Source organism: Pecten maximus, chromosome 19 (assembly GCF_902652985.1).
Source record: "Pecten maximus chromosome 19, xPecMax1.1, whole genome shotgun sequence".
Taxonomy (NCBI): domain Eukaryota; kingdom Metazoa; phylum Mollusca; class Bivalvia; order Pectinida; family Pectinidae; genus Pecten; species Pecten maximus.
Window position 1 is genome coordinate 12,192,734 of NC_047033.1, and position 144,179 is coordinate 12,336,912.

The 144,179-nt window shown below is 36.4% G+C and overlaps 2 protein-coding genes across 4 annotated transcripts; one reads left to right on the forward strand and one right to left on the reverse strand.

Moving 5' to 3' along the window:
- Positions 1–7,811: 7,811 nt before the first annotated feature.
- Positions 7,812–80,236, reverse strand: LOC117317674 (titin-like). The gene is given in 39 exon segments (XM_033872545.1): positions 7,812–14,331; positions 14,748–15,056; positions 15,466–15,765; positions 15,994–16,287; positions 16,669–16,971; positions 17,297–17,593; positions 18,112–18,414; positions 19,295–19,585; positions 20,103–20,396; positions 20,599–20,827; positions 20,829–20,917; positions 21,307–21,612; positions 22,450–22,752; positions 23,087–23,131; positions 23,496–23,807; positions 24,062–24,142; positions 25,386–25,561; positions 26,097–26,237; positions 26,453–26,640; positions 27,184–27,647; positions 29,082–29,257; positions 31,413–31,572; positions 33,877–34,113; positions 34,380–34,490; positions 35,183–35,323; positions 55,828–56,014; positions 60,590–60,742; positions 60,894–61,058; positions 62,122–62,217; positions 62,679–62,771; positions 63,365–63,434; positions 64,310–64,489; positions 65,208–65,308; positions 65,640–65,786; positions 66,169–67,628; positions 70,337–70,534; positions 71,550–71,638; positions 76,368–76,590; positions 77,378–80,236. Coding segments are annotated over 39 exon segments (12,720 nt in total). The 5' UTR covers positions 79,395–80,236; the 3' UTR covers positions 7,812–12,340.
- Positions 80,237–130,126: 49,890 nt separating this feature from the next.
- Positions 130,127–142,776, forward strand: LOC117318156. Of its 3 annotated transcripts, none has more exons than XM_033873172.1 (8): positions 130,127–130,206; positions 131,243–131,396; positions 137,065–137,201; positions 137,934–138,066; positions 138,627–138,766; positions 139,806–139,880; positions 140,423–140,544; positions 141,562–142,776. In XM_033873172.1, the coding sequence occupies exons 2-8, from the start codon at positions 131,285–131,287 to the stop codon at positions 141,755–141,757; spliced, it is 915 nt and encodes a 304-aa protein (XP_033729063.1). In that variant the 5' UTR covers positions 130,127–130,206; positions 131,243–131,284; the 3' UTR covers positions 141,758–142,776. The 3 variants fall into 3 exon arrangements, 2 of the variants coding, with proteins under 2 accessions (XP_033729063.1, XP_033729062.1); XM_033873171.1 differs by lacking the exon at positions 131,243–131,396 and adding an exon at positions 133,697–133,879 and having other exon boundaries at positions 130,135–130,206; XR_004530306.1 differs by lacking the exons at positions 130,127–130,206; positions 131,243–131,396 and adding an exon at positions 133,398–133,879 and having other exon boundaries at positions 141,562–142,007; positions 142,406–142,776.
- Positions 142,777–144,179: the final 1,403 nt, after the last annotated feature.

Genomic DNA, 144,179 nt, shown 5'->3' on the forward strand with positions numbered 1-144,179 from the left:
TGTAGTTCGCTAAAACTGGCAAAATCGCAGGCTTTAAATTTCTCAACAGATTATGGTGCCGGCGATTAGGTTCAGTAATAGCTTGCATTAAAACCACCTTTGTGTGTTAAGATGCCATCAATAGTATTACTAGGAATCACTAAATGCCATTCTTCATAACAGGTCATCCCATCTTAGCTGCATGTTACATATGTTTTAAATTAAAATAAATTAAAAGGCTCTTTGTACAATGACGCCCTGATTGATGTACAACTGTAGGGCGTGGGTGCACAGCTGAGCATGTGTACTTTTGTCATCACAAGACCTAGGCGGTTAGAAAGCATTTGTGTCGGATGTGATCGTATTAAGCTTTCACATTGTACATAAAGCATTTTATACGTGCATCATAAATCACTTTTTGTGTTTTCTCATATCATAATATGGAAGTTAGATATCAATATCGCTGATCTAACGATATAATGTGCATTAACCAAACACTGTTTTATTCCTGGAAATGCCCATCCAAAGAAAACAGTGTAATATCATTTTTTACTAATATTGAGCACATTGAAGTTCAGTTCGAAATTACCAATGAGCTTTTACGGATTATCACTTATAAAGCTGTATCTTTTATTTATGATGGGGATAATAAGATTTTATATACTCTATGTATTGCGCATATAAAATTTGACTATTTCACCTCTAATCGTACACTTAATTTGCTTTATTCTGTAGTAGGACTTTCGAGTATTTTGAATTGAAAGTCAGTTAAATCATGATTGTTGATAAGCCTAGTGGTCCCGATGTCACCACCGTAGTTCTCATTTCGAGAACGGGACTAGCCCGGATTTGACATAGATTTGTATGGCTTGTGTCGGCGATAAAGCAGAAGACACTTACCCTGTCGGAACGCATGGTCCTATTATCTTTGTACTTTTCATGGGTGTACATGCAATCGTACTTTTGTTCGTATCTTGCCCTAACTTTATCGATATTGCGTTATAATTACAATTTCGTTAACATGTCAGTATTCTTACTTGTTATTGAATAGTATTCGATTGTATATCTGGACACACACAGAATACCGATATGCAAACATGAAGTTATTCTAACTTAAACTCGATAAAACCTGGTAAAACGAATCCGATATCAATTTGGATGAGACCCTTGAAAAAGTGCTAGGAAAACAAGACCAGGACCATAGCCATGCTGAAATACACATTTTTTTTTTGCTCGGGCTCAAATACTTTTCTTGATAAGTCCGATATCTGAATTAATTTTTTTTCAATGATTTAAAGGGATTTGTTTTTAAAGATTTCAAGAGAAATATTACGTTTTATTCTTTGAAGCTGCTACTTCTTGATTTGCGCGAGTTTAAAGAAAGATTGGTTGAACATAGATCTCACGTTTAAGCATGATAAAGGTTTAGTAGATACGGGTCCAGGAGTTCCGGAAGGTGAGCGTCTTTAGCTTCATAGATGGCACGCGCAATACAAATCTGTTCCGAATGATGGTATTCTTACCTTGTCCATACTTTGATAGTTTTCGAGTTTACAACTTTATTCACATGTCAGTTTTTTGTTTTTGTATTTTTTTTTCATTCAAATACCGTATAATGATTTAGCGCTAGAATATTATTTTTGATAACAATGATTAACAAGTATTTTAGTCAAGGATTTTTTCTCTAGGGATATGAAACGTTGCCAATGCCAACACATAATTTATTCACAGTATTCCATTATACAAGTAATTAAAATGTTTCATCGTTTAGGTAAGTTTATCGCCACAAACCGCTCAAATAAACATAAACCTCAATATACTAGTACAATGTGATTTTAATGCTATGCTACATAGATTCTATAGTTTAGTATTGAAGTATGCAATTAATGTATGCAGTCATACATTTGTACTTAATGAAAATTGCCGTGATACGTAAATTACTAACATGGAAATATTCTATTATTATAATTATGTGTATGGCATCAAATATATAAATTTTTTATACAGAATTTCTATTTATTTACTGGCGGCATTGTTATCTGAATTGTACAATGTTTTACTTTTCAATGGTGATATAATGTATCATGTCCCTTTTACCTGCACAAGCATTATTATTATCATTTAATCTTTCAGTGTTACCTGAAACGAAATTAGCTTGATTTTTTTTTCACACAAAAATGAAGACATTGACACTCCATAAGTGCTCGACCCACGCAACAGTCTTGGTAAGTACAATCTTTTACTGATGCCATTAACAGCAAAACAGTTGATAGTTTCCGAAGAATGTACTCCCTCTATATGAAATAACTATCTCTGATAGTAAATATACATTGCCTTTGTATGGAGGTTATTCTGGCGAAGTAAATAATGGCAATGGCCAGGTACATAAATGTAAATTATTGAAATCATCAGAATTATTAACCTGTGGAGCGTTCACACATAGAATTATTTACCTGTGGAGCGTTCACACATAATTATTTACCTGTGGAGCGTTCACACGTAGAATTATTAACCTGTGGAACGTTCACACAGAATTATTAACATGTGGAGCGTCCACACGTAGAATTATTTACCTGTGGAGCGTTCACACATATAATTATTAACATGTGGAGCGTCCACACGTAGAATTATTTACCTGTGGAGCGTTCACACATAGAATTATTAACCTGTGGAGCGTTCATACATATAATTATTAACCTGTGGAGCGTTCTCACATAATTATTTACCTGTGGAGCGTTCACACGTAGAATTATTAACCTGTGGAGCGTTCACACTTAGAATTATTAACCTGTGGAGCGTTCACACGTAGAGTTATTAACCTGTGGAGCGGTCACACATAGAATTATTAACCTGTGGAGCGTTCACACGTATAATTATTAACCTGTGGAGCGCTCACACATAGAATTATTAACCTGTGGAGCGTTCACACGTAGAATTATTAACCTGTGGAGCGTTCACACACAGAGTTATTAACCTGTGGAGCGTTCACACATAGAATTATTAACCTGTGGAGCGTTCACACATAGAATTATTTACCTGTGGAGCGTTCACACATAATTATTTACCTGTGGAGCGTTCACACGTAGAATTATTAACCTGTGGAACGTTCACACAGAATTATTAACATGTGGAGCGTCCACACGTAGAATTATTTACCTGTGGAGCGTTCACACATATAATTATTAACATGTGGAGCGTCCACACGTAGAATTATTTACCTGTGGAGCGTTCACACATAGAATTATTAACCTGTGGAGCGTTCATACATATAATTATTAACCTGTGGAGCGTTCTCACATAATTATTTACCTGTGGAGCGTTCACACGTAGAATTATTAACCTGTGGAGCGTTCACACTTAGAATTATTAACCTGTGGAGCGTTCACACGTAGAGTTATTAACCTGTGGAGCGGTCACACATAGAATTATTAACCTGTGGAGCGTTCACACGTATAATTATTAACCTGTGGAGCGCTCACACATAGAATTATTAACCTGTGGAGCGTTCACACGTAGAATTATTAACCTGTGGAGCGTTCACACACAGAGTTATTAACCTGTGGAGCGTTCACACATAGAATTATTAACCTGTGGAGCGTTCACACATAGAATTATTAACCTGTGCAGCGTTCACACATAGAATTATTAACCTGTGGAGCGTTCTCACATAGAATTATTAACCTGTGGAGCGTTCACACATAGAATTATTTACCTGTGCAGCGTTCACACATAGAATTATGAACCTGTGGAGCGTTCACACATATAATTATTAACCTGTGGAGCGTTCTCACGTAGAATTATTAACCTGTGGAGCGTTCTCACGTAGAATTATTAACCTGTGGAGCGTTCACACAGAATTATTAACCTGTGGAGCGTTCACACGTAGAATTATTAACCTGTGGAGCGTTCACACAGAATTATTAACCTGTGGAGCTTTCACACAAAGAATTATTAACCTGTGGAGCGTTCACACATAGAATTATTAACCTGTGGAGCGTTCACACATAGAATTATTAACCTGTGGAGCGTTCACACATAGAATTATTAACCTGTGGAGCGTTCACACACAGAGTTATTAACCTGTGGAGCGTTCACACATATAATTATTTTTTTCAAAAATAATCAAGATTATATTTTCCTGATATTTTCTAAACTCATTATTTTGAACGTCATTATCATGCATACGTTATTTATTTTATCATTTTCCTTAAAGTACCAAAGTATACAGTTTTAATTAAATGCATGTTTGTGTAATATCCTAACGCCACATTTGGATCCTAAGACACTAAAATTAGAACAGGAGACAGAAGGCGCCCTAAAGAATCATTGATCATAATGGTACAGAGGGTAGATATCTGTTGTAAGCTGTACTTTCCCCGAACAATAAAGCCCTCCCACGCATCTATAGCATCACTAATAGCCTATTATGCCAAGTGACCTTCCCGTTTGAGGTATTTATAGACATTTCTGGGGGTAATTATCTCGTTACTCATCTGCCGATAATATGTAATTGTATTATCTAAATATATACAAGAAAAGTTAAACCTCGTTATTTCGTATTTAATCGGGCCATGAAAAAACTTTTGAGTTATCTCGAATACACGAGGAAATCAAGTATATTTTACCTATATTTTCTACCGTCTGACTAATTGTTAAAAATTTGAGTTAAGCCGATAACGAGGTCTGAATGTATAGAAAAACAGAATACCGACAAAAATGAAATCATTATTCTAAATCAAAATCGATGAAAAGAGTGGAAATATGAACAAAATAATAGCCTGCATAGAGTCCATGAGATCATGAAGTCGGCCATAAAACTTTACTAACTGCATCTTTTGAAATCTTGTGTTGTTATTTTTCCCTCAGTAGTTGACATATGTCATGGAAATCGTGATAACGGGAGAAAGTCCCTGATCATCGAATCAACTGGGACATGAAGTTGACATATGTCATGGAAATCGTGATAACGAGAATAAGTCCCTGATTATCGAATCAACTGGGACATGAAGTTGACATGCGTTTTGGAAATCGTGATAACGGGAATAAGTCCCTGATCATCGAATCAACTGGGACATGAAGTTTACATGTGTTTTGGAAATCGTGATAACGGGAGAAAGTCCCTGATTATCGAATCAACTGGAACATTTAGTTGACATGTGTTTTGGAAATCGTGATAACGGGAATAAGTCCCTGATCATCGAATCAACTGGAACATTTAGTTGACATGTGTTTTGGAAATCGTGATAACGGGAATAAGTCCCTGATCACCGAATCAACTGGGACATGAAGTTGACATGTGTTTTGGAAATCGTGATAACGGGAGAAAGGCCCTGATCATCGAATCAACTGGGACATGAAGTTGACATGCGTTTTGGAAATCGTGATAACGGGAATAAGTCCCTGATCATCGAATCAACTGGGACATGGAGTTGACATGTGTTTTGGATATCGTGGTAATGGGAATGAGTCCCTGAATATCGAATCAAAAATCAATGGGACATGCTATAAAAACAAAAAGTAGTCAGTCGACAGAAGGACACAGCTTGTTTTCAAGGGCATGCCAATATCCTGTTGGAAGATGTGATCACCAAACTCGACAAAGATGTTGTCGATCAGAATCAATTCTTGTACTGTGAGCAATACCTAACGCAAACTATCACTTTGCACGTGCGTTATTTATAAATATGGCCTAAGTTATCTGCATACATGTGTTACTATTTTATGTAATAAAACAAATCATAACATTTAACTCAAAACTTATACCATCTGTGAAGCTAAATGCCTCGGCTATGCAAGCACTAACGTAAACATGATTTGGTCATACGAACCATTATTTATATAGATGATATTAGTGAACAGAAATGTATTCTGAACTAGGTACCTATCAATACACTATCCAGACTAACGCCTGCAAAGACGCAAAGACTGCGTCGCAAAAAGAGTAAATTCATAGATATACCTGCGGTAACCAACTTGGCAGGTTTGAGTAGTTGCTCATCTAAGCACTTATACAAATATCTTACTACCATCATTAGTGCTATCAAGTCAAGACTGCATTTGTATCGGGATACTTTTTTTTTATTACAGGAGTGTAATTGATGGAAATGCTTGCCCTCTCCGAATGATGTTTCATACCAAATGTGGTTGTCACCATCACGAGCATTAGAACAGAGTAGCGTTAAACCCCACCTCTCTGTTCAAAATTGTCAAAAGAGCATAATCTGTTGAGAAACGATTGCCCACCTTAATGATGTCTTAGACCAAACTTGGCTGAGATCAGATCAGCGGTGTAGGAGAAGAAGTGCTTTAAAAAATACAGATGGCGACGGACGAAACACGAAGGCTCTATGTCATCTTGATTCAGATGACCCTTCGGATCAGGTGACCTTAAACGATAAATGTAATATGAGCCTCATTTTCTTTTCTATGTTTCCTCATCCTCAATCAAATTGATTTTAAAAGGCTAACATTTCCCGCAAAGCATAACAAAACTATTTGGCATATGCTAAATTCACTCAGCTTTCCAATAACTACGCTATGTTGTATATATATCTTTTCTTTACCCCAATCTTATTATTTATTTTAGACACGCTAATTAACTTATATCATTTATGCAAGATTTTAAAACATGTCCGTCTACTTGCAAATGAACCCTGAACTATCTTTAAATCTTTAAATGTCTCATCTAGCGGATTGATGCCCTATATATCTTTTGACAGATAATTGATAAATTGAGTTTTGTGCATGTTTTATTAAACATTTGCTTTTGCATGATTTCTGACCAGATCGTGGTCGTCTTTAATAGACCAAGAATGTCATGCTACAAAATGTATAAATGAATTTATGAAGATGATATCACTCGGGAATATGTTTAATCATTTAACCTCTGTTTTTCATACAAGTTCATATTAACATTTATAAGTCGAAATAAATTGTCATCTGCACAGAAGTCTGTTTCATTACTGTTTAAGGCTTTATTCTAGTTGTGCGTTGAGATATTGAAGTTTATATAATACAGGCCTATTACTTCACAGCAAACTAGATTGGTTACTACGTTGCTGAAATTAGGAATATTTGGAAGATATCAATTCAATTTTCTTATTTGACTGCTAAACAATGTGATTTGATCTGGTGCAAAGTGTAATACTCCTATCGCTATCGATAAGCGAGTGATAAATTCTGCAAAAAAAAAAAAAAAAAAAAACCACACACACACCAAAAAACATCCAATATTTTATCGAGGACATATATAGTGTTTTATGTGCATCCACAACACAGATTAGAAAATTGGAAAACATATAAATGTTGATTTTCTATCTTGATCAAGTCTGAACGGTACAGCTACAGCTAGGAGATGATTTATTCAAAATCAAACTTTACGTATATGACCTACATTAATTACATGTTAGTTATCACAACACGTCAGTTTTCCAAGAGAAAAGAATGCGGGGTTGCTTTAAAACAAGATGGAATAAAGAAGTCAAATTTAATCAAATTATTATCCATGCCTTAACAAAATTAAATCATAAATAGAACAATAGTATGAAGTTAATGATAAATCCAAATAGAAATTATGAAATATGAAAATAATCGGGGAGATAGAAGGGTAAAAGAGAATGAGAAAAGTCAATACCATGCCTTCTTGGAGCGATAAAACACTTAAATATTCAAACAACAATACCCGAAATTAAAAGATTAGTTTGAACCAGAGAAAACAACACAAGAAGCATGTGTTTACCCTGACTGTGGAAGATAAGATCTGACAACACTGAAAGAAAACAGGTAATATACAATTTCAACATGTATTATAGAAAGATACACAAAGACGGAAGTTGGGCAAGCACTTTTTATTTTCAACAGCTAAAACTCAAAAACGCAGGTTTCAACAAATCACAATGTCTACAGTCGTACTCTTATTCTATAAGCGATGATTAACAAAACAACACCTGAAAGTATGGATGGTAATTGGTATGTCGATATATGGAATAAATACATAAATGTCAATATAATGTATAACCCTTTCACACCCATTGCCAGGCTTTAGTACGTTCTGATCAATAAAGGTTTGATCCACTTCAGGGGAAATAGGGGTGAAACGGTTAAGTTTGGCACAAAACACACAGTATCACAGTCCAGCATTTGAAATCAATCTACTAACGAATATAGAGACTAGATGAAGATAATATGCTTCTCTTATATTTCAATATCCAAGCCACTCTCAATCAATCTCCATTTCAAAATAAACTTACCTGTTTTCACTAATCATCTCCGGATATGAAATCTATAGAATGTTCTGCACATTATTCATTTTAGAATTTTATATTTTCATACGATCATTTATCATCGTAAGTTTTCTTATTATTTACAAATGATATTTCTTGTGTTATCATAATTTTCAAAATATTCGAAACATTTTTGAAAATTCAGACAAAAAATGTAATGTGCAGTAAATTCATGTTCCATGTTTTCCTCAAACTATATTAAACACAAACCACTCATCTAATATCAAATCCTAGGACATTATGCTCTCAATATATTTGTTAAAATGAAAAAAATAAAGACAACTCGGGAGTATTTGACAGGAAATAAAATAGCGAAATTTCCTCAAAATAAACAACAAACAATTGCACATTTCCAGATTACGGTACCAACAGGTCTTCTGGCCTGACTGACATATGCAGGTGAATAATATTACCACATTCAAGTAACTCTTAATTTTAAAGCCGAAATATCTTGTCCTGTTTGGACATATTTTCTACATGCATGATATAATTATCTATTATACACGAGTAGGTTCATGCAATACGAATATAGATATTTCGCCAATCCAAAGCTAGTAATAGGCTAGATTTACTTTCTATATATATGTAAACTATATTTTCGGATGTCCTTTTTGAAAAATATTTTCAGGAAAACTTTCGGAAAACGATTAAGCGATTTTCGAGGTAAACGAATACACATATTCAATGTAGCCAATTGTAATTAAAATCCTGTTCGATAACATTATAATATACTGGATATTATTGATGTATTGTTCGAAACCCAAAAGGCCAGGGTATCATTTTACAGGAGCGCAAAAACAACAGAATGTGAGGGAAACTACTTTACTGTAAATGAACATATTTGTATGCCTGTTGACATGGATGTATCAACACTCTCTACTGTTTCTATAGAAAATAATATGGGCGCTCCACTTCACTACTGCGATAATCAGTTCAATTTTGAAAGATGTCTTATATTTTAGCGTTTAAAGAACATTTACAGTACATGTTTATAGTTTCATTATCGATAGGTTATATTTTCTAGGAGTATGCTGTTCTCCTGATAAACCAAAAAATCCTGTATTCCACTGAACGCTTCTAATATTTTCGGCATGTTTGGTTTTTCCTTTCAATTTAAGCATCTTTTTTAGACTGACATTACCGAACTGTGCCGTAAAGAATACTCTAAAGGAAAATTATATCACATCCTTTTTTTTTCATTTTCAGTAAATAAAATAAATGATAGACATAATCTTCCCTACCGTTTTTAATAAGAGACGATAGGATATGCTAGAACAAGAGAAAAAATAGGCCAAAGGAGTCGATGGTGCGACGAATCGAAGGTAAGTTTTTGGACGAAAGTAAGATTTTAGATGAGTTACTTGAATGCTTTTGATTATGATACAATTAATTTTACCATGCACATTCTATAGTATCATACAGTGTAAAGGATAACTTAGTGAGGGATAAATTGCACAAATTCCCAACTACTTCTACAATAAATATATTAAAATTACACAAGATGACATAGAATAAACATTAATTATGTACATTAATATTTAAAGAGTAAATACATATTAATATTTCCAAACAAAATGTCAGTATCTAGAACTCATCATTCTACCATTAATTATAACATCCCTATTAAGAAGTACGTTGAAAAGAAAACTTAAGAAGGGTCAGTCTACAGAAAAACGATTGTGATAAGTATTCCCTATTGAATAGAAACATTTAATATTGATTGATAAAAAATATAACATAAAAAGATATTACAAAATATCTTGGAAAAATATTATAGTATTTCAATACATGGACGGAAATACCATCAGTCTTATTATTATAACAAATGTTATCACCAAAATTATTTCTATAATCTTTATATTCTCTCTTAAATAATTTATCAATACACTTTGAAAAAATATCAAGCAACAAAACAACATTAATAAGATAATAATTTGGATAATTTTGTAAAAATCATTAAACTACAGTGAAAGCAGAGATTTGTAAGATTGTTAAATTCTCCAATTGACTAAGAAATAATCAACATAATATAAAATTTCACAGAAACGCCACTTATAAAATCAATTTACAAAATGTACCAGATATCACCTGTTTTACTCCCAAAATATCACTAACACTTCTATAAAGTAAAACAAAGTCTGAAGTGTTTTAATCTTGAAATGTATAAACAAATGTATTTTAATTAAAATAAAATAAAAAACAAAATTATCTGATAGAATAACATACAATCCAGTGTCTGCATGTGAAAGTAATTTTGAATTAAATAAAAATCTAACGTTTTTTAATTGATAAACAAAACACTTTTTTGAAAGAAGGAAACAAAGTGGTTGTTAGATTGATTTTATTAATGTTAAATTTTGTGATAATGCACGCATACCACTGAATTGTAAGTCATAAACATTAATTAAAATAATATATACGGCAAATGTTCTTCAATTGATTCATGATTATTCATTATCAAACTTCTGATAAAAATTCATTAATTGGCGATTCATATATAATGTTTTTTTATTTTAAATTTGGATTTTCGCGAATATTTGCCGTATATGATTGATAACCTAATGCCATATAGCTATTGATCGTTGTTACAGTTAATCAAAATATAATTAAAAAGTAGTAATTAACAATAGCTCGTCAAATTCTTAAAGTTTATTTTTGTCTGGTGTAGTCTGTCATCATTCTAAAGATAGCAGTGCAAGCAAAATTTCTCCAGCAAAAAAGTTACATCAAAATATTTAGCAATAATGGCATTGGTTAGTGTAGCGTTAGCAATGGTTATAAGCTTATATTAGAATCTAATTAGAAGTGTAGAAATTGGCCAAAATCCATTCACCAACTTTTACATCAGATTTACTCAATATTAGAGAACTACATTGCACAATTCTATTGCAGTACGATATTCATGAAATAAATAAATAAATGATCAATAAACAAATAAATAAATAACATTACACAGGTAAATTGATGGACAATTTATACCTTTCATCAAAACAAATTGTAATAAATTTTCATTTGTATTATGCAAGTGTTAAAAGTGCTATCTAAAAATATGTGACAATATACTTGACAAACATCTACAATACGCTAAAGAAATAAACAATGCGTGTGAAATGTATATAAAACACGTGAAAAGCTTAAAACTAATGTACAAAACAAAAAAAATTGATTAAAACAGGTGCAATTAAACTTTATCAACCTTTTCACCCCTTTATTAGATTATTTGCATTCTCCTGTAAAGGTAAGCACAGGGGTGGAAAGGTATAGTCATAAAACATAATGATACAGAATAGCAAATGAATCACTAGTTTAAGTTATCTGATAAATGTCAACTGGGGCCTAACTTCAAGGAGAGGAATGAACTATTCGTACGAAAGGGAAACAACTCTAGCTATGTACGATTGCTGTCTCAACTACATTAGTGTAAGGAGAGGACTCTGAAAACGCATATTTCATACTAAGCAATGTCAAAAGAAGAAGTTGTGTATGCGTTTATAAGAAAATATAAGAGGTAGTAATCTATGTGGGAACTATACTTGAAGTTGGAAAATCGGAAACAACTCTAGGGGGCTTGTTATGCAAATTGGTCAAGGGGATAGTTTGGGATAATGGGTCACGATATATCAGACACGATTTTGCTGTGTATGTAAGTTACAACTTAAACGCTTATAATTATGTAGCGTCTTTTACGATAATTCCATTTGTTTGTGGGCATTTTTGTCTCCAAATAGACTTGAATATCTCCAAGCAAAATTTGCGATGACGGTGCAATTTTGATAATTTTCAAAACGTAACCGAGACAAACCCTAAGCAATATGTTTTCTAAAGCCTGACACAACCTTCCTGATCCAGTTGGAAGATTCCTTATCTTTGAGTGAGTCTGCGTAATCCTTAGAAGGAGAGCGCGAGATGATGGACTGGGCTCTGGAACTCGATGGGGTCGTATCATACAGGGACCCACAGGAACTACTAACCGACATGGTCCTCAATCTTTGTGGTGTTAGATGGCGGGTCTTCATGATGGAGGATTCTCGTAGGCTCCCTCTATCAGACACAACTGAATATCTCAATGCGTCTACAGATCATTTACGGGATACGAGAGGACTTCCTCTGGATATAAACGGAGATGAGTCCCTCCTGGGTGGTGTTGCTGGTATAGAGGCCAATCTTGGAGATGGAGAGCTATCTCTGAAGCATTTAGTCTTTGGTACGTATGTATTCCGGCTGGCAGAGGAAGCCATGGGTATATACCCATCCACTACAGACACACTCTTGCTTCTGTAGGACTTTGGACCTCTGCTGATAGATAGGCTTGAATCTCGGGTTATCGACTCACGCGTCAAAGAGGAACTGTGGTCTCTTCTACTCAAATATTCGGAACTTGAATATCGGTCGGAAGCATTGACTGGAGGCTGTGACATCCCTCGATAAGATCGTCTATAATCTCTGTCAACAGATGGACTGTAATCACGCTTGCTCAGATACTCCGAACTTGAGTACCTGTTAATGGCACTGCTAGGAGGAAGAGACACACCCCGAGTGGAACGACCTATATCTCTTGTTCTAGACGAACTGTTGTCACGACGTGTCAAGTATTCAGTACTTGAATATCTCTCGGGTAAAGTCATCGGCGGCACCGATGGCTTCCTTGCCATATCGTATGCAGATGCGCTCCGATTTCTGGCGAAGGGCATATTAGAGGATGTCCTGTCGTGGTACCACGAGAGACCGATCCTACTGAGAGACGGATCACGGTAAGGGGCGACTGCGCTGCAGGACTGACTTCTTTTTGGGATGTAAGACCCGCTCATCAAATCTACAGAGCTGGCACGGACAGACCTACTGCAGAACGCATCACGGGTCACACTGGATGATCGACCCACAAAAATGTACTTGCTGGTAAAACCATGCCATGATGATGCTCTCCTGCGATAATCTGACGAAAGATATTTTCGAGCATTCTCTGTGATTCGAGAAGGTCGACTATGATGCCGCCCAAGGTTTGTGCAGCTATCATCAAATGCTTTCTTCAGCAAGTTCAGTCTAGGTGCATAAAAATCAGTCTTTGAAATGCTGGATGGTTCTGGTACATACGGTTTTCTAATGGAAGGTTGGTCTATTTTAAATTTGTTCACGGAGAGGTCAATGTCAGAAGCATACTTCTTTCTTAAGGATGCTCTACTTGGTACTTTGGTCAGTTCTTTACCTCTCACAACTTTTCTAATGTCATCCTCCTGGACGCCTATTCTTGGCTGGTGGACCCTCTCAACGTCAGCTTTCTTGAATTTCTCAAGTGCATTACTAAACCCATAACTCTTCTCCCGAAGTGGAATTTTAGCATTTACCTTTTTACTATCCTGGAGAAACTGTTCCCGACGGGATCTAGGGCTCATTGGGGGTTTGGAGTTAATATCTTTGACCACATGCTTTGGTGGAAGGGGAGGTTTCAAATCGATTTTACGGACCCTCTTTAAGTGTTTCCTTTGCCATTCTGTATCAATTCTTTCGAGCTCTGCGAGGAAGAAATCCCGCCTTGTTTTGATATTGTCATTTACATTGGTTAACCTCTTGTTTCTATCTACACATACATTAGGCGGGCGTGCAGTGGAAGCGTGTAATGTGCTTGTGTCTATATCGTCACGTGTCTTGACAGCAATGACACCAGCGGCCGGACTGACCTGCTGGAAGTAGTACTGAGACAACAATGTCCTGGGACTTATACTAGTACTAATCATACTAGGATACTTTTTGATAATGATCTTGGACTCACTTGGTCTACGGTACACAGGAACATACGGCGATGGTTCCGAAAGTCCAGACGGGAGCTCTCCTCTGATGCGGAAGGCGTAATCTTGATTACGTCGAAGTCCAGTTACCCTGTAGCTTGTGTCCGGGATGCCACGTGCAACCGGTGTCCAGTCGTATCCTGGAAGTTGCTGTGATTCAATGATGTAGGTCAAAGGTGTCTCGTCATACTGAGTGGCCGGGATGTCCACTCTTGACCAGGAGAGATCAACAGTCTCATCCTGAACAGACATGATCTCTGGTCGTGACAGGGGAACCCTGGGTAATGCTGCAAAATGGGAAATAAACCGATAATTAGCATTATTGCGTTGGCATCATATACTTTCTACATGTACCTACTGTTTGATATTGGCGAAGCTTTTCTAACCATCAGTAATAATGTCAGCTGTTCCAAGGATCATACAGAAGAGACACAATATATTAGCAGCTTGCAATGAAAATTGAGTGCCAGACACAGCAGAGCCAATGTGTTGATTCCTTGAAGGTCATGAGAACAAAAACTCAAAATAGGCTGAAAGAACTGTCAAAAACATTAAATGCCGAACAAGACATGATCAACAATATAATCATTTTTCTTCTACCAAGCAAGTCTTTCTAGAAGCAGTAAAACATTGGCTAACAATGCCATGTTTTATGTGATATTGCTCACATTCCGTCACACATGTACGGTTCTATAGGACATACCTGTTCTCCTGTATAGGGTGACAGGGCTGGAGTAGACATCTGAAGGACCCTGGTCCGAAATTCCACGGACACGGAACTGATAGTCCTGACGTGGTCTCAGGCCCCGGTAGTAGAAGGATGTATCTGGTACGGTGGCAACGCTTCTCCAGTCATTGGTGCCCAGCTCTCGCAGTTCCACTTCGTATCGTCGTGGTATTGATGGCAGATGAGGCAATGACGGCATCCTTGGGCGAGAATGTTGGTACGGGCTCCATGACAACCTGACAGCTTCTGACTCAAGGTCATGTAGCTGTGGTCTTCTTATTGGGACTGCAAGGGTAGGAAGACAGGAAAAAGCAAAATGTAATGCACAATTACCTGTGCTAACATGTTAGACCACTCTCACCCTGTTTAAACATCTAAACCAAGAAAACCTTCATGTACAAATTCGTGATGGTATCGCTACGGATTTTACAATTTTACATACATGTAGGCAGTTGACTCAAACTTTGTGCTAGAGTACCACAGTGCAAAAGCAGTTGTTTCATCCATTCTCTTTCCAAATTCATAGTTATATTTCTTGATATTAGGGTAATGCATGCTAATATGCATGAAAGAACTCTTTTATTGAAAAAAGTTGAAAGGGTCCTGGCGAAATTAACACCATCTCAATATCAGGTAATCCCTTTTGACTACTGGGCTAAATTGACTCATTTCTATGTTATAATGTATTACTTACATAGATATCGACTCAGAGAGATTGGGTAGGTGGGTTCGCTAAGAGCAGCTTTAGTCTGCGCTCTTATACGGAAGATATTTTCCTGGTTTGAAGATATCCCGGTCACACGATAACTTGTATCGGGAATGTCTGATGCCAAACGTCTCCAAGTGCGCTTCCTGGGCTCCCATGATTCCACATGATATCGCAAAGGCTCACCCTCAAATGGTGTCATTGAGCGTGGTCGCCAACGGAGATTTATGGAAGAACTCTTTTCATCAAACTCATCGATCTCAGGAAGTTCTATGGGTGCTTTGTACCCTGTTATATTAATGAAAACAGTTCTGATAACATCACATTCTTAGAAAAAATACAGAATGGCTGATAATACAAAACTTTTTAAATTTTTCATATAGAAATGAACTAAAAATTTGAAACAGACAATCAAAGTATATATTAACAAATTAAGTGTTGTTTCTAAGGGGTAAAACTGATAATGCAACAGTAAGGATGATTTATTGTACAAATTCCTTTTGTCTTTGGTCTCACCTGTGTGGAAGAGGCGTACAGGTAATGTGGGTCGACTCACTCCAAACTCGTTTTCTGCCTGGATACGGAAGGTGTAGTCCCGGTCAGGCCGTATTCCATTGAGGACATACCATGTGTGGGGTATTCTTCTGACCATTGGGGTCCAGGTACTAGAGGGTGACTCCTGGACGAATATAGAGTAGGTCACAGGAGAGGTACTGAATGATGGCACCTCAGCCGATCGCCATGACAACGTGATGGAGCCTGATCCGACATCGTACAGAAGTGGTTCGTCCTGCGGCAATGTTGGTGCCACTGTATAAAATACGAAAATGTGTTTAAATGTGCTCTAGTATAAGGACTACAAAGTGTCTGAGTTTTGATTATTTCAATTTTAGCGATTCCTCTCAATGATGAAATCAGAAATATTGCAGATTTGATCAATACAATCTGGAAATAAAGTGACAGAACAGATGTCGGAATGATTACCGTATGATGCATTCATTTTTTTTAAATATTAGAGAAAAGAAGGCACCTGATTGAAACTTTATAATCATTACATTTGATGATCAGTGGAAGAGATATTCTACTGAAAAAGAAATTATGATTTATATATACACATATTTCTATTTGACTTCAAATTAAGCCATTCAATTAAAAGTTTATTTTAATGATTCTACTATGAAAAAAACATACCAGCTCTGCGTTTGATATGGACTAAATTTGTAGGTTCACTGACTCCGTATTTATTCTCAGCTCTGACACGGAAACTGTATTCCTGGTCAGGTGTTAGATTTGTAACATGGAAGTCGGTGTGTGGTATACGTCCTGCCAGTGTGACCCAGTCGCTGCGTGTTCCCTCTTGTACCTCAAGGCGATACGTCACTGGAGAGTAGTCAGTGTGGCGGGGAGATAACTCTACTGATCTCCATTGTAACCGTACAGATGTTGGTTGGATGTCATGGACATACGGGTGGTCAGTTGGCATTCGTGGTGGTCCTAAATATAGTAACATCAATTGTAGGTAATGTCAATGTATAAAGTAATTACCTATAAACAGGTACCAGTCAATATTCTGATGGTGTGTGCTGTACTATTTGGGAAAACAAACATTTTGATACATTCTTCCATATCTTATCTCAAAGTATCTTAAAAGAGCCTTGGTTATCATAAAATAATTGATTTGAATCATATTTACATCTAAAAGCAAATACAACATTTTCTATGAAAGTACATCTCCAATATATTGACTTGACACCCTTGAATTGATCCATCTTTATATGATATATAAGCATGGTAATTTATTTTTCCATTATGTACTCACCACACCTCCTCATCAGATAAACAGGCAGAGTCGGCTCCCCTAGTGCCCCGTCTACCTTGGCTCGGACACGGAACAGGTAGTCCCTGTCGGGCCTTAGTCCCACTGCATTGTACGTGGTCTGTGAGACATTGTTTGAGAGAGGTCGCCACTGTCCTATACTGGGTGGATCTTGGACCTCGATCTGGTACACAGGAATCCTGGTGCTGTGTCCAGGTAATGTGGCTGGTTGCCATGACAATGTGATCGAATCTGGTGATACGTTGCTTATGACAGGTTCCCTCCTTGGGAACACAGGCACTGTAAATAAAACCCATGGACAAATCTAGAATTGTAAGTTGAAGGCTTTTTACTCAATATCCCTTTCTTTTTATATAGGCATATCAAAGAAAAGGGGAATAACTCTCAGTAAAATCGCTGAATTGAGCAATAAGATGTCATCTAGCTTAATAAGGCATTGACCATGTGTAAAAAAAAAAAGTGAAATTTTACAAATGAATGGAAGGTCACTTTGACTCCAACCAGTGACACTCCTCTTAACTTCACGGAATGAAGCAGAAGGAAATTGAATCAATGAAATCAACATAGTAGATATCTAGATAATCAACTATCTATAATCCATATTTATAAGATAGATTCACCAAATCTAAAGAAGTTGTCTATTTTGTGTTATATACATGTACTTTTCCAACCCAATTAAACGAATTTTTTTAACATGATTTAAGAGAAAATGGTTTTGGTTTTTGAAATTTTACCCAATTAAACGAAATACCCGATTAAGCGTTACCCGATTAAGTGGAATGCACTGTACCACTCACCTGGTTTCCTGCGGACAATAACAGGATAAGTGGGAGAACTACAGCCGTAGTCTGTTTCCGCCTTCACGCGGAACTCGTAGTCATTCTTTGGGTTAAGTCCCTTGACGATGTAGGAGTTGTCCTTGACCCTGCGTCCAACTGGGATCCATTCAGAACTTGGTAGTGTGCGCATCTCTACAGTGTAATGGAGTGGAAGAGGCTGTCTCCTGTAAAACGGTACCTCAGCAGGTCGCCATGACAACTTGATGGAGTCACGGCCCATTTCAGTCATGCTTGGTTCATGGTTCTGCATTCTTGGGATAACTTTGTAGAAATTAGAAAAGGGAACAATTTTTTTACGCAACCATTTTTCAACGCAATGAACGATAATTGCAATGGAGTTCTTAAAAGATTTAATAATCACATTTATTCACTTCTAGTAGTGAAATAAAATGATAAACATTGGCCTCTTCCCCCAATGCCTTAACCATTGTTCCTATACAAAGGTCCGCGAAGGGAGAAGCCAGCCAACATGAAACATTTCTTAATTACGATACATTTACAAACAGTGAAACACATAACATTATGGGTATGAATTGACAAAATGCATTCTTTATTGTACGTAACAACTGTTTAGGTGTTTATCCAGCCATAGCGACCTGTGGACAGTGACGGTAAATGGTCAATCGATAATTTACCTGTGCGGCAATTACAACTGTATAAACACTCGTCGGGAGCCCCTGACGCTACCAGAGAAACATCAATGGGACTGACGCCAGTTTATACAGAGTAGATTTACTAGTATACAGAAGGAATGGGGCCGGAATATATGGCTGGATTACAGAATAGACAGAGTCCGGATTATGCAGAGTGTATTTAAATTTACTATTAATAAAGAAGGGAATTTTTGGGACCAAATTATTTGGCCGGTTTTGGCAAATATCCGGATTGGACAGAGTCTGGTTTGAACAGAGTGCACTGTAATTATTTTCAGTTAAGGAATTCTATCAGTTTAAATTATGTTGAAGGAGCTGGGGTCAGAAATGAAGTAGGGTAGGTAGATTAGAATTTTTTTTTTAAATATATTTTCACTTAGGTTACATGAAGAGAAGGCACACAAATATAGGGATTTGTAGGGTAAGAGGTTCGAATCATCCTTGTTTTTAGGGGTTTTTTTTGGCTACCGTTTTTTCTTTCTCCTTACCTGGCATAGAGGAAATAGATACTGGAGGAAGAGGCTCCAATTGTCCAGATGTGGTGACTGGTACGATCCGGAACATGTAGTCCCTGCTGGGCTGGAGACCACCCACTCTGTAGTGAGTGTCCGTCAGTCCGGAGTGGATATTCCTCCAGGAAAGACTTGGAGGTTCCTGCATCTCGATGTTGTAAGTCAAAGGCGTGTACATGTCAACAATAGGTCGTTTCCATGACAATCCGAGAGAGGTCGGCTCGATATCCAGTATTTCTGGTCTACTGGGATGGAAAGTTCTTGGTGCTGAAAAACAAATAAATATTGCTCTATTATTATCCTATAATACAATGGTTACTATACACTAAATATTACTTATAGAAGGAGTGGGCTTATAACAGGATCATGAAATAGCATTTTCTAATGAAACTCCAAAAGACTTGTGGGCCTATCACCATGAGGCCATGTAGTGAGGTCACATTAAAATAAGGTGAAGGTGAATTATTTTAACAAATCAGGTAGCCTTTCATCCTAGCATGCTACTGGTCAATTATCTTGATCCTGGGCTTCGTGGTCATTGAGAGGAAATCCTTTCAATGTTTCAACACATAACAATGTGACCTTAAAAGTAGGTCAAGGTCAGTCATTTGAACAAACTTGGTAGCCCTTAATGCTTTGTACAGACACAATATCATCAACCTGCATGGGCCTCTTGGTTATTGAGAAGCTGATTTAATGCAGAGTTGCACCAGACGGATGGAAAGATGCCGCACCACAGCATTTCAGGCAGTTGACCTAAATATTTTACTCTAAAAGAACTTACTTGGCAGAGAACTAAGGGATACAGAAGGCAATGGATCAAGTTGTCCCAAGGACGTCTCCGGGACAACACGGAACATGTAGTCTCGACTGGGACCCAGACCACTAATCCGATAACGAGTGTCGGGAATGTCTGACGCCATTGTACGCCAGTCCATACTGGGCGGAGCCTGCATTTGAACTCTGTATCTGAGTGGTCGAGTTGAGTCAAGAGTAGGAGGTTGCCATGCCAATGCCAGGCTATCTGTGTCATCATACATGAGTCTGGGGGTGTGGTCTAGTAGAGGGCGGCTTGGACCTATAAAACAATAAAATCATTAGAAGAAAGAAAAAAATGATAAAGAAAGAAAATTAGCTAAGACACACCTGGATTTCGGATAAAGAAAACCATTTCATTACTGAGGGCAAAATACGTTATCCAAATACTGAGATTATATATATAGTTTTATGTTAATGCAGGCTTAAAATTGGTCAGTTTCATGTATTTTTCTTACACTTACTGGGAAGTGGCCGACGGTACGAAACAGGAAGGGCATATGATGGAGGACTGATTCCATAGGAACTCAGAGCCCGGACACGGAACTTGTAGTCTCGGTCTGGAGCAAGGTCAGTGACTCGATAGCGTTGAGTTGGTATGCCAGACACAACAGGCCGCCAATCATCGATTGGCTGTTCCATCATCTCCACGGAATAGAGGAGTGGCTCATCGTCACGGTGATAAGGCGGGATGTTTCACTCGATTCCAAGACAAATTAATTCCCTCAGTGTCAAATTCATGATCATCAAGTTGGATCCTGTCGATTGGCACTCGTGTTGTAGCTATACGAAACATAAAATATATCTAAATGTAGAGAAGCTCACATCTCATATGATTTTTTGAACTGGAGTTCTGCAAGTTTTAAAAAGTATAAGTGGAATTGGATTTGCCTGAATTTTTTTTATCAAATACAGAATTGCATTTGTCAGGTTAAGTGGATAAAACTTTAATTTTCATCAAATAAATCAAATAAGTGTCATCTAAATCATATTACAATATTACTGACTGAAAAAGGACCCATTGCATATAACTGTAAGTGTCCAAAACTACCACACCATGAAAATTATGTGTTTAGAAGTCACTTTGCTTTTGTAATTTGTACAGAACAATGGTTTGAAATTGAGAGTGGTCAATAAAACACCTCATTATACATTAAATAATGGCTGCATACCCATAGTTCTGTACAGAGATGTAGCAGGTGATGGTTCACTGAGAGGGCCAGCCAGAGATCTGGAGCGAACTCTGAACCTATAGTCATCGCCAGGTCGAAGGTCACGAACTGTGTAGTGGGGTTCACGGATATCCTGTGCGATCTCACGCCAGTCACGGCTTGTTGGCTCCTGCATCTCAATCATATACCTTAGAGGTTCTTCGTCAAGGGCAGTGGGAGGAACATCAACACGTTCCCATGACAACTTCACATATTCTGGCTCCATTTCAACGATTTCTGGTCGTCTGATTGGCACACCAGGGAAACCTTCAAACAAAAATAACTTTTGTGTAAAATAACTAGGACAGTTACATCTATCTTGCAAACTTTTAGGAAAATATCCATAATGTCTGCTAATGTTTGTACATACATGTGTCTGTGGCAACATCTTACTCAGAAGGTGTCAGGTTTTCCATGTGTAAGAGAAACATCTACAGTGATTGAATCTTAAAGATAGGCTTAGGGATTGATAATATAACAAATGAAATTCCTTTTTGAAATTTTGTCTACACCTTTAAAATTAATATACAGGAAAACTTGCATGGTGCTCTGGGAAATCCTTACAATGATGTTCTCTGGTATCATGTGTTTTTAATAATGTTGAAATCGAATACATATTCAGCAAAATAGAAATATTCAGCTACCTCATTGGAATGATGTAAAATGTGATTTTTTCCCTTGTGATGTGGATACCCGTAGGTAAGACTTAGCTATTAGACTACTATACATTATTGCCTTCTTTTGAGGGCGCTGTGGTGTGATAGTGTTGTCGAGGGATGGCAAAGTATCCGAGCCGGAGACAAGGGTGGTATTCTATACCAAGACAACACTATTGGACACTAAAGTACACTGAAAAGAACACAATTTCTTTTTTAGTACATTACACTTATATTTTACTTCGCTAATTTTAATATTGAATATAATATTTCACTAATGGTGGGCCTGTCAGCTATTTTTTTGTTGTATGCATCCAGCATAGCAGTAACAGTGATGTAACGATAGATTTATGTTCAATTTCACACAGATATTTCATCCGTCATGAGAACTCAGGTTTCTGTGGAGTCAGGGACAGACCCTACATAAACCATTGTTTTGGATACTTACTATGCGCTCTGGGAAGCCAAAGAGGCTCGGATGGTTCACTGACTCCATATTTGTTTTCAGCTCGGACTCTGATGTTGTAGTCATGGCGATCCTGGAGCTGTGGCAGATAATAACTTGGTGTGGATAGCCCACTGGCCATAGGCAGCCAATCGGTGCTTGGCAACTCCTGCGCTTCCACACGGTACGAAACAGGAAGGGGCTTCTTGATAGTCACTGGAGGCGGGGCTGGTTTCCATGCCAACCTAACAGATTCCTGTCCGTAATCGGTTATGACAGGTCTAGTTGACGGTAGTGATGGAGGTCCTATAAATGAATATTTATATCATCGCAATTTTGTAGATCTGTATGAAAATGTATATATGGTTTTAAGATTTAATATTTTATGCACAAATAGTACAGTTTTATATGAATAACTAAAATTATGTTCGAAACCAGGTTGTCATGTCATAGATACAAATTTACATATGGGTACATTTTAAGATAAACTATAGATACAATTAAAATATAGAATATAAAAATGTAATAAGCTAGACTTTTAAATTAATTTTTCTCCAAACATTTCTCGGTAGCCCATTGTTTTGATTCCATAAAACTAAACACAAATATAGATTGTTTCCTACGTTATAATCATACTTACTCTTGCTCTCAGGTAGAATAACTTTCTTCTTCTCTATCTTCTCATCTATAAATAGATACAAATGTTACCATGCAAACAAATTTCTCATCAGCTTAGATATAGATTTCCTGTTTTCGTATTACATAGACACACAAATGCAGCATTATAGTTTATCCATGTTTGCTATACATGTATTTTCTCTTTACGAGAAATATGGCCATACATGTAAGCTTACTTTTGTTCCCTTTTATCAATAACTGTATTGATAAAATAAGCTCCAGTCCACAAATATGCCCCCTTCTTCATTTTTCCAGACTCATCAATTTCAGAAAAGTTATATAAATGTAGTTCATGAATAAACCCTCCCAGACCATTGTAAACTAGCTGTAGTAATTAGCACTTAACTTAAGTTCATCACTATTTTACCCACCCAATTTGATGCGTTCCAGCCTAGCAGGCTGTGTGGGATCGCTCTGACCAAACTGGTTCTCTGCACGAACGCGGAACGCATATTCCTTATCTGGGTTCAAGTTCTTTGCCATGAATGTGTTGCTGTGGATACCATCCCCGATTGTCTTCCAATCTGCATTTGGTAGGGCCTTTGACTCAACAAGGTATCGGATGTTACGTGCATCCTTTGGCAGACCTGATGTTGGAGCAGGTGCCCATGACAAACGCACAGTATCTGGTCGTGTGCTCTTTATGGTTGGCTCATCTCGAGACATGGTTGGTGCACGAGTAGCTATAAAATTAAAAAAAATTAGCAATGTAGCATATGTTAATGTAGCATAAAAATTGGATGAGGACTTCGGAAAGTTTTTTGAGTTTTCAAAATCATAGTCATGTCTGTGGTTGATTTGCATTGCTTTATCCATGTACTGAAGACAATTAATCAGCCCTCTTTTTTCAAAATATTAGAAGTAACAGGACTGAATGGTTTTGTCACTAAAGAAAACTAGATTTGTTTTTATTAATGCTCCTCAGGTTAAAACTTACAATCCAACATATCTTCTCGGGAAAGGCGTCTGCCTTTCGAGGTCTTGGATGGGAAGTCACGTTCCATAGATTCTTTTGGCTCTGCAGACAACAAAAGATCAAGTATGAATGATTTCCTTTTAAAAAACTTTTCAAGCACAAAAATATCTTTATTGAAACAGGTTAACTAACTATAGTTGAGAATATTACTTTACTTCTCAGATTTATTAGTTTGGTTTGTTTTTGTTTAACGTCCAGGGTCATTTAAGGACGTGCTAGGTTTTGGAGGTGAGGAAAGCCGGAGTACCCGGAGAAAAACCACTGGCCTACGGTCAATACCTGGTCAGTACCTGGCAACTGCCCCAAGTAGGTTTCGAACTCGCAACCCAGAGGTGGAGGGCTAGTGATAAAGTGTTGGGACACCTTAACCACTCGGCCACCGTGGCCCTATAATAATTTAATAGAGAGGATATCTTAACTTAATCCTTTCAGTGTTAAATTCTCTTGTTCATTCTTTTTGTAATGCAGAGCTCTCTGCTTTTGTGAGCATGAATTAGATGTTACATAATGATAATTTGTTTGTGAGAGTTATGTCATGAATATGTGACAGTCAGAAAAGGATGTAATTTTCTCACCCAATCTATTGACGTGTGTGCATGCTCACAAGAGCAGGTAACTCTGCATTACGAAAAGATTTCTTGATGCATATGTGAAGGTTTTTCCATATGTAACAGCTTGTATATGTTTTACCAGGAAGCTTTGCCTTTAAATTTTGGTGGTAATTGTATAATGTACTCTACAAGTTTCAACACAAACTTTAATGATAAATGTTTATGAAACTGGAATATACAGAATCTTTCCTGACTTAATTATTTCTCTGTAACATCCAAAATCTATTTAATTGGAAAGGAATAAGTGTGAACAACATCAGGATACAGTGTATATTATATATTGTCAGCAATACACAGCAATATATAATTGATAATAATCTAAAGTTCTTATATACCACTTTATATCACAGCAATATAGCCTTCTCAAAGCGGTTTCAAAATATCAACCATTATCGAGCCTTTAGCGACCAGCAAATATCTTTCTCATCTACCTGGGGAGAATGCAGCTGGAGCTGCCATTTCTGTGCAATAACTTACATACAACATTTCTTGCACTGCCCTACCACATACTTATTTACAGCTGAGTTGACTGTTACACAACAGAGTAAAGTATCTTGTTCAAGGCAGTGCCTGTAATGAGACTTTAACTAGCGACCTTTCTGTCATATAGCCGATCGAGAGTCCTACTAATAGGCGACTGTGCCTCTAACAAATCTCAACATTTTTATACGTACTGCCGATACGAAGACTTGCATTGGTGGAGATCTCTCCCGCTGGATTGGTCAAAGTACAAGTGTAAATGCCCTCGTCACCGGCCCCAACATCATACACCTGTAGTCCACAATTACCTGCGGAGTCCTGGGACGTCCAGTACTTCTTACCCTGGGTTATTGGAACACCATTCTTAAACCTGCATGGAGACACATTTACAGAAGTCAGATAAAACAGTAAAACTTTTTTATAACGAAATCCTTAGGACCAGAGGAACAATTTCAAAATAACGGAAACTATACACTTTGTAGCTTAAGTTTAAGCTATTTTTTAGGATTTTCTAATTGATTTTGTAATAAGCAGACATTTTGATCGTGTCTGTTTGTCTTAAAAAGGGTCTACTGTATAGTCTGATATAGACACTGTGGACACATATTATATGTATTATATTATAAATATCTTATATATTAAGAATCATAAAAAAGTGAATGCTATTCTTCATAAAGAAATTGCAAGAACTTATCATTTATGTATACAATACATATATTCATACAGCCATGATATTTTTTAATTGTCAGACACATAAATGATACCGAAATAAAGCTGTTTTCATAAAAATTTAACACATTTATGAGAAAAATCTTCTACTGTTCACCCATACTGCTATCAAAAGCAGTCATCAGAAATCAATGGACCATGACAATTATGCAAAAACCTCTTTAAAAAATGCTTACCACTGGACATTAGGTTCTGGGATTCCCATGATACGGCATTCAAACTTGGCAGATTGTCCACTTGGGGTGCTCACATCCTCCATCTTCTTCAGGAAAGTAGGTGCACAGCCATAACGTGCATCGAAGTCCTTCTGGGTGAAACTGTTTGAAGGGAAAGAACTCTCAAATTTACGAGTAAATAGACAACAAGATCGACTTGAAATCTTTTACATCTGGTCGAATAGAATAACCTGCCCATTTTGATGCTATCCACAGGTTCCATTGAGCAATTTACAGGAAAGGGATTACAGCTATGTGACAGTGTCTCGTTATACTCGAGAGTAAACAGGTATCACTTTATCAAGTATTAAATGTACCTTGGCTCCTCAGCCGGCTCTAACTGTATCCTCGACTCCTTAACCAACAGGTTACAACTGCAGTACACCTCACCCTCCGAGTTGGCAGCTTTACATGTGAACTTCCCATCATCCTCTAGGCGGACATCACTGATGGTGAGACGATACACGTCCCCTTCATGACTTTTACGCATTCTCCTATGGCTTCCCTGTAGGTAAAACAAGCATGATTATCTAAAGTTCTGATTATATTATGAATTTATTTATTTTACAACTATCACGAAAACAAGTTTATACACTTATTTTGTCACTCTTGTTGGCCTGGATGGAAGCGTGCTTTTTCTTGTTCTATCAGGGAAGTATAAAACTTGAGTCCATTAACCAATGCCCAACCTGATCCATCCAGTGCTTTTTCTTTCTGATTTCGGATGGGGCCTTTTTGCCTCATTTTGGGCAGAAAATTGTTGAATTGGGGAAAATTTTTCAGGAGTAAACTGCAAATTTTGGGAATTTGGCTTTAAATGAAATAATTCCAATTGGGAATGGGGCCCATTAACAGCCCCAAAACGCCCCTCAGAAAAAGCCCTGCCATCAAAAATATATGTTTTTATTGTACAGGAATTGAGATAAAAAGTAAGGAAATTTGCATTTTTTTTATATAGAATTATACTTTATTTTCATCTGCCTCATGCATGCCAAGAAATTTTTGACTTTCAATTCCAGTTCAAATTTATAATTAAACGTGTGTTTACCGAAATTTGCTTATGGTTGTACTGCCATGTGACTTTGGGTTTAGGCTCCCCGACGACAACAACTTCAAACTCGAAATCCTCATTCGTCTTTGCTGTGACGTCACACAATTTCTTTAGAAACTTAGGCAGCATTGGTACGCCTTTGATTTTCTTGTCGATGATGGTAATTCCTGCAGAACAACTCGCCTCTCCAAGTCCGTTCTTTAGAAGGCAGGCATATTTTCCAGCATTGTCTTTGCTTACTTCTTTGATTTTCAGACTACAAAAATTAGCTTGGTTCACGATGGCAATCTCTGAGGTGGCAATCAGTTCATTGTTGTTATGCAGCCATTGGACACTTGGCTGGGGTTTCCCAGCGATCATACACTGCAGATCACAGGGTACACCCTCCGTTACAGTCTGGTCATAAAATTTGGTCAAAAATTTGGGTGCCATGTCATCATCATCCATATTGTCATGGAGAGCTTAAAACAAAATAGATATTTGTTCTTGAATTTTTTTATTTTTTTTAAATGAAAGAATAAAAAAAAATCTCTCTAAAGTTGACTTTCAGAATTAAATTAAGAAATAATTAACGATGATTCGTGTATTGTTGCAGGATATACAATGAGGACGATGGGAAAACCTTGTAATTTATTTCTTGAGTATTGCATTATTTGTTGATGAAATATACATTTCTTTACAGACACTACAGTACTACAATCAAGAGCATCTATCATATGGCATTGATTTTGAAAATTAAAAAAGGGATAAAAAAAAAGAAAAGAAAAAAAAAGGAAGGGGCCTCGTAGGATTCGAACACGCATCGTGATAAAAATTGAACGAAAGACTAACCCATTAGCCCACTCGGCTATAGTAACGTTACATAAAGTGTGTGAATATTAGATATATAAAATTGGAACAGCCTTGACTCACGAGCGTGTATTATTGGTACGAGCGTGTATTATTGGAAAATAATACATGGTTTTAAACCAATCAAAACTGGCATTGCATAGCAAACATGGTAGAATCCATCATAATCCTTGCAATGTCTTCATCAGAATCTCTGAAAATTTAACTTTCTTCAGTTGGAATAAATATTTTACTAAACAGAAGAATAGTGAAAATCATCACAAATTCTTCAATTCATGTTAGAGTTGTGCTTGCTTCAGTTTCCTTTTTACAGTGATTACAAAAGAAAGTAGGTATGTTGTGATGAATTACTACAGTAACATTTTGGACCATCTTGTGTGTATTAATGGTGAAAATTTACTCTTATCCATGCATCCTCAAATAAGCCCCCTCCCTTAGAGTCAAAGTTAAGTATTTTATTTATCCTCAAATAAGCCCCCTCCCCTATTGTAAAGGTTAGGTACCAAGCTGCAGGTCCTCAAATAAGCCCCCTACCCTAGTGTAAAAGTTTAGTACCGTATTTATCCTTAAATAAGCCCCCTACACTTGTTTAAAAGTTTAGTACCATATTTATCCTCAAATAAGCCCCCTACCCTAGTTTAAAAGTTTAGTACCGTATTTATCCTCAAATAAGCCCCCTACCCTAGCTAGTTTAAAAGTTTAGTACCGTATTTATCCTCAAAACCCCCCCCCCCCTAGTTTAAAAGTTTAGTACCATATTTATCCTTGAGTAAGCCTAAGAGGGCTTATTTGTGAACTTCTGAATATTATGTAGCAATAAAACTTTATTTATGTTTAGACAGTATATAATAATATGAAACACGGAAATAAAATGACCCTTACAGTCGCATTACATCATTTTGAAGCAAACAAAAAAGTTTTTCCCAAATACAGCAAAGAAAATTCCCCAAAAAATACTCTAGATTTTTATCCATGATTTTTAAATGACAGAATGTTCATGAACACAAACTTGGTATATTCGTGATGCATCAGTTACATAGACATACCTAGAACGTTGAGGTACGCCTCAGTCATGGCCTCGCCGTACTTGTTGTGGGCCCAGCATGTGTAACGACCTTCGTCATCTGTATCTACGGACTGAACCAGCAGCGAGTAGATCTCGTCATTAAAGTTCAGAAGTTTGAACCTCTCACCAGAGGTCAGCACCTTGCCATCCTTCATCCTGTTTTGGGAAAATGATTTGTTAAAATCAAGTAACTATATTAATTAATACACTTAGAAATCAGATGAATACAAAGTCTGGGGCAACATTCAAGAAATGCAATGTTTATTTTCACTCTACCTTCCGAACAGCTTTAAGTCCATGTGAACAACGTACATTGTAGAGTTATGTGATCGCACAACGTTCCACGATACTGGTACATGTACATGTAGATGTATCACCAGGCCGTCAAAAACTAACAGGTCATACATGTTCCATGAATGAAAACAATTGTTATGCAGCACGTATATATAATAGCGACCATCTTATATCATAATTTGAATTTTTTTCGTATATGTTTTCGTATTACTAGTTATTTCGTAATATTTATAAACCGATCGTTAGCTGTGCGGTTTACATCGCACAGTTTTGCGGTTTGTATCGCACATCGCACATTTGTGCGCACGATGTGGCAAAATATTTTTGGAACGATGTGCGATCACACAACTGTATGAGCTTCCAGCTAGCTATAATCCTACAGGAGACACAGTACAGTAGGATACCTGATAAATGATTTAAATAAATAATTTGATTGACACAATTAAGTCTTTCGGCTAATAGAATTTCAAATAAGTTTTTTTGAAAATTTATGAATTCCATATTATATTGACAAGTTAAAAATTCTATCATATTCATAACAAAACAATTGAACCTCAGCAATATTTTAGACACAAAGGCTTCCTGTTAAAGATTATGCTTTTTACAACTGTAACAATTGCATGCTGCTGTAGTTTATGATTGATGAAGCCCCAATAATGTTAATGACATTTAATGTATCATACATTACTCATAGTGTAGTATATTGAATAACAGTCATGTGATATATATACAAAAAATGCCCGTAAACACTATATTACTATTTTTTTTCCATAAAATACTCCAAACTTAAATATCCCAGTTCCATATGGATATTATTGCAATCCATTCTTACTAATCCAGTCATCAATACATTGGTTAGACTGTGAAAGAGCTGGATTGTTGGATCAGTTTTAAATTGAACAGGGCAAAAGGATTACACGTTATCGAAATATGCACATATAAACAGTGAAATTGAAGAATAAAGGGCAATAACTCTGTATAAACAGAAAAACGACACCTATAGTTTCAATAGGCAACATTTCCCCCATTTGGAGAGATACTCCCATACAAAATATGTCGGAATCTAACTTTACAATCATATTGATTTTAAGCATGCAATACAGGTATATATACACAAAACTATGGGTATTTATTATATTGAAAGACAATGGAGAAAGGGCGACAGACTACCTTGTGGTAATGTGATGGTTGGAAAGTCACAGGACAAGGACTAGAAATGTTTAAACATTGTACTGGTATCAAAAGTCATGTCATATACATTACATATGTACATACAAACAGTAACGGACAGGTGTGGGTCAGAAAAGTATGAGTACTGATGGAAAAATCAGAGGAATTGGGACTTTCATATATGTTTTTGTTTGTACCTGTCCAAATCACTTTGTTGCCTAGTTTTGTCCACATCCCTCCAACAATCTAGCCATGTTTCTGTTTATTCCAAGTCTATCTATCATCTTATCAATTTGTTCCTTCTTTACTCGTCACCCTTTCCATAGTTATCTCCCTTCTTTCAATGTTATAAATAGGCATACAATTTATATTATCGATACCAGTTCACGATTTCAGAGCTATGTGTCTACCTTTTATCAGGAACTCTGACAACTAGCTACCTCCACCTTTAGTTATATTAGAGTAAATTAATATTTACGTATAAATATAAATCTCAATACCTGTGACCTAGCCTCTCCCAGTCCTCCACATCCCAATTTCTCATTTCCCCAAAATATTTTTCTCCTTAATCCTTCTGTCTTTTCCAACCCCTTCCCACCTATCCAATCTGTGCCTTCTTTACCATTTTTATACATGCATACATTTTTTTTTGTTGCACACACACTATGTTATCCTCCCCCCCTCCCCCTCCCCTAAGATAAATAGGCTGCCAGGGTTGGGGTGCCCTGCGGTCAGCACCAGTACAAAAGGTGTCCTCATATACTCCATACCCTAAATTAAGAAATTTCAGGACAGTTCCTGCTGTACTTATAAAACCCAACATCCTGACTCGGTTCATCCGACCTACCAGATAATGTCGGGTTTGGGATACGCCACCACTCGGCAGTCAAATCGGGCTAACCTGCCCTCTTCTACTTGGCAGTTCTTCATCTGGAAGAAGTAGGCAGGCGTGCGGAACTCATTGTCAGGGATTCCCTCGCGGTACTTCAACAGGTCGGAGGGTTGGGCTAGAAACCAAAGGGAAGGCAACATGCAAACATTTGTCTCACAGTGTCAAGGTCGGATGGATATTCCAGGGAGAGGCAACATATCATTGTACAGCCGAATTTAATCTTAAATATCATTGTATAGCAGAATTTAATCTAACATATCATTGCACAGCAGAATTTAATCTAACATATCATTGTACAGCAGAATTTAATCTAACATATCATTGTACAGCAGAATTTAATCTAACATATCATTGTATAGCAGAATTTAATCTAACATATCATTGTACAGCTGAATTTAATCTAACATATCATTGTACAGCCGAATTTAATCTAACATATCATTGTACAGCAGAATTTAATCTAACATATCATTGTACAGCCGAATTTAATCTAACATATCATTGTATAGCAGAATTTAATCTAACATATCATTGTACAGCAGAATTTAATCTAACATATCATTGTACAGCAGAATTTAATCTAACATATCATTGTACAGCAGAATTTAATCTAACATTGCTTGAAGTATTATTACACTTTAGTTCAGATATGTGATCTTTACTGATCATTTAAGGAACATCTATTGACAGTATTATCTGGCAATGCAATGGGCTTATGAAGTAATTTTTAACATATTAGATACATAAAAATTTCCATAGATTTCCATTAGAAATAATTTCAAACATTATTATCCTAAGAGAAAGCGTGTATTACAATGTTTATACATGTATTTATATGTTCAGTTTGATAACTGTGAAACTATACTTTGGACAGTATCATTCAATATTAGGGATTCTAGATTTGTTTCCAGATTTCTAGATTTGTTTCTAGATTCCTCAGCCTATGTAAAAGAATGTATCGATAATGCTGCTTTTTATTTTCCTAATTCTAGTTAGGTAGCTTTGAATAAGAATAAATATTGATTGGCATTTAATTGATTTTGATCAATTTGTAGCATTCAGCTGTAAACTTGAATTCCTTGTATATACAACTGTCAAAATATATTATATTGTACAAAATCAAAATGATAAAAATAAAAAATATGTTTTGCTTATCAAGAAAATAACTTGTTTGACACTGATCTCAAGATATTCACTAAAAACAATTAAGTATTATTTTCTCGACAAGAACAAAATAAATATATGTAATGAATTAATTAAACTTGATATTAATTTAATACACATGGTTAAGTATACGTTCATGCTTGACTGAACATCTTAAAAGATATTTATAGATATATACTGGAGAACAGAACATGTACACATGTACAATACACAATAGGAATCATTTGCAGCTAAATTATTATCAAACATGTTTCCCGATTCATGACAAATAAAACAAACATTTAAACTAATCTGAAATCTCAACATTTTTTTTTTTTTGTAAAAATAATTAATCTATATAATATATCAAGGATTTAAGTTTTTCTTCACTTTGTCATTAACAAAGATAATTAAAGATTAAGTTTTTGATACAACTGATTCCAATTCAACAGAATACATATATTTTTTGTACAGGAGGAGTCAGGAGAAATAACAAATACAGTGTACTTAATTTTCTTGTATGTAGTTCGGAATTACGGAAATACATTTTAGGTACATCTATATATATATATATAGGTTACAGTTGTGGTCACACTCTACATACCCCGAAGTAAAACTGCATTCACAGATGTTGGAAAAGAGAAAGTGGGAACAAGTTGTGCTGCATTCATGAGGAACAAACAATTTGGTGGGTGTTTGGTTTTTTCACAAATGGATTTTTTGTCAAATCTCAAGTTTTTGTTTTTTTTGTGATCTTTGCTTGTTCTGCCGATACATTTTTCTTTTCTTTTAATTTTTTTTTTCACAATTCAGTTACCGGTACCTTGTAAAATATTCTTGCAAAATGTTGAAAGATATGAGACAGATAATGACAATATACTGTGACTAATTTTGAGATAACAATGAAAAGCTATCGTAGAAAGTTGGGGTAAAAATAATGCTCTGGACTGAACATATTTGTGAAGTCTACCTCTCAAGACATGTTCCATGTTTACAGTGTTAATGTTTGGAGATTGTGGACTTATTTAAAAATCATGTTAAGCTTACTATTTTAAAACTGAAGATTCTGCACTTGAGCCGGTGCTTATTTGTAGATAAATGCAGTATTAATATGATATCAATAACATAATGTATTTCAGGGGAGTTTTGAAATACTTACAGCTACAAACACAATAATGTCATAAAAACAATAGAAAAATATTTTCTATACCCAGCAAAATATGTTTATTTGACAAATCCAAATCAAATGCATTTTTTTCTAAATGAAATCACTTACCATCTCCAACATAGAGCTCTGCAGTGCTAATGGTTGATCCATTAACATTCATAGCTCTGGCAGTGTAAACTGCTGTGTCGTCTGCACGTGCCCGTGGAAACTCCAGGATATTTGCGTCACCATCGACGATGACCCGACATCTGTCTGTGGCCATAAGTGGACGGTTGTTCTTGAGCCATAGGACTTTGGGAGGTGGAATCCCAGCAACAACACATTCCATTTGGGCAGAGGCTCCCTCTGGTGACAAAATATATAAAAAAATATATTGAAGCCACTGTAGGTGAACCCAAGGTCATACATACAGTTAATTTTTGAGGTCAAGGTTAAGTTTCATATATATATCAGAATTTATGATTTTTGAAATAATTATAACTTTATGTCAAAGATAGAGCTTATTGTAGGGGGGGGGGGGGGGGGGGGGGGGATACAGTTATCTGTTTTTAATAAAATAGTTTAGTCCATGCTTTTATTTTGGTGCATCCATCTGACCTTGAATCACTTACCTTCCACAACTGTTTTCTCCAGTTTCATTTGGAACACAGGTCGAGATGTTCCATCATCAAACTCGGGCTGGACACAGACCGCTTCCGAACTTGTGTCCAAAATATTAAAATCTGAAATAAAGTATTAATTTCAATGACCTAAAGTTTGTGTTTAAGTTCAACTCAGAATACAAGGACTTGATCTTAAAAGCAAAGTTTGATTCAATGTTTATATGATGTTACTGTCAAGCCGACAAAAAAATACTTTATAACATTCAGGCAATTTTTTAATAGACATCACAAAATTAGGAGATTCTTTATTCCATTAGTCATTTCACACAAAAAAAAAAGATTTTCTTCAGCTGCTGTACGTGAATATGGATTTTTATTAAACCTTAGATTATAAAAGTGATTTCTGCTTCAAACTGGTTGATCAATATCATCATCTATATTCAGCTAAAAGGTTAATAAATTTCCATGATCACCTCTATTAAAGATAATATAACTGTAGGATATACAGTACTGTACAGGCATTGTATCTCATAATGAAAAACCAAGTAACAAGAAAAGCAGCCAATTAGAGAAAACTTAACTTCATATTATTATGTTGATAGCAATCCCTAATTTTAAAACTGTAAACATATTAAGATGACAAATGAAATGACTGCCACATTCTTACTTAATCGCACGGGCAGAAAGACAATGAATTTAAGACTAAGAACTTGTTTGTTTCTGAAAAACTGTTCTCCATCTAAGCTATACGTCCTGTTTTTAGTGTGATTATATTCCATAAAAATGATGATAGCAGAGTTATCTGCCCTTACCATCAAATGGGCTGTCCCTTTCGACATCCTCTGCACGTACAACTTTACTGCCCTTCCTCGGTGTGGAGCTAACCACCTTGTGTTTGGAAGTTTTGATTTTTCTTCGTTCCGGCATCTTTAATTTGGCTGTATTTTCCACACCTGTAATGACACACAAAGAACAAATATATAAATCAATTTAACAAAAATACAGTTTCCGTTCATATTTAATTTCTCAGAATAATCACTTTTGTACATATATAATTCTTTTTTTTTTCTGAACATTTTTTTTTTCAATAATGGATGACATTTCAAAATCTATTTTTAGAATTAACCTTAAAAGTGAAAGAAAAATAGATCGATCTTTATTGATGGAAGCATGGGCTACAAAATGATGCATACACTGGGCAAAAAAACACACGCAAAAATTGAGCTAAATCTAGATTCAACAAGGTTACTAAATACCCCGATCAATTCAGCCCGGACTAATACATAAGTTTTGTTCACTGATGGTGACAGATGACATCTGACCTGTGACCTTTCAATTCAATAAACAAAACTAAGCAAGCACTTCATTAGGAAAGCGTTGTGTGATATGGAAATGGTAAGGTGGACAGACAGAATGACCGACAAACAGCATTATAAATTGTCCTTCAGATATTATTTTGAGGGATAAAAAGCATTTGCATCTAAGACTAGATTAAAAACATATCTGCAAATTGTCCATGCAGTCACAAGTGACCAAACCAAACTATTTTATAGTCGTTGTCAAGTGAATTGACACCAAAGTATTTATACAAGTACTAGTTTATCTAGTTATAATCTTTATTCTCAAAACAGACAAACATTTAATGACCTTCCCACAGCCAATACCAAGGTGATGATACAAACGTGTATTTTGGCTGCAGTCCCACTCTTTGATAGAGATTCCAGCCATAGAAACATAATACACATGCTTGGAAATTGGTTATCAAATGTTTTTACAGTCAGGCAAAGTCAAACAGCAAGGAGATCGGTATCTGGTAATTGTGAGACAACGCCCTGCAGGTTGTGTTCAGAAACTGTTTATGTCTATAGCTATACACATCTCTTGTCCTTGGTTCCGACCTGATAACTATAGCATTGGCAGAGAAACCAAGGTAGAACTCCCTTAAGGTAGAGAGAAGTTCTCCATAAAATAGGATCTCGCAATGAAGAGTTCCTCTTCAGATATAAATTTCTATTTCCTTGGGTTATCTCCCTTGTCAGGTTTTCTTCCTATAGTACATTATCTTATATGTCTTATCAATCAGTAACAGGTGTATCGACCTACTGGACGGGTATGTCTTAACTGTTATTGATGGCTGGATACTTGGACAACTGAAGTAATGGTGGCTGAAAAAGACAACCAGGTTAGTGGTAACTAGACAGTGGGACAATCAGATTAGTGGTGACTAGATATTGAGACAACCAGATTAGTGGTGACTAGATAGTAAGACAATCAGATAAGTGGTGATTAGATAGTGATACAACCAGATTAGTGGTGACTAGATAGTGGGACAATCAGATTAGTGGTGGCTAGATAGTGGGACAATCAGATTAGTGGTGACTAGATAGTGGGACAACCAGATAAGTGGTGACTAGATAGTGGGACAATCAGATAAGTGGTGACTAGATAGTGGGACAATCAGATTAGTGGTGGCTAAGTTATGGGACAATCAGATTAATGGTGACTAGATAGTGGGACAATCAGATTAGTGGTGACTAGATAGTGGGACAATCAGATTAGTGGTGACTAGATAGTGAGACAATCAGATTGATGGTGACTAGATAGTTGGACAATCAGATAAGTGGTGACTAGATAGTGAGACAATCAGATTAGTGGTGGTTAGATAGTGAGACAATCAGATTAGTGGTGACTGGATAGTGGGACAATCAGATTAGTGGTGACTAGATAGTGAGACAACCAGATAAGTTTGGTGACTGGATAGTGGGACAACCAGATTAGTGGTGACTAGATAGTGGGACAACCTGATTAGTGTGGTGACTAGATAGTGGGACAATCAGATTAGTGGTGACTAGATAGTGGGACAACCAGATTAGTGGTGGTTAGATAGTGGGACAACCAGATTAGTGTGGTGACTAGATAGTGGGACAATCAGATTAGTGGTGACTAGATAGTGGGACAACCAGATTAGTGTGGTGACTAGATAGTGGGACAATCAGATTAGTGGGTACTAGATAGTGGGACAACCAGATTAGTGGTGGTTAGATAGTGGGACAACCAGATTAGTGGTGACTAGATAGTGGGACAATCAGATTAGTGGTGACTAGATAGTGGGACAATCATATTAGTGGTGACTAGATAGTGGGACAACAAGATTAGTGGTGACTAGATAGTGAGACATTCAGATTAGTGGTGACTAGATAGTGAGACATTCAGATTAGTGGTGACTAGGTAGTGGGACAATCAGATTAGTGGTGACTAGATAGTGAGACATTCAGATTAGTGTGGTGACTAGATAGTGAGACAATCAGATTAGTGGTGACTAGATAGAGGAACATCAGATTAGTGGTGACTAGATAGTGGGACAATCAGATGAGTGGTGGCTAGATAGTGGGACAATCAGATTAGCGGTGACTAGATAGTGGGACAACCAGATAAGTGGTGACTAGATAGTGGGACAATCAGATTAGTGGTGACTAGATAGTGGGACAATCAGATAAGTGGTGACTAGATAGTGGGACAATCAGATTAGTGGTGACTAGATAGTGGGACAATCAGATTAGTGGTGACTAGATAGTGAGACAACCAGATTAGTGGTGACTAGATAGTGGGACAACCAGGTAAGTGGTGACTAGATAGTGGGACAACCAGGTAAGTGGTGACTAGATAGTGAGACAACCAGATTAGTGGTGACTAGATAGTTGGATAACCAGATATGTGGTGACTGGATAGAAGGACAACCAGATTAGTGGTGACTCGATAGTGGAACACCAGATTAGTGTTGACTTGATAGTGGGGTGACCAGATTAGTGGTGACTGAATAGTGACACAGCCAGATTAGTGGTGACTGAATAGTGACACAGCCAGATTAGTGGTGACTGAATAGTGACACAGCCAGATTAGTGGTGACTAGATAGTGGAACAACCAGATTTTTGGTGAACCTGAAAATTTCAGGATTCACTCTACATTTTGAAACTTAGATAGCTTTCTAGCTAAAACACCTTTTGTTGATTTGTATACAAAGAGGAATCTTACAGTGTTATTTGATAGATAGATAAACAAACACATTAAATACACCATAACTAATTTCTCTGATTGAACAAGACACTGGCCCAATGAGACCACAGTATCAATTTGCAGCCGTCCTGTCAAGGTGTATTTAACACATTTGTTGGCAGGATCACCATTTGTATCAGTGCTTTACCTGGCAAATTTCCAGTTCAATACCAACATCAAATAACACTATGCGTGTTACCTCCCAATGTCCGCAATTTGTACAAACACCTAGCTGACATTAAATGTGTGCAGAAACCACCAGCACCTATATGTGTATATGTCTGGTAAAAGTGAAGGTCACCCATTGGGAAGTAAAGGTCAAACAATTACGACATTTATCAACCATGAACTAGTGGCCGTCTTTTGTCTTTTCTTGTGATATTTTAGTCAAGGTCATCAAGTTGTCAAGAAGCAAATTAGGTCAAAGATCTTCAAGATGCTTTATTGTTTTAGAATATTTCCTAGCTCTGGCTGGGAATTAAGAGTTTTACATTAAAAAAATTGTATATTCATCCATTTTTAATCCAGACCTACTGTGTATTTATAAAACAAATGACTTCCCATATATAAATATTCCATTTTTGGCTAGATTTTTCAAGGAATCCAATAAATCTTTATTCTTGCTAATGAACTGCCAGAATACCCCATGTTCACTGGTCTGATCCATTGGTTTTCATGTGTCTGATGTGAGAAGAACAAAGAAAGAAAGAAAATTTCAATCCAACTGGCAGAAACTTCATAAAGCTTTTTTGGGACATTTTTCATTCTGATCTTCTTACAGGAAAATTCAGGAAGATTGAAATATAGAAAAAAACACTTTGTAATTAACCCTCCCCTCTGCCCTGAAAGTTTTCCTCAATATTCAGGAAGATTGAAATATAGAAAATGTTTAGTGTTTTACCCTCCGCCCTGAAAGTTTTCATCGATATTCAGGAAGATCGAAATATAGAAAAAACCACTTAGTAATTTACCCTCGGCCCTGAAAGTTTTCATCGATATTCAGGAAGATCGAAATATAGAAAATGTTTAGTAATTAACCCTCTGCCCTGAAAGTTTTCATCAATATTTTACAAACTCGGTCGGATTTCAATCACTATCTACCTTGAAGCAATAAACCCATGCCTAGGAATAAGCCCACCCATATAATTGCCGTACAGTTGAAATACTGGACACCAAATACTGTTTCATTGTTCTGAAACAACCTCACCCCTTCTTTTAGGGTTTGAGATAGCTCAGTTGGTTAGAGCATTGACCCATGTTGGTTTGTTTCTCGGGAAGCTGAGAAACCAACTACTTAATTGAGACCCGCCTCAAAATGACACTGGCTGTTCATATGGGTGATGAATCCAGCAAAAAAAAACAACCTTTCCAATTATAATTGACTTCCATGGCTTATTGAAGGATAAATATGGAATATACATCATTCATTCAAGGTTTCTATTATAAATTCAAGATTTAAAAGATTTAGAAATGAATTAATAACTTCAACACTTATATAACTGTACATTGTATATGTAAAATAGATATAACCAAGTAAGCAATCAAACTAAAAAGTCTACTTCTCTGAAACTCCTGAAAAAACCACAACAGTTACAAATTTTGCAGTAGATGAAGTAATAAATGTCTTCTTCAGTGGGATTTAAATTCTTGCTACCACAAAACTCTTACAAATGTGCCAGTTAAAACACATCTTACCACCTACATTTCCACCCACGACAATTACAAAATGTTAAAAGTCTAAAATCTGGCACAGGAAACAGAGAGATGGGTATATGTACAGACATACCGATACACAAAACAGCTGCAAATATTTATCAGAACTGAATGTGCTTTCTGCCTTAACCTGCAATCAAAGTATTGTTAGCTTACAGAACAAATCTAGAATTCTTAAAAAAAAATCTAAATAAATTAAACATTTTTTTAATATTTATTTTTAATCCTTAAATTATGTAATCAAAATTCTACTGCTTAACTTTTCAGAAACAAAACTAATTAATTGAAAAAATCCAAAAAGAAATAAACAAGATAACTTGCAATAAGCTGGTTTATCTCTGTGATCTTGACTTCAGAAGGAAAACAGCATGTTGTACTTGTGTTACCCCTCATGAGGTGGATCTGAAGTCTTGACATTACGTAACAACTGTTTTGATGTTTTGAAAGATTGATAGACATTTTTTGTAAGTTTCTTGTATGTTTTTCTTTATTTATGAGAAACCTGTTTTAGTCAAATTCCATGGAATGTTCACATAACTCCCAGCTTTGCCTTTCTCTAAATTTTAACCTTCATTTTGGTTTTCAAAAACGGCTAGGATGCATCTCCCAATTTTGAGATTTTAAAAACAGCTAGGATGCATATCTCCAAGTTTAAAGATGTTTTTGTCTGTCATTTTTAATATGTACACTGCTCTACGTTGAAAACTCTGGATATCAAGCTAAAGCTTCCTACCACTTTTTCATATCATAAGACAAAAGCCCATGCATGGTAATAAGCCCACCCATATACCTAAAGTATATGTAATTCAGTACAGTAGAGTGTTAACAAATGCTATTTCATTATCCTCCGATAAGCCAACTTCTTCTTCGTGTGAAAGTTTTTGTGAATTAGCCCTCTTGGTCGTAAATATTTCACTAAATAAGCTGATCGGGTCACTATTTGTTGGCACTGTAGGCAGTTAGAATATTTTGAAATTATTCCAAGAAATATAGTAAGAATACATGTAAGTACCTGGGAAACTCTCAGAAACCTGAACATGACAGAACATTAACACCTGTCCCTGTTTGTTACAAAAGAAAAGTAAGGAACTTTTTAGACTTATTGGCTTTGGTGATTAAGGGATACACTCATGACTTTCCAGACATAAATGCCCTTGCTACCACTTGACATCCTGAAACACAGTTTGGTGAGGACAGCATCAGCAGTTCCTTACATTGCATCTGAACGGGACAGGACGGACATCATAGTAACACTAAATACCCCCCATTTCATGGCTAGAGCCTAAAAAATGTCTGGTAGAACTGGTTGACCAAGAATGGTTGCCTATGTACTGTAGGTATACATGTAAACAGCTTGCCTTTGCACCAGATATTGGTTTTCACAGTAATTATTCCCTCAAACATGAGATTCTATAATTTTAGTTTATTTATTTTTTGTTTGTTTTTTTTTTGTTTATAATTCCCACAGGAGTTTAAGTCAAAGCTGTCCATGTTGCTCAATCTGTGTTTAAAGTGAAAATTTTTGCTTCTTTAAAAATTCTTTAAAGTGAAATGGCTGTATAACTCTAAAATACATTAATTGACCATATAACCAAACTAGAACTTAATTATAACCTACGTATCATCATTAAGCTCCAACATACTAGATTACAATTCTATATCTGTATCTGTTCAAGGTCGAGAACAAATCTATGACAGAATGACAGCCAAGGTCAAACTATATGCCTCGACCATCAAATGTTTTCGTACAGCCAGACCAACAGCAGACTTTCATATTATTTGTATATATTATTATCTCCTTCATATGCCGGTGATTTCCAGACTTGATCTGGTGCATCTGTTGTTGCCGTAGGCTTCTTTCCCCTACAACTGATGCCTGGATATATATGTATACTGATCAGATATCTATTAATGTTCCTGATAAACTATATAACATCTCTATCAGCCTCCCCATAGCTAATACAGTAAACAGATAGGGCTGTGATTTGGATAGACCCAATGTCGGGCACATACTAAAATATGGACTTATCTACAATTATATAATAATAATTTGAAGTTATTGTACTGAAAGCAATATAAAATATGAAAGTTGTAATACATTTTTATAAAATCTTTTGGGTGTAGTAGTAATTCTTTTATTTATAGTCGAAATAAAAATTATACAAATGCCAAGATACTACATACACTACGAGGAGGGTGATTTGGTACTCAAACGCTCACAGCGCGTTTCCGCCCGTCGAGCGATGGGGATTAAAACCCCGCTGCAATCCCGCCGTAATCCAGCGCAAGCGATGTCGCTGTGATCCCGCTCACGCAGCGATTCCGCTCTGACAAGGCAGCAACCCCGCTCAGCCAGCGATTCAGCTCCGGAAGGTCTGCAAACCCGCTCAGACAGCGATCCCGCTCCGGCGGGCCAGCAAACCCGCTCAGCCAGCGATCCCGCTCCGGCGGGCCAGCAAACCCGCTCAGCGAGCGATCCCGCTCCTGTAACATGGACACAAGAAATCCTGCAATCTTTTTTTTTTTAATATAACGATGAATAAGAAGGCACTCATATTTATTTCATCAGAAACGTTCGCAGATTGTAATGTAATGTTTACACAAATGTGTTTCGTATCCACTTGCTTGACTTGTTTTCTGCTTGTGTAAGTATCAAATCAGGAAAAATTTGGTTGCGCGAGTAATGAACTTTAGTTTAACAAAAAATGCATTTTATGGATCTTAAAGTATAATCATAGAAAAAGGTTAAACACAAAGTTATTTTTTAAACAACATCTTGTATCTAAAAATGTTCATACGGAGAGTAGCGTAGTGCAAAATGCAAATGTACATATGATTTTAATTAGATTGAGTACTCTGATATATTTCTAAGTTGTTTTGTCTTTTTGGTGTACATTGTACATACAGTACATGTACATGTTAGCTGGATCGTATGAAAGAGGAACATGACGCAATTTGGCCTGATTCGACCTAAAGGTGACCATTTTCAAATAAAAGGTAGTTCTCAGATTTGATATTCGCTGGTGTCAATAACATGGGGGAAAACATAGTTGTTGATGAAATATTTAAGTTTGGATGTCAATTAGACCATTAGTTTCTTTGATATAGGCAGGATTTGAAATGTGGTCGAATTGTACGATCGCCAGCCGTTATGTAGCCATGCCCGTCTGAGTTACCTACAAATGTATTCAATGCTCGGTAAAAGTTGTAGTATGCACAATGCACGTGCAATGTACAGGGTACCGAGACAGTTATTCGACGGTTGGCGAGTGGCAGTATACACACTGATACATGTAGGCTTAGTTTGTTGTTCAATCCATTCATATATATATATATATATATATAATATTTATGTAATTCTCTGAATGAAATATTTGAATTGAATTGTGGTCATCCTTATCATTTACGTAAGCTGAGCCGTAAACTTATTAATCTGTATATCACCCATTTGATAGGTAACCAGTCTTGACATTTTTCTTAAAATGAAAACACATTCGTTTTAAACAACCGGACCCAAAACGTATGTCTCATATATACATTATACATATACATAAGTATGTGTTTGTTGAAACAAATACATGAACATGATTTATTACGGATAATGTTGTTGTTATGATAAGTATTGTGTGTATATACAATGTATATAAATATAAGTAAATTGTATATACACGTTTGGGTAAAATATCCAAGTTCGTCCTTATTAAAGTAATATGAAGATCAATAAATAAGTGTATCACGATATCGATCTACTGTATATAGGCTATGCCTGATGTCTAATCTTATTGACTTAACATCTCGTCAATAAGATGTGTTGAAATTAAAAATATGGATACTGAGTGTTCTATTTTCTTACGAAACCTGACATAAATAGTTACCCTGGTTTTTTATTTAAACATATTTTTATTGTAATTTATATTATATAAGAGATTTGGCAAAAACCACCTTTCCCGACACAAGTATACATGAAAAAAATACAGCAAGATGGCATAATATAATATTTTAATATAATATTATCTTTAACATTTTTACAAATTGGTTTGAGCGGGAGAGAGAGAGGAGGGGGAGTATATACAGTATAAAGATATAGTGAAAGTAATTGCTCTTATTTCAATACATTAAACCAATACGTACATATTATAAATGTATAACTTTCAACAATACAAATTACGTACCTAATTTAAATCTGAAATATATATATGATTTAAGAATGATTAATACAACTATCATCGCATACGGATTTAATGGGTTTTACTTCCGCTATTATGGCCTCAAAAGGAAAACGGCAGGTGCCTTATTCTAAAAGACCTAAATGTAAGAGGTGAGATACAGGTAAACAAGGAAACATGGAGCATACCGCTAAATCCTTATGTAACAACATTCTGCCCGCAGGTAAAAAAAAGCCGTAGGGGTCCGATGGGGGTCACTGCGATACAGGTATACTCGCTATTGTAATCAAAATATGTGATTGGCAGATGTTAACAGCAGGTGAAAACATTTCTATAACGGTAACTACACTGTACACGACCGGTATTTGTCCTGTGTATAGAGGATTTATCTATATCACATTGATTAACTCCAATCATGATTTGTAAATGACGCGATTTTAACCACGTGGTCTCCATACACAGTTTTATTTGGATACTATAACACATGGAAATGTGTTACATGAGGAACATTAACATTGTATCACACGTACATATATATGAATATTCATAGGATTATTTTACATACACGTAATCAAAGAAGAGATTTTTTTTAGAAAAAAAAGACAAACCATTTAGAACTTCGTTTATAATTATGAACTTTTAACAGACCTTTTAGTTTAGTTTTATTTGGATTTGAGCGGTAATAATTTAGAATAATACAGATAATGATACTCATCTCCTACATTTTCTGAAGACAGGGTTCATATCTTCTCCTGAAAATCTTTGTTACCTACCAGTTTCAATTGAAAATTTCAATTACATGTACGTACACTGTGTATCTAATACAATTACAGTTAATCTAATCTCAGGCTTCATCGGACATAAAATGGACAATGGTCAATAGCTCGGTGAAGGACGAAATACTTCAAATTGTTTGGGTGTTGGGTCTTGATAATAATGGTGACTTTCGCATAGTCAGTACGTATTTTTTTTTACTTCCGAAATAAAAAGGACCGGAAATATTCCCATCTTGTCGATATAATTGATTAAAATATGTTTAAAATGTGTTTTTGTTGACGTTTTCATCACATACACATGATAGATGACACCAATGTATTGTTTTTCTCACAATAAAGAAAGAATATTGGACTACACACACAATCATTCTGTGGTCTATATAGTTTAAACTGTATTTTATTTGACAATTTCCATTTAACAGTATATATACAATATAAGATATACATACATACATACATGTACATACATACTATAATGCTCTGTCTTGTAATCAAAGACCGCACTAAATGTATTTCTTTGTCGGCAAAAAGAGATTGGAGAGGCAATCGATTATCCTTTACAAAAGTGTTCGATATCTCACATAATAATATTGTACCAGACTGCTAAAATGGTAACACTCTTTCAATTCTTTATTAGTCTTGTGAGTATACATCTCATCAACATCATACGATTACAAAAAATATAATTCAAGTCAGCTCGAGTAGAGCAATGCACTTGTGACGATTTTTTTTTCTGAGAACATAGTAATTAAATGATTAGCTACTATAGTTGGGAAACTATTAGCACTGATTTCGATATCTACCGGTAATATGCATGTAAGTGTATGTCCGTGATATAATTATCCATGCAAGAGATGTCCCCGATGGACACATAAATAATGATAGTAATAAAAACACAATATTTTTAGGCCGTGTATTTAAAACTTCGAAATGTTCAAATAATTGTAAAGTTTATGAATCTTACTACAGAAATTCAAAGATAATTTTCTCAAACAGACATGTTGCTAGCTAAATATTTCAAATGTCTATGTGGAAATAAGTCGAGATCAAAATAACGAGCCCCTTATACTGTATGTGGCCTCTCCGAGGTCATGCACAAAACGCCATCTATACAAAGGTCAGCTAAATCAGAATTGTAATAATGCTGCCTTGGACATGTGGACATATCCCACTCGAGATGCACAAAAATTCTGACCAAGATCCGACCGTCCTAGGTACTCTAGAAATGATCACAAAACCGCCTTTTGACCCGTCTCCAAGTTCCGTAAGAATGAAATAATGCTACTGCGGACACTTGGTTCATTGTCCACCATTAACCAAAAAGATTACATTTTCGTTTTTCCGAAGAAGACAGTCACAAGTTAGTAGTCACAGGATACATTTACAATGTATTGACTCAGCTCCTAACACTAAATGACGACTATATCCAATATTACTGGATTTATGACTCGTGAGTGTTCTTGCACATGCATGAAAATAGTCTATTTAAACTTTAATAATTACAATATTTCCCTACAAATAGTTTTTATCAAAATGGGCTGAAATCAAGTACACTGTCATACTGTTCATCATTGTAGATATTATTCAACTTATAACAACGATTGCATTTGCAATACATTACACATATGAATTTGTATCTCATGGTAATTAAAGTATAATTAATCGACATCAGGCTGTTGAAAGTCTACCGTCATTACTGATTGAGCGGGTCCTATTCAATTCCGCTCGAGCGGGTCCGCTACAAGTCCGCTCGAGCGGGCCCGCTACAAGCCCGCCCGGCGAGCGGGTCCGATACTAGTCCGCTCAAGCCCGCTACAACACCGCTCAAGCCCGCTGCGAACCCGCTCAAGCCCGCGCCCGAACCTGCTGCCAATCCGCTCGAAGCCCGCTCAAATCCGCTCAAATCCCGCTCAAATCCCGCTGCAAACCCGCGCAAATTCTGAGCGGAGGGCTGCGCGGGTCAACGCTCTGTGAGCGTTTGAGTACCAAATCACCCTCCTCGTACTGTATGTAGCTTATCAACCCTTACGGTTTGAAACTTGGGTATACTTAGACTAGAATCAAACATATATATTTCTAAAAGATCAAAATGATATATCTCATTTTATTTGCTATTTCAATATTCAAGATAAATATGGTCCAGTCCAATGCAGGTACATATGTATTCTAAAATAATTAAGAAGAAAAAAAAAGTCTTAATTACAACAAAGAAAATCAGTATATAATATATCTGTAAAACAATTTGCGATTTATGAATGTCAAAAAAATAAATATAGCAAATTTAAAAAAAAAATCTTCATTAACCAATAAGAAAATCAATATAGCAAGTAAAGCAAATAACAATGAATATCAGTCAATATATTTATACATGTATAAATGTATATTTTTGGGTGAGAATCACAGAACTGTTCTATACACTAGTCTTTTTATTACAGCATGCTGTACAATAGCAGAAACTCCTCAGTACATATACTGTCAATGCAACATTCACCATCTACTGTTTATACAAATCTTTCTTCATCCCCTGATAAGACTATTTCAGAAACTGATGGATTCTATCGAGATATGTTTAGGATATATATATATATATATATATATGTGTGTGTGTGTGTGTTTTAGCTACAGATTAACGACTGTGAATGCCAAAGCAGCTCGTTATCAGTATTGACAACCACTGCCAGAGAACATTAATGGTTCATATATCAAACATGTGTCAGGGATAAACCAAAACAGCATACAGACATCTTGAAGTAAAGGGAAGTCAAAAAATAAGATTTTGAGTTTTCATGAACAATGATTAAGATATGAGGTTCTAAAATAACAAAGACAATTGCAATCTTGTTTTCTTAGTCCAAACTTGGTGATGAACAAAGGGCAATAACTCTGAATATGGAAAGGCACATGGCCCTTTTGTCAGTACATTGATACTTTGTCATTCCTGGAGGTATACCAATTAACCAACTTTAAAGGTCATTCTATTGGTGACATTTATGCAGTATTGCTAACAGATCTTGTCAAACCATGCATATTCAAGACCATTTCAATGCTTTTACATTATGCCTTTTTGGGTTTAGGAACTTCATATAGTTCACATTAAGAATTTTTGCAATACCTAATGCTTCACACATTTCATGTTTTTATCTCACCACTGATCTGCCAATTTTCTTAAGGTCCATTAATTGGTTACCACAAAAAACAATTATCATTTGAGATATATGTTACTCTACATTGACCTTTAAAAAATTAATTGAAATAAAAAAAAAAGGATCCTAATTTAAATCTAAATCAAAGATGTTACAACAAAGAAATGATTATAGATTTTTAAAATTTCTAACACAAGTACAAGTTCCATACAGTGGCTTACAGATATATTCTGGTAAACGTATTTAGATGATGGCAGATTTGGCAGACTCCCAGACCTCATCCTCTAAACCCGATCCTATCAAACTCTGGGGGCCATAGACAGTACCAAGGTAAGGTTGTGTACCTACTGGAGGTGACTTAATCTAGAAAAACAGAAAATCTGCCACTTAAAGGTCAACAAACAAACCAAAACATATCTACCAGGAATTTGTCAATAAACATGTACTTGTCAGAGTAGATTTAATACAAACTCAGTATAAAAAGATGCTACATCTCAGGGGATAAATAGCAAATTTTGATAGATTGAAAACAAGAAGAATAGACTGCTGTATATTTTAAAACCATGCCAAAATATAACTTCTTAAAATTTTCTTTATTTCTTTTATTTAAAGTAATTGAATAACTAACCAAAACCCAAGAAAGCCTGGGCACCCCAAAATTTTTTGCATGTACATGTACTTTTCAGTCTTGAAGGGGATTGCATTTTTGGATATTGCTACTTTTTTTTCCTTTAGTTTTTGGCATTAGAATTAGATATATTTCTATACCAGAGGTGCCAATTTATGCATATTTGGTGAGGGGCAGTTGAAACTCTGTCAGAAGTATAGTATCTTGAAGTGTTTTCAGACACAAATGTGAAAGATCTGACCTTAAAATTTGATCTCTTTTTTCGACCTTGATTGGTTTTGGTTTGTTTTGTTTAACGTCCTATTAACAGCCAGGGTCACTTAAGGACGTGCAAGGTTTTGGAGGTGGAGGAAAGCCGGAGTACCCGGAGAAAAACCACCGGCCTACGGTCAGTACCTGGCAACTGACCCACGTAGGTTTCAAACTCGCAACCCAGAGGTGGAAGGCTAGCGTTAAAGTGTCGGGACACCTTAACCACTTGGCCACCACGGCCCCCTTCGACCTTGACTTAATAGTCATCAACACATAGTTTGATGAAAGATTGCTCAAAGTTTAGCTGGCATTGTCTGTATCCAAATGATCAGTCTGCCCATATATAGCTCCTAGTGAAAACTCTATGGGGGTTGACGATGAGGTAGCAACTGATTATGCCAATATTGAGCCACTACTCAAAAGAGATATATCTCTCATCAATGTTTATATAAAGATTTGAGGCTGTGTCGATGTTCCACATAAACCGTATAATTTTGTTGCCATCAATGTTTATATAAAAATATGAGGCTGTGTCAATTTTTCACATAAAGCATATAATTTGTTAATACATGTAGTCCAATCTCAAGTCGCATCGAGTCCCTAAGGGTGTACCCCAAAAAAATCTCTAATCCGTGATCACCTCATCTCCTATAGACTTGTTTAGTACATAGCACCTTGACCGATGGCCACCAGAATCAGACCAGGTATTGAACTTTATGTTACAGCTATAGTGAAATCTCTCGTGAAATATATTTGGTATTACTGAAGACACTGTTAGATATCCTCCATTTATTATCTTAGCAACAATAAACAAAAATAAAACCTATATACCTTAAAGGTAAAAGTGAAATATAATAAATTATTTTAAAATTTAGTTAAAAATATATATCAGATTTTATATCCAAAACTGTTCCTAGGTCTGTCTATATTACACATATTTGCCCTTTGGCACCAACTCTGTTTACCTGTTGACGTAGTTGATCTGATATTAACAGAACATGTACAATATTTTAAAATCTACTTATATGATGTCGAAATTATATCTAATTTGAAATCATTTTTGACAAAGGGACGAATGAAATAATTTATTATATTTCATTCGTCCCTTTGTCAAAAATGATTTCAAATTAGATATAATTTCGACATCATATAAGTAGATTTTAAAATAATTTATTATATTTCAAAAGGTCAACATGGGTTTATCTGTTCATATAACACACACACCACCATCCCCAGCCAGTACAGAGAACCTACCATGTACATTGTCAGTTTAACATTTTTTTCAAAAATAGAATATAATCTTGATCTGTATCAGTTATTTTACTGTACAGGTTCTGAGATTCACCAGGACACAAGGCCAAATCACACAGAGGAGCCATTTTATAGTTTGGTTTGTAATGATATGCCAAGGAATATTCCAGTCCACGTATTATGTTACTGTCAAATCTGACCCCTGGGTATTCCAACATCCTATCTAATCAGTTCCCTGGATATTCCGACATTGTTTAATCTGACCCCTGGGTATTCCAACATCTTATCTAATCACATCCCTGGATATTCATACATTCTGTCTAATCTGACCCCTGCTTTTTCCAACATCCTATCTACTCCGACACCTGGGTAATTAAAATTATGTGTAATCTGACTATAGGTTATCCGAAAATTCTGTCTTATCCAAATATATAATCTGACTTCCTGGGTATTCTAACATCCTGTCTAATCTGACCCCTGTGTACTCATACATCCTCTCTGATATAACGTCCTGGGTATTCCAACATCCTGTCTAATCTGACCCCTGTGTACTCATACATCCTCTCTGATATAACGTCCTGGATATTCATACATCCTCTCTGATATAACGTCCTGGATATTTCAACATCCTGGTTATATTCCTCACCACATAGGACCTATCACATCCCTTTTCTTATATAAGTTTCCAATTTGATATTTGGACTGGATTTGGACAGATCTCTGAGCATTTAAGGATTTAAAAAAAAAGAAAAAGAAAATATGTCTGTAAACAGGTATAGAAAATCTATTGTTTGAATCATACGTTCTATTGTTTGAATCATACGTTCTATTGTTTGAATCATATGTTCTATTGTTTGAATCATATGTTCTATTGTTTGAATCATACGTTCTATTGTTTGAATCATACGTTCTATTGTTTGAATCATATGTTCTATTGTTTGAATCATATGTTCTATTGTTTGAATCATACGTTCTATTGTTTGAATCATACGTTCTATTGTTTGAATCATATGTTAAGTATTTAAAGGAAACATAATGTTCCTTTAGATTGTAAAGATTCCCAAGAATAGAAATACACAACAACAAGATAAAAGGTTCTCCAATGATGAGTAAATTGAGACCACCAACAGTACACTAAAGTAATAAACAATCTTATAAAGAATTGCTTAATATACATGTACCTACAGAGGTAATTATATACTACTTCTATTTGGCCAAGCTTTGTCAATGTTCCAAACAGACTGCCTTAGCAACATAACATGTTTAATGACAACCAATTTAGGTTGCCTATTGTCATTCCAATATATATCTTTAAATCAAATTCATTTCTGTGGTTGAATCGCAACCAATCTGACACACAGTAGTTAAAGCCTTTCTGTGACGATGATCAACATACCTGGTAGTGCCAAAATGACATCATAGTAATGCAGTAGTTCACAGTCAGAATACTCGCTGCGTTTGATTTCATTCCTAACACATATCAAAGCATTTCTGTGACGTTGATCAAAATGACCTAACAATGAAGTCATGTGATCTAAACTGCATCTATGCGATAACAGATTGTGCTTGGAAATATCACAAATTTTTTACATTAGGTACATAGACTAGAATGACATTGAGATAATTGGAGACGGTGGTGCCAAATGTAAAGATTTTGTGATATTTCCCAACACAATTGAATTACCAGTATGTTAATTTGACAAGGAAAAATCATAACCAAATAATCCCTCTGTGTTTTATAATATCTCACCATGTGCTCTTTTTACAATTCTCATTGTAATGAAAATAATGTAAACTAATTTTGTGTTAAGGGACCACTTGTGTCAGGGACCACTTGTGTTGGGGAACCATTTGTGTCAGGGACCACTTGTGTCAGGGAACCATTTGTGTCAGGGACCACTTGTGTCAGGGAACCATTTGTGTCAGGGGACCACTTGTGTCAGGGAACCACTTGTGTCAGGGGACCACTTGTGTCAGGGGACCACTTGTGTCAGGGAACCATTTGTGTCAGGGACCACTTGTGTCAGGGGACAACTTGTGTCAGGGAACCATTTGTGTCAGGAACCATTTGTGTCAGGGAACCATTTCTGTCAGGGGACCACTTGTGTCAGGGAACCACTTGTGTCAGGGGACCATTTGTGTCAGGGAACCATTTGTGTCAGGGGACCACTTGTGTCAGGGACCACTTGTGTTAGGGGACCACTTGTGTCAGGGGACCACTTGTGTCGGGGACCACTTGTGTCAGGGAACCATTTGTGTCAGGGAACCACTTGTGTCAGGGGACCACTTGTGTCAGGGACCACTTGTGTCAGGGAACCATTTGTGTCAGGGAACCACTTGTGTCAGGGGACCGGGACCATTTGTGTCAGGGAACCACTTGTGTCAGGGGACCACTTGTGTCGGGGACCACTTGTGTCAGGGAACCATTTGTGTCAGGGGACCACTTGTGTCAGCTAGGGAACCATTTGTGTCAGGGACCACTGTTAAAATTCTTTCAGCATAATTCAGCAGGGATAAGACTTTGTACCTTATGTACATCTTTACCGAAATCACCAAATTTTACTTATGTAGCACTAAGTAATGTTTGTTTCCCACTTGTTAAATGAATAAAATGTCTATTTCCCCACTTAGAGTGTTTGATGTCAAATTGCCCAAGGAAAGCATGTAAAAAAAAATTCATATATGTATATATATTATATCAAACACCATGATTTATGGTACATGTAATAACAAGCAAATTTTATGGCAAAAATAAATTTTGATATGTTAATCTTACGCATAACAACCAGCATATTTCTTGCTATTAACCACCATTGGTGCAAAAAATGATCTTTTTATTGCATAATTTTGAAGTATTTCATATTGTAGGTCCCGGAGATAAAATTGCACCTGCACGGTGTATATTAAGCCAAATAGATTATCCAAATGCGAATTAACAAGACTTACCTCGGTAGATTTGTGTACCTGTTAATTATTGTGAGTGAATACCAGTGTAATATTTGGACCAGATAAGAATACCAGTCATTCAGGACTGATGTAGTGGCTCCCCACGACTGTATAACGAGACCTTAGAATGTTAGGGATGTGTGATACAGAGCCTAGTGTAAACTCTGTAGGTGTTTGTAGAATGTAAAGAATCCAACACTGAGCAATACAACTTGGCATCAATGACTTCTACATCATCAATGTACGATATCCAATGATAAATAGTTATTTTCGGATAACTTCCATCAGTTAAACATTTAATGTTTAAAAATGACTTTCCTCAGAAAAACTGTGAAACCTTTAAGGTTTTGGTTAATTTTGTTTAATGTCCTATTTACAGGATCATTTAAGGACATGCCAGGTTTTGGGGTGGAGGATGAAACTTTTGAAGATTTTAGAAAAAAAAAACTTCTTGAATAGCTTCCCTATACCGATTATCAAACGTTTAGATAAAAATAACATTCCACGGAAATTTTAATGCGAAAACATAAAGATTTTGTTTTATGATAATCATTGTCATCTTAAGAAGTTCTCTGCTTTCGCAATTAATTAGCAGCAATTAAAAACAATATTAATGTTTGCACCTAAAATAGTCTTGAATAGATGACTCCCTGTAGAAGGACGCCAGTTCATCATTAGACTACATCCCAGTACACAGTGATGCCAAATTGTACAGCTATTAAGAATGAAGAGCTCTGGGTTACATATGTTCCATTTTTTTTTCACTCACTGCAGACTACATTCGCAGTAACTTACTGGTGAAGATTTTGGCAGACTCTGAGTCATTCACATAATTTACCTTTATCTATGATGTTATGCTGCACCTTATCATGGCATTCATAAGCCAATAAATAGACCCTAATCAAAAGGTAATAGGTATATATCTATATGGCGAAAGTATTGTGTGGAAAGAATCTTTTAAAGAATAATTTGATAGGAAAGTTATCACCCCTGAAATATGTACCTAAGTGTATACATAAACTGATTTTAAACAAAGAGAAATATTGCTGTGTAATACAATATACTACTCTATAATACAAAAAATTCATAGTTCCTAAATCCAGCATACAAACTTATCAAGAAATATATAATTATATATTAAGAAAGATAAAAGGTATACATTGTATTTATTGTAGTATGCGTCAAAGAAGTAATTATATCTAATTCTAACAGTGTGGACATGAACAATGTCAAATTTATGAGGCAACCCCCCCCCCCCCCCCTTTATCAAGATACAATAATACATCAATATAATCATATAATATATAAACAGTACTAGAAAATACAATAAGAAACAGTAAGACTAGCATTTTTGGAAGTAGTTGAAATAACCATGAACCCTTCGGCTGGCGTAGGCCGAAGGCGATGGCTAGCGTGACATGTACAAAGCCATGCTCTATGATGAACGCTATGTGACCAACGGCCAAGATATTTAGAAAATAGCCTGCGTGTGCAAATGCCGATTTATTGTATCTATTGTAGATATATAGCAGGTTTCATTCTCGTGTTTCCATCAGATACCTCTCCACAGCATTCATTAGTCCCATACAGAGGCAATGGTAGATGACCAAGTCAATGCTTAATGTTCCAGGCAACATTGCATAGAGTGAACAAAGGGCCACAACTCTGTATAATATATATTGGGAAATGAGATGGACACGAACAGCACCAAATCCCCTTCATTAAATAGCAGCGGGCATAAAATACTTTTTAAATAATGTCCAAAGCTTTTGATTGTTCTGTAGCATGAATATCTGGCCATATATCCGATCACTTCAACTGCCGTTACATTTTTATTGGTTTATTTGGATTTGTGATAAAAAAAAGATCCTAACGAACATTCAATAATGTCTCAGTAAATTTCCTGGATATATAAGGTATTTAATGAGTCTTATTTGATCACCCTTTGCAATACAATAACTGTCTTTCAGACCAAGATTGGAATCCAGAGGGCTCAAAATTCAGTTCCTGTAGAAATCTGTCTCCAAGAACAGTATTTTTTCATATGATATCCTTTATCAGCATGTTTAAGTTTCAACAAAACTGAAACATCAACCAGTCATGCACTCCTGAAGTTTTTCTTTAATCTGATATTTATATTCACTATGAACGTCATAGGGAAGTGACAATTTGTATATCAAATTACACTAAAGTGCTTCATGTTGACTCTGTTATTTCAAAAGCATTCCAGATAACTATTGGCATTAATTGATATTAATATAAATATAGAAGTTAAATATCCAGATGTCGATATACCGAGTCATGCTGCAGTGAAAGAAGTACAGTGTTGTTTGTCGATACCAATATTTAAAAAAAATATATATATAGTCCGTGCAGTTAAAGAAATTCTCACCTGATGAAAAACTTTCAGTAATGAAATAAAAGGAGGGGAAGAACCATACATTCAAAGGACTGTAAATATTGATTAAAAACAACAAATTGTTTATAAACAACAATCTACGTATATAAACAATGGAGAATTGTCTTACCTAAATGTGCCTGTGCTTCCTTTATGGCTCTCACCCAAGCTTGCTTGGAATACGGGGACTTAGTCTCGAGTGTAAACAATGGTTCCAATTCGTTTACACTTTCGTCTTTGACTGTGTCCTCTAAATCCCAGAACTCCAATCGTCTGGAGTCGGCGAATCCATCATGGTTGAGGTCTGTGTTTTTCAACTGCAAAAGTGTTTGTAAAACAACAATTCTGGTTTGAACAACTCTCTTATGGGGTGAGATTCATAAAGGCAACCGAAAAATGAAAGAAAAAGGGTAAGAACCCCCGAAAAGATGAAAAAAATGTACGTGTTTTCTCTTCTGCACTTACTTTGTTATCTAAGGGTTCTGCCTAAGTCTCCTCTACATAAACTTAATATTCATGATGGCCCGAGCCAGGAATTTATGTATTTTTTCTGCCTTCTGTAAGTTGTAGCCAAGACCTGGGGCCTCCTGGCTACAGATAACTGTGCTGGAGTCTACATTTATGAGTCAGTAGCAGGAGTAGAAGATGCTGAGTTAAAAATAGAACTTTTGAAAAGGTACAGGAAGCTACAGGCAGATAGAGGGACTTCTTATCTAACCAGCATTCCAAGTACCCTGCTTCAGGGGCCCAGCATGGGGTATTTACTGAGAGGATTAAGAATAAAGATATAGAAGGTCTCAAGGGGGCAGCTATTTGCGAGTATCTAATTCGGCTCTATATAACTATTAGTTATTTTGCTGTGTTATAGCTGGTGGTCCCCCTGTACAGTTTATATATAGGAACACCTGTCTATACAGAACACGTACACAAGAAGGATTGCATAGAGGGCTGGACTAAACAAATGCAGGTTTCCTAAACATGAATAAAGGATTCACCAAAAAAATGTTGACAGCAGAAAGCTAAGAATAAACATGGTATCTGAAGACATGATGTGACAGTTGTAGACAGGTGGTAATTATAGACATGTGGTAATTATAGACAGGTTTTAGTTATGGAGAGGTGGTAATTATAGACATGTGGTAATTATAGACAGGTTTTAGTTATGGAGAGGTGGTTACAATTATAGACAGGTGGTAGATATAGACAGGTGGTAGTTATAGACAGGTGGTAGCTATAGACAGGTTTTATTTATGGAGAGGTGGTAATTATAGACAGGTGGTAGATATAGACAGGTGATAGTTATAGACAGGTGGTAGTTATAGACAGGTGGTAGTTATAGACAGGTGATAGTTATAGACAGGTGATAGTTATAGACAGGTGGTAGTTATAGACAGGTGGTAGTTATAGACATGTGGTAATTATAGACAGGTTTTAGTTATGGAGAGGTGGTAGTTATAGACAGGTGGTAGATATAGACAGGTGGTAGTTATAGACAGGTGGTAGTTATAGACAGGTGATAGTTATAGACAGGTGGTAGTTATAGACAGGTGGTAGTTATAGACAGGTGATAGTTATAGACAGGTGGTAGATATAGACAGGTGATAGTATATACAGGTGGTAGTTATAGTCAGGTGGTAGTTATAGACATGTGGTAATTATAGACAGGTTTTAGTTATGGAGAGGTGGTAGTTATAGACAGGTGGTAGATATAGACAGGTGGTAGTTATAGACAGGTGATAGTGATGGACAGGTGGTAGTTATAGACAGGTGGTAGTTATAGACAGGTGGTAGTTATAGACAAGTGGTAGTTATAGACAGGTGGTAGTGTTAGACAGGTGGTAGATATAGACAGGTGGTAGATATAGACAGGTGGTAGTGATAGACATGTGGTAGTTATGGACAGGTAGTAAAATAGACAGCCAGTAGTTATGTATATAACTGATAGTTATATATAGACAGGTGGTAGTTACAAATTTTGATAGTTGTATTTCTAACTGTTCTTTAAAATAATGGAATGATTAAGAGGGTTATGAGATGGCGAGTTTATACTTGTTTATACCACAATATGGAATAACATCTTATTTTACCTAATCTAATTCATTCAATTCTATTGAAAATCTGTTTTATTAACAATTGTTATTTCATAAACAGCATCCAGACTGACATCTAACTGAAATGAATTAGAAACAGTTTATTTTGTTTTTGATAAGATTATTTGGGAAATTCAATTAATGAGAACTTAAAATTCAGAAACATCAGTTCAATGGTTATGAGATGAGTCAGTCTAAAAGATATTTATACTTTTTATCAAATTTCTCTCAATAACAATTTCAATGATAATTTTATCTTATAAAATAGCTAACAGATCTTCTGAAGGAAAACAACACTTGAGACTTGAGCCACAAAGAGTGGAGCTATAGTGTGGGAGGGCCATTTGTTAGTTCACACTCATGGCTCTTATCTTTTCTGGTATTTATTTATTTACATCACAGAAATCAGAACATTTAAAGACCTTACCAGAAGGAATTTATTAGTCATCAAATACACCAAATATCCTGAAGTCTAGCACAACAACATACAAAGATACCGAATTATACCAAATAATCTGCTGCATCAACTACGCAACATGTCTGGCCTTCTCTCCCAAAACCCCACACCTGCTTTATAGCTCATTTGCCACAATGTCCTCTCACTTGAAATCTTTCGGAACTCAACAGTTTATAACTCTGAATAACTAAATCACATAAAAAATTCCTTAATTCATTAAATAGGAAATACATTTCAAAAAATCTTTTGACATCTTTTCTTAATCTTATTAAGATTTTATTGTCAATATATGATTCGCTGAAAAAAAGAAGTTATTTTTCGTAAAGATAACTATGCTTTTGTTCTTCCAGAAAATCCACAGCAAAAATCTTGACTGACGCAAATCACAGGTACAGAATTAGCAAACGTGTAGTGTATTATAGCAGTGTGCCTATACAACATATTAATGTTCTGTATCATTAACTGACCTGTACAGAACTATGGTGTTAATAGTGAACACAGGACCAGATTCGGTGCCAGTATCATTTCCACTACCCAGGCCTGTAACGTACTGTTGTGACAGTATCAGAATGTCAGCTAGGTGCTGCTGTAACATTTATGCTAAATTGTAGCTACAAATAAAAGGTATCTTTAATATCTCCAACAACTTTCATGGAATAATTCTGGGTCATTAATACAAGAGGCCCAGAGCACCTGTATCACTCACCTGGTTAGATTTGACCAAACCTCAAAATATGTTCATGTTTTAATTTGTAAATAGCTTTATTTGTTGATGTTAAACAATGCTATATTGGTTATTGGGATGGTGTCTCAAATGTGTCAAAGATGAAACCCAGAAATGAAGTCCAGTCTCCCTAGCAGTGTGGAAATAACCCAGAAATTGTTTAAACCATGATTGTGTTTAAAGAAACCAAGTCCCTTTGTGGTGGGATAAGACCCTTGGGTCTATTTTAACATCAGGATTGTATTTATATCTTTCTTCCCATCGATACTGTTTAAAGATACCTCAAAGGAACTAATTATAAATCTTTAGGGGTGGGGAAGGACCAAAGGGCCTGTTCTTATAACACAATTGTGTTTATCTCTTGATGCGGAGAAATGTTGTATATGGTAATAGGGTGGGGATCTAAACAGTTTCAAATATATAACAAGGAAAATAAGTCCTTAGGGGTGGGGAAAGACCCCTGGGCCTATTTCTATAACCATTAGTCCCTCTGGGGTCAGGAAAGACCCTTGGGTCTTTTCTCTTCATCAGGATTGTGTTTATTCCTTGATGTCAAGCAGTGTCGTAAATGGTTATGGGACTGAAATCTCAAAGGCTTAAAATATTCAACCCAAGAAACTACCGGTAAATCGCTTGGGGATGGGGAAACACCCCGAGCCTATTTTTACATCAGGATATTGTTTAACTTGTAGTTACCCAACAATGGTATATATATACAGTTATGGGGTCGGCATCTCAACAATTACAAAGATATAACAAAGGAACTAAGTCTTAAGGGGTGGGAAAAGACTTCTTTTAGGTCATTTTGATAATTTCAATAAGATTTTCAGTAAAGATATTGGTATAACAAGAGGCCCAAAGTCATTAACAGTCACTCGAGATCTGATTTGTGTAAAGGCAGTTGATGTTTATTGTTTTTCGAGATTTAAGCATGAACAAACTTGGTAGCTTTTCATCCCAGCATGCTACTGGCTATACATATGTATAACATCGGGACTCTCAAGGTCTCATTGATAGTGAGAAGTTATTTAAAATTTTGACACATTTTACTCCTGTGACCTTGAAAGTAGGCCAAAGTTATTCAGTTACTGGCCCAATACAATGACTCTGGTATTAAAAAAGGTCATTTATAAGTTTTAACACATTTGAACCCTCTGACTCTTGAACAAACTTGGTAGTCCTACATCCCATTTTGCTAAATTATGAAATAATTTCAATTGGTAATGGGCCCATTAATTATCAGCCCCAATAGTCACTCAGAAAACACTTACATTATGTAAGCACATTCCTTTTACATTTGTTTTAGCTGTTTTTCTTTTGTTCTTTTTTTATGTACTTGTGATCCAAAAGCAGTGATTGATAATATCTTTCACCCCCTTGGGGTGTGATGGGTGGATCTCAACCTGAGAAGAAGACCCTTAAGTTGACAATTATGAAGCTTACTGAGTCACACTCTAGCAACTCTATAGATTAATGTGTGTTAAAGGTCAAATGGAGGTCATGTCGACCTAATTTAAGAATGTAATAGCAAGCAAAGAAAGGTCTCAAATACCTCAAATGCAAAGAAACCCATGAATTTCTCTGCCAATCTATGAAGAACGTTAAGAAGAGAACTGGTTACCTTGACAATGCGTTCAAATTGTAATTTCTTCGGTTCTCCATCTTCATCATGTTCCATTGCATTTGCAACCAGGATGGCATCTCTAAACAGGAATACTTCACGCTCCACCGGTTCAGAACTCTCAGGGTCACCTTCCCACATCATGGCTGATTCCTGTAAATATTACAAGTATTTGTAAATTTACTAAATTACAAATATCATAACAATATAGCTTTTAAATATTCAGAAGGCATAGAAGAAGGTAACAATTAATTGCAATTCAAATTTTGAATTATGAAGTATGTTCTATTATGATCACACTTACGTGTCTGATAACCGGGCCAAGGTCATGGATGATCCCGTCATATCCTTGGACAGTGTCCAGTAACATGATGTTGTCTACTTCCTGACAAAGTTCATCCAGCATCTGGACTACAGACATAAGCTGGGAACAGTCACCCCCGGCCTGAGACGTGTACTTCATCAGGTTCTACACACAAAACAATGGCATCATTAGATTCTACACACAAAACAATGACATAGTCAGGTTCTACACCAAAAAGCAGCAACATAGTCAGGTTCTACACTTAAAACAATGACATAGTTATACAGGTTCTACACACAAAACAATGACATAGTCAGGTTCTACACCAAAGAGCAGCAACATAGTCAGGTTCTACACTCAAAATAGTGACATAGTTATACAGGTTCTACACACAAAACAATGATATAGTCAGGTTCTACACACAAAACAATGACATAGTTATACAGGTTCTACACACAAAACAATGACATAGTCAGGTTCTACACACAAAACAATGACATAGTTATACAGGTTCTACACACAAAACAATGACATAGTCAGGTTCTACACCAAAAAGCAGCAACATAGTCAGGTTCTACACACAAAACAATGACATAGTTATACAGGTTCTACACACAAAACAATGATATAGTCAGGTTCTACACACAAAACAATGACATAGTTAGATTCTACACACAAAACAATGACATAGTTATAGGTTCTACACTGAAAAACAATGACATAGTCAGGTTGTACACTCAAAATAGTGACATCATTAGATTCTACACACAAAACAATGACATACTTAGGTTCTACACCGAAAAGCAGCAACATAGTCAGGTTCTACACTCAAAATAGTGACATCATTAGATTCTACACACAAAACAATGACATAGTTAGGTTCTACACCAGAAAACAGCAACATAGTCAGGTTCTACACTCAAAATAGTGACATCATTAGATTCAACACAAAAACAGTGACATCATCTTATTATACTCAGTATAACAGTATTATATATGGTACAGATATTCGAAGAATATAATACACAGATATGAACATGATCAATGATTATTAGGCCAAAAAATCAAGTAAATCCTAATTAAATATCCATTTCTCAGGCCTATTGATATCATAAATGACATCTGTCCAGTGTTTGTCATTATGCATCTTACTGATAAATTTGCGCCTCTCCATATACTATGAAGTTGCTATTGTCATAACGTAAATAAATATAAAGAGATCTCATACCTTCAGAAGGTTGATGTACTCATGTATTCGTTCCACAGGTCGGTTTAGAAGATCCTGGAACGCGTTGTCAGGATCTCCTATCTGTTTACTGTAGGACTAAAAACAGCAAACAACGAAATGTGTAATAGAGAATACAAAATCAATACAAACTGGTAAATCCATATAAACAAACCAGAATAAACCAGCTTTTAAATCCACAAAAACACATTTTGTCTCAAAAATATCCGTGTTGAAAATTATACAATATTATAATAATTCTTTTTAGAATAAGAAGACATACACAGATTGAGACCAATTTTATTAGTATTCAGAATACAAACATAAATTAGACTGGAGACACAATTTTATTAATTTAATGAATTTTTTTTTTTTTAGTCTACCAATATTTTGTTCATGTACCTGTACAGCAAAACATCTAAAGAATCTTCAAACTACAGTGTAAAACAGACCATACACATACCGTATGTTATATGGTAGGAGACAAAACTGTAAACTATAGCTAACAAAATCCAATATAAAAACCAGCTTTGTCTGAAGTTCCAGTATAAAGTACTGACCTGCAGGAAGGCGTGGATTTCCTCCGAATTAATGTCTTCATCTGCCTTTTCCCGTCCGGCCCAGAAAGGAAGATACTGCTTCAGACTTTCTCTCTGTCAAACCATGAAATTAATCATTTGATTCTCTCTGTCAAACCATGAAATTAATCATTTGTTTAAGACAAAATGGTAACACTGTCAGTTATTTTAGGAGTTCTTTAGACCACTTTAACTATAGCAACCAACATTTTTTTTGTTTTGTTTTGTTTTTGTTTTTTGACAGAGTTACTTCCCCTGACAACTCTCTGTCAAGGTCAAATTTTCAAGAATTTCATTCTGATGGTACATTGTACAAGCTTCAAAGAGATTGTTTGATACCGAGGTGATATCTGGACAAACAAATGTTTATCAAGAACAGACAGATCATACAATAATACTCCATAAAAAAGATACATATTGTTATCCTTTTTTTCTATTTTTTTAAAAATTTTTGAACAATTATTTATTTCAAATCTGGTTAAAATACTTTCTGATACAGATAATGGATACCTGTCCATCTCCCTGGTTAATAATTACCAGATTTATTTTTACTGTAATTCCTCTAAGTAGCAAATACTTAGTAGATAAATCTCTGAAGGTTTCAATTCCAAAAGGCTGATATCAAAATTTAAAACTTCTAAGGTAAGGGGAGGTAATGAAACACTCACTCGCTCTAAAAATACTTCAGCTATTTGATCAGGTTTGTCTGCACAAGCCATCAGCTCCGGAAGTAGGTCTCTAATGGAAAGAAATTATATCCATGGCATATCTGATATATTCCATTTTCTATAATGCATGATTAATCATCAACTCATATAAAGATTTTTAACACTGTTAACTTATGTACATAATAATTTTATTTCATGTTTATATATGTGTTTGGCTCAAAAACAAAAGAACAATTCTAGAATATAAAAAAAAAATCTTTAACATACTTATCTGCAAATATTAGCCTAACTCCCTCAGTGGACAAGTTTAGTATTGAAGCTTGGGGAGGGCTTAATTGTAAACCACTCTTAGGTTCATATTTTAAAAATAAAAGATAAGCAATACTCATGAAGGGGGCTTATTTGTTGGCAGGGACTTATTTATTGGCAGGGACTTATTTGTTGGCAGGGACTTATTCATTGGCAGGGACTTATTAGTTGGCAGGGACTTATTCATTGGCAGGGACTTATTTGTTGGTAGGGACTTATTTGTTGGTAGGCAATAATTAGTTGGTAGGGACTTATTTGTTGGTAGGCAATTATTAGTTGGTAGGGACTTATTCATTGGTAGGGACTTATAATTCATTGGTAGGGGCTTATTTGTTGGTAGGGGCTTAGTAGTTGGTAAGAACTTATTTGCTGGTAGGGACTTATTTGTTAGTTGGGGCTTATAAGCACTTATTTGCTGGAACGGACTTATTTGTTGGTAGGGACTTATTTGTTTGTAAGCACTTATTTGTTGGCAGGGACTTATATTCATTGGCCAGTGCTTATTTTTCAGTAGGGACTTATTTGTTAGTAGGGACTCCTTTGTTGGTAGGGACTTACATGTTGGTAGGCACTTATTCATTCAGGTAAGGGCTTATTTGTTAGTAGGGGTTATTAGCAGATAAATACGGTACATACTTATTATGGAAGTTGTAAAGGTCCATGAGATTTCCAAAGATCTCTTCCTTCTTCTCTAGTAATTTTTCCGGAAACTCTCCTTCGCTGCCATCTTGCAAAGGATCATGGTAATTGTCTATGAGATCACGGAGATCACAGATGTAGTCTTCCTCCGTATCGACCAGGTCTTGAACGGCTTGTCTTCAAATATTAAATATTGCATACAATTACATATGTTTATCCAACTTATATTGTATCTTCTGAATTCAATTGATTTTTTGTTTTCAATTGTGAGTCAGCCATTACTATCACTTAACATTTAAACCATTTTTGTATAGATTTTTTATAATAATAATTGTTCTAGAAATAGTCAATTCGAAATTTCTTAAGATCAGAGATATTGAGGAAACTGGCGCCTTCAAATTAATATCAATCATGAAATCATATCTTGATTTCTCAGGAAATTTCTATCCCTAATATATACATACACATAATATGTATATATATCCATCCTGATATAGATCTTTAGCACAAATATACATGTAGCCTTGTTATATGCAAAGCCATATAAAGGGAGGTAACTAGATTTATGAGAGCTTGATTATGCAGTTGAACAAGCATCCATTATATCAACTGCAAATATCAATATAGAGACGGAGAAGAAAATATCAGTTTATTCATATAATTTTTTCTATGGAATCATGAAAAATTGAATAAATACAAAATTAATTCATGTAAAATAGAAGTTCTGTTTGACAACTATGACACCATGATATAGTTTCCCTAGAAATTACTTTTAAACAAAATCTTTTGTTCAGTAATCTTTGAATACATGTAATTTATCTTAATGTGCATGCAAACTTAATTCTATAGCTTAATATGATATTAACTGCATCATTTAAACAATATGTATACATACTTAGATTTGCTAACTGCCTTTGCCAATCCCTCCGGTGTTAGGGTGGGGCTGGCATCTGTATCTCTCCGGGACTGTAGCAGGGCCGCAGGTACATAACACACCTGGAAGGTACACCTTTTAATTACAGTATCTAAACATTTTAAATAAGAAACAAACATTTCACCAATATTGTGGTGTTATTAAGATAATTATATATATATTAAATGACATTTTTATTTAAGATTTTAATCAATTTGTCAACAATTGATTGAAATAGGTTTTATTTTAGTGAAAGACAATGGGAAAATTTTAAGGAACAGATTTAACTTTTCCATATACACTGTATTTGAAAAATTGATAATTGTTAAAATATCTTCCGAAATCTTTTAGAAAAAATATCTGAAGAAAATTGATAAAATTTCCTTTTTAGAAATGTTTGGCATCATATTTTACCTGTTGTTTGTCATCCAGTTTCCTCACCAACCAGTGTGTTGGGACCATCTTGTTGAGTAATTCGATTACCTCCCCTGACTCAAGATGGACGTCATTGGTGGCGTCATGGTAACCAGCAATTACCATGTACTTCTTAGCACACATCTCCTATTAACATGAGATTATATTAAATTTGAGGGTGAATTATATAGGAAAACCGATAATGGAACTTGAAACAAAGAACTAGCAAATCATAGTTAATTGTATAATTAATATAATATTGTTTTGACTGATGAAGAATGAGGTTTAATTGCCACCAAGTTGAGGTAGTTAGGCCAATCCGCTTAAATTTGGCCAGGGATCTCCTATGGTTATGGTATAATTGAAGCTTGATATATACTCAAATTTTTCAGTGAAACTATTTGACATGTATTTGCCTTGTGAATCTTAGGTAAAGCTGAACAAATTGCTTATGGGTGAATTACCATACATTTGAAACTTGACAACTACACCGATTCTCAAAAAACCCATTCTGAACATTTCTACTTACATCAGAATTTGACATATGTAGCTCTATAGCAGGTATCATCGGTTCTCCATCAAGTTCCTCATCAGAGAGTTCTGCTGCATCTCCATGGTAACTATGTTTGTCTTTCTGATGACCTTTGGCCTCATCTGTTGGTTGCTTCGAAGTATCATCATCCAACTCGCCCAATGACAATGATGCTTGATCAAGGTCGTCCATTCCCAGTGATTTACTAAGCTTGTCCAGTGTGTCTTGCTTCTCTTTCCTTTCAAGGTTATTGTTGTCTCCACAAGGGTCAAGGTCAATGTCATCTTTTTTAAATGTCTTGTCTTTCTTTCCTTGTTGTAAGCTGGTATCAGTCTTACTTTTTGGTGTTAGTTCCTCCTGACTGCAAACAATTTCCTTTCTATCATCCATCTCTCCAGCTTGGGATTCGTCCTTTGCTTCATCTTTCACTTTTTCTGTCTTTTTCTTTTCTTCCTCCAATGCCAATTTCTTTGATTTTTCTGTTGGTTTTGCTGCTACTTTTGGAACAGCCTCTGTTTTGGTAGTTGAGACAAATGCATTTTCAGCATCACCCATAGCAACACATTCATTGACCATTTCCACTTTCTCCTGCACAATTTCCTCCACAACTGGTGCCTTCGATTTGATCTTTGGTTTAACAGCAACTTTTGGAGCCTTATCATTTTTAACAGTTTTGATTGAAACGGTTTCTGCTTCATCAAAGGGTATACATTCACTTTCTTGCTTTTCAATGTTCCCTTCTATCAAAGATGTCTCGGATTTTTCTTTTGGTTTGATATTAACTCTGGAACCATCTTCATTTTTAGCGATCGTGATGAAACCTTGTCCCACACTTTCAGTGGGAGCAGATTGCTGTAATGGTCCCTCTCTGTCCTGGATAGTGTCCTCCATGACTGCAGATTTTGTTTTCTCTTTACATTTTACATCAACTTTTGGCACATCCTTCTTTTCCACAGTTGTGACCAAAGCAGTTTCCTGTCCCTCACTAGGAATATTTTCATTCATCTTTTCTACCTTGCCCTGAATAATTTCCTCAATGACTGGTTGTCTGAGTTTGTCTTTGGGTTTGGGAGCAGGTTTTGGTGGCACAGCTTCCTTCTTTGACAGGGATAATACTAAATCTTCAGCTTCAGGAAGGCATTCATTAACTCTTGCTGTTTTGCTGGAGACCATCTCCTCCTCAATGAGTGGATTCTTGTTTTTTTCCTTGGGTGTCTCAGCCACTTCTGGTATTTCTTTTTTCCCTTGTTTCTCCTTTGGTAATTCTTCCTGGGGTTTTACAGTTTCATCTTTGATTATTTTCTCATCCTGTATGGATTTTCTGTTGTCTTCAGTCTTGTCTGTAGATTTTTGTTTGTCATCTTTTTTAACCTTATCTGTTGAATTTTTCTCATCATCTCCACTTTTAGAAGATTTTGTGTCGTTTCCATGGAGATCCTCTTCTTCTGAAGACCAGTCTAAAACAAAACACAAGTAACTAATTGTAACAGTGTTCAAACAATTTGTCAAACTCCAGATTGTCAGACAGTAAATCAGTTTCTGTTACAAATAATGAGGTGATGTTCCTTCCACAATTTAAGACATTTTAACTGCTAAAATTAATGATCAAAGGGTTAAGAAGGACAGGAGCCATGGACCGCCAATGCAAAATCTAAATGACCCTTGGAAATTTGAAAATATTACACATAGAAATTTGAAAATATTACAAAGACAAAGAAAAAATGGCCAATGAGAATATGTTTAAACAGTGGTAAATGGCACATACCTAGACTAAGCCATCCCAATCCCACGGATCCCTTATTGCAGGCGATTTCTCAACAGAAGACAATATTTATTTAAAGACATTCTTTGAAAAGAGACCACTTGTATCAAGAAGCAAGTTGCATTGAGACTATCTTTGTAAAGAGATCAAATTTGTTTGGACACTTGTTTTAGGAGAGACCACTTGCATTGGGAGAACATCTTTGTAATAAGATGACATGTGTTTGGTACACGAGTTTTAAGAGGCCTCTTGTATTGGGGGACCTCCTGCTTTATGAGGCCGCCTGCTTGAACAGACAACCTATGAAAAGAGGCCACTTGTGTTAAAAGACCACTTGTGTAAGGTATGTTTGCTTGTTTACTGGGTTGACCACCCTGTGAGCAGCCAGGGTCACTTTGAGGTGGGGTATCATGTAGTAGTTGGTGACTACCTCACTGCCCACGGACACAGCCATGGCAATACATTCTAAGCTTCCAGAGAAGCATGCACCTTGGATCTTCACCCACACTGGCACTCTAACTAACTGAGCTATTGTAGCCCCTTGCTTGTATAAGGAGGCTTTACTATCTTTAATATGTGAGACCATCTTTCTAAAGAGACCATGATTTGTATTTGGACACCTGTGTAAAGAGACCACCTGTATTTTGATTGGCCATTTTTATTTAGAGACCCTCTGTGTAAAGAGACCACCTGTATTTTGATTGGCCGCTTGTATTTAGAGACCCTCTGTGTAAAGAGACCACCTATACTTTGATTGGCCACTTGTATTAATTTAAGACACCCTCTGTGTAAAGAGACCACCTGTATTTTGATTGGCTGCTTGTATTTAGAGACCCTCTGTGTAAAGAGACCACCTATATTTTGATTGGCCACTTGTATTAAGATACCCTCTCTGTAAAGAGACCACCTATATTTTGATTGGCCGCTTGTATTTAGAGACCCTCTGTGTAAAGAGACCACCTGTATTTTGATTGGCCACTTGTATTAATTTAAGACACCCTCTCTGTAAAGAGACCACCTATATTTTGATTGGCCGCTTGTATTTAGAGACCCTCTCTGTAAAGAGACCACCTATATTTTGATTGGCCACTTGTATTAAGACACCCTCTGTGTAAAGAGACCACCTGTATTTTGATTGGCCACATGTATTAAGACACCCTCTGTGTAAAGAGACCACCTATATTTTGATTGGCCACTTGTATTTAGAGACCCTCTGTGTAAAGAGACCACCTATATTTTGATTGGCCACTTGTATTAAGATACCCTCTGTGTAAAGAGACCACCTATATTTTGATTGGCCACTTGTATTTAGAGACCCTCTGTGTAAAGAGACCACCTGTATTTTGATTGGCCGCTTGTATTTAGAGACCACCTGTCTTTTGATTGGCCACTTGTATTTAGAGACTCTCTGTGTAAAGAGACCACCTGTATTTTGATTGGCCGCTTGTATTTAGAGACCACCTGTCTTTTGATTGGCCATTTGTATTTAGAGACTCTCTGTGTAAAGAGACCACCTGTATTTTGATTGGCCACTTGTATTAAGATACCCTCTCTGTAAAGAGACCACCTATATTTTGATTGGCCATTTTTATTTAGAGACCAGGTTTGTAAAGAGATTACATGAGTAAAGAGATCACCTGTATTGAGAGATCACCTGTATTGAGAGACCACCTGTATTGAGAGACCAGTGTTTTGAGGACCTGGCTAAAGAGACCAACTGTGTAAAAAGACATATTGTATTGATAGACCACTTGTTTATTAAAGTGTCACATATCACAATTACATTGTACTAGTATATAGTTACAAAGTATAAATCATTATAAGTTTAACATAGGGGATCAATCATCTTAATCTTAACCATAATAAAATACAAAATATTGATATCCTGAAAAAAACAAAGAGCAGGTGATTGACAACCCCTATACCTACCAAACTCTCTGAAATCGTAATATCATATACATGAACATAAATGATTAAAAGACATTTTTTACAATTGGTGCATTAAAACATTATGTCTTTTAAAGTAGTATTGAAATGAATACACATAATAAAACCTTGATTATATGTAAAAATAAAGGTTTCTTCCTCTACATAGTGGTGAAATTTAATTGCACAAGGGTTGGGGAGCTCCCTATCAGCGTGGTCTGCTAATTTCACTCTTTTCAGTAGTTAGATACAATAACTGGAATATTACTTTAAAATCTTATTTACCCCCAAATTCATCAAAAAAAAAAAAAAAATAGGACTCCTTTAAGCATGTTTAATTTAGACTTTGTCACATGATGTTATATATTTTTGTACATACATGCAAGCAATTTTATACAATACTATATATTATACTTAACCTCCCATGGCCTTGAGCCTACATAATTTTGATAATTTGCTACTGCTAAATTTACTAACCTTGTATGTCAACATCAAATTTGACCTCTGAGGTGCCCTGTGAGTTGACCGCCCGACAGATGTAGTGACCGGAATGTTCTGGCCCAGCCTCCCAGACGATCAGACATTGGTCTCCCTTTTCCTCCATGATTTCTACCTCCTCACCATCACTTAGCTCCTCTCCATCTCTCAGCCACAGGACCTGGGGCGGAGGAAAACCTGCCAAAGACATCCATATATCGGTGTTATAGTAGTTCTTATTACTACCGTGGGGCCCATACTACAGAATTCATTTAAGCTTTTAAAATGTAGTGATTTTTTTTACCCTTTTTGGGAAAGGGGCCATGAGTGCCCTTAAAATTGGAAAATTTAGCGTAGTTTACGGAAAATTGGGAAATACTTTTAAATATTTTTATAGCGGTAACTTTTTAAAATAAATTTTAGGAAGTAAGCAACACTAATTATGTACACCAAGAGATAATTATCAAGTGTTACACTTTAAAGAAGTGAACACAACAATGTGGTCATTCCTTTTGATGCTTATCACATTACAATGCAATTTTTTAAATTTCCTTTTTTCACATTTTCAAATTGGGAATTTTGGGGGGAGAAATCTGAAAAAAATGTATTTAACATAAGAAATGGTTCGAATTATGGCCCAAAAATCATAGTAAAAAAAAGTGAAGTCAATTCATTAGTAACACTAAAGTCAATTCATTAGTAACACCAATATATATTTATACTCTCCATATAAAATGTTCATATCTTTTTTTATCCAAAATCGGTGGAAAAAATTCTTTTAGATTAAAGTAAACAATGTTCCTTTTGGAATCTATATATATCTACATAATTATATATACTCAATTATGAAAAAAAAGAAACAGGCAACTTTATTAAGGGACGTGACTTAAGAATTTCTATTTTGGATACTAAATTTAGACACAACTATCAGTAAAACACATTTTTTTTTAATTCAGTCGATCAGTCCATCTGAAAGAACTGACTGAAAGAACTGTAGGGAAGGCATTACATGCAATTTGTCAAAAAAATTTACAGCAATCACCCTAATTGGGGAATTTCAAAATATTGACCACTACAGTACTACAGTGTGTGTATACTACCTATCTAGCAAATTACGAATGACTGTGACACTATGATCAATAATCAATTTAACCTGAAATCGTCCTATTCAAATGGTTTAATATGAGCTTTCATTGTGTTGGACTATACTCACCCTGAACAGAGCATTTGAGAACGAGGTCGTCTCCCTCTTTAACTGTCGTGTCAACAGGCGTCTTCGTAAACGCTGGGGCTGCAAGTTCCCTGTAAAAAAAACCCAGAAATATACTGAGGGCAATGTCGGGAACTAACAACTTAACATCAAATATCGGGAATTGACATCATAGTAATGGCGGGAACTGACGGTGTAAACAGTCAGCTAGATCTAGCGAGGTTATCTCCCTTAGATCATCACAGTATAGGATCAGAATGTTTCTCTTACCACATGAATATAATTGTATTAATGTGTCATTTGAAAAGATACATTCACTTATTCAGCTTGCATTCAATATTAACTTTGTTTCGTTTTTAACTGCATACAAATCTGCAGTTTGCATTTACCGCTACATTGACCAATCACATTAACAAACAAAGAAAGAAAAAACTTTATATGCGCTTTTCTATACACAAACTATGAATGCTGTCCCTGGGTGATGGTTCTAGTCAAACCCACTAATTGATATAACTAGGCATTACGTGGTAGGGAACGCAATCAATCGGTCGGTTAAAGTGGGACAAAGAAAAATCTCTTTGGAAGAAATTTCAGCTCGCCCCGCAGGAACCATCAGCATCAGAAGCAAGTCAAAATGGCACACCTGATGTAATAAAGCTCCCTGGTGGTTGTCAGAATTGCAAAATGCTTACGCTAACATTTTAGAGCATTCAGGACATAAAAGATCAATGCCAAATTTATGCATTTTATATACAAAATTTGCAAGATGCATATGTATATATGAGAGGTTGAAGCAAATTCTAAATAGCACACAAAACTTAGTTTTGATATCCGACGGTTTACACAAAATATGGGAAAAATGAAAATAAATCCAAATAATTTCAAAATTAGTTGTCAAATAAAAAAGATGCCAGATATATATATACTAATATAGACTTAAAAGTGTTTCGATAAGTTTAAAATGAGCTTTGATACAAAAACGTTAAGTCCTAAACATAGGAAACTTAAATTAAAAGAAAAAAATAGAATAATTCAATAATATTTTTTTGTTACTTTACTCTACTAAATAATTAACTTGATTCCGGTTTGGTGTCCCCCACCTCTCTTGTCTTGATCAATCAGTCTATTTGGTATTATACCTTCAAAATAGAGCAAGTTATTTTCTAAATTCTCCTAATTTTCTTCTGTTTATCTCTCCTACCATTCCCTTTTACAATACATATTTATTTTATACAATTCAGATTATCTTTTTTATACTAAACAGATTGTATTTTCAAATATGTCTCAAGTACACGTATTTGCTTTTTTGCAGTTAGACGTACATGTAAAACCATTTCAGGTAAAAGTAGATTTCAATTGATTCCACGAGGAAAAGGGGTATCTGAAAGCTCTTTTACACATGTCAGACAATCTAACAGCTATATTCAGATACGTGCTGAATGTAAACTATATAGCATTGTTAGATCTCCTATCCCTTAAAGTGTATTATCTTATATAAGATATGTTATCACGATAATATGCCGAAACACAATACAATAAAGAATTATAATTTAACTCATTCCATTATAACAATTATACACAACGAGAACAATTTTTTTTTCAAATATGTGTCAATGTATTTCGGCACAAATTGCATGAAACTTGTAGAAAAAATAATCTGATACTTTCTCCATTAAGAAAAGTAAAATAAGCGCCTATATCATCTGTTGTTAAACGTACATATAGTGAATGAGCGAAAAGTGAAAATAGGAGATAATATCTCATTTACATATTTAAATTGCTCATTTAAATATGATTTAAAATTTGGGCATAGTAACATTTACATTTTTTTTCTGGGGTCTGATCTAGACCACACCATCCTCCCTTTGGTGCCATTCCTATAAAGGTCTACTTACAACCGGAAACCAGGGTGAAGTCTGATTTACATATTTATTACTGTTAATCTTAAAATGAATTATAAAACATTAACCAAAAGAACAGGTCCGGAGTTATATATGCGCATAGAGTACAAAATTCACTATTGGAATTTTCCTAACTACATGACAGTTGGTAAGATGCAGAAATGAAACAATACTTTTAAGGAAATCGTTTGCTTTCAAACGTTAGGTGAACGTTACTATACGTATGCTTAGGAATGTTATTGAATATAATGAAACACAGCTATCTGAACGCAGATAGACACAGAAATATAATTTTCAAATGTACAGATTTTGATATTATATATGTACCCTTTGTCTGATCTTCAATGAAATTAGTAAATTAATGTATTTTTAAATCATTAGGTTTGCACACCAACGCTGTCACTAATGTTTTGCCTTATATATCAAGGCTGCTAAAGAGTTGGATTAACGTCTCCAAACGAGACCAAGTGTGGTTTTCCTGGCTTGCCTGGGTTGTCACATGAACACAGTTCCCTGGTAGTTAAGCTTCTGAACTCTGACCCCTACATGTATCTGAGAGAGTGTCCTAGGCTCGGCTATAACCAGAAGGACATTAATCCTCGTCAATCAACCCCTATCTGAGTATAATGATAATCGTTATAATTCCAACTTTTAACTTAACTCTAGAACACATGTCGTGCTATGTTATGACCACCGGTACAGTTGAAAGATTCATTTATATCAAATTCAATTCGACTTTACTGGAACTGTTTCGAAGTTCAAGGGACTAACAGAAAAACTTCGAAACAGCGGGACTTCGAATTATTATTAAATGTATTTTACCTACACATACCGTCATGAAAACATCACCCATTGTCGCAATGATCATCCCAAAACGTCGTGTTACGGTAACGCGACTTAAATACAAGGTTGATCTCAGGTTTTTGGTCTTGATTTCTTTCTTGTACAGCCCTTCCCAAAGGAAAGGTATTGCTTTGCCCAATGGACTATGGTTACGTATGGTTATTGAACACATATTCGGACATTATGTAAACGTGTTCCAAGCGTGCAAAATAAGGTAAAGTCAACACAAATTATCATTCTAAATGCTGTACAAGGCTCGTCGTTTCAAGAAAACAGGACAACATAACTATTCGGACATCGTTAAATGACGGACTTAAATTGTCCAAACACTTAACTGTATATCATAATACGGTACTCATTCACCCCTCATTTCATTTCTCTGCATACACATACAAAATAACTTGGCTACGCGCATGGTATTATCACCAAAATGATTCAAACTGATATCATTTTGTTATCTGAAACACATTAGTTCGTTCATTTATTTCACCAGCAGTTTTATATTATAAACACCAGCATTTAAACTATGCCGTTTATCTTTTTTAAAGATATTTCTTGTTTACCTTTCATATTGTCGCCATATATTCGCTCGATTAATGTTTATGAACTTGTTTACTTTTCACATAAGTTCAGGATTTTGTAAAGCTCTAACATCAAAAGTATAGTTTATATTTGATTTAGATAGGTTTGGACCATCAACGAAAGCCGGGGTTACATAAACGGGAGTCATATTTTAGATTATCTCTATAGTGGGATCATAGGTTTCTGACGCATAAGATAGGAAAAGTACTATGTAATGCATATATATAAAGACCTATATATATGCATTACATAGTATTTTCCCTATGTTATGTGTCAGGAGCCTATGGTGGGATCCTGTCTCTTTTGCTAGTATTCAGTATTTAGGAACGAGTTAGTTAAAGCTAACTCCAGTGACAGATATTCAATTTCATCATATAAGAGATTACATTGTATCTATGGTTGTATAATTCGGATTTAAAATAAATCACACACAAACAAAGACCACAGAAATAGTTTTCTTGTGTGTACCATATTTAGTATTTAGTTATTTGTGTACGGTGTGTAATGTTATAGAGTTTAATTGTGCGTAAATAAATCGTGTTTTTCTCAGTGGTTGCTTGTTATTAGTTTTAAGGCTTAGTCTAGCGGAAATATTTAACGTTAACTAGGATATTAACCTTTAAATAGAAACTTTATAACGAACATTGGTTATGACGAATTATTTTTCCAGGTCCCATAATATTCGTTTTAGTAAGTTTGTACTGTATTTTCTAGTCGATAGTCAAATCTATTTTCCCTTTGTGATTGGCCAACCCGATGAACTGTTCCCGCGCGTTGTACAATGTACATTTGTATTCAGTTCATTGCATTAACTTAACTTGGTCCAAAAACAGAGAGGAAATAGTTTTGACTGTTGACTGATATTGAAGGCATGAAACGAATGTTTTCTAATCTTAATAACATAAAATAATTCAACAGTTAAATGTTACGATTTTCTAGCAATTTTCCTTTGGAAACCGTGAAAATGTATTTAAAGGGAGTCATTCTGCAAAATATTTTCAGAGTAAAATCGCTAAAGCTTCTGGTAACATGTCCTCTATGGGTAGTTCTTACAAATGATTCATAAAGCCAGCTAAAGGTTTAGTGAAACATAAATTGTCACATTTACCTGTAAAATTCAATGATTGTAAAAATCGATTTTCAGGTATATCACTTTATTACCTCATCTGGTAGGTAATTTTGTTATTTGTGCATAATAAATTCTGCATATAATATTTGCAGTTCCGTAGTTATTGACTTTTGGATTTTAAAAGGTTCAGAGCTATTTTGTTGTACCGGAATATGCATCTACCTCTCATGATCCGGGGAGACAGGGATTTAAAATGACTCGACTTTGAAATAATAAAGAGTGTTTATGAGTAATACAAAGTGCTGTTAATCCTTACATAAATGTATACTTTCAGACATCTTCACAAGCCAAGGGTTCATTTAGAAATAAATGGCTAAGGTAGATGGCTTTTAAGTAGCCGTAGCTATAATAATCAGCATTTCTTACTTCTGCAAAGTCCTTGGAGTCTGACGCTGAACTTGAACTTTGACTTCTGACTTATCAGTGCCGTGCTTATTCATGATGTGTAGTTCGTACGACCCAGCGTCATCCCTGATGACGTCAGGGATAGACAGTTTCCACTCGTGTCCATCCTGCACGATCTCCATCCCGTCAAATAGTTCGATCGGCTCTCCATCTTTGTATATTTTCATACGTGGCTCCGGGACGCCTTTGCAGGAAAAATCATATTTTTTCAAAAATAAATCAATAATAAATCAATAAAAAAGAAACGAAGTTACACACCAATATTGATTTATATTTGAATATTATTATTACAAAATTAAAAAAAACAAAACAAAAAACAAAAAACAATACACGATATATCATAATTTTACAATGGCATACATGTATGTTTCGAGAGAGCACCCTGCAAGTTAATACGAACATTGAGACAGTTTTTGATTATCTTACAATATTTCTAAGGTGCTGTCGTTTTATGAAAAAAACAGTGTTATGGGAATGAATCTTGACAACGACAGTAGATTGACAAAAATGATTTCTTCAAAAAAAAAAAAAATTAAAAAAAAAAAATAGCATTGTAAAGCATCTTCGTACTAACGATGGTGCATGCTAAGGACCTTTAAGATACTTGACGCATCGAATAAATACCCAGTAGTTTTATAGAGAATGTAATTTGAAAGTTCTACTACCAATTTTATTAATTCTTATACAGAAACTATGCGTGAACCGGACATATATTTTTTTCCAATCACTTGCAATGGCTCACACTGATTTGTAAACATTATTTCTATTTGAATGTTATAGGCCTATATCACATATCACAAAATCAAATAACTCTTGTCGCAAATCTCAGATAAAGGAAAATATATTCAGTTAAGGGAGATAGCTTTAATTCAATGTTTTGGTTAACTGACATTTAATTAGAACCATTAGCCAGTTAATTTTACATTTAATCAATTATTTTCCATTGAATAGTGAAACAAAAACACACCAACCTTGTATTTCCCAATTGATCACCAAGTTCTGGCCTTCGTAAATGGTTACATCAGACGAGGCCTTTAAAATTTTGGGGGATTGGACATCTTTCCCTTCTTTAATGTCCGCAGAGGTCGAAAAGGAGAGCTCATCTGTGTCGTTGGAACGTTTAGATATTTCAGAAAGATTACTGTCGATCACGGCATCCGTTGTCCTACATCCGGGTTCGTCACCATCAGAAGTATATTTTCTGTCACGTGTCAATTTGTCCGCAATTTCAGGCGCGGAATCCGATTTTACAGAATCAGGAGCATTGCAAATTTCATCTTCGAAATGTACAGAGAGTCCTCTCTTTTTGTGAGGAACATCTTCAGTGGACGCCTGACCATAGTTTAGTCCTGGAATATTTTCTGGATTTTCGTCTTGATCTATGTCTGTCGTTATTTCATTCGAAAAGGATGGAGTTCCGTATTTGGTCTTACTGACCAGACTATTATCCTTTTCAACTATTCCATCTTTTGCATTTTCATCTTGGCCAACATTACAGACAATATCATCGGAATATTCATCGTAAGTGTACCCTACCAAGGAGTCGATTTTACCTGTCAGGCCAGCAGATTCCAAAGGATAACGAATTTGTGTAGACAATTTCCCAGCGTCTGGTTGGTCACTCTTTACCATGATGACCTCATCAGCTCTCAAATCACTGTCCATTTCATTCGTATACGTTTCTGGTTGAAGGCCAAAGCGGGCTTTACCATGTCGAATGCTACTTACGTCTGGAAGGGAATTCAACGCGTCGTTGTCATGTCCCAGTTCACCGGTACGATTATCTTTCCCGCGAATTTCATCCGATCGTGACTCGTCCCTTTCAGCAGTATGTAAGTCAGACTGAACTACACCCATGAAGAATGTATTCGGCAGGTCTGGTCTTGTGTCTTCCAGACGTCCTAATGGTGATGTATCCTCACTAGATCTATTATCTTGGTCAGACATCCATGCATCGCTCAGCGTCTTGATCTCTGCTGTCACCTCTTTTGCTTTCAGAATCAGTTCCTGTTCAATATCGTCCGTTTTTGGAGACTCCTTTGTTTTCCCTGAAGTCTTTCGATCATTTCTATCTAATGTTTTACCTGATTTTGAATCATTTCTCATATCATCTGTAACGTCTGGCATTATTTTCTCAATCGGCAATGATTCCGGTCTTCGTGGAGAGGGCGTCCGACGTTCACTGCTGCTATTGTCACCGTGTTGGTCTTTCATTTGGTCAACAAGTTTACATTCCCCATCTCCAACTTTAACGTCTGGTAGTTTGTCATCACGCCTGTTTCTTCTATTGCTATCGCGATTCCCGCTTTCGAGGTCCAAGTCATCTGCCCTTGTGATGTCTTGCTTCTGTTTACCAGGAAATTCACTGTCAGATGCTTTGTCATCATCTGGTGTCTTCCTAATATCCCTAATATTCCTGTCATTCTTATGTTCAAAATCGGATTTTTTTCTGTCGACATCGTTCCCGGAGTCATTTGATTTTTCTGGATATCCTAAATCTTTGTCATCCTCCAAATCACCGTATATCTTCCTATCTTTCTTGTTTTGGTCATTTATATCTGTATCGCCAAAATCTTTCTCAGAGTCACGTGGTTTTCGTTGATATCCCAAATCTGTGTCGTCATCCAAACCACCGTACCTCTTTCTGTCTTTTTTGTATTTGTCATCAGAATCTTTATCATCGATATCTTTCTTGGAATCAGGTGATTTTCCTGGATATCCCAAATCTTTGTCGTCATCCAAATCCCCAAATCGCTTCCTGTCTTTCTTGTATTTGTCATCGGTATCTTTATCATCGATATCTTTCCCAGAGTCACGTGGCTTTCGTGGATATCCCAAATCTGTGTCGTCATCCAAATCACCAAATCGCTTCCTGTCTTTCTTGTATTTGTCATCGGAATCTTTATCATCGATATCTTTCTTGGAATCAGGTGATTTTCCTGGATATCCCAGATCTTTGTCATCATCCAAATCACCAAATCGCTTCATGCCTTTCTTGTATTTGTCATCGGAATCTTTATCATTGATATCTTTCTTGGGGTCACGTGATTTTCCCGGATATCCCAAATCTTTGTCGTCGTCCAAATCACAATATCTTTTCCCGTCTGTCTTGTATTTGTCATCGGAATCTGTATTGCCAAAATCTTTCCCAGAGTCTCGAGGTTTTCGTTGATATCCCAAATCTGTATCGTCATTCAAATCACTGTATCTGTTTCTGTCTTTCTTGTATTTGTCATTGGAATCTTTATCACCGATATCTTTCCCAGACTCACGTGATTTTCCCGGATATTCAAAATCTTTGTCGTCGTCCAAATCACCATATCTTTTCCTGTCTGTCTTGTATTTGTCATCGGAATCTGTATTGCCAAAATCTTTCCCAGAGTCTCGAGGTTTTCGTTGATATCCCAAATCTGTATCGTCATCCAAATCACTAAATCGCTTCCTGTCTTTCTTGTACTTGTCATCGGAATCTTTATCATCGATATCTTTCTTGGAGTCACGTGATTTTCCCGTATATCCAAAATCTTTGTCGTCATTCAAATCACTGTATCTCTTTCTGTCTTTCTTGTATTTGTCGTCGGTATCTTTATCATCGATGTCTTTCCCAGAGTCTCGAGGTTTTCGTGGATATCCCAAATCTGTGTCGTCATCCTAAATCACCAAATCGCTTCCTGTCTTTCCTGTATTTGTCATCGGAAACTGTATCCCCAAAATCTTTCCCAGAGTCTCGAGGTTTTCGTTGATATCCCAAATCTGTATCGTCATCCAATTCACCAAATCTCTTCCTGTCTTTTTTGTATTTGTCATCGATATTTTTATCATCGATAGCTTTCCCAGAGTCTCGTGGCTTTCGTGGACATCCCAAATCTGTGTCGTCATCCAAACCACTGTACCTCTTTCTGTCTTTCTTGTATTTGTCATCAGAATCTTTATCATCGATATCTTTCTTGGAATCAGATGATTTTCCTGGATATCCCAGATCTTTGTCGTCATCCAAATCACCAAATCGCTTCCTGTCTTTCTTGTATTTGTCATCGGTATCTTTATCATCGATATCTTTCCCAGAGTCACGTGGCTTTCGTGAATATCCCAAATCTGTGTCGTCATCCAAATCACTAAATCGCTTCCTGTCTTTCTTGTATTTGTCATCGGTATCTTTAACATCGATATCTTTCCCAGAGTCACGTGGCTTTCGTGAATATCCCAAATCTGTGTCGTCATCCAAATCACTAAATCGCTTCCTGTCTTTCTTGTATTTGTCATCGGAATCTTTATCATCGATATCTTTCTTAGAGTCACGTGATTTTTCCGGATATCCCAAATCTTTGTCGTCGTCCAAATCACCATATCTTTTCCTGTCTGTCTTGTATTTGTCATCGGAATCTGTATTGCCAAAATCTTTCCCAGAGTCTCGAGGTTTTCGTTGATATCCCAAATCTGTGTCGTCATCCAAATCACCAAATCTCTTCCTGTCTTTCTTGTATTTGTCATCGGTATCTTTATCATCGATATCTTTCATGGAGTCACGTGGCTTTCGTGGATATCCCAAATCTGTGTCGTCATCCAAATCACCAAATTTCTTTCTGTCTTTCTTGTATTTGTCATCGGAATCTTTATCTTCGATATCTTTCCTAGAGTCACGTGGTTTTCGTGGATATCCCAAATCTGTATCGTCATCCAAATCACCAAATCGCTTCGTGTCTTTCTTGTATTTGACATCGGAATCGTTATCATCGATATCTTTCCCAGAGGCACGTGGCTTTCGTGGATATCCCAAATCTGTATCGTCATCCAAATCACCAAATCTCATCCTGTCTTTCTTGTATTTGTCATCGGAATTTTTATCTTCGATATTTGTCCCAGAGTCACGTGGCTTTCGTGGATATCCCAAATCTGTGTCGTAATCCAAACCACCGTACCTCTTTCTGTCTTTTTTGTATTTGTCATCAGAATCTTTATCATCGATATCTTTCTTGGAATCAGATGATTTTCCTGGATATCCCAGATCTTTGTCGTCATCCAAATCACCAAATCTCTTCCTGCTTTTCTTGTATTTGTCATCGGTATCTTTATCATCGATATCTTTCCCAGAGTCACGTGGCTTTCGTGGATATCCCAAATCTGTGTCGTCATCCAAATCACCAAATCGTTTTCTGTCTTTCTTGTATTTGTCATCGGAATCCTTATCATCGATATCTTTCTTAGAGTCACGAGATTTTTCCGGATATCCCAAATCTTTGTCGTCATCCAAATCACCATATCTTTTCCTGTCTGTCTTGTATTTGTCATCGGAATCTGTATTGCCAAAATCTTTCCCAGAGTCTCGAGGTTTTCGTTGATATCCCAAATCTGTATCGTCATCCAAATCACTAAATCGCTTCCTGTCTTTCTTGTATTTGTCATCGGAATCTTTATCTTCGATATTTTTCCCAGAGTCACGTGGCTTTCGTGGATATCCCAAATCTGTGTCGTCATCCAAACCACCGTACCTCTTTCTGTCTTTTTTGTATTTGTCATCAGAATCTTTATCATCGATATCTTTCTTGGAATCAGATGATTTTCCTGGATATCCCAGATCTTTGTCGTCATCCAAATCACCAAATCTCTTCCTGCTTTTCTTGTATTTGTCATCGGAATCTTTATCATCGATATCTTTGTTAGAGTCACGTGATTTTTCCGGATATCCCAAATCTTTGTCGTCGTCCAAATCACCATATCTTTTCCTGTCTGTCTTGTATTTGTCATCGGAATCTGTATTGCCAAAATCTTTCCCAGAGTCTCGAGGTTTTCGTTGATATCCCAAATCTGTATCGTCATCCAAATCACTAAATCGCTTCCTGTCTTTCTTGTATTTGTCATCGGAATCTTTATCATCGATATCTTTCTTGGAGTCACGTGGCTTTCGTGGATATCCCAAATCTGTGTCGTCATCCAAATCACCAAATTTCTTTCTGTCTTTCTTGTATTTGTCATCGTAATCTTTATCTTCGATATCTTTCCTAGAGTCACGTGGTTTTCGTGGATATCCCAAATCTGTGTCGTCATCCAAATCACCCAATCGCTTCCTGCCTTTCTTGTATTTGTCATCGGAATCTTTATCATCGATATATTTCTTCGAATCAGGTGATTTTCCTGGATATCCCAAATCTTTGTCGTCATCCAAATCACCAAATCGCTTCCTGTCTTTCTTGTATTTGTCATCGGAATCTTTATCATCGATATCTTTCTTGGAGTCACGTGATTTTCCCGGATATCCCAAATCTTTGTCGTCGTCCAAATCACCATATCTTTTCCTGTCTGTCTTGTATTTGTCATCGGAATCTGTATCGCCAAAATCTTTCCCAGAGTCTCGAGGTTTTCGTTGATATCCAAAATCTTTGTCGTCATCCAAATCACCAAATCTCTTCCTGTCTTTCTTGTATTTGTCATCGGAATCTTTATCATCGATATTTTTCCCAGAGTCACGTGGCTTTCGTGGATATCCCAAATCTGTGTCGTCATCCAAATCACCAAATCGCTTTTTGTCTTTCTTGTAGTTGTCATCGGTATCTTTATCATCGATATCTTTTTTAGAGTCCTGTGATTTTCCTAGATATCCCAAATCTTTCTCGTCGTCCAAATCACCATATCTTTTCCTGTCTGTCTTGTATTTGTCATCGGAATCTGTATCGCCAAAATCTTTCCCAGAGTCTCGAGGTTTTCGTTGATATCCCAAATCTGTATCGTCATCTAAATCACCAAATCGCTTCCTGTCTTTCTTGTATTTGTCATCGGTATCTTTATCATCGATGTCTTTACCAGAGTCTCGAGGTTTTCGTTGATATCCCAAATCTGTATCGTCATCCAAATCACCAAATCGCTTCGTGTCTTTCTTGTATTTGTCATCGGAATCTTTATCATCGATACCTTTCTTGGAATCAGGTGATTTTCCTGGATATCCAAAATCTTTGTCGTCGTCCAAATCACTGTATCTCTTTCTGTCTTTCTTGTATTTGTCATCGGAATCTTTATTATTGATATCTTTCTTGGAGTCACGTGATTTTCCCGGATATCCCAAATCTTTGTCGTCGTCCAAATCACTGTATCTCTTTCTGTCTTTCTTGTATTTGTCATCGGTATCTTTATCATCGATTTCTTTCCCAGAGTCACGTGGCTTTCGTGGATATCCCAAATCTGTGTCGTCATCCAAATCACCAAATCGTTTCCTGTCTTTCTTGTATTTGTCATCGGTATTTTTATCATCGATATCTTTCCCAGAGTCACGTGGCTTTCGTGGACATCCCAAATCTGTGTCGTCATCCAAACCACCGTACCTCTTTCTGTCTTTTTTGTATTTGTCTTCGGAATCTTTATCATCGATATCTTTCTTGAAGTCACGTGATTTTCCCGGATATCCCAAATCTTTGTCGTCATCCAAATCACCATATCTTTTCCTGTCTGTCTTGTATTTGTCATCGGAATCTGTATTGCCAAAATCTTTCCCAGAGTCTCGAGGTTTTCGTTGATATCCCAAATCTGTGTCGTCATCCAAATCACCAAATCTCTTCCTGTCTTTCTTGTATTTGTCATCGGTATCTACATCATCGATATCTTTCTTGGAGTCACGTGGCTTTCGTTGATATCCAAAATCTTTGTCGTCATCCAAATCACCAAATCTCTTCCTGTCTTTCTTGTATTTGTCATCGGAATCTTTATCATCGATATTTTTCCCAGAGTCACGTGGTTTTCGTGGATATCCCAAATCTGTGTCGTCATCCAAATCACCCAATCGCTTCCTGCCTTTCTTGTATTTGTCATCGGAATCTTTATCATCGATATATTTCTTCGAATCAGGTGATTTTCCTGGATATCCCAAATCTTTGTCGTCATCCAAATCACCAAATCGCTTCCTGTCTTTCTTGTATTTGTCATCGGAATCTTTATCATCGATATATTTCTTGGAGTCCTGTGATTTTCCTAGATATCCCAAATCTTTCTCGTCGTCCAAATCACCATATCTTTTCCTGTCTGTCTTGTATTTGTCATCGGAATCTGTATCGCCAAAATCTTTCCCAGAGTCTCGAGGTTTTCGTTGATATCCCAAATCTGTATCGTCATCTAAATCACCAAATCGCTTCCTGTCTTTCTTGTATTTGTCATCGGAATCTTTATCATCAATATCTTTCTTGGAGTCACGTGATTTTCCCGTATATCTAAAATCTTTGTCGTCATCCAAATCACTGTATCTCTTTCTGTCTTTCTTGTATTTGTCATCGGTATCTTTATCATCGATGTCTTTACCAGAGTCTCGAGGTTTTCGTTGATATCCCAAATCTGTATCGTCATCCAAATCACCAAATCGCTTCGTGTCTTTCTTGTATTTGTCATCGGAATCTTTATCATCGATACCTTTCTTGGAATCAGGTGATTTTCCTGGATATCCAAAATCTTTGTCGTCGTCCAAATCACTGTATCTCTTTCTGTCTTTCTTGTATTTGTCATCGGAATCTTTATTATTGATATCTTTCTTGGAGTCACGTGATTTTCCCGGATATCCCAAATCTTTGTCGTCGTCCAAATCACTGTATCTCTTTCTGTCTTTCTTGTATTTGTCATCGGTATCTTTATCATCGATTTCTTTCCCAGAGTCACGTGGCTTTCGTGGATATCCCAAATCTGTGTCGTCATCCAAATCACCAAATCGTTTCCTGTCTTTCTTGTATTTGTCATCGGTATTTTTATCATCGATATCTTTCCCAGAGTCACGTGGCTTTCGTGGACATCCCAAATCTGTGTCGTCATCCAAACCACCGTACCTCTTTCTGTCTTTTTTGTATTTGTCATCGGAATCTTTATCATCGATATCTTTCATGAAGTCACGTGATTTTCCCGGATATCCCAAATCTTTGTCGTCATCCAAATCACCATATCTTTTCCTGTCTGTCTTGTATTTGTCATCGGAATCTGTATTGCCAAAATCTTTCCCAGAGTCTCGAGGTTTTCGTTGATATCCCAAATCTGTGTCGTCATCCAAATCACCAAATCTCTTCCTGTCTTTCTTGTATTTGTCATCGGTATCTTCATCATCGATATCTTTCTTGGAGTCACGTGGCTTTCGTGGATATCCCAAATCTGTGTCGTCATCCAAATCACCAAATTTCTTTCTGTCTTTCTTGTATTTGTCATCGGAATCTTTATCTTCGATATCTTTCCTAGAGTCACGTGGTTTTCCCGGATATCCCAAATCTGTGTCGTCATCCAAATCACCAAATCGCTTCCTGCCTTTCTTGTATTTGTCATCGGAATCTTTATCATCGATATCTTTCTTGGAATCAGGTGATTTTCCTGGATATCCCAAATCTTTGTCGTCATCCAAATCACCAAATCGCTTCCTGTCTTTCTTGTATTTGTCATCGGAATCTTTATCATCGATATATTTCTTGGAGTCACGTGATTTTCCCGGATATCCCAAATCTTTGTCGTCGTCTAAATCACCATATCTTTTCCTGTCTGTCTTGTATTTGTCATCGGTATCTTTATCATCGATATCTTTCCCAGAGTCACGTGGCTTTCGTGGATATCCCAAATCTGTATCGTCATCCAAATCATCAAATCGCTTCCTGCCTTTCTTGTATTTGTCATCGGAATCTTTATCATCGATATCTTTCTTGGGGTCACGTGATTTTCCTGGATATCCCAGATCTTTGTCGTCATCCAAATCACCAAATCGCTTCCTGTCTTTCTTGTATTTGTCATCGGAATCTTTATCATCGATATCTTTCCAAGAGTCTCGAGGTTTTCGTTGATATCCAAAATCTTTGTCGTCATCCAAATCACCAAATCTCTTCCTGTCTTTCTTGTATTTGTCATCGGAATCTTTATCTGCGATATTTTTCCCAGAGTCACGTGGCTTTCGTGGATATCCCAAATCTGTGTCGTCATCCAAATCACCAAATCGCTTTTTGTCTTTCTTGAAGTTGTCATCGGAATCTTTATCATCGATATCTCTCTTGGAGTCATGTGATTTTCCTGGATATCCCAAATCTTTGTCGTCGTCCAAATCACCATATCTTTTCCTGTCTGTCTTGTATTTGTCATCGGAGTCTATATTGGCAAAATCTTTCCCAGAGTCTCGAGGTTTTCGTTGATATCCCAAATCTGTATCGTCATCCAAATCACTGTATCTCTTTCTGTCTTTCTTGTATTTGTCATCGGAATCTTTATCTTCGATATCTTTCACAGAGTCACGTGGTTTTCGTGGATATCCCAAATCTGTGTCGTCGTCCAAATCACCGTACTTTTTCCTGTCTATTTTGTATTTGTCATCGGAATCTTTACCATCGATATCTTTCTTGGAGTCACGTGATTTTCCTGTATATCCAAAATCTTTGTCGCCGTCCAAATCACCGTACCTTTTCCTGTCTGTATCGTATTTGTCATCAATATCTGTATCGCCAAAATCTGTCCCGGATTCGCGAGGTTTTCGTTGATATCCCATATCTTTGTTGTCATCCAAATCACCGTACCTTTTCCTGTCTATTTTGTATTGGTCATCGGAATTTTTATCATCGATGTCTTTCCCAAAGTCACGTGGCTTTCGTGGATATCCCGAATCTTTGTCGTCATCCAAATCACCAAATCGTTTCCTGTCTTTCTTGTATTTGCCATCGGAATCTTTATCATCGATATCTTTCTTGGAGTCACGTGATTTTCCTGAATATCCCAAATCTGTGTCGTCATCCAAATCACCGTACCTTTTCCTGTCTTTTTTACATTTGTCATCGGAATCTTTATCATCGATGTCTTTCCCAAAGTCACGTGGCTTTCGTGGATATCCCGAATCTTTGTCGTCATCCAAATCACCAAATCGCTTCCTGTCTTTCTTGTATTTGTCATCGGAATCTTTATCATCGATATATTTCCCATAGTCACGTGGCTTTCGTGGATATCCCAAATCTTTGTCGTCATCCAAATCACCAAATCGCTTCCTGTCTTTCTTGTATTTGTCATCGGAATATTTATCATCAATATCTTTCTTGGAGTCACGTGATTTTCTCGGATATCCAAAATCTTTGTCGTCGTCCAAATCACCATATATTTTCCTGTCTGTCTTGTATTTGTTATCGATATCTGTATCGCCAAAATCTTTCTCTGAGGCACGTGGTTTTCGTTGGTATCCCAAATATTTGTCGTCATCCAAATCACTGTACATTTTCCTGTCTTTCTTGCATTTGTCATCGGAATCTTTATCATCGATGTCTTTTCCAGAGTCACGTGGCTTTCGTGGATATCCCAAATCTTTGTCGTCATCCAAATCACCAAATCGCTTCCTGTCTTTCTTGTATTTGTCATCGGAATATTTATCATCAATATCTTTCTTGGAGTCACGTGATTTCCCTGGATATCCAAAATCTTTGTCGTCGTCCAAATTACCATAACTTTTCCTGTCTCTCTTGTATTTGTTATCGATATCTGTATCGCCAAAATCTTTCTCTGAGGCACATGGTTTTCGTTGATATCCGAAATCTTTGTCGTCGTCCAAATCACCAAATTTCTTCCTGTCTTTCTTGCATTTGTCATCGAGATCGGTATCGCCAAAACCTTGCCCATAGTCACTAGATTTTCGTGGATTTCCCAAATCCTTGTCGTCGTCCAAATCACCGTATTTCTTCCTATCTTTCTGGTATTTGTCATCCGTGTTTGTATCGCTGGTTTGGTTTTCTGATTTCTCATTTCGTGACAAACGTAAATATGCAAAGGTGTCGTCGTCAAAGTCGGTTGTTAAATCTGTCGTATTGATTTCTGAACTGGAATCACCCTCCTTGGATGCCTGAGATTTCCAAGAATATATGTCGTCATCAAAATCGGAGTGATTAAATCCTAATCCTTTTTTGTCAGTTTCAGAATCATTGGCGTAATTGGTACGGTTTCCTGACTGTATGCCTTTGTTATCGTCATCGTCATCTAGACCAAAGTTTCTATGCTTTCGTCCTCTTTTGAAGGCCTCGACATAGTCCTCTGATCTCTCCCTCTTTGGATCTGACCTGTCGTCATCACTGTACAGTACGGATGATCTACAACTTTCTAGATCACCATCATATCCACTCTCGTATGTCTGAGAACGTCTGTGATATCGGGAATTTCTATCTTCATCGTCTTCGCTGTCGTTCCATCTGTCTCTTTCGTGCTTTCCTTGATGGCGGCTTGGGTAATACATATGATCTTTCGCTGTTTTGCTTCGAGATGAAGATAAATCATCATCGGAAATATCCGATCCGCCCATTCGCTGATTTGCTTTTCCATGCCCACCAAGAATATCGTCCTCGAATGTATACCTCTTTTGTCCCTTGCCTTCAGAATTTCCTGTGTCATTGTTGTTTCCTCGACCTATTTTTTCCAATCCTTCTTTTGCATGTATACGTTCGTTATCAGTATCCTTCAGGCCTTCCGTTTTGTATCCAGCCAGCTCGTCGTCATCATCGTTTGTGCGTTGTTTGGAATTCCTGCTTCCAGACGGTGTTTTTAGGTCATTTTCTTTTAATCCAGTATCCCCCTTGATATTGTTCACGCTCTGTTCTACCTGTATTGCCGTTGCAGATATCAGATCCAATTGTTCGTTATTGTCCCTATCTGAAACTGTTGTAAGCAGACCCTTTCTTTCAGCTAGTTTACCATTGTCTATGTCAGCATCTCCTGATGCGACATATTCTGATCTTTTCTTTTGATGTGGATCATCAGAAATGTTTCCGTTCGTGTCCAGTCCTGATTCAGAGGGCACCACCTCAACAGGATGCAATGGTTGTTCAATATCAACCGAGGCTAAATCACCCTTGTTCTTGTCCTTATGTATTTGGCTTTCTTCATCAGGACCCATGTCGTTAACCACTGCTCCTATTCCCTTTGGTTTGTGTCCAACCTCAGCTTTATCCTTCGTCCCATCCTTGTTTTTACCTGATTTGGATTCGTTCCCCCTGACTTTTTCCGATTTGGGATGTTTGTTCCGCCTGTCGCTGGATGTTTTGCGGTTCCTGTCTTTACGAGCTGATCCAGAACCATCCTGTTGGTCAGATGTCCCGTGTTCACTGTCACTAGAACTGTCCATCCAGTTATCATCGTCACCAAAACCACTGTCATCAGTTGGTCTTCTCGATAAACGCTTTCCAGCCCCTATAAAATCAACAAGTTGGTCGAGGACATCATCTTCTTCCTCTTCCTCATCAGCTGATGCATTGCGATCATGAGCTTTTTTATCTTTCTTTATTTTATCCTCTACGTGATTCTTTCCTGATTCTTCATCGTCGACTGTATCAAATTTAAATGTTATGTTCTTGCCTCTTGATTGGCTGCCAATTTTGCCGTCAGACGATAAGTCTTCATTTTGTTTCTGCCCTTTGCCACTGCAATCAGAATTCTTTCCAACATCATTTGCTTCCGAACCTGCAAGATTCGATGAACGTTGTCTTAACGTGTCAATATTCGAAGAGCTGTCATTCGAGTCAAATGCCCCAAATGCTGAATCGTCATGTCCCGTCTCAGAACCAATGCTAGAATCAGAATGAATTCCCTCAGAAATATTTTCAAGATTTTTGCCCTTTCTTGTCCACAAGTCCGAAACTTGCCCAATGTCCGTGCCAACTGTTGATACACTTCCATCTAAACCACTGTCATCGTCCCCTCCCATACTTGCTTCCATTTTCTCGAGCATTCTCTTTTTCACGATGTCAAAATCCTCGTCGACCAAGTTGCCGTTTTTCATATTCCCACCAATATTTTCAATAAAGTCACTGTACCTTGTGTTCAGTCTGTCGTTGTCTTCAGTCGCGATTGCCTCGTTCTGGTTTTTCAGTCCGCCAAACTCGAACTTCATCTTATGGACCGATGTCAATTCATCCTCCCGTTGTCCCTCGATAACTGCAATGATACAAAAGAAAATTCGCATTAAATTCATACCATCACATTAATGTTTCGTAATTGCATCATGCAATTGCAGTATCGTTTTCATGATGATAACGATATCATTGAAATCAAAAAATATGGAACAATACTGTATAAAGAGAAGCATACGTCTTACATTATCTCTGACAACGGATATTCAAAGGCGGACATTGCTTAACATGTATCTCTGAATCGCAAAGTGGAGTGCAATTCGGGTTTCAGTATATATATGAACAGATATATTTGGACTCCAGGTAAATCCGTTTAATTTGACATTAAACCAAAAGATTCTAAGATGAACATAAGTTATACATGTATTAATGTATTAACAAGATAAGTTTTATCAACGGCGAGATTTTAAGCTGCCGGAAATTAATAAAAAAAGATATGTCTTATTTTCAAGGATACTCTTCGGATATTTAACTATAAACAACATATTTATGGTCAGCAATGTTTTATGTAAGACAGAAGCAAAAAATCGCCAGAACTAAAGCATGAATTTGCTTTTGCTGAAAACAAGTCGTTATGTATGTCGTCTTCAAAACACGTGCTTGCGTTTTTAGTCGATCATTTGATAGACAAAATTATTAATCCTATGAAAAATGTGTTATAAAAAAACAGGTTATGCTAAAAACACAAAAAAGGATTCATTTCAGTCTAGAGACAACCAAAGATTTAGCTCCTCCTTAAACCGACAAGATGATTCAAAACTTAATTATTCTTTCTATTGTTCAGGCTTCATTGTCTCTAATGCACGTTTAAAGTGCTCCAATTAAATACCGTTTTATCTGTAACATAATACATCTGCATCATACATGCCATCTTACTATGATGAAAGGGGGAAAAGGTCATGTGTATTGCGCAGTTGATGTTTTGAATCAAAACGAGATAGTTATAAGTCTGTTTCCAAACATCGTTATTTTTATTTACAGCAAATGGTTACAGACCTGTTTTATAAACCTTTTGTAAATATCGTACATTAACCTCCTACGTCGACTTAAAGTGACATATTGCCAATTAAATGTTCTCCACTAGACACAGACAGCAGGGGTGAAAAGTTTATCGACTACTTTAACAGACAGGAAATACTAACCGATAATTCCAACCATGTTTTCATATCATGTATCTAAGGCATATAATGGAGATTATATTAACCCCTTTACTTCAGAATCATCAGGTGTTTATCATCGTTTTAAGCAGAGCCGATAAATATGGTAAGAGTAGACGACCCCTTCTAATTTTTCAAATGGTTTTTTCCTTAAAGATATATTTCAAAGTGCAAGAAACAGTTTTTTTGTTTGTTTGTTTTTGTTATTTGTTTTGTTTTGTGTTGTTTTTTTAAATGCAATGTGTTTGTAAGAAAAATATAATGTAATTGTAATTAATTGAAGTTGCCAGGAAAGAGAGTAAAACATTGATTCGGTAAACGGAAAGGACAAGGCAAAACATCTAAAGTTAGGTATTGTATCCATTTGTCAGTAAGTCCATTAAAACAAGCACATCGAATTTCCTGACAGGCACTTTAAGCTTTTTTCATAAATAAAAGCACAAATCGTGACATAGCGCAGTCTATTTCGATTTTGTGGTAGATCGTTTAAATTGATTTAGCAATTCAGTGAAGAAGTCACCAACTACTACAAAGGATACCCCTCCTCAAATTACCCTGGTTTCTGTCGGGGCGACAAACCCAGCCAACAAACTGTTGAAAAAGCACCCAAGTTAATAGTACATTTAATGATCAGGCCCTTGTATTATGTAACTGAATAATGAATCACAAAACTTGCAAGCACAACAAAAAAGGTTATGATGTAAGTTAATCGAGATTTTTTTTCTCTTGATTATAAAGGAGATCTATTTTAATGCAGCTATACATAAAGTTGATATTATCACGCAGAATAACATAATGTGGTATATTAATAATCTGTCCAGATAGCGACATCGACATGGACGAGATGCTATCTATATGTTTTTGCAAAGCCTAAGGCTTATCATATCCCTTCCATGCAATCAGTTCAAATCTGATCTGCAGAGTTTGATGATCAGAAAACGTGCCTTGGAGTTTACCAAGCACGTCAAATGGGAAACGGTTATGTGTGATACGAAAATAGAATTGGCAGTGCAAATTTTATGTTATCAAAAATAGTATCTATAAATAGCACAAATCTAACATCTGGAACTAACTCAAATCATCGGTGCACTCGTATGATAAAAACTGTGTATAAAAGATAGGCTGTAGGCGCTTTAACACTACCGTACAGCAGCAGTATCCCATTCTAAATATAATTTAGGGGAGCGTGCTATACAGAGGCTACTATTGACGCCATGGGTATCTTTCATCATCAAGATAGATTTGTCTCTGTCTCCTTTTTTGTGTCACAGCTGTAATCTTATTTGTACGGTGAAAGATGTAGACATGGTCACGGTCTCAATATCAGAAATTTTCGGTTTTTCCTTTTTACTTTCTTTCTTTCATATTGACATTTGTTTCAGAGAAAAGAAATAAATTGTCAACACGATAGTTCTTGCTTCTTTTTCTTTCTATTTCAACCGACATTTACATCAGTAAATGAACGAGTGTTTGTAACAGTGATTGCTACATGTATATATTGCCATACACGCGATACTTCTGGCTTCTTTTTTTCTATATCTTTATGTTTCAACTGACATTTATATCAGTGAAATGAACGAGTGTTTGCTATATAAATGGCCCTACATGTTTCTCATATCAACATCTTAACTTTTGGATCTAGATTAGCCGTACATTTACCGGAGGTTTTGAACTTATGCCATTATCTTTCCTTGTGATGTATTTGAGTGTACCACAAATCAAGGGTGCGTTTGCTTGATTGTTTCGTGTCTCTTAAGAACAAATGTTATTGAAAGAGTTCGATAGATAATGAGAAAATTCAGGGGTCAATTTAAGGTACAAGGTCATATTATGAACGCAGTATCATGACACCCCACACTCACATTATACAGACACAAGGCTAGTCAGTCATATTCACCAATGTTTAAAGCTGAATGTCAGGAAGAGAGCATTGAGTACTACGTTATCGTACATCCATTGACCTTCTTCGCCTTAGCGTATGTTGAGTACGAACATCAAACAAGATCTAGGTCATTAATCCGAAATCAAAAACATGTTTTAGACAAGGAAGCGTTTCATGTCTTAATATTCGTCTATGTTTGTTTATTTGTTTGCATGCTATATCGCCCCGCGAACAATTATAGTGTCATCGTAATGCGTATCATGCGTGTAGTAGTTGGTGGCTACCTCACTGAATGACATGCCGGAAACCCGTTGTATGTTATCCAAAGCAAATGAATGTACAAGGAAATGAGGTTAAGTGTCCTCTCCAAGAACACGATCACATCAAGACAATACTTCCGTGACCTCAGCATAAATGAGAAATACAAACCAACTCCAGGCAGGGATCGAGCTCGACATTTACCTTCAGTTCACATTGTCTGATATCATTCATCATGTTATAATTGCAAATACATATACATTTTGGCATGATATTGCATTCTCGTGTTTTGTCGTGACGCCAAGAACTTTTTTTTTAGAAATATATATTAAAGATAAAGGGGAAATATATAGACTTGAACTAGAGTGTACCACACGCGTAGGTTCGGTGATCACGTGCAATCAATAAAATACTGAAGATAGCGAAATTGAAAAGATGCGGAACGCATACTTGAGATATAGAGTACATTTCTACACCAGGCCAAGACTGTCCAAACATAATAATGTTTATAAAGTTGGAAACATGATGAGTCATTCCTGTTGTTCATATTCATTTGTATTAAGAACGGTTTCTTATGACATGGGTTATTTTTAATCACAAATAACTTCGCCCGCTGCGCATCAAAAATAACTAAAACATTATCATTATATATTGTGAACACATTGCCCGGATGTTCTTATATCGCATCTAAATTCAAAATAAGCTTACGATACCAGGTTAAATAAATGGTTGTCGTGTAACATTGGGGCGGGGCTATTATTAAATTAGGGGAATACGAGTCTTAGGTGTGTTTTGACGTATACAATCATTCAATACACATTTCTATCGGGCCGAGTAAGTCTGATGTAATGATTGAGTAGACGAAAAACAAATCGAAGCTTCGATGAGAAAAAAGGTACATGTGTACATGACTAGATTCATGTTTATTGTAATTTATTGATTCTTCTGCACATCAAATCAAATCTATCGACATCATAACACAGACTGTCTCTGGTTAAAGCTGGACTCTTAATAGAGGTTCGTTCTTCAAACGACTGTATTTAATATTAATACAAATAATTTCAAATATCTTAAACGTGTCTGTATTTCCTATTTGTATACGAAAATGTGGCTAGCGGATTTGAGTAATCTGAGTAGGATTTTGTAGATAGTTAATCGGAACACCTTCAGGTAAATAAACCTGAAGGTGTTCCGATTAACGATCTACAAAAAACCACAGGCCCATGGGCTATTAGCGCTATCATTCTTATCTGTAAGGGGAAGAGGTGTTAGCTCGATGTTTGAAGACTGGTTAAAACATCCAACATACCATTAGCAACAACAAAAGGCAGAAGTGTTCGGCCTTGACTCAACGCTCACACTCAAAATAGTCACTGGGGTATACGTGATGTCAAGAAAGGAACGCTTGGAAACCCAGTGTTTACAATTACATATTTTCTTGTTTGTTTAAAAAAAAAAAAAATGGTGAATAATGGTGAGCATTGATTTTTACCTGTGCACCTTCAGCTTTAAAATGTTTGACAATAGAACTGTTATACTATTATTTTTCAGTTTGCACTTTGTTTATCTCGGTTGCAGTTATGATTGTCCTATTGGTGTAACGACAGTTTTTAGAGTAAATCTCAGGATAATTGTAGGTTTGCGTCATATTCCTTGAATTAAAAAAATCTTCATTTTATTTTTTTTGCAGTTTTTGCAGTTTTTGCAGTTTTTCATCTTTAATATCATGCAAATGTGTAGGTGCAATAAGTTGAATGCAATACACATTAAATTAAATAATAGAAATATATACTGTTCATGGGTTTACGGGAGGGACAATTTATGCTAAATATGTCATTCGGCCGCGAAAATTCCCCCATGCATAATGTTACGTGAAGTATTATGTGGTATTTATGGAACATCCGAGAAAGGGGGGAAAATGTACATCGATCGCTGAACGAACCCACAGGTGTATAGTTTACCAATCCAAACCTCAGAAATAACCCCCACTGGTATAGTATAGGTTATCTATCAAAATCGCGAAATTAATGTTGTGATGTAGACCAATCGGCATCTGATACAAAACTAAAAATATGATAAATTATTTAATTGTTAATTTCTTATATTTCGCTGTTGACAAATAACAAGCCTAATATACAAGTGATTAGCATGTTTAGACTACTCTCTAGTAAATTTGAAGTAGGCAACTTATTAGAAATGTCACTGACTTTCGTTGAGCGATTGCCGATTGACTCTATCCCAGATGACTAACTTTTATTTTGATACTTTGTTTTCATTTTCTTTTCTTATTTCGAAGACGAATCAATATCATGACGGATACCGTTTTGTATTGCTGATGTTTTGTAGAATTTAATTCGCAAATTTTGTTTTTGTTTTTCTTCTTTTTTTCCTTTTGAGGTCTTTTTATTTGTTATGACTCAAACTTCGTGTCTCACCGAATTTGTTTTCTGTCATATTTTTTTTTTCTCGTGCGATCACTTTTGGCGTAGATTACGGGGAAGAATAAACATTCGGCCTAAAATAGATCCTAAACATATCTTGCTAACGAGAAAAGCATGCCATCATGAAACCTCTGGTACATGCATATACATGCCTTTAAAACTTGTAATGAAAAGGATTTTTCCCAACTCAATCATCGCTAGCAGTATCTAAATATACACCTATCCGTTACGTTTCGTGAGAAATAGACATTTCTTTGTTAAACTCTTGGCTGGAGTATCAACATAGTTAGGGTGGGTGTATTCATCTTTAGTCACAGACAGCTTCGTTAGCGTGAATGAATTATTTTCCGTACATAATTTTCCTCGGCGTAGGTGTTCTTCATAACATATGTACATATATATGTGTATAAACAAAGTAATATTTCTGTTTTTGGGCGATGGTTTCCTGTTTTATAACGTTAAGTATGGCGTGTGTCGCCGATGATAAAGACGCTTATTCCACTGGGGCACCTGGTCTTTTTATCCTTGAATTTTTTCATGAGTCTCCATGATTTTGTTTTGTTTTGTATTTTGTCCTCGTTTAATCGATTTAGAGTTTACTCCTCATCATGGTATAGCGATTGCTTAAAAGGAAAAAGTTAAATTTACATACGGATTTGCTTTATTTTGACGGAATGTTCTTTTAACATAGTATACATGTGAGATTTGGGAAGATTTACTGTGCATGAAAATAAATAGAGGATCTAAGTGTGTAGAGTGCGGTGACACTGAAAGTCCACAGGGAAGGACAAATATAACCTGATCGTGATCCCTCTATGATTCCCGTGTCTTATCGGCATACTTTCCTGTCATGATCCCCTACCATCAAGAGACCCATCATAGCAGCTGGTGCCACATGTAATGAGGCCGCGATAGCTCAGTCAGCCGATTATCAGACTAATAAAACTTCCGTCAGATCAAATGTGTGTAGTTCGAAACCTTTCCGGGGCGGTTAATATGTCTCAGGAAACACACGGGCCGCCTTATTCAGACAGTAAACTCAACACACAAACAAACAAACAAACATAGGCTTCCATGTTGGTACAATGTATATTATCTTTGTTTTGATATAATTGGTTCATTTTGTTATTTCCTTCCATTGTTATCATTCTGTTGTTTACCGTTTGCCCTTTCGTGTCCCTATTGTTTTACCTCAGAGAGATACATCTGTATGTTTGCTGGCTAGGATCATCGCCCCATGAACAACCAAGGACATTTTGAGTCGGGTCGCCTTGTAGTAGTTGGTGAATACCTACCAGAGGGCCGTCGCATGCTATCCAGAGCGATTAGGGTAAAGTGTAGACCAGTCCGTTTCTCAGCTTCCCGAGAATCACGCTCAAACCGACTGAGCTGTGCCCATGCCCCCCCCCCCCTCCCCACCCCATCCCCTTCCATCAGAGTGATATACAAGTTATTAGCATTCATAGATAAATTGGTGTACCAATTAGTAGTGCGTGATTTTTTTTTTCTTTTGAATTTTCGCTTAGATGACAAAAACCTTAATCAAACATTTATGTTGCCTAAATAATACTGATATATTTTGAAAATTAAATATCATCCCACGTGGAGAAAAAACCGTGGCAGTCTTATCGAATTGGAGAACATGTTGAAAATGATAAAAGAGAATGAGAAAGAACCAGCAGTAATACAGGTGTTCGCTAGTTATAAAATATAAACCAACAATAAACCAACGATTTATAGAAATAATCCGGAACAGAGTTTCACCACACGTACACTAAATTCCATATTGCATGACAGTTATAAATGTACTTTTAAATCTCCCTATCAATCTGATCACTGTACTACCTACTGATTAACAAAACGAGCACACAGTCGTTTAAAATAAAACAGGCCTTGATCCGGAATTGGGGTTCACACGTGGTTCCGATTCTATCAATTAGAACGCCCCTTTTCACTGGGCAGCACTGTTGTTTGATTTCAAACAGATGTATTTTATTTCACAACATTCAGTTGGTTGCTGTTCAAAAGCGCGTGAATTTATTTGATTTTAAATGGAATCAAATAGAATGTGGAATTTATGTCGTTTTAATCGTTAGGTAAGATATAATTATGTTAGTCTGGCACCATAGCTTCCAATTCAGATTTTCGAAACGATATAAATTAATCTCTATTTCTATCGCTTTTCAGCATTAAAATGAAAAAAAAATTGTAAACCCGAATCAATTTTCAACTACATTGTACTTTCTGCATAAACTGCATACCGCATGAAATTTTCCTGTAAATACATATATTCTCTTTGAACAGGTACAAGTAGGGTTCGTATTCAAAGCCAACACTACGGATCTCACATTTAAAACGTAATTATTATAAACCATTGATTTTACATCTACTTTTGATTTAAGATTTTAAATTCAATATTTGAAGCGATAAACACCTTAAGGTATGCATGTAGTAAATGGTAATACAGAGTATAAATCGTTTAATAATTATCAGATGACCATATCGCAAAAGTTTATCACAATAACAATTATCGTAGTGCTCTTAAAATCAAATTCAAGGCCAGTACATTGGTTTTTATTTGTTTTTTTGTTGTTTTTGTTTTTTAAGTACCGGTCAGAAGAAGAAAAGCAGAAAAGTCAAAGATTTAATAATTCTCAAAAAATAAAGCTTCGCGTATATATTAATATCAATCACTGTCTCCCACAAAATCCAGATTTTGTTGATAACTGATTCAAACACAAACAAATCCATATCTTCGAAAGCATTAATTCAAGTTAAAAGTCATAATAATTGCGACCGTAAATTCCATGTGTTCATTAAATATTCAGCTCGAAAACCATTGATAACTACCTAGTTGATATAGCCCATGTAAATTATACATTCATTTTATTTCTTCATCTATGTCACCCTCGACAATTCAAGGGATACGCAAGGAGAATGAAAGCGGGAGAGATAATGGTACATTTATTTGAATGTACCAACGGGAAAATAAAAGATGATGGTTTAATTATATTTTCAAATTCCCTGTTGGAGTTCAAACGTTTAGTTTCTTGCAACAAAGACAAGTTCTTGAAGCACGAAACAGCTGGTTCACATTTATAAAGTCCATAATTACAGATTATATATACATTATATAATAAGGACTCGTATGGAGACCATTGATGAACCAGCAGATTAAGACCAAGCATTCCGAAAGGATAAGCGTCTTCTGCTTCATCGACGACACCCGTAGTACAAATCTAGGTCAAATCGAGGACACCCGTAGTACAAATCTAGGTCAAATCGACGACACCCGTAGTACAAATCTAGGTCAAATCGAGGACACCCGTAGTACAAATCTATGTCAAATCGAGGACACCCGTAGTACAAATCTAGGTCAAATCGAGGACACCCGTAGTACACATCTAGGTCAAATCGAGGACACCCATAGTACAAATCTAGGTCAAATCGAGGACACCCGTAGTACAAATCTAGGTCAAATCGAGGACACCCGTAGTACAAAACTAGGTAAAATCGAGGACACCCGTAGTACAAATCTAGGTAAAATCGAGGACACCCGTAGTACAAATCTAGGTCAAATCGAGGACACCCGTAGTACAAATCTAGGTCGAATCGAGGACACCCGTAGTACAAATCTATGTCAAATCGAGGACACCCGTAGTACAAATCTAGGTCAAATCGAGGACACCCGTAGTACAAATCTAGGTCAAATCGACGACACCCGTAGTACAAATCTAGCTCAAATCGAGGACACCCGCAGTACAATCAAGGTCAAATCAGTGTCATGTTAATTCTCAAAATGATAACCCGGATGGTAACGATGGAACCATCGGGTATATCAACAAGGGTCGAACTCGTTTGACGTCATATCACACAAGGAAATATAATATGTCCCAAAGGACTCCTGATAACGTCCGTAAAAACTTCCCATGGTCTTCATCAAGCTGTACTTGCTCCGTCAGAAGTCGAAGCTATATGACCGTACAAAACTGTATTTACTATCGCCTGTAATGATCGCCGTTTACCTAAATGTATAAAATAATTTTCAAAATATTCAAATAAATGTTAATCAGTGTGAATCATTTATTTGTTTGAAACCCATCCAAAACGATAAAAGAAGTCGATTAAATATGTTTTTTTTTTATTAAATGGTTGTCTGTTCCGTACTTAGAACGTCATGTTATCGGGACCAGAGTTGGAAATCAGCTGAAATAAATCCGAAACCCAAACGTTGTCTATGTCTGTACCAGATACAACCCGTGATAGTACACATGTTCTGTTCACACTAGGAAAATCAGAGATAACTTCACAGCAGTGTACATCATAGCGAGTCGGGAGGGGGGGGGGGGGGGGGGGGGGGGGGGGGGGGGGGGGGGGGGGGGGGGGGATATTCAGAAATATAGGACACGTTCATTACTACGACTTAATAATATTTCATATTTCGGAAAATGATATCTGAAATAATAATATGTATATAATAATAAAAGTTCATCCTATTGTGATACTATTAACGGAAGACAATGATTTTCTTTTAAGAGTTTAATAGATATCGGCATCCTTGGTTTTTTCTGCAAATACATTTCTATAGAGGTTTTTTATCCTATCTCCTATCCATAGCTGAGAAACCGATCAGTATAACACCCTTAAGCTGTGTGTCTCTATTCCTGTAGCCCTGTATTAGTCATATCGGTGTTTTTCTTATGAGAGCATTGCGCTAAATGTTGTTAGCACTAACCGCAATTTCTACATGTACATGTATATAATTCTGTGATAATAAATTCTATAGGTGGGAAGATCCACCTTCACGTAAACTTCGTGAAACCTTCAGTGCTACCAAATATGTGAAGTACATGTATACAACGTGGGCAAAAATATGCAATCAACCATGGGAACTGAAATATATTAAATATACTGTAAACATTTGAATTTAGTGATAACTTTTTTTCGCGCACGTGAAGAATCGGGCCAAATTTGACTGCGCTAGTTACAATTCATATATACTATACTATAGCAATTCATTATTGCGCTAATCTACTTCAATTTTAAAATGCGCTAAAATTGGTATGCGTTGAAATAAGTAAGTTCTCTATGGCAGGTATATTTTCATGGCGTTTCTTATTTGTTACCATAAATCCGTGATACTAAAGCATACGTGTATGTTGTAAGATAACACAGACTGTGTATGAAACATAGAAACTTTTCAAATAAATTTTCATTTCGGTTTTATCCTTAAAACTGTCTGCCATGATATTTATCTCAGAATGAGTCATTTCTATACTACGCAGAGGCGGCATCAAATAGTGTCACTTTATCCTGCGCCCCCTGGTGTTAGTTTATGATACGAAGGGCGATTACTGAGATATCCTATCTTCAATCTCCGTTAGAAAACTGTGTCTATACTGTAGCTATTGTATCCTTTAGTATATTTTTAGATTATAAACATTTTACTTTGCTCGAGGCTGGTTACTTTGCCAAGACATCTGTGTAATAATTTTTTCAGATATCGGGTAACAAGTTAAATACATTCCCTGTTTTACCGCTACAAAATCGACATTCTGTTATCAATACACGTTCTTACAAATTCAAGTCGAAAACCGTGTTATTTGTTAATAATAATAAGAAAATGTTATAGAAAAGGATAAATTTCCACGTTGTTCTTAAACTCCATCTCACGTAGAAATTCTACGAAATTACAAGACCTTATCATGCCTCCGGAAACTTGCCTACGTCGCTGTTCAAAATATGATAGTCTTACAAATGATCCAATGACGTAATCCGTCGAGTCAGTAAGTCTATTACGTCTACGTATGTGGTTTTATCGAAACAGTGACGTATGCTCGTTGATATACAGGACATGATGAAGGAAGTCCCATGTTTATCCATTTCATCTATAGCTGTTTACACCAAAACATTGTTTTTTTTGTTACAGCCTTATGTCAAGGTCATCACACAAGAATTAGGACATCATACCATAAGTAGGTCATCGTGGCACAATTGGGTCATCACACCATAATTATATATTTACATTCCTAATGTGGTTTGCTGATATGAACATACCAAGTGAAAACAACAAACATATGACCATGAATACACTATGAAAACCGTATGAAAACTGTCTCTCGTGCAAATCACCTGATTAATCGGGTCATATTAATACGCCATCGGCAGTAAGACAGGAAGAGTAGCTTCTCTTGGATCGATAACGTTGGTACGATATAAGTGTTAAAAATATTGAATGATTGTATTTAATATTATTTTTACTTTAATAGTTCTTTCTTTTTGTTTTATACAAAATTAAACAAAAAAGACCGGAAAATGCGGAACGACATTAAAACAATGGCGTGGTGCATAGGCGGGATCTCCCGGCTGTTCTAATAATTTGGCGTTTCGTCGTATACATGACAAATTTTTCTTTTTAATAAAATTTCTCGTTTTCTATTCAATCCATATGTGATAACACTACAATTGGATCATCCGCACTCCTTATAGGGAATTACTAAAATTATAAAACGATAGACATTTCAATATGATTGTGCAAAAACATAGCGTACGGATACATACATATATGACCTAGTCATACATGTAACATCACTATCGAGTCCTAGAAGGATTAAACATCTGTATGATGTCCCTAGCACCACGGACGAGTCCTAGAAGGATTAAACATCTGTATGATGTCCTTAGCATCACGGACGAGTCCTAGAAGAACTAACAAGCTGTATGATGTCCTTAGCACCACTGACAAGTCCTAGAAGAACAAACAAGCTGCATGATGTCCTTAACACCACTGACAAGTCCTAGAAGAACTAACAAGCTGTATGATGTCCTTAGCACCACTGACAAGTCCTAGAAGAACTAACAAGCTGTGTGATGTCCTTAGCAGCACGGACGAGTCCTAGAAGAACTAAAAAGATGTATGATGTCCCTAGCAACACGGACGAGTCCTAGAAGAACTAAAAAGATGTATGGTGTCCCTAGCAACACGGACGAGTCCTAGAAGAACTAAAAAGATGTATGATGTCCCTAGAAACACGGACGATTCCTAGAAGAACTAAAAAGATGTATGATGTCCTTAGCACCACTGACAAGACCTAGAAGAACAAACAAGCTGCATGATGTCCTTAACACCACTGACAAGTCCTAGAAGAACTAACAAGCTGTATGATGTCCTTAGCACCACTGACAAGTCCTAGAAGAACTAACAAGCTGTATGATGTCCTTAGCACCACTGACAAGTCCTAGAAGAACTAACAAGCTGTATGATGTCCTTAGCAGCACGGACGAGTCCTAGAAGAACTAAAAAGATGTATGATGTCCCTAGCAACACGGACGAGTCCTAGAAGAACTAAAAAGATGTATGATGTCCCTAGCAACACGGACGAGTCCTAGAAGAACTAAAAAGATGTATGATGTCCTTAGCACCACTGACAAGTCCTAGAAGAACTAACAAGCTGCATGATGTCCCTAGCACCACTGACAAGTCCTAGAAGGATTAAACATATGTATCATGTCCTTAGCACCACTGACAAGTCCTAGAAGAACTAACAAGCTGTATGATGTCCCTAGCACCACTGACGAGTCCTAGAAGAACTAAAAAGCTGTATGATGTCCCTAGCAACACGGACGGGTCCTAGAAGAACTAAAAAGATGTATGATGTCCCTAGCACCACTGACGAGTCCTAGAAGAACTAACAAGCTGTATGATGTCCCTAGCACCACTGAAAAGTCATAGAAGAACTAAAAAGATGCATGATGTCCCTAGCACCACTGACGAGTCCTAGAAGAACTAAAAAGCTGTATGATGTCCCTAGCACCACTGACGAGTCCTAGAAGAACTAAAAAGCTGTATGATGTCCCTAGCAACACGGGACGGGTCCTAGAAGAACTAAAAAGATGTATGATGTCCCTAGCACCACTGACGAGTCCTAGAAGAACTAACAAGCTGTATGATGTCCCTAGCACCACTGAAACGTCATAGAAGAACTAAAAAGATGCATGATGTCCCTAGCACCACTGACGAGTCCTCGAAGAACTAAAAAGCTGTATGATGTCCCTAGCACCACTGACGAGTCCTAGAAGAACTACAAAGATGTACGATGTCCCTAGCACCACTGACGAGTCCTAGAAGAACGAAACATGTGTGATGTAGTTATATTACATTGTGTTACTACATTATTTTTCTTGTATCTCTATCACTGCCGAATTCAAGACGGGTGAAACAATTGTTTGATATACAATGTATTCCCATTACAATATGTTACTAAATTGATACTTTGGCTCCATGTATCTCCATCACTAAGTAGTCGAGGTGTTGTGTGCTGCAGTTCTATGTCCAGTTTTCAGCATATATTATAATACTATTACATACTACAAGGCCCTACTTACCTCTCTTTTATGGTACTATCTTTAGATATTAATTAATGGATAGATAAGCATTGCTCAACAATGAAACAAAACTTAACCATAAAGCTTATTCGTCCTTTGTTGACCCTGGATGATATACTACTTTTGTACATGTACTCTTATGAATAGTGAACACCTGCATGTAGATTATAATCCTATAATTATCCAATATCTTCAAATAAAAAAATTGAATAATTCATGTGAAAAATGATCCTATCTTTCTATATTTTAACGTTAGTTTAGGTGCATTTTGATTTCCATGAACTCTTTTTCGAGATTTCCACACCACTGCATCCCTGGAAGACGAAACAGCCTTCTGTTATCGTTTATACCAGTCGTTTGTTACCGTTTATACCGATGGTTTGTTACCGTTTATACCAGCCGTTTGTTACCGTGTATACCAGCCGTTAGTTACCGTTTATACCAGCCGTTTGTAACCGTTTATACCGATGGTTTGTTACCGTTTATACCAGCCGTTTGTTACCGTGTATACCAGCCGTTAGTTACCGTTTATACCAGCCGTTTGTAACCGTTTATACCGATGGTTTGTTACCGTTTATACCAGCCGTTTGTTACTGTTTATACCAGCCGTTTGTTACCGTTAATACCAGCTGTTTGTTACCGTATATACCAGCCGTTTGTTTCTGTTTATACCAGCCGTTTGTTACCGTTTATATCAGCCGTTAGTTACCGTATATACCAGCCGTTTGTTACCGTTTATACCAGCCGTTTGTTACCGTTTATACAAGCCGTTTGTTACCATTTATACCAGCCGTTTGTTACCGTTAATACCAGCCGTTTGTTACCGTATATACCAGCCGTTTGTTACCGTTTATACCAGCCGTTTGTTACCGTATATACCAGCCGTTTGTTACCGTTTATACCAGCCGTTTGTTACTGTGTATACCAGCCGATTGTTACTGTATATACCAGCCGTTTGTTACCGTGTATACCAGCCGTTAGTTACCGTTTATACCAGCCGTTTGTAACCGTTTATACCGATGGTTTGTTACCGTTTATACTAGCCGTTTGTTACTGTTTATACCAGCCGTTTGTTACCGTTTTATACCAGCCGTTTGTTACCGTTAATACCAGCCGTTAGTTACCGTATATACCAGCCGTTTGTTACCGTTATACCAGCCGTTTGTTACCGTTAATACCAGCCGATTGTTACTGTATATACCAGCCGTTTGTTACCGTATATACCAGCCGTTTGTTACTGTATATACCAACCGTTTTTTACCGTATATACCAGCCGTTCGTTACCGTTTATACCAGCCGTTCGTTACCGTTTATACCAGCCGTTTGTTACTGTTTATACCAGCCGTTTGTTACCGTATATACCAGCCGTTTGTTTCTGTTTATACCAGCCGTTTGTTACCGTTTATACGAGCCGTTTGTTACTGGTTATATCAGCCGTTTGTTACTGTTTATACCAGCCGTTTGTTACCGTTCATGCCAGTCGTTAGTTACCGTTTATACCAGCCGTTCGTTACCGTTTATACCAGCCGTTTGTTACTGTTTATACCAGCCGTTTGTTACCGTATATACCAGCCGTTTGTTTCTGTTTATACCAGCCGTTTGTTACCGTTTATACGAGCCGTTTGTTACTGGTTATATCAGCCGTTCGTTACCGTTTATACCAGCCGTTTGTTACCGTTTATACCAGCCGTGTGTTACCGTGTATACCAGCCGTTTGTTACCGTTTATACCAGCCGTTTGTTACTGTTTATACCAGCCGTTTGTTACCGTTTATACCAGCCGTTTGTTACCGTTTATACCAGCCGTTTGTTACCGTTTATACCAGCCGTTTGTTACCGTTTATACCAGCCGTTTGTTACTGGTTATACCAGCCGTTTATTACTGTTTATATCAGCTGTTTGTTACTGTTTATATCAGCCGTTGGTTACCTATATACCAGCCGTTTGTTACCGTATATACCAGCCGTTGGTTACCTATATACCAGCCGTTTGTTACTGTTTATACCAGCCGTTTGTTACCGTATATACCAGCCGTTTGTTACTATATATACCAGCCGTTTGTTACCGTATATACAAGCCGTTTGTTACTGTATATACCAGCCGTTTGTAGTCGTTGATACCAACCGTTTGTTACCGTATATACCAGCCGTTTGTTACTGTATATACCAGCCGTTTGTTACCGTATATACCAGCCGTTTGTTACCGTATATACCAGATTGCAAAATATCCGAGTCCGAGTTGTATATCCTGCAACAATACACGAGTCAAAGTTGATTATTTCTATTCTACCATGTACTGTTTAGTTCTGAGATCGACCTCTTTCTAATAGAAAAACAGCAAAGAAACCCCGAGAAAACCTTGTAATTTATTTCTTGAGTATTGCATTATTTAATGATGAAATATACATTTCTTTACAGGCAATACAGTACTACGATCAAGATCATCTATCATATGGCATTGATTTTGAAAAAAAAAAAAAAAAAAAAGAGAATAAAAAAAAAAAAAAAAAGTGGGCCTCCGTAGGATTCGAACTCACGTCGTGATAAAAATTTGATGAAAGACTAACCCATTAGCCCGCTCAGCTATAGTAACCTTATATGAAAAATGTGAATATTAGATATATAAAATTGTAACAGCCGTGACTCACGAGCGTTTATTATTGGCACGAGCGTGTATTATTGGAAAATAATACATGTTTTTAACCAATCAAAACTGGCGTTGCATAGCAAACATGGTAGAATACCGTATATACCAGCCGTTTGTAGCCGTTGATACCAGCCGTTTGTCGCCCATTATTCGATATGCATCTGTTACATTATTCATATAGACATGTGTTATTTACCAATGTGTCATATGTGTAATAAGATACCAAATTATCAGCAAAAAAAATGTGTTATTCACTTAAAAATCCCTTTCATGAATATTTTATCAAAAAGCAATCTAACATAACTCATCTCTTAAGAATTATATCCCTCATAGCAATATTTATTGAATGTTAAAAAAAACATTTACAAAAAAATGTGATATTCGCTTACTTTTTTAAACCCTTTTTTTATTAAACCTTTTTCACATATTCTACGCATTTATATAATAAGGCAGATACAATCACCATTATCAATAGCAGATGAGTCTGGAAACACCGACGAATGGACAAGAATCTACTTAGATCTACTGCTACCGGAATTTCCATCAATAAAATCTCTATCAAAGGCTCATCAAAAAGATATTATACCGGGAACTTTCTCAGAATATCTGTTTCTGTATCAATAATTCTGTGCTTGTTGATTTATATCTCTTTGCCAATGTTAATATTATTTTCGGTTTTTCATTGCATACTAACACGTGGTAAATGGATAACTTACTCCCTGAACACCGGAGATATAGTCAAGCTAATAAAGAGTATGTTACGTGGAGATATTATACTGTTAGCGTGCATATTTAAGCAGAAATCTTATTTAAGCGGAACTCTTAATTTAGGGGAAATCTGATTTTAGCGGTAATCTTATTTTACCGGTAATGTAATTTTAGCGAAAATCTTATCTTAGTGGAAATCGTATTTTAACGAAAATCTTCTCTTAGTAGAAATCTTATTTTAGAGAAAATCATATTTTAGTGGAAATCTTATTTTACCGGCAATCATTTTAGACGTTATTTTATTTTACCGGCAATCATTTTAGACGTTATTTTATTTAAGCGGTTTTTGTGCTGAAATCATACCACTCATTATGATAGTGTTATCTGTAGTTAATGTATGTCGTTTATATGTTGATTAATGTAGATGCGCCGATTCAATATTGCGGTAATCTTTTTAAGTCAGTCACGTGCTAAAAATTGAGAATGTCAAAATAAGAACGTGTACTTTATAACCATTCTGTCTAGCTTTGAGAGGTTTGAAAATTATGATAGAGTTCTAAATGTGAGTTAGATTTACACTATAACTTTCATACTCTTATTATGTCATACGGTATGCCGTAAATATTGTAAGACACGTGTGTAATAACGCTATTATGACGTCATCAATTATTCAATAAAATCAATTAACATTATTGTTTTGTTAGTGGAAAAGTTCACTTTAAAGTCGGAATTAGAATTATAGTGAAATGAAGTTTAGAATTTCGCTTATTTTCTTAAATATTGAGTTATATGATATATGTGACATATCGGATTATTAAACTCGTTCGATAAATCACATTATTATGTAAGATTATCTATGTACATATAAAACGGTTTAACGTTTGTTTCGTTTTGTTGCTTCGGAAATTTTCGAAAATCTTTTTAGAAAAAAATGTTCTAATAACGCGAGAAACATACGTCTGCTTGTGTCGACAGCGTGAATAAATTAACCGTTACTGAAATATTACATATGTCATACCGATATAGAAAACATTTCAGTTCTGAAAAAAAAAGAAAATGGTTAACATATTGGATTTATCGTTTTTTCTCCAAATCTTGTTCATTTTTATTGTATCTGACCTAGTTTCAAAATGAAAAAAAAATGACACGTCCGTTTCTTGACTCCCACTTATCAGTGTTAAACATAAACACAATATGAAACCATCAAAACAATACACGTAAGATCTTAACTCTCAGTTTTTTAAGTTAAGCTGCACTTACAAGTAATTTCATCCAAGAGTTTCGACAACAATCAGGCTATCAAACCCAGCGAGTGATAAGTTATCATAAGATTTAACTTGTATGGCGGTTTACGTCTGGTTGCCATCACTGACACACGCCTCAGGTCAGGGGAGGGGGACTTTTCGGAATCAATCACAAGTTTATACTCTGTGACGTGAGACGGACTAAAATAGATTTTAGAGAGGTTTACATCAGCACCAGTTTATTACAGAAATCTGTCTATATCACCTGTCCAGCTTCTCTCAATATCAATATCAGCAGCTATTTCCGTTCATTCAAAAGACGTTGTATAAACACTCTCGTTTTCCAGCCGGATGTCGTAATATGTATTGACTCCAGCAATCTAACATTTATGACTCTCCGCCAGCAGAAATACGTTTTCTTATATCATAAAAACGGCATTAGCTTACAAGTTGTGTTTTCTTTAGCGATCAGATAAGAAATTTCAAGTTACTTTTTTTAATATACAGTGAAAACTGACTTTACCGACCACTGACTTTACCGACGTCCTGACATCCGACCACTGACTCTACCGACGTCCTGACATCCGACCACTGACTTTACCGACGTCTTGACATCCGATCACTGACTTTACCGACGTCCTGACATCCGACCACTGACTTTACCGACCACTGACTTTACCGACGTCCTGACATCCGACCACTGACTTTACCGACCACTGACTTTACCGACGTCCTGACATCCGACCAGTATTCACCAGAACTTGAGGCATCCACTACAATGTCTATGTACATTAATTTTATCCTGTTTTATCTTGAACCTGTCTTCTCAGGAATTCCAAATGAATTTTCGGTACAGAAATGCAACGTACTTATATTTTCTTACTGAATTTAACCGACCTGTCCGTTAACTACGTACACTAACGTCATATAATTGTTGCTATACGAATGTATAAATATGTTTTACCTTTCCGTATTGAACAGTAAATAATTTTGCTTTTTATACTGATTATGATGAATACAGTTTACAGATGTAGAAGATATCTCATTAGATGACGTTTTATAATAATTTCTATTTATCGATTTTGCTTTCGTTTCACCGCATTGAGTTGTTAGTACGGTTTTGTTATTATGTCGGTATTCTTTGTTTTTCTAACCATTTTGATTGGTTGCTTCTCGTGCATACAGGGATGTCAGGGTTTTAGTAGATATATTTTGCGTTTTCGTTTCGTTTTCATAATTTCATTTTCATTCCTTTTATATATCATTTTCATTCCGTTTCGGCGATTCCATTCCAACGTGACCCGTCTCCTAAATGTGGTCATAGTTTAAAAACCAAAGAACATAGTTATAATATTATATCATAATCAATCATCGCGCATGCGTAACTTGTTTCGTCCATCATCTGAAATCGACACTGTGACGTATATACCCGTATAATGCATTTCACGCTATGAAATCATAAACATTAAAAACCAAACCGACTACCAGCAGTGATGAAAGCTTTACGGCAAGTATGAAAGAATGCCAAATTCAAACGAATGATTATTGCAGTCGAGAGTTATTTATGTTAGCAGAAAGGCCTGTGATGGCGTGGAAAATAGAGGTATAACAGAAACGTTTAGCTGTTTTCACATTATATAATATTTGGGGTTTATCGCCCCGTCAACAACCAATCCGGGTTATTTTGAGGTGGTGTCTGCCTGTAGTAGATGGTGACTACTTTACAAAACACCACACGGTAGGCTATATATAGTCACACGGTATCCAGAGCGTTTGGGGAAAGGTGTCTTGCCAAAGGACAACACAAACCGCGAGACACCTCATCTTCACCTAAGGATGCATGGGTCCAATTATTATCTAATGATAAAACTTTTACTGCTCAATATGACTGTTACATCCCAGGTATCAAAATGTGTCTCAAAACAGGTGCGAAGATTTTTTTTTTTTTTTTTTTTTAATTCTTTTAAAAAAAAAATTTCAATTAATTTTTTTTATACACACATATAAATATATTTTACCGAATGTTAATTTTACCAACTAAGACATCCTATATTACTGTATGCATATCAGTATATGTCCAAACGCATCTACAAAATATAACAACTTCCCAGCTCCTGATTATAAACGCTTACAAGAAAACCGGAAGTGTAAAAATATACATCCTCCACTTGTAGCGCATGTCAGGATGACTCTCCTCAAATGAAGGAGGAACAATTAATAATCAACAAATCTGAGACTCGATGAACCGGTGCAAATCTGCCGAACTACCAATATCAGCAGAACCAAACCGGTTTACGTGGTCTGTTTTCTGAAGCGTATCATGGCAGAATTCAAAAGGAGACGAGAAATTTTCACTTTCTGATAAATTTGTGTAGTAGAAATATTCGGGTATTGAATCTGCATCCGGTTACGTTGTTAAAGAGAACATTAATCGATTTTAATATTTAAAGCGTATATTTTGTAGGGACAAATACCATATAGAGAACTCACTTATATTGAGATCAAAGTGCGTTCCACTGGTACAGACTCGGCAAAGGAACGTGCGAAGCATTTAAATATTACAGACAAAACATCTTTGAATTTGGCATCAACACATGCGATTTTGTCATAAGCATAAATCAAATGTTACAATATATGTATTTTTCAAATATAGACACTTTTAGCGCTCAAATAATAATAGGAATTAAACATATTCTTTTATAGAAACTAATTGTTTTATTTGATACTTGGTTAAGAAGAGAAGAAAATCTGAAATTAGAAGTACTGTGCATGCGCGTGTCAGTTCAACGGAACTTTACATTACTTCGGCCTTGTTTTTTTTTATCTTAATGACCTGCAATGAGTCTCGGTAAATAAAGAATAGAAACTGAAGAATTTATTGTATGTTTATAACTAAATGAAACACATACCTATGTTCACAAAGTAGAAACAACCTCAAGAGTGGAGGGTGTGTATTTTCGAAGATAAGAAACTTTCTCAAACAAACGTCTACACAGATGCCATGGTTTATCATTTCCTTTAAAAATGTTCCGAATGGAAATGCAAGATAGCGGCTCTTGCATGTTTTTGCTATTAGTATGTAGAAGCTACAGTGCAAAGTTAATAGAAATTAATCTTCTGCAGGTTCGAAGGAATTAATTGGTTTTCTCTTTATCACTGCATGCTTCTTTGAGACGACTTTTTTGGGCTTTCAATAAAATCTGGTTTATATTCTCTATTTAGCATGGTATTGCATAAAAATCCTAACTAAACTCTCGTATCAGCTCCTTAATCTTTTACGCGACTGAAACCATTCAGTTTTTATCTCTTTTCTTTTATACTCGTTGTTGTTTTTAGTTTCTCACTTCATACATCCCTGCTGTATATTTAATTGATCCTACTTTATCTTCCTGTGTGGAATTCTTATGAATGATGGCATCTGTGCAAAATATGCCTATGAATGTCTTGGTATATTCAAATATCATGGCGTCTCCCACTTTCGCCCTTTCTCTCCTTGCAATCGTATTATACATAATTATCACTATTTACCCATCTTATGACGTGTGTATACGTGTAATTATATCATTAGGAACGGGCGTCTATAATGTTCATGTAACTTGTGCTAAATCCTTTCGCTGCTGATATTGGCAATAAAACTAAAGAACACGGATGTCATGATATACACTTTTAATTATTAGCTAGTCAAAATCCACGAAATTCATTAAACTATTGGGTAATTATACCACGCTTTCTACATTTTAACCTTTGTACACGCCCATTTTCTTGACTTTGTCACATTTTTATCCTGGTCTCAGTAACGTGGTTTAGCAGGACTAAAGAGATGGATGATACAAAAGAGTCAAAACAGCTGTTAACATATGGAGGCCACCAGCCCAATATATACCAATCAATTTGTTTATTTAGATATTGGTTATTTTTAAAGAACATGGAATATGTCTTTTTCTGAACCGGTTCCATGGGACACTTGTGCCGTTTTATCGAGGTAAAAACTGTTGGACCAGAGTTATTCATTTATAAAAGAAGTTCTGACAAAGACTTCAAATATCTGCATTAATACTTGCAGGTCCGTCAAGATATATGTTTGAACAATTACATTTAAAAACGAACACGCTCTTTGAGTCCAAACAACAAAGCTTACTAGAACAACCCAGCAATTTCACAAGATTTCAAGGTGAATTGATCCTCACAAGGAGCATACTGTAGAGGTGTAAAATATCATGGGGCTAATATTTTCGCGGTTCTCCCAATCGGACAAACTTCATGGGAATAAAACTTCGATCAAAACTACCTTGTAACATTCTGCAGGAAACAATTCTTTACATATTGTTTGTACATGTGTATACGTAGCAATATTCGCTGAGAATTAATTTTCGCGATACGAGGGCTGATTGATAAGTTGTGAGCCTCATATTGAAGGATTTGAATTTTGCCAGACATATTGTATTTTTCTTTTTTCAACATAATCCCCTTCAGTATCTATACACTTTTGCCAGCGGTGTTTAAAGGCCTCAATGCCACTTTTTTAGAATTCCTTTTCGTGGCTGTTCAGAAAGTCATCCATTGCATGTTAGGGTTTGGGTTAGGGTGCCTGATTTCAGTTTTGGAAATAGATGAAAGTCTGATGGAGCGAGATCGGGTGAATAAGGCGGATACTTAATCAATTCAAAGCCACAGTCGTGAAGGCAGCCATGGAAATGACAGACTCTTTCACCCTAACCCTAACCGATTTTGTCCATTTTGCAAAAGCCGCTTGTCTTGTTTACTTTTGAGTGCTACCTCATCGATATAAACTAACCAAATGAGACCAGTCCTTGGGTGCACGGTCCTATATAGTCAGAGAAAAGTGGGACTTATAAAGAACATCCTTGAGTACCTCCTTCAGTACGAGGCTCACAACTTATCAATCAACCCTCGTATATTTAATGACCGCATACATATAGTGAAGTTTCATCCTCCACGACTATTACCAACTGTACAGTAAACATGTCGAATACTAATTACATGTCGAATACTGATTACATGTCGAATACTAATTACATGTCGAATACTAATTATAAAACTGAATCTACTTGTCACTTCGTTTCTAATATCAACTTAATCAAACAAGACCGTATACAGTCAAATTTGTATCAAAAAGTACCGCAGTGTTCCTATCTGTATTTGTATTATAACTTGGCTATCTTGATTGGTTTGTTCCATAATAACACGAAACACGAAATATGTGGGATGGAAATTATCCTGACCTCAGTAAATTATCCTGACCTCAGTAAATTGTTGACCTCAGCTAATGAAAGTAGAGGTAAAGACGATTGCACTGATAACTAATTCTGTAAAGCTTTGTTGTAGATCGTAGTTATTTCATAAAACAAATCTTTGTTATGCCTCCTTATGTTCCTCTCAAAAGAGCCGTAACTAGAACGTTTAGTATACATTGTGTATAGTAGTTTGTATTAAGTTGTATGACCTTTGTACATCTCCATACCCCCACATAAGTCTGCATCTGGTAAGTATTTATAGAGAAAAAACATTAGTTTATACTCCTACTGCATCAACAAGGTGTAACACTTAAAAAGTCGGAAGTGGGGTGTGAGATTCGTTTCGCCCGTTGTCAGTATAATGTGACCGGGTGAGGTGTGCTGCTGGGTGTCTTCGGCAGTATGCTTCAGTGAGGCAGCACTATAAATCGGCACACATACGCACTCACCACACGCATGCATGTCGCACACACAGGAGGCCGTCCTTAAATGACCTTAGCTGTTAATAGGACGTTAAACAAAATAAACCAAACCAAACCAAACGTTTCGATCCGAATTTCAGTTTAATCCGACTAAAATATCGAATGCACACATACTTCAGTAACGGCCCTTGGTTTAGAACCTTAACTGTCAACGCTTTTCTTTCTTCCGTAATGTGACAATGAAACGGCCGTGCTAGCGGACGATGTGTCTGCTGTATAACGGAAGTAGGCTATCTACATGTATTTTAGAGCGGTTTTGCAGCGGGCAATCTGATTGGTCGACACTTCTGTAAACGATACTAACGATAACTATCGACCAATCAAGTTGCCCGTTTTAAAACCGCTCTAAGATATAGCCCGATTCTGTTCCACAGTCAATGCAAATTTTCAAGTGTTATACCTTGTTGATATTTTATAGTAATATTAAGGTTTCTTTTTCTCTAAATATCAACCGGAGGCATACGCTTGTGCTAAAATTGTATTGTTTTACGAACGTAAGCATTAGATTTTCTTTTGTTATTAATCACATCTACAGTCACCAAAATGAAACTTTCATGGGTTTTAATGAATGTGGGTCTAAAATTCTTATAACGACTCGCGCTTCAATATTTTGATTGGCCATGGCCCAAGTCTTTTAGAATCCCGATTACTGATTGGTCTATTAAAATATCGAAGCGCGCTACCTATCAGGAAGAAACGGAACGAAAGCGAACAATTTGGTCTATGCTAGTATCGTTATTTAAGAGTAATCAATATTATGTTCGGCTTACCTCGGACATGTAGGTAAGCTGCAGTTGCAGCCCATCCTTCCGAATTCTCTGCGCGACACTGATAACATCCCTGATCTTTTTGTGTGACCTTGTTAATAATCATGGTGATTGTTCCGTCGACAGAGTAATCGAATTCATATCTATTATCTGTCGTGATGTCACAACCATCCTTCCACCACGTGATCGATGGCCGGGGATAGCCAATCACCCGACACTCGAAATGTTTACAGCCCCCAAACGAGGCTCTCGTCGTCTCCGGCATGTTGATTGGTGCTAGCTGTTTACTATCACATCATCTGAAATTAAAAATTTAACTTTAGTTTTCTTTTGGCAATGTGCACACGTAAGCATAGTTTGGTATGCATGCATGTTTCGAGTCGAGTCCATGGTCTATCATTCCTGTGGTCAATTTGGACAATTGGAAATTAATGGGGATACCCCTGGTCAAGATAGAATTAGATCGTCAAAATATAGACATATTTATAATGATCACGTGACCGCTATTGTAACGCCGCCGATCTCATCGTGAAAACACTGACTTTGCAGTTCCAAGAACTTCACAGAATTGACGTTAAAAGGGTAAAACAAGACAATGTTACAAGTCATGCAATGATAACGAAAACATTAGCGATGAATGTTTTGTTTTTGTTTTTAAAAATATACATATTGCACATTGTTATTTTTCAAATGCTTCTGAAACATTTAAAGAGATTTTTTTATGAAAAACAAAATAAACAAAATACTATCATCCCTGGCGTTTCAAAAGGTTGGCATTGTTTTATTCTGATGGGAACGTGCGGATATCCTTCCGGAGTCGTGAGAAACATGCAAACATTTTTCTATGTTGTGTACATTGTATATGTATTTATTTCACCCCTTACCTACCTAACATTTCTCATTGCCTACATCAAGTTACTCGTACATACGTATGCAAAACAAAGCGATGAGAAAATATTGATGCAATTTCCAATATCCGAGCATGTATCATATCTAAAATTACGTCAGCGTAGATCGAAAGTGCTCCGGCTGGAAACCCTGTCTACATATTATGTCATTTTTGTGTCACTCGTATGCCCGTTAAGACATGCTACTTAGAGCTGCTGTTTGATATGTAAACAGGTGAACTGATTGCATTTAACGTTGATGGTCTAGAAGATTTTTATCGATTTAAAAAGTGAGCTGGTAATAATTGTCACACACACAAAGCAAAACAAAAGACCATAGTAGGAAGCTGCAGAAACGGAATTTATGATATTTTCAATTTTAGATTCTAGAAGACATTTGAAATCCTTGTTATTTTAGGACAATATTTCCTTAAATAACTCTGTATATGAAATCAAAAGATTGCACAAGTAAAAATTGAATTTTCCTCGACAGGTATGTTGAGATGGACCGTACGTTAGATCCTCTCCCTTCCGCTGTGATATCTAAACCGCCCACGATCATCGATTTAAAAGTAAACATGTGAACAGGTAAGATAAAGAAAAATAACCTAAGATGTATAAAAACATTTTGAAAGGGTCTATCGCTAAATAAACAATTATATGATATGAAGTTGCATTAACATGATTTGGAGACTTAACATGTTGCTGTTTTTTTTTTCTAAAATTTCAGAACATTTGGAAAGGCGCCACAAAAGCCATTTCTGAACTATCTTGGCATCAGGTTCTCTTTAGAACAGTGATACAAGCCAGCATGTTTCTATACAGTAGGTACGTTGATCATTAAATTCCTAATTTGCGTATTGTGCCAATGCACGTATTTCAGTGAATAGAGTCTATTGGAGTAAATGCATTTTGGATATAGAGCAGGAATATTCACAAAAGCCAAAAAGGTGGACGGGTTCACGATTGTTGTTTGGTGTGTGGGCGCCCTAATGTGTCGTCAAAGACTTGGGAATGTTTTAGTGTAGTAATTACATTTAATGAATGTTATGAGAATATTAATTCAGAATGACGCATGGATGACGCATCGTGAGATTTATCATGTCCAAAGTCTACATAAAGCAGGGATTTACATAAACATTACTTAAACTTTTTGTCAGGTTTGTAGATAAGATTTTAGATATAATCTTTATTTTATATCGCCATAGATCAATCGCAATATCTCGGTCAATTCCGTTAAGACTCGGAGCCTTGACGGAATTAACCGAGATGGTGCGATTGCGTTATAGATACCATGTTTGTACCATTATGATATTCAACACGATTGCTGATTATACATGGAATCACAGGGATTGTCATGGTTCTATAGTAAGGAATTATAAGGGCTAAAACAGGATAAAAGTGTGAAATCCCCCTTGTATGATTTTGGCAGACAATGATGATAGCCATGTCTTGATGTATGTATACACGATGTAGCCGTATCTTATCACTCTTCAGCAGGTTTTTATTTAAGTATTCCACATCTGTCGTCCTCTGTTCGCGAGGGAGGATTGATAATTTGATAACGAGCATTTCTTGCTTCAATATTATTTTATAGACAAGAAATAGTTCTCAGATTCTGTCCTCTTTGGCGAAGGTTTGGTTTATTAAATAAAACACATTCTTTGTCTTGATATAATTTTAGAGGAAAGAGAAAGAAGTGTTTGGCCTCTATTCGCGAAGGAGGATCAATACATTTGATAGGAAAAGATTTTGTCCTCTGTTCGCGAAGGAGGATCGATACATTTGATAGGAAAAAGTACTCAGATGTTGTCCTCTGTTCGCGAAGAAAGTTTAGTTCGTTACATAAAGAGTATTTCTTGCCTCGATATAATTTTAGAGGTAGGAATGATAATTAAGTGTTTGTCCTCCGTTAGCGCAGTAGGATCGATACATTTGATGAAGAAACTTCCTTGCTTCCATATCATTTTAGAGATAGGAATGAAAAATAAGTGTTTACCCTCCGTTAGCGCAGGAGGATCGACACATTTCATAAAGAGCATTTCTTATATCGATGTTATTTCAGAAGTAGGAAAGAGTATATGATTTGTTCCTCTGTTATATCATTATTTTCGAGATAGGAACGTGTACTAAGAATTTGTCCTATAAATAACCGCCATTTCATGCTTCGGTACTAAGTACTATCATACAAGTTTAGAGTTAGGAAAGCGTGCCTAGATTTTGTTGTTTACAGTTCCTCCGATTTGATTTTACAAACATAAACACTGGCCTTAGATATATCCATAGCTACAGCTTCACCACGGCAGTCAACGTTATCATTTAACAGTCATATTACATACTAGTATATATACTGTATTGAGCATGCGTATATTGACCTAATCATTTTTGTATGTTATGGTATCATTTGGTATCGTTCACCTTGACAACCCAATCTTCTGCTAAGCACTCAGTATTTTTGGACGGAAACGACTGGTTTGTCCGATGTCAGAACCACGTGATTCTAGCCTGTGTGTTGCCCTTTTAAGTGACCTTAGCTGCTGATATGACGTTAATCTACACCAACCAAACTAGAGAGTAGTTAAAAACATTGACGATTTGTCTCATGTATTTTCAAGATTTGTCCAAATCAAGTTTTTTAATTAGTAAATAAAATTCGACTGGTAACATTACTGTTCGCACTAGCAAAGTAGGCATTTAAGAACAACGGTCGTTTAGCATGTGTTAAGGCTATCAATATTAAATACTGAATATAGAGTCAAACTCCTTACTTGCAGCAGGATTCTAACGTGAAAAATTGACGATGCTCTGTTCTAAAAAGAAAACGAAGGGAAAAACGAGGAAAAGTGATAGAAAGGCCCAAAGAAAGGGGCCGGGGAGAGGAGGAAATAAGAGAATATGGGGAAACCATCAGAGGAAAGGAAAAGCGTTTTGGTTCGACTGAGGGAGGGGAGGAGAGGGGGGAGAGAGAAGGAGGGAGGGAGGGAGGGAGGGGGGAAAGGGGAAGGAGAGGGGGGGGAGGGCCTGGGGGGGAGGGAAGAGGGGGGGGACGGCATGGGGGGAAGGGGGTAGGGGGGGGGACGGGGGAGGCCGGGGATTTTTGGGGGAGAGGGGGGCGCGGGGGCGGAGGGGGGGGGGGAAGGGGGTTGGGGGTTTGGGGGGGGGGGGGGTTGGAGGGGCGGGGGGGGGCGGGGGGGGGGGGGCCCGGGGGGGGGGGGGGGGGGGCGGGGGGGGGGGGGAGGGCCGGGTGGGGGGGGGGGGGGGGTGGGGGGGGGGGGCGGGGGGGGGGGGGGGTGAGGAGAGAGAGGGGAGGAGAGAGGGCCGATAACGGGAGAGAGATAGGTGTAAGGGAGAGAGTGGCAGGAGAGAGAAGGAGAGAGAGTACAGGGCAGAGAGATCGGGTAAGAGAGAGTAAGGGAGAGAGAGGGGAGAGAGAGGGGGAGAGAGAGTAAGGGAGAGAGAGGGGAGGGAGAGAGGGGAGGGAGAGAGATAGGGTAAGGGAGAGGGGAGGGGAGAGAGAGTAAGGGAGAGAGAGGGGAGGGGAGAGAGAGTAAGAGAGAGAGAGGGGAGGGAGAGAGGGGGGAGAGAGGGGAGGGAGAGAGATGGGGTAACGGAGAGAGAGGGGGTAAGGGAGAGAGTGGAGGGGAGAGAGAGGGGGTAAGGGAGAGAGAGTAAGGAGAGAGGGGAGGGGAGGGAGGGGAGAAGGGAGAGAGCGAGGAGGGGAGAGAGAGAGAGAGGAGGGAGAGAGGGGGAGATACAGGGAGGACGAGAGAGGGGGTAAGTGAGAGAGAGGGAGGGGAGGGACAAGAAGGGGTAAGGGAGAGAAGGGGATATGGTGGAGGGGAGAGAGAGAGAGAGAGAGGGGGGGGGGGGGGGTAGTGGAGAGATAGGGGGAAGACACTGAGAGTCATTTTAAAAGTTGATCACTTTCCCAGATCTTTGATTGCAGATCTAAAGCTGGTTGCATTAAAATGCTAACAACAGTTTTGTGATAAACATCTTGCCATATTGTCATGAAACGAACATCAATCCGGTGAAAATAATGGTAGATGTCATATCGGACTCAGAGTCAATCCCATCTTTATCTAGAAACCTATTAGAGAAAGTGCGGCTGATTTGATTAAAGATTTATCCATGCCTACGTTTGAGTACATTATTCGGGGTTAGTTAACACTCGGCAGGTATCCAATGCGATAAAGTAGTTAAGGTGAGAACTGTGTAGTAACTAAGATTTCCTGGACCAAGTTAGACATGCTTCAGTTTGTATTGTGAACGTACATTATACATGTATTGTATGAAGTTTATGCAATTTTCGCCACCCGTGTTTAAATATGATGTAAAAGCACCAAAATCCAAGTTTTACGAGCTATTGTTTTAATCCCATTCCCCATCCCTCCACAATATCACCCCCCCCCCCCCTACAGTATTTTTGCTCAACGAAGAGATATCTTTACCTACAAAAGGAAAATTTCCGACAGTTGGGGTACTATCCAAGTCTTGAGAAAAGGATTAGCATCCAAGTCTTGAGAAAAGGATTAGCATAACTACTTATTGTTATGAATATAATGATATTTAACCAAATTTCCTGTCGATCTCATCTTTAGAATCTTGATCGGAGGCTCCAACCCCCTCCGTCCCACATCCTATGTGGATCGTTTGCTAGTTTGTTGGGGTTATTGCCCCTCGAACAGTCAAGCGGTGTCACCTTGGTGACTACGTCACTGAACAACATACGGGTAGCCCGTCGCATGTAACCAGAGCAATTAAGATAAAGAATCTTGCCCATGGACACAAGATTCCCGAGAAACAAAAACCAACACGGGTAGGGAGCGTCGCACCACATACCTGGGATCTTCACCTGAGGTTACGTGGCCGGCGCTCTAACCGACCTATACATGGAGTAAGACAATAGTTTCCTACATTGGCGATATTCTGCTAAAACGCTTGTCCGGAAGAGCAACCAAATATGTCTGCATTGTTCTAGAACAGTTGGAAATGAAAGAGCATACTCAGATGGAGCATGGGTTTAGGGACAAACATGTGGTCTAGACCTAGACAAATCTTAGACTCTGACTATTGGAAATTATTGATCTTGTATTCACGTTCAACTTGATAAAAAAAACAGTAGCTAGTATAATTCAACGGTTAAGTCCGTTGCCAATGCATTTTATGAAAGAGAAGGGGTTAGGGGAGAAGTGAAGAGGGGTCCTCCTCTATAATGTCCAAGCATGATATTTCATTGTGATAGCACTATAAAATGTCTAATCGTCCACGGATATCCTCTGATATGACCTTAGCATTTGCTAACACGTATAACTTAAAATAGAACCAACCAAGTCATTATGACGTCATAATTGTGACGATAGAGACTCATTCTCGTGGTTCTTTCTGTCTGAACTTTATAATTTATTTTAGTCTAGACCGACTTAGAATCAACAAGAAAGCAAATAGTTTTAACTATATGTATAACTTTCGAACTGACTTTAGATGGCATTCATTGTCGACATAATTGACACAAGATTGTCGATATACAAACTATTTCTTTTGATATATGTACACGTAGTTAGTTTTTTTTCCTGTTCTGCAGTAAATCAGCGCGTTTTCTTTAATGTAATTGATTTCAAGATATATTTCTACAGTTTTATATGCACTTTGATTGACAATTTTTTTTTAAATCGTTACAATAACAAAATTTCACAGATGCTTTTATTATCAACTTATTATTTCAATGTAATTATAAGTTATTGTTTATCAAAATTTCCTATCTGAGTTCATCAACGGTGATTCTACCTTGAAAAAACACATTGTGTACTTGTATCATACTTAATTTCAAAATGTCCCTAGACATAGAAGATACTTACCCTTTACATATGTAATACAGAGCAAGAACATGATATTCAATACTACTTTAAAAGGCATAATGTTTTAATGCAGTTATTGTAAAAGAAGTCTTTAAATCATTATGTATATGGCAGTACGATTTCAGAGAGTTTGGTAGGTAGGGACTGTCCCAAGGACCTGCTCTCTGGACTGGAATTTGTGATTTTGTGATTGGTTTTATTTATCTAAAAAAAATGTATTGTAACAGTTCTTTTTAGAATATCAATCTGTTATATTGTATTATGGTTAAGATGACTGATCACCGATATATTAAAGTATGTATGACACTTAGATAAACAAATTGAGTGTAATGCATGTTCTCACTTACCTGTATTCGTACAGGTGAAATGCGGCACAATCCAGATGAAAACCAATTGAAATGAAATCCTTCGGGATGAAATCCGGTCTACTACTATTTACTATAGATGATGTCTACACTGCCGTTTTGCTGACGATATACCGCATACACCTGAACTCTCGCCTCTCCTTCTCCTCACTGACCTGTGTTACACACCAAAACTTCAAATGTAAACTTAATCACAGAGAGGCCATCAGAGGGGGAATATATATTTTAGTGTAGCAGTAGTGATGATCGTGTTCCGCGCTATACCTCAGCTGTATCTAAGTACGTGATACTATGTGTACGTGTTACTGTTTCTGTTTTAATTTTTGAATTTGAATTTCAATACAGCTGTATTAACAAATATAAACATTTTTTTATCTCGGAACTATCATGAAAGGCCAAGTGCTTTTAAATTCAATACTCTTTTTAATGTTGTTGTAGTCGATGACGCATTGGTTTCACTTTTGAAGTTCCTTAAGAAAATAAGTATTCGACTTGACTCTACGTTAGCAGTGCCATTGTTTATAAAATGTAAGTATATATATATATATATATATAGAATAAAGTTGAAATGTCCATGTGACGGTAAATAATAATAAAATAACAAGAGATCCCAGAGGGATCTTGGCGCCCACCATTGAATGATCTTTATAGGTTCCATGTCAGATTGATCTTTTCCCTACTTTTCCCTTCCTCTAAGTCTTACTTATCTGTGTAAATTCAGAAACAGCCCTCTAGTACTATTCAAACAAGGGGAACCTATATATAGAATTTAAGATTTAGCTATAATGGCTGTCTGTCGGCCATGTTGTTTTCGTATTGGTCCCAGTATGCAAAACTAGGCACTGAGGGGAACCTACATATGAAATTTGAAAAAGATCCCTTCAGTACTTTCACAGAAATAGCGATAACAAACTTCAATTGTCAAAATCCAAGATGGCTGCCTGTCAGCCATGTTGTTTTCTGATTAGTCTCAAAATGCAATATGCATAACTAGGCACTGAGGGGAACCTGCATATGTAATTTCAGAAAGATCCCTTCATTACTTTCTGAGAAATAGCGATAACAAATTTTAATTGTCAAAATCCAAGATGGCTGCCTGTCAGCAATTTTGTTTTCTGATTGGTCTCAAAATGCAATATGCATAAGTAGGCACCAATGGGAACCTCCATATGAAATTTGAGAAAGATCCCTTCAGTTCTTTCACAGAAAAAGCGATAACAAATTTCAATTGTCAAAATCCAAGATGGCTGCCTGTCGGCCATGTTGTTTTTCGATTGGTCTCAAAATGAAATATGCATAACTAGGCACTGAGGGGAACCTGCATATGAAATTTCAGAAAGATCCCTTCATTACTTTCACAGAAATAGCGATAACAAACTTTAATTGTCAGAATCCAAGATGGCTGCCTGTCGGCCATGTTGTTTTCTAATTAGTCTAAAAATGCAATATGCATAACCAGGAACAAAGAGGAACCTGCATATGAAATTTGAGAAAGATCCCTTCAGTACTTTCACAGAAATAGCGATAACAAACTTCAATTGTCAAAATCCAAGATGGCTGCCTGTCGGCCATGTTGTTTTCTAATAAGTCTCAAAATGCAATTGGTTTCTAATAAGTCTCAAAATGCAATATGCATAACCAGGAACAAAGAGGAACCTGCATATGAAATTTGAGAAAGATCCCTTCAGTACTTTCACAGAAATAGCGATAACAAACTTCAATTGTCAAAATCCAAGATGGCTGCCTGTCGGCCATTTTGTTTTCCGATTGGTCCCAAAATGCAATATGCATAACTAGGCACCAAAGGGAACCTATTTATGAAATTTGAGAAAGATCCCTTCAGTACTTCCTCAGAAATAGCGATAACAAACTCAAATTGTCAAAATCCAAGATGGCTGCCTGTCGGCCATGTTGTTTTCCGATTGGTCCCAAAATGCAATATGCATAACTAGGCACCAAAGGGAACCTACATATGAAATTTGAGAAATATCCCTTCAGTACTTCCTCAGAAATAGCGATAACAAACTCCAAATGTCAAAATCCAAGATGGCTGCCTGTCGGCCATGTTGTTTACCGATTGGTCTCAAAATGCAATATGCATAACTAGGCACTGAGGGGAACCTGCATATGAAATTTCAGAAAGATCCCTTCATTACTTTCACAGAAATAGCGATAACAAACTTTAATTGTCAGAATCCAAGATGGCTGCCTGTCGGCCATGTTGTTTTCTAATTAGTCTCAAAATGCAATATGCATAACCAGGAACAAAGAGGAACCTGCATATGAAATTTGAGAAAGATCCCTTCAGTACTTTCACAGAAATAGCGATAACAAACTTCAATTGTCAAAATCCAAGATGGCTGCCTGTCGGCCATGTTGTTTTCTAATTAGTCTCAAAATGCAATATGCATAACCAGGAACAAAGAGGAACCTCCATATGAAATTTGAGAAAGATCCCTTCAGTACTTTCACAGAAATAGCGATAACAAACTTCAATTGTCAAAATCCAAGATGGCTGCCTGTCGGCCATATTGTTTTCCGATTGGTCCCAAAATGCAATATGCATAACTAGGCACCAAAGGGAACCTATATATGAAATTTGAGAAAGATCCCTTCAGTACTTCCTCAGAAATAGCGATAACAAACTCAAATTGTCAAAATCCAAGATGGCTGCCTGTCGGCCATGTTGTTTTCCGATTGGTCCCAAAATGCAATATGCATAACTAGGCACCAAAGGGAACCTATATATGAAATTTGAGAAAGATCCCTTCAGTACTTCCTCAGAAATAGCGATAACAAACTCAAATTGTCAAAATCCAAGATGGCTGCCTGTCGGCCATGTTGTTTTCCGATTGGTCCCAAAATGCAATATGCATAACTAGGCACCAAAGGGAACCTACATATGAAATTTGAGAAATATCCCTTCAGTACTTCCTCAGAAATAGCGATAACAAACTCCAAATGTCAAAATCCAAGATGGCTGCCTGTCGGCCATGTTGTTTTCTGATCGGTCCCAAAATGCAATATGCATAACAAGGCACCAAGGGGAACCTACATATGAAATTTGAGAAAGATCTCTTCAATACTTTCTCAGAAATAGAGATAACAAACTTCAATTGTCAAAATCCAAGATGGCTGCCTGTTGGCCATGTTGTTTTCCGATCGGTCCCAAAATGCAATATGCACAACTAGGCACCAAGGGGAACCTACATATGAAATTTGAGAAAGATCCCATCAGTACTTTCTCAGAAATAGCGATAACAAGCATTGTTTACGGACGGAGGGACGGACGGACGGACGGAGGGACGGACGGACGGACGGAGGGACGGACGGACGGACGACGGACCACGGACGCAGGGCGATTTGAATAGCCCACCATCTGATGATGGTGGGCTAAAAAGCCAAACACAGATCTGCTGTCTCCCTAGTACTTTCGCGGCTACATTCTGCCGCTCTTATAATAATTGATAATCCCCTGAAGAGCGGCAGAATGTAGCCGCGAAAGTACTAGGGAGACAGCAGATCTGTGTTTGGCTTTTTATTTTATTATATATATATAATGTATATCGTGTATGTAATTATCTACATTATAAAATGAGAATAAAATCATTGTCATTTTCCTAAATATATTAATCTTCTATATTTGTATATAAATACATGTATATTTATGAGAGATACATGTATAATGTATAGCTGTATGTTCACGTATCCGAAGCCCTTCATAATCGTTTTCTTCATTATCTTCTTAATAATATTAAGCTTTAATAATTTCTACTTTTATGATAAAAAAATATTTCAACAATATCTCATTACATTTAATTATTATTTCAAAATGAAAATTGAAAAATGCAGCAACTTCCATGAAATTCAAACATGCATTTAAATAGTACAGTGTACCACAGTGACTTGAGAATGTGTTATAGTCTATAAATGCAATTGGACCTTCCCTAGTGTGTATCGCTCACTTTGAGAGTTTTTGGGAGCTAGATTAAAATTCGGTAAAAATTTCGGTGTTCATTATATAGAGATTCAAGTGCAGTGTGCATTGTAGCTGAAGTCGTGGTAAGGAATATTCACAATTAACGACAATGGTTTCAGTAATACAATTACTATACAATGGTGAATACACATTTAATTATACGTGTAGCTCTGTAGTAACACTGGATAGTTTGTACATGTAGGAGTTGTGCTGACAGCGTCAGTCTTTTTAGCTTGATGTTTACGATATGACGTCAAAAGTCTTTACTTCAAAAGCTCTGTTCAGATACCCCCTCATGGGCCCCTTAGTGTTGTTCCTGTGATAAACACACGGAATATCTCAACAGAATTTGGTACACTGTTTTGATTAGTTTAAACACCAAAACTTCACGGAAACACATATTTAAAAGTACATTGCCGTATCGCAAAGTCTTTGTATCTATGGCGACAACATGTCTGCTACATATGGATAACTGTTTCAAAACCTATTTTTGGGTTTTATTTTATTCGGTGATATGGTTATAACGACAAACATTTTACTAACGTTCACAAATGTAAACGACTTTTAATAACATTTTGAATGTATTTAATTAAAAGAAGATATAGTAGTGTCCGTGCCAAAGACGAGAATCTCATGATAACAGAAGACAATGAATGATTCAACATATAATAATTGCTCTGGGGGCATGCAACGGGCCTCTCGTATGATGTTCAGTGAGGTAGTCACCAACTACTACAAAGATACCGCGCCTCAAAATGACCCTAACATTGCATGGGGCGATAAACCCAACAAACAAACTAATAATGTACCGAGACTTAAATCATACACCAACATTGTATATAGTTTCGCGACCAGAACATATATTACAATATTTCTAAAAACGTGGCCGATTATCGGGAGATAGTCTCGTTTATTTGGAGATGAACTTATCAGCATGGCAAGCTTGTCTTGTTTTCCTAGTAATTTTCCAATTTATTGCTACGATCTTGTCCGCAATTTGACATTATCTTCTTTTCTCCACTCGGATATGACACTGCTTACTCGGAATACATCTTCCTTGTACATTGACGATATGATATGTCCATTTTGTTTTGCTTCGGCTTTTAATCTAAGTGTATAACTCTATGATGAGCAAGCCGACAAAGAACTGTATAAAAAAAATCACAAGCGTGAATCAGCTCAGCAAGAAACAATTTTACTTAATGAAATTGTAGACCTATACATGTTTAAAAAAATTGTCACTGCTAAGAAGTTTTTTTTGTTTTTTGTTTTGCTTATATATAGACCTTTGATCGCGACTGGACTCTAAGAGAACTCTGATGATGTCGCTGTGGACTAGTAGTATGAACAGCCACTTTTATGAATGAAGTGGTAGCTGAACACAGATTTCCTACGTAGACGTGTTTATATACACGTTGTGTGTACGTATGTCTAAAACTTCCACAGGGAATATTGAGGCCTCGTGATATGTATAGACAAGTTTACACTTACGTTGTAAATAGAGTCAGAGCAATGGAAGGAAGTGTTCACAAAATAACGATTGTATATATCATCTCACAACTGTAACATACAATACACACGTATGGCAAGTCAAGTTATCTTTTATCCATGGAGCAAATGTTGGTCCAATGATCAACCGAATCATATAAGATATCTCACTTAATTATATGAGATATCGTATATACTTTATAAGATATTTCTATATAATAAATGAAATAGCGTATATACATGTAATTTATAAGGTATACACTATGTATCATATACTTTTCTGTATCTCATAAAGTATTTAATATATCTTATAAAGAATATTAAAGAAACGCCGATGTGGCGCAGCGGTATAAGCTGCGGGTATTTCTGGCTAGGCGATTGGGTGTCGTAGACCGTGAGTTCGAGGCCCGGATCAGGGCACGAGTCAAAAAGTTGTCTTCCTTCGTCATTTGTGTTGCTAAGTTATATATCTATTTATTAGCGCAATGTATCATATGCAATATGTGTTGGTGATCCGAAGATATATAGATTTGAATTTCCTGTCGTAGTTGTACCGAGAGAAATACATAATATATATATTATATAAGATATATTATAAAAGATATAAGATATCTCATAAACTTTAAATAAGATATATAATTTGGCTGCGAAGATCAACATTGCTCCGTGAATAAATGACAACTTATAATTTGGTCTTGAACGGTTCTGTTTATCTCTTCTGTCTGTCGTCATGATCACTATTCAATTTCTTTATTGACTGTGGGCCATATTGCCCATTAGTACATACGTGAACAGCAATACAAAATACAAAATGGAGAACGAGTTAAGAATCTGTACATATAGCTCAGCATAACTTTTAGGTGCATTGTAGATTGGTCCCCTGTCATTAGAATATCAAAATTATAAATAAAATTGAGCTTTAGGATTTTGGTCACTAGAATATGTCTGATTCTAAGTTTTAAACTAGGGGCAGATAATCTAGTATTAGAATTTAGCTTGGCAATTCTCAATGCAGTAAAAAAAACTTAAAGTGTCTTTATTGGGCAGTCTAGTTCATTGTGATTCACTCAGTCGAAATATCTTCGTCGACTATAGGAGACGTCACATAATACTTAAATTGTACTTTCCTAAAAAATGTTCCTCGTTAGACCTCTCTTCGCACCTTTTAGCGACAGAAGTTGAAATGAGTTTTGAGCTGCATCTTGAAAAGTTAACCGACAACACTACGTCCCACCAGGGACTTATATACTAGTATATAGGTCTCTGGTCCCACCAGTCGACTTGACCGTTCGGATCGTCCGTCTATCACATTCTTCTAATTACTAGGTAACACATGGATTTGCTTAGTACAGAGACCTATATACTAGTATATAGGTCTCTGCTTAGTATAAGCAGAGACATATAGATCTAGGCCTATAGATATATGTCTCTGGTATAAGTCTTGAACAGTTGGCCAGGGTCATCGAAGCCATTTTATTTATTTATTATGTTAGCTATTTTATTTATCTATTTGTCAGCTGTCTAGCAGTTGCATCTACCGACGTATATTTTCACATACACACAGGGACTTGACACGATCGGATCGTTAGTTAAAATCGTGCCAATACCCTGTGGACATATGTTTGACAGATGCTCAATAACATTGATACTAAAAATAGAATTACAGTAGTACAGACACCAGCTCTTACGGCAACATTCCTTTTCACCATGACCAAGGATGAATTAAGGGGGCGATATTTAACCAAGCAAACACACTTAACTTACATGTATGTACTTACCAGAGACATCACGCAAACCTCTGTCGTTACGAACCTCCAAATGGAGATTCTCTGTTAAATTTGTAATTCCGTCAAAGTTTGATTAATTAGATTTAATTAAAGAGTGTCTTCTATTTTCTATTTATAACACTAGCTTTATGAAATTAAGACAGACTTAAACTTTTCAATCTGTGTTCTACGCACAATCTTGACTAAAGGGAAACAACTCCCAACGAGTGACGGAAGATTTCAAACGTAAAACATTTACGCAGTTGAGTCCAAAATGTAAGTAGAGACAGAGAATAAAGACTGGGGTTACTTAGTGTTATCTTGTTTAGCCAGGAAACAGGAAAGATCTTGTCCTCGACGTTGGAAAGGTAGGGTGTTGTCATCAGCGATGTTCCTAGATAATCAAGGATTGCTTGATTAATGTTTCATAATTAAGATGGATAAGTTAACAAAATATTTTAATGTCGATATGATTTCACAAATAACAGATCTGGCGATCGGGGGTATTTCGTAATCAATTCCCTGTAATGTGAGGCTGTGCGTGCCTCCAAGCATGATTAGGGAAGTTGTAGGTATATCATATTTGCATTTATTAGTCTGATTATATTAGCACTTAACACAATATTCACACTTAAGTGCTGTTATGTGCGATGGGAACGCCAGATTTATGTTACATTACAATATAATGCACTCAACATAACTGAAGGACTTGTGTACATTTTGGGAAAACCGCCAACTTGCGTGTAATACACAAACTGGTATTGCCTAATATCCCAAATGGTGTATGTCCTTGTTACGAAGAAAAGCCAAAATCACTAGACATTATGAGCTTAACTTTTTAGGGGAAAAAATCGTTCAAATTACATTTATTCATCCTACAAATGCAAAAATAAGAATTATTTACACATTGGATAGTACTAAAAAGACATATTTATTAAAGAAAGACAGAGTTTAACATATCTTTATGTAAATGTAACAATTAAATGCTTGTAAGATTGCATTTATTGTCAATATAAATGCAATCTGGGTGACAGAAATAGTCATGCTACCTATTATTTATTATAACCCTCTTTTACCCAGATTGCATTTATACTGATAATAAATGCAATCTAACAAGCGTTTAATAATCAGATGTGACAATTTTATGCATGGATAATGTTCATCTCAAATCTCAAGATCTATCACTTTAAACTGAACACCTTTACAAACTGGTCAAATATTTTGGTCCATGATGACATGGTTATATACTACATGTATATAAAATATGGTTATATTATAGACCTTTGTAAAGATGGTTTTAAAGTCAATTTTGTTTCATAAACAGTAAAAGCATATAATCATTATGATGAGATCAGTCGTAAGTAAATGAATGCAGATTGATTAAACTGCTTTTGTTTGTTTCAGAAAACATTCCTTTCAGTTAGATTTAAGGGATCAGAGGAGACAATGGGTGACGGTTCGAAGGCTTGTTTTGTAGTTCTAGGAATTGTTGCTGTAATCGTTGCGCTGGTCATTGGTTTGGTTGCTACATCCCTGAAAAAACTGGCCAGCGATGAAGGTTGATTCCCATAACTTTGCTATAGTATATATCCATGCACGCATGCATGTACATGTATACAGCATGATTTATTGTCTTACTTGGATTAGCCTAATTTTGAATTCCTCGTCTGATTTTGTTTTTCTTATTTCTGATTGTCTCCCCAAATTTCCATAATAAGTGCATCCTTATTGGTGACTTACAAAAGTTCAAGAAATTTGAAATGGAGAATTACTTACATTCTACAACTATTTTAACAATCTGCAAGTTTTACAGAAGTTGGTAATTATTGATGTCTCAGAAATTTTGTTTCCCCAAAATTTTGACTAATCCCTGTATCACTTTAAATTTGCTTGGTGCTTGAATTCTATGTATTCTAATAAACGCCCCCACCCTAATAAACTTACCATGGCACAGTTATATATCTATCCACGTGTGTCCAGAGGTAATTATTTAAAGGATATGATCCAACATAAAACTAACACAAACCACAAAACAAAGTTTCAGTAACTATATACATAGTACCACTATATGTTTCATGGTGTGAAATGGGTACATACAACAGATCTCACAACTTACCGACTCTGAAATTTTTATCTCCATTAAACCCCCCCCCCCCCCCACCTTGGAAAAATTTCACGCCCCCAGGGCGTTTATTAGAATAAATATGGTAGATATACCTGTACATGTATTTAGATATACAGTGTACCTGTACATGTATTTAGATATACAGTGTACCTGGTATACAAAATTTGTTGTAAAACGTAAGTGCATGCATTTGCCTGGTGGAAGGTCTAATATGAAAATCACATGTTTTAATTTTATCCTCCAGTTCCTCAAAGTGAACCTGGTTATCATAATAATGCTGTAAATTATAGAATTACCCGTATCTGCATTTTACCAGTGTAGTATGTCAAGGTCTTCACGATTATACACAGCTATTTAAATTCATCCGATGGATCTCTTATAATCCCTAGCATATCTTTCTTAAAACAGACAGATATTTGAAGATTGAAATGGTTTTCAATTATTATGTAGAGAAAAAAAAAACATGATACATTAGTAGGGATGTTTATGTGTGTAATGTAGACAGTCCGTATGATATAAGGACAGCTATATAAATATAAAGATTTTTTTTTTTTTTTCACATTTTCCTAAGAAAGTTTTATTTGAAATTTTGAATGTTCAGTAGCTATAGCTGTATATCAGAGATTTTTGGTATTTCTGACAGTTATTATATATACCCAGAAACCAACCATTGTTATTAATATCTTTATTGAAAAATCAAGAATAAAAAGCAAAATGCAAGCATGCATATACCTGGCATATCCAATGTAAACCCAATATATGATAACGGCAGCCTGAAAAATGGTACATTTAGAAATGGGAAAAATGAAAATGATTATTTAATTCATTGTAAATTTATCTTTACACTTACTTCATTTTGTGATAATTATGATCGCAAAGTAACTCGGCCATTTTCATGTATATGTATATGGTGTTACAAACACACAAATCTCTGGTATACACACTAAATACTCTAATTCATTAACATCATAGGGACTTGGCAAAATATCCCAGCCCAAGATACAGATAAAGCATATAATATGCACTTTGTGTTGAAAATGTCAGCCTGGGTCCTATGATTAAAAAAGCATTCCATAAATATTGGTATGTTATATTAATATTAATGATTATGATGAATAACATTCAATGCACGCCACTTACACCATAACCTGTAGCAATGTGCCTGTCCATCCATTATGTAACGTACAGAAATCTGTCCTGCAAAATTATATCTTTAAAAAAAGAGTATTGGATTACTTAGTATTAAAACATGCATGATTTTTTTTTGCCGCGGTGGCCAAGTGGTTAAGGTGTCCCGACACTTTATCACTAGCCCTCCACCACTGGGTTGCAAGTTCGAAACCTAGAAACCTACGTGGGACAGTTGCCAGGTACTGACCGTAGGCCGGTGGTTTTTCTCTGGGTACTCCGGCTTTCTTCCACCTCCAAAACCTGGCACGTCCTTAAATGACCCTGGCTGTTCATAGGACGTTAAACAAAAACAAACCAAAGAAAAATGGAATGCAATCAAAGTGTGAAATATCGTCTTTTCATGTTTTTTTTTTTCCAGTTTGTAATTTTTTTCTTTTTTTTTTTTCATTCAGATACTGCCACCTACAGTATTGCATGAATCCTGTACCAACCTAATCCTTAGACTCACTAAGCCTTGATTTTTTTTGTTTATGTGTTGTATCGTAATTTTTTATATAAGCATGCAATTTATCTTTGTTTGTCTTTTGTTCCATTTTTTCCAGGGAGCATCCCAACTTATATTCCTTTACCTACAAAGTGAATCTGAAACAGCTTAAATTAGAAAATGGCTTTAGATGAAAGTACAAAAAGGAAATGTTTTGTGGTTGGTGTCGTTGTGGTTATAATCTTAGCCATCACGATTGGTTTAGTAGCATCGTCTCTGAAGAAGCTTGCATCTGATGAAGGTATGCATGTTTCTGAGGCTGAGAATGATTCCTCAACAGGATAGCCTCACAGTACATTAGTCTATCATGTATTGCTGTAGGGTAAGACTTTCTGTAGCATCTTGTCACTTCAAGCAATAATAAGCTTTAGAAAGAATAATTTATTGGAATGAGAAAGGTATTATAACACTACAGAATCAAGATGCTTGGATTTGAAAACTATTTTCAGTTATGATTTTTTTTTTATAGAAAATACAGAGAATCATTGAATAAATAATTGAACTCTGAGATGCGAGACAGAAATACTAAAATCAGATTGTAAATTGAAAAGAATTGTTGACTGTCAGGATGGTTATAAAAACCTTGATTTTTTAATGTCTTAAAAACCCACATCTTTCAAAGGCCCTGTATGGCCTTCTTGTACATCGTACATTATCTACATTTTTTATCTGTAATGTGATCAAGGAAAGACAAGACAGAGACTATTTTTGCTGCAATAGTGTTATAAATTAGCTCTCTAGAACCCTTCATTGGGCCCCTTGTTCTGTGAATCATCAGTACACTTGTCACTGTAGTAAACTGTACTCTTGTCCATTTTCTAACTCCATCATTTCATCCATGTAATTATAAGTGTTGTCACACATCTTGTAATTCTATTAAATCTAATATGCATTTTAATCAGGCTAGATTGGTCGTGCGTGCTGCTGTTGATTAAATTGGGCAGCGAGGTCTTTATGTGGTAGAATTAATGGCCTTTTTGTCAGTAATCAGACATACGTACATGTAAACTTCATTTGTTGCACAATAGTTGTGAAACAAGTTCTAGCAATGTATATTAATCACTCTTTTTGGCCCAGATGAAAATGTAAGAGTGTTCTTGCTGTCCTGGAATCAAACCCTGGCAGTCCAGGTAAAAGATAAGTGTTATCACTGTGCAGCCATCCAACCACTTCTTGAGAATGTCTAAATGATACAAATTTTTCTTGACAATTACGTACTGTGGCATGATGTGGATATGATCCCAAATGGGGCCATATAGATCACTGTTACAGATCAATAGGTCCTTTTAAAGGGTTATATACACTCGTAATTTCTCAGGAAGCTGATATATAACAGTCCTGTGCTGTTATAATGGACAGCAGGAAAGTGCTCAACTCCGACCGCTCTTGATATAATGTACATGTTAGCATGCAATGCGCCTTGTGTATATGACCAGCAGTGAGGAAGGCACCAACTACTACAAGCAGACTGGCCTAAAAATGACCCTGGCTAAACCGAGCTCTGTGTATATTAAAGGTCCATTGAGGTAGACATCAACTACTACAAGCGGACCTGGCCTCAAAATGACCTAGGCTAAATTTAAACTGGGACCTAATATTAAAGGTACATTGAGGTAGTCACCAGCTACTACAAGCAGACCTGGCCCCTAAATGACCTAGGCTAAACTGGCCTAATATTAAAGGTCTATTGAGGTAGTCACCAGCTACTACAAGCAGACCTGGCCCCTTAATGACCATGGCTAAAATGGGCCTCGTCTTAAATGTTTATTGAGGTAGACACCATCTACTACAAGCAGACCTGACCTCAAAATGACCTTGGCCGTTCATGGTAACATTTTGATATTTGGCACCACAGTCAAATTATTACCATGGAGTGATGTTCATTGAAAAACCTATTCTTTATGAACATCATTTTGTAACATTATAATAGTTACAAGGATTCACCCCAATTTTTATTGATATATTATGTGGGTTAAAGGTCATAAGGTTGGAGATCATTTCTTTACATTCTTTTGTAACAAAACAATTTATTTTAACAAAGCATCACAATGTCATGACTCAGAATAGCAAAGGCAATTTTTTTTTAAATCTAACAAAATTAATTGATAAATTATATCGGTACATGTACATATGCATGCTTTTTTAATATACATTGTACTAGGACAATAACATCATTATGTATTGCAATCAAAATACATATACATAACTAAATGAATTACATTTTGTATAAGAGAAACTTCAAATTCATTGCTGTGAATGTTCTAATGAAAGAATTTCAGTACTGTTTGAAAAAAAAATATAGAGTAATAATTTGGAATTATCAAACTCTAAAATAAAAAAATACACACAAAAACATATTTTGTGATTATTAATTTTATACAGCATTGGCATTGTTATCACAATCATTTGAGAAATCAAATGTATATAGTTGTACATTTATAGATCTATGTATTAAGTTAATTTCCTGAAAAGGAAATCTATAATTAATAGATTTTGTGAGTTATTGTTAATGTGAAAACAATTCAAAGTTAATGAAATGAATTTATAACAAATTGGAACTTATCATTGCTAGAGATACAAGACAGGCCATTGGGACAGTACTCCACCTTAAACCCTCCTTCATCCATAGCTTCATCACTAACTGGCATTTTAACATGTGGTGTGCTGTGCATGTGAACTACTTATACGATATTAACAACTCACACTCATTTTGAATAATTAGAGCATGGAAATTCTTAAATGAAAACTGCAGCAAAAATATTCAATGGAATAGTTATGTATTTATAAATGAGCTGAATGATGTTTGTGATTAAAGAAACCTGATGATGTTAGATGAAAGGTTTAATCAAAATACAACAGACCATTGTTATATTCCTCATTTGGATGTACAGTATATTGTACGTCTGAATGTGTTTGTTTTGATGTGCTAACAGGATTTAGTGATAAAGATATTGTAGTGTAATGGTGACAATGCACACTTACACAGGCTAAATGTCTCCAGGTCAATTCAGGTCAAATTCAGGTCAATTTCAGGTCAATATATTCAGGTCAAATTCACCTGAAAACAGCAGATTAGTCAATTCAGGTCAAGAAATTGACCTGAATTTGACATGAAAAAAAATTCAGATCAATTCCAGGTCAATATTTTTTCAGGTTTTTTCAAAACATTTTCTTAACATCTTTGTCAGATCATGGAAATTATAATATAAGTGTATGTAAGCAAAAGACTGTGATGAGTACAAATTCAACATATTGTAACTTTTTGTGTCTGCATGGGAATACTGAATAGCATATTTTAAAGATTAGTTTTGTGTTCTTGATTCAGAAAATGATATCGGTAAATAATAGTAAAAAAAATATGTCGAGTAAGCTGTACGTACCATCTTGGTGTAGTGTACAATAATGACATACATACTTTCTATTTAGTTGGTGTCCAGTATGACACGATTCAGAAGAATCTAGACACGGAGGTGAGAAAAGAAGGTCTGCACACTGGACCTCCAGGATTTGAATTCATCATCTTCCCCAGCGTCTACCGGTCCATGTCCTTCTCTGATCTGAGTGTATGTTGTTTTAGCTTCTCATTTCTTGAAAATAAAATATTAGTTGATTGTCATTCAGAAATTCATAACTATTTCTTGATAATTGATAAAATTAGTTGCCATTCAGAAATTCATATTCATTATTTCTTGATAATTGATAAAATTGGTTGCCATTCAGAAATTCATATTCATTATTTCTTGATAATTGATAAAATTGGTTGTCATTCAGAAATTCATATTCATTATTTCTTGATAATTGATAATTGATAAAATTGGTTGTCGTTCAGAAATTCATATTTAGTACATGTATTTCTTGATGATTTTGATTCATGACATGTGGACATTTATAATCTATAATTCTATTTTGATGACACGCTATTGTACAAGACCCATAGCCCAATACAATAGCTTGGCAGTGACAAATGTATGGTTCCTTCTGCATGTAGGGCAATAACTTTAAAAAAAACTTAATTTCAAACAATTTGGTTTTGGAACATCACTGGAGGAGGAGGGCAGTTGCAGTCATTTATTAGATAAATGTGTTTGGTTTGACTGATGTGGACAGGGGACAACATTTCGAACGTAAAAAAAATTGCTTTCTTATCATTTCTTAATCACTAATCATTTCTTAGATAAAGAGGCTGGTCAACTTCTTGGGATAGAGGGACGAGTCTTCAAATGTAAAAAAAAAAAATGATGGTGTTATGTTACAGTTGGACTATCATTGTTTAATATTTGATCTTCAAATTTTAGTGTCTAAACAAAGATGGCGTACAGATTGTACTTGATGTGACCTATCAGTACAAGGTAAAGGCTTCAAAGCTGAGGTCAGTGATCATCGACTTCCGCGACTATGACGGCTACAAGGATGTTTTGAAGTATGCAGGTGAGAATTGATAGAAATTCTGATATAAATGTTGGAGTTATCTCCCTTACCACTTATAAACTGCAACTTCACATTGAAAACAAGAACAGGCTATTGTACATTTTTAGCCCAAAGTTATCTCCCTTATCCCTTCGGGCTATTCAAATCACTTTTCGATCTGGGTACATGGTCCATAGTTTTTCTGTCTGTCAGTTAACAATCCTTGCTGTTGCTATTTCTTGATATTAAGTATTGGAAGGATATTTCTCAAACTTTATGCAGGTTCCCCTTAGTCCCTTTTTGTGCCCTTTCAATGTTGAGTCTTATGAGGGGAAAAAATGCCAACAGACAGCCATATTTGATTTTTTTTTTTGGCATATGATCTTTTTTCTATCTCTTGTTCACAAAAGTTCTTAATTTTGATTTCTCTTAGATTTCATATGTTGGTTCCATTTGCTTTAAAATGTTGAAGGGGAAAGAAGGGAAAAGTAGAAAATGGTCAGTCTTAAATTAATTAGATAAATCCAATAATGATTGTTTGATGGACTTGCTTGTATATGAAGCATGTTTATTTATTGTAGGCGAGTCAGCTCTCCATGAGGCCTGCAGTCAGTTCAATACCTCCCAGTTCCAGGCGGAGAGAGGGGCCTTCCAGGAAACTGTCCGTGCTAAACTCAAGGAGAGATACGATGAATTGAATGCTGGCATAACTGATCTACAGGTGGGGAGTTGATTGTGAAATCGTGCAAAAAATAGATCTGAAAAAATCAGCACTATCCTATCTGGTAAAAGAAGAAATGGTTGAGTTTTTGTAAAATTTGAAGTTCCATTTCCTAAATCAGCACAAAATGAGAGAAACTCAGATAATATACATTGCATGGTGAAATTATATCATACATTGTATGGTGATGTACTGAGAGAGAATTTAACACTTAATAAGCTGTAGAATGAGACTTGATTATCTTCCTAAGAAATTTATAACAAAAGTATTTTATTTTATGTAAATAATTATGAAAAATGCATGTAAAATGGAAACTTGAATACTGACATTTAATTTCCATCCTGTTTTGTCCATCGTTGTGTGGTGTTCACCATCTGTAAACTTTTAAGGAATGGCAGTTCAAAAAGTTGTTTTCTTCATCAAAGCTTCAACATAGCAGCCACAGCAGCCATTTTGTAACATAAGTGCACAATCATGGTTCTTGTCCTGTCGGTATTAGGGCGTCGGTTTGTAATATGCAACTAAACTGGGATCCTATCTTTTCTGCTCTTTTTAAACAACTTTCTTCTTCCAAATGTCTCCCTTGACCCCCCTCACTTTTTGGCCTTTAGTTGAGCGTTCACCCTGTGATGAAGGCTTTTGGTTCTGTCCTCAAGCTGAGATATACCTGAGTTTATAACTCACTATAGTCACTATACTCCTGTTTAGCACTGCAAATTGGAAGTAAGACAACTGGTTCATCGGTTGTCATTATAATTAATGTGACCGGGTGGGGTGGTATGCTACAGTGTGTTTGCACTATAAAATGGGCATCACTTCCACATTATCACAAGGAGACCAGCACAAATATGCTGTAGCCCCCAAAAACACACTCAACGTCTTGCGCACAGGGAAGGCCATACTTAAATGACCATAGCATACTGAACAATCATTTTACAAACTTCATCATCGGCTCAACAGTGGGGTTACACTAGTACTTGTGGCTTTATATTCAGATTTTAGATATTTTGTTTAGACTGGTGGGCTTCGTGGTTTGCAGGTTAGCAACATCGCACGTCCTTCTGAGTATGAGAGTGCTATCCGCAGCAAAGAAAGGGCACGAGAGGACATCCAGGTAAAAGACAAGAGTTGTCTCCCTTTTTGAATATTTTTGAACTTTAATAGAACATGTAATATGTGCTAGCCAATCTGCCTCAAACTTTCTGAAATTGTTGTGTCCATCATACTAACAAGACTTTGTACTTATGACCAATGCATAAAATATTTGTACATTTACAGTTTTTTTTTTTTATTTCAGTCTTAGTATGATTCTTATGTATACCTCTTTTATAATATCCTTGCAAAATTGAAATCTGAAAGCAATGCTGTTTATTGTTTTATCCAATTCTTTTGAATACTTGTGATTAATTTTCATTTTTGTACCTTTTGAATTCAGATATATGTCCTTTACCAAGTAATCATGTAAATTTTTATGTATAAGTGATACAAGATTTTATATAAATGATAGAAGATATTTTTTGTTAAACACAACAAAGAATTTTCTATTAAATGTTATGAGATTTCCTATAAAATGTTACAAGCAGTGTTACAGAACTCCTCTGTGTCTTGTCTGTGGCAGAGTATTTAGATGATAATATGTTATCCTTGTACGGGCAGGTTGCTCTGAATGAGAGACCACGTCTTCTCACTGAAGCTGACACAGGAAAGAGAGAGGCTGAGACACAGGCTCAAATCATCAAGGACAAAGCTAGCTCGGAGGCAAGGATTCTTGAAAACAGGTTGGTGGATTAGGTTATTTTACATATTTTTATGAACGGATTCAAGTGCTTGTGTGGCCAGTTACAGATAAATTCATAATGTTAATGCTAAAAACAAGCAATTTTTTCACGGAAAAAGTATAATACATTCATGTATAGTATTATAATGATATCCCATTTTCACATTGGTAGTTTCTCTGTACCAGACGAGTATTAAAAATCACATATTTTTCTTAGAACTTTAACAAGTATGACATGATGATTTTCATAAACATCAGACTGTATATATGGTTTGTTTACAATTGTTTTTATTCACTGTATATCTGTTTACATTTTTCCAGCAGTGTAATATCTTGTTCTTCCTCCATTTACCAGTAGTATGATATCCTGTTCCTCCTCTGTTGGCCAGCAGTGTAATATCCTGTTCCTCCTCCATTGGCCAGCAGTGTAATATCCTGTTCCTCCTCCATTGGCCAGCAGTATAATATCCCGTTCCTCCTCCATTGGCCAGCAGTGTAATATCCTGTTCCTCCTCCGATTACCAGAAGTATAATATCCTGTTCCTCCTCCATTGGCCAGCAGTGTAATATCCCGTTCCTCCTCCATTGGCCAGCCCTATACTATCCTGGTCCTCCTCCATTGGCCAGCAGTATAATATCCCGTTCCTCCTCCAATTACCAGCAGTATACTATCCTGGTCCTCCTCCATTGGCCAGCAGTATAATATCCCGTTCCTCCTCCAATTACCAGCAGTATAATATCCTGTTCCTCCTCCATTGGCCAGCAGTGTAAACTAATATCCCGTTCCTCCTCCAATTACCAGCAGTATAATATCCTGTTCCTCCTCTGTTGGCCAGCAGTGTAATATCCTGTTCCTCCTCCGATTACCAGAAGTATAATATCCTGTTCCTCCTCCATTGGCCAGCAGTGTAATATCCTGTTCCTCCTCCATTGGCCAGCAGTGTAATATCTTGTTCCTCTTTCATTATTATGTGTAATACTTTTTTCTTGTTACAAACTCAGGCTTTATTTATTTCAGGGCCGTTTCTGAAGCCAATGCTATCATAGACCAGTACAGTAAGGAAGCAGAAGCCTATGAGCTGATCCTCAGTTCATCAGGACTGGCATTCACAGTGGAGGGATTTATCTCATACCTTGGTGTTCGAGTCATTGCTGACGCTAAGAATCCTGTCCATATTGGCCTTCAGAGTCCAGCAAAATCTTCCTACACTTAGACATTAGAAGCAATGCCTTGGTATATTGGGATAGTAGCCACACCCAGTCTATTGGACTGAGGTACAATGTCCAGTATATTGGACGGAGGTGCAATGTCCAGTGTATTGGACGGAGGTACAATGTCCAGTATATTGGACAGAGGTACAATGTCCTGTATATTGGACGGAGGTACAATGTCCAGTCTATTGGACGGAGGTACAATGTCCAGTATATTGGACTGAGGTACCATGTCCTGTATATTGGACTGAGGTACCATGTCCTGTATATTTGACCTAGATACAATGTCCAGTCTATTGGACGGAGGTACAATGTCCAGTATATTGGACTGAGGTACCATGTCCTGTATATTGGACTAACGTACCATGTCCTGTATATTGGACTGAGGTATAATGTCCAGTCTATTGGACTGAGGTACAATGTCCAGTCTATTGGACTGAGGTATAATGTCCAGTCTATTGGACGGAGGTACAATGTCCAGTCTATTGGACGGAGGTACCATGTCCTGTATATTGGACTGAGGTACAATGTCCAGTCTATTGGACGGAGGTACAATGTCCAGTATATTGGACTGAGGTACCATGTCCTGTATATTTGACCTAGATACAATGTCCAGTATATTGGACTAACGTACCATGTCCAGTATTGAGTTAAAGTGTCCTGTATATTGGACTGAGTTAAAGTGTCCTGTATATTGGGTTGAGTTAAAGTGTCCTGTATATTGGACGGAGTTAAAGTGTCCTGTATATTGGACTGAGTTAAAGTGTCCTGTATATTTGGTTGAGTTAAAGTGTCCTGTATATTGGACGGAGTTAAAGTGTCCTGTATATTGGACTGAGTTAAAGTGTCCTGTATATTGGACGGAGTTAAAGTGTCCTGTATATTGGGTTGAGTTAAAGTGTCCTGTATATTGGGTTGAGTTAAAGTGTCCTGTATATTGGGTTGAATTAAAGTGTCCTGTATATTGGACTGAGTTAAAGTGTCCTGTATATTTGGTTGAGTTAAAGTGTCCTGTATATTGGACAGAGTTAAAGTGTCCTGTATATTGGACTGAGTTAAAGTGTCCTGTATATTGGACGGAGTTAAAGTGTCCTGTATATTGGGTTGAATTAAAGTGTCCTGTATATTGAACTGAGTTAAAGTGTCCTGTATATTGGGTTGAGTTAAGGTGTCCTGTATATTGGGTTGAGTTACAAAGTCCATTATATTGGACTGAGCGTCAGTGTCTAGTATATTGGACTGAGGTGCCATGTCCAGTATATTGGACTGAGGTACAATGTCCAGTATATTGGACTAACGTACAATGTCCAGTATATTGGACTGAGGTGCCATGTCCAGTATATTGGACTAATGTACCATGTCCTGTATATTGGACTGAGATACAAGGTCCAGTACATTGGACTGGGACACAATGTCCAGTGTATTGGACTGGTACACAATGTCCAGTGTATTGGACTGGGACACAATGTCCAGTGTATTGGACTGGGACACAATGTCCAGTGTATTGGACTTAGGGATAAGGTCCAGTGTATTGGACTGGTACACAATGTCCAGTGTATTGGACTGGGACACGATGTCCAGTGTATTGGACTGGGACACAATGTCCAGTGTATTGGACTTAGGGATAAGATCCAGTATCTTGGGAGATATCATTTGAACATTACTTCACTTTGTAAAAACAAATGCGTCCAAATTTGCATGAAACCAGCTTACAACGAAAATTTTCTTTTGAAGATTGATTCTTGCATATCTATTAGATATTGTGAGATTATATTTTGATTACAGGTTAACAATGAATACATAGTGACAATCTTTTTATAATGTTGTTACCATTTTAAAATTTCCTAAAATATCTTAATAGTCATATAAAATTAATCAAGTTATATACTAGAAATACACATGCTATTTTAAAGTCCCCAAATTAAGATAATTCTGAAATCCAATTTAATTAATTAGCATAAGTCAATAGGTGCCAAACACAAGCTTTAACATTATGTACCGTAATTACTTGATATCAATATAAGATAAACTTAAACATTATGTACCCGTAATTACTTGATATCAATATAAGATAAAATTTAACATTATGTACCGGTAATTACTTGATTTATGTACCGGTAATTACTTGATATCAATATAAGATATTTAGAGGTTGTTTTTGGATGTTTATGATACATGATATCTTGGCCATCGAACAAATATTGTAATGCATAATCTCTGAGCCCTCTTGTAATATTATGAATACTAATCAAATGAATATCGTAATACACAATCCATGACCTTGCATAATATTATTACATATACAGGAATGACACTGTTTTTGATGATGAAGATAGACACAAGGATATTCAAGTTGTACAAGTTTACTTAGAACTCATGAGCTTTTTTTTTAAAGATTTCAATATTACAATAATTGTGCCTTTC

Coding starts and splice junctions, on each gene's coding strand:
- LOC117318156 (XM_033873171.1), top strand. CDS start 133,759: ATGGCTTTAGATGAAAGTACAAAAAGGAAATGTTTTGTGGTTGGTGTC. Junction 137,202..137,933: donor TGTCCTTCTCTGATCTGAGT/GTATGTTGTTTT, acceptor TTCAAATTTTAG/TGTCTAAACAAAGATGGCGT. Junction 138,067..138,626: donor GGATGTTTTGAAGTATGCAG/GTGAGAATTGAT, acceptor TATTTATTGTAG/GCGAGTCAGCTCTCCATGAG.